General features: G+C 46.4%; 2 protein-coding genes and 5 non-coding genes across 8 annotated transcripts; 5 read left to right on the forward strand and 2 right to left on the reverse strand.

Moving 5' to 3' along the window:
* The first annotated feature begins 51,229 nt into the window (after nt 1-51,229).
* Nucleotides 51,230-51,301, forward strand: TRNAP-UGG (transfer RNA proline (anticodon UGG)). Its single transcript has one exon. It is a non-coding gene; the product is annotated as a tRNA-Pro (tRNA).
* Nucleotides 51,302-51,517: 216 nt separating this feature from the next.
* TRNAP-UGG (transfer RNA proline (anticodon UGG)) lies at nt 51,518-51,589 on the reverse strand. Its single transcript has one exon. It is a non-coding gene; the product is annotated as a tRNA-Pro (tRNA).
* Nucleotides 51,590-54,646: 3,057 nt separating this feature from the next.
* On the forward strand, nt 54,647-79,595 carry OPN1SW (opsin 1, short wave sensitive). Its single transcript, XM_075342628.1, has 5 exons — nt 54,647-54,992; nt 58,535-58,703; nt 63,126-63,291; nt 73,726-73,965; nt 78,872-79,595. The coding sequence occupies exons 1-5, from the start codon at nt 54,647-54,649 to the stop codon at nt 78,998-79,000; spliced, it is 1,050 nt and encodes a 349-aa protein (XP_075198743.1). The 3' UTR covers nt 79,001-79,595.
* Nucleotides 58,833-58,906, forward strand: TRNAT-AGU (transfer RNA threonine (anticodon AGU)). Its single transcript has one exon. It is a non-coding gene; the product is annotated as a tRNA-Thr (tRNA).
* Nucleotides 70,570-70,641, forward strand: TRNAP-AGG (transfer RNA proline (anticodon AGG)). The gene has a single exon. It is a non-coding gene; the product is annotated as a tRNA-Pro (tRNA).
* A 10,074-nt stretch (nt 79,596-89,669) lies between the features above and the next one.
* CALU (calumenin) lies at nt 89,670-111,632 on the reverse strand. 2 transcript variants are annotated; one of them, XM_075345409.1, is made up of 7 exons: nt 111,563-111,632; nt 110,015-110,251; nt 104,585-104,778; nt 98,622-98,788; nt 95,676-95,736; nt 94,929-95,128; nt 89,670-92,641 (listed from the first exon to the last, which is right to left on the reverse strand). In XM_075345409.1, the coding sequence occupies exons 2-7, from the start codon at nt 110,233-110,235 to the stop codon at nt 92,537-92,539; spliced, it is 948 nt and encodes a 315-aa protein (XP_075201524.1). In that variant the 5' UTR covers nt 110,236-110,251; nt 111,563-111,632; the 3' UTR covers nt 89,670-92,536. The 2 variants fall into 2 exon arrangements, with proteins under 2 accessions (XP_075201524.1, XP_075201522.1); XM_075345407.1 differs by lacking the exon at nt 104,585-104,778 and adding an exon at nt 104,833-105,026.
* Nucleotides 111,633-125,818: 14,186 nt separating this feature from the next.
* Nucleotides 125,819-125,890, forward strand: TRNAP-UGG (transfer RNA proline (anticodon UGG)). The gene has a single exon. It is a non-coding gene; the product is annotated as a tRNA-Pro (tRNA).
* The last annotated feature ends 17,467 nt before the right edge of the window (nt 125,891-143,357 follow it).

Raw genomic sequence — 143,357 nt, forward strand, 5'->3', positions numbered from 1 at the left:
CGACATGCTCTACCACACGGTCGACTCCCCGTTCCGTTAGGGACCAGCTGACACAGCCGGTCATTAACGGAGGTTGCCATAGCAACGCAGTTAGCGGTGACGTCACCGCTAACCGCGGCTCCGAGAGCACCGTTGCTATGGTAACGCGTCTGTCAGCGTCTGAGAGCAGGGAGCCAGCGCTAAGCGGTGTGCGCTGCTCCCTGCTCTGTGCACATGTAGCAGAGTACACATCGGGTAATTAACCCGATGTGTGCTGTAACTAGGAGAGCAAGGAGCCAGCGCTCAGTGTGTGCTGCTCCCTGCTCTCTGCACGTGTAGCTGCGTGCGCTGGTAACCAAGGTAAATATCGGGTTGGTTACCCGATATTTACCTTAGTTACCAAGCGCAGCATCTTCCACGCGGCGCTGGGGGCTGGTCACTGGTTGCTGGTGAGCTCACCAGCAACTCGTGTAGCCACGCTCCAGCGATCCCTGCCAGGTCAGGTTGCTGGTGGGATCGCTGGAGCGTCGCAGTGTGACATCTCACCAGCAACCTCCTAGCAACTTACCAGCGATACCTATCATTGCTGGGATCGCTGGTAAGTTGCTATTAGGCAAGGTTACGTGTGCAGGGAGGCCGACACTTCCCCGCTCGGCCCCGCCCCCTCCCGCACTCCGCACATGTATGTACACACACACCTGTCCCCAGCCATGCAGACAAGCACTGCCACTGACACCCTCGTCTGGCCCCGCCCCCTGCTCGGCTCCGCCCCCTCCCGCACTTTGCATGTGCACACACATACATACATACATGCACATACATACATACATGCACATACACACACTCACTCACACATACACTCACCTGTCCCCAGCCATGCAGACCGCAGCACTTCTACTGACATCCTCAGCGCCTGGCCCCGCCCCCCGCTCGGCTCCGCCCCCTCCCGCACTTTGCATGTGCACACACATACATACATACATGCACATACATACATACATGCACATACACACACTCACTCACAGATACACTCACCTGTCCCCAGCCATGCAGACCGCAGCACTTCTACTGACATCCTCAGCGCCTGGCCCCGCCCCCCGCTCGGCTCCGCCCCCTCCCGCACTTTGCATGTGCACACACATACATACATACATGCACATACATACATACATGCACATACACACACTCACTCACACATACACTCACCTGTCCCCAGCCATGCAGACCGCAGCACTTCTACTGACATCCTCAGCGTCTGGCCCCGCCCCCCGCTCGGCTCCGCCCCCTCCCGCACTTTGCATGTGCACACACATACATACATACATGCACATACATACATACATGCACATACACACACTCACTCACAGATACACTCACCTGTCCCCAGCCATGCAGACCGCAGCACTTCTACTGACATCCTCAGCGCCTGGCCCCGCCCCCCGCTCGGCTCCGCCCCCTCCCGCACTTTGCATGTGCACACACATACATACATACATGCACATACATACATACATGCACATACACACACTCACTCACAGATACACTCACCTGTCCCCAGCCATGCAGACCGCAGCACTTCTACTGACATCCTCAGCGTCTGGCCCCGCCCCCCGCTCGGCTCCGCCCCCTCCCGCACTTTGCATGTGCACACACATACATACATACATGCACATACATACATACATGCACATACACACACTCACTCACAGATACACTCACCTGTCCCCAGCCATGCAGACCGCAGCACTTCTACTGACATCCTCAGCGCCTGGCCCCGCCCCCCGCTCGGCTCCGCCCCCTCCCGCACTTTGCATGTGCACACACATACATACATACATGCACATACACACACTCACTCACTCACAGATACACTCACCTGTCCCCAGCCATGCAGACCGCAGCACTTCCACTGACATCCTCAGCGCCTGGCCCCGCCCCCCGCTCGGCTCCGCCCCCTCCCGCATTCAGCATGTGTATACACACACACACACACACACTCACCTGTCCTGCAGTCACTGCGGCACTGACGTCCTCAGTGCCACGGCCCCGCTCGGCTCCTCCCCTCCCCCCCGAACTCCGCCCCCCGCACACAACGGAATCCGACAAAGAATTCTGTTCTTTGTCATCCGTTGTACAGCGTTGAACAGCGCATCAGTCACATGCGTCAAGCGACGCATGTGACTGATACAAATCAACGGAAATGTGAACTTAGCCTTAGGGTACTTTCACACTTGCGTTATTTTCCTTCCGTTACAATCCGCCCTTTTGGGAAACAGCGGAATCCGTTAACGGATTCCGCTGTTTCCCATAGACTTGTATGGGTGACGGATTGTACCAAAAGGAGCTGCGTTGCTTCCGCTGGGCGACGCTCCGTTGCTTCCGCCCAGCGGGAGCAACGCAGCATGTAACGTTATTTTGAGCAGCGGAATCCTCTGGATTTCACTGCGCATGCTCTTTTTTTTTTTTTTTTTTTTTTTTTTTTTTAAATCAAACTTTATTTTGGCTCGCGGTGGCCGAACGTTCAGCTGAGCGCCCGGCTGCCGGCAAGCGACAGCGCTCAGCTGAATGACCGGCCACCAGCATGCCCGGCCGCCGGCAAGTCACAGCGCTCAGCTGAGCGCCCGCCCGCCGGCATGCCCGGGCGCCGGCAAGTGACAGCGATCAGCTGATCACCCGGCGGCCGGCTGCAGGGAGCGATCAGCTGATCACCCGGCGGCCGGCTGCAGGGAGCGATCAGCTGATCACCCGGCGGCCGGCTGCAGGGAGCGATCAGCTGATCACCCGGCGGCCGGCTGCAGGGAGCGATCAGCTGATCACCCGGCGGCCGGCTGCAGGGAGCGATCAGCTGATCACCCGGCGGCCGGCTGCAGGGAGCGATCAGCTGATCACCCGGCGGCCGGCTGCAGGGAGCGATCAGCTGATCACCCGGCGGCCGGCTGCAGGGAGCGATCAGCTGATCACCCGGCGGCCGGCTGCAGGGAGCGATCAGCTGATCACCCGGCGGCCGGGAGCGATCAGCTGATCACCCGGCGGCCGGCTACAGGGAGCGATCAGCTGATCACCCGGCGGCCGGCTGCAGGGAGCGATCAGCTGATCACCCGGCGGCCGGCTACTGGGAGCAATCAGCTGATCACCCAGCGGCCGGCTGCAGGGAACGATCAGCTGATCGTTCACTATAGTCTGCCGCTGGTAAAACCGGGAAAAAAAAAAAAAAAAATCAAAACGAATTGCGTTGTTTTGCAGCATCCGTTGCATCCGTTGTGTCACTATATGCAACACATCCGTTGCATCCGTTACACAACGCAATGCAACGGATACCGTTCAACGCAAGTGTGAAAGTAGCCTTAGTGTGACGGGGCCTTTACCGCTGTTACCGCTGACAGCCAGCACTGATCTGCACGCTGCACGCTGCTTCCCGTTTGTAGTGATGATTGTAGTGAGGATGAGGTTCCCCAGCCCCAAATGATGAGCTGGGTAAACTCATCCTCACTACAATCGTCACTACTACTACACTAGAAAGAAAGAAGACAGAAGAGCAGGATCGTGGAGGGCTGACAGGGGGTAATAAAGATGGAGTCTCTAATGTGTCTGTGTATTTATTTCTATTAAAGTATTTTTTCTCTGTGTGGTGTTTTTTTTTAACCCTTTATTGGAGATTCTTAATGGCCGGGTCAAACGTGCCTGACATTAAGAATCTCTGGCTTAATACTGGCTAGTAAAACAAAGCCAGTATTAACTCATGATTACCCAACAAGCCACCCGGCTCCAGGGCTGTTGGAAGAGTTGGATACAGCTCCAGATGATGGCGCTTCTATGAGAGCGCCATTTTCTGGGACAGCTGCGGACTGAAATTCGCAGCAGAGGCGCCCAGAAACCTCGGGCTAACCTGTGCTGCGGATTCCAATCCCCAGCTGCCTAGTTGTACCTGGCTGGACACAAAAATGGGGCGAAGCCCACGTCATTTGTTTTTTAATTATTTCATGAAATAAGTGAAATAATTAAAAAAAACGGGCTTCCCTATATTTTTGGTTCCCAGCCGGGTACAAATAGGCAACTGGGGGTTGGAGGCAGCCCGTGGCTGCCTGCTGTACCTGGCTAGCATACAAAAATATGGCGAAGCCCACGTCATTTTTTTGGTGGGAAAAAAAATTCTGCATACAGTCCTGGATGGAGTATGCTGAGCCTTGTAGTTCTGCAGATGCTGTCTGCTCTTCTCCATACAGACAGACAGCAGCTGCAGAACTACAAGGCTCAGCATACTCCATCCAGGACTGTATGCAGAAGTTTTTTGCCCCCTGAAAAAATTATGTGGGCTTCGCCATATTTTTGTATGCTAGCCAGGTACAGCAGGCAGGTACGGCTGCCCCCAACCCCCAGTTGCCTATTTGTACCCGGCTGGGAACCAAAAATAAAGGGAAGCCCTTTTTTTATTATTTCATGAATTTCATGAAATAATTAGAAAACAAATGATGTAGGCTTCGCCCCATTTTTGTGTCCAGCCAGGTACAACTAGGCAGCTGGGGATTGGAATCCGCAGCACAGGTTGGCCTGAGATTTCTGGGCACCACTGCTGCGAATTGCAGTCTGCAGCCGCCTCAGAAAATGGCATTTTCATAGAAGCGCCATCTTCTGGCGCTGTATCCAACTCTTCCAGCACCTGCCTGCTATACCTGGCTAGCATACAAAAATATGGCGAAGCTCACGTCCTTTTTTTTGTAGTTTTTTGGCAAAAAAAATAAAAAATGCTTCCCTGGATTTTCCATTGCCAGTGAAGGTAACATCAAGCAGTGGGGGTTAGCAGCCAGTAGCTGCTTGGATTACCCTTACCTAGCAATACAAAAAATGCAGCGGGAGCCCATATATATTTTTTTTAATTATTTATTTAAATAACTAAAAATAAAATGGGCTTCCCTGTATTTTGATTGCTGGACATCACAGTGCTGTAAAAATAAATCTTTAAAAAAAATGACGTAGCGCTCCGCGGTATTTTTGATTCTCAGCGCAGATAAAGCAGACAGCTATGGGTTGCCACCCCAGTCTGCCTGCCGATACCTTGGTTGGCAATCAAAATACAGGGAAGCCCATTAATTTTTTCTATTTAAAAAATAGTTAAAAAAAAAATGACATTGGGTCCCCCCATTTTTGATAGCCAGCTAGGGTAAAGCAGACGGCTGTAGCCTGAAAACCACAGCTGGCAGCTTTACCGTGGTTGGGGATCCAATGTGGAGGTCCCCTCAGGCTCTTTTTTATAATTATTTTATAAATATTAATAATTACACAATAAAAGTAGGGTCTCCCCCAAATTGGATCACCAGCCAAGGTAAAGCGGACAGCTGTGGTCTGGTATTCTCAGGGTGGGAAGGTCCATAGTTATTGGGCCTTCACAGCCTAAAAATAGCAGGCCGCAGGCACCCCAGACGTGGCGCATCCACTAGATGCGCCAATCCTGGCGCTTCACCCCAGCTCATCCCGTGCCCTGGTGCAGTGGCAAACGGGGTAATAAATCGGGTTGATACTAGCTGTAAAGTCACCTGAGATCAAGCCCAGCAGTTTGTGATGTCATGGCGTCTATTAGATACCCAACATCATAAACTGTCAGTACTAACAAAAAAAAAAAATCGACAAAAGAAATTTATTTGAAAAAACAGTCCCCAAAACATTTCCTCTTTCACCAATTTATTGTAAGAAAAAAAATAAAGGGGTCCCACGACGACTCTGGACCGTCTAGAATATGGGGGGGAGACACTCAGGGAACGTATCCCCCATTTTCTAGGAGTGCGGACCCTTCATGTGAGGAGTGTGGGTGCAATGAATCTGCACTCACTCTCCCCGGGTCCACAGCAGCAGAGTCCATGTCGTAATAGTTGCTACCAAAGCTGCAATGCCCTGCTCATGAGGTAAGGGCATGCCTAATCAGGAGAACTACTGTAGAGGAAGCTCTGCTCACTGGTATATAGGTGCTCAGAGGTAATAATAGATAAAATTAGTGAGTAACCTCGGCACTCTAAATCTCCCAGACTAAGTCAGTAAGTCCCAATGGATAGTAATGCAAAATCACTCTTTATTGGTCCGTATTAAGAAAAAAAAATTTTCATAAGCATATATGTTTTTGTCCAAAACAAGTTACAAATGACGTTTCGGCCTGAGCCTTCGTCAGATTGGACTTATCTGCATGTAATCATGAAAAATGACAATAATCAGTATCACATAAGAGTGAGAGAACAATAACATAAACTCGAACAATGTAGAGGTACAATTGGGATGCAGCAAAAAAATTGCAACACAGCAAGAAATGAAACACATGATACAAATGTCATAATACAGTACAAGGACAATATAGTAATGACAAATATGGGGTCAGAGTAGACTTAGACAGCTCTGGTACGAAAAAGATGTCAATCATAAAGTAACATGTGCAGTAGGTGTAGAGCTACAGTATGCATGGCAGAGCTAATGGGTAGACCGACCATAGAAAAAGAACGGAGAAAAAGTGGAGAAAAAATGGAGAAAAAGTGGAGAAAAAGTGGAGGAAAAATTGGAGAAAAAGTGGAGAAAAAGTGGAGAAAAAGTGGAGAAAAAAGTGGAGAAAAAGTGGAGAAAAAGTGGAGGAAAAAGTGGAGGAAAAAGTGGAGAATAAGTGGAGAATAAGTGGAGAATAAGTGGAGAATAAGTGGAGAATAAGTGGAGAATAAGTGGAGAATAAGTGGAGAATAAGTGGAGAATAAGTGGAGAATAAGTGGAGAAAAAAGTGGAGAAAAAAGTGGAGAAAAAGTGGAGGAAAAAGTGGAGAAAAAAGTGGAGAAAAAAGTGGAGAAAAAGTGGAGGAAAAAGTGGAGAAAAAGTGGAGAAAAAGTGGAGAAAAAGTGGAGAAAAAAGTGGAGAAAAAGTGGAGAAAAAGTGGAGAAAAAGTGGAGAAAAAGTGGAGAATAAGTGGAGAATAAGTGGAGAATAAGTGGAGAAAAAAATGGAGAAAAAGTGGAGAAAAAGTGGAGAAAAAGTGGAGAAAAAGGTGGAGAAAAAAGTGGAGAAAAAGTGGAGGAAAAAGTGGAGAAAAAGTGGAGAAAAAGTGGAGAAAAAGTGGAGAAAAAGTGGAGAAAAAGTGGAGAAAAAAGTGGAGAAAAAGTGGAGAAAAAGTGGAGAAAAAGTGGAGAATAAGTGGAGAATAAGTGGAGAATAAGTGGAGAAAAAAATGGAGAAAAAGTGGAGAAAAAGTGGAGTAAAAGTGGAGAAAAAGTGGAGAATAAGTGGAGAATAAGTGGAGAATAAGTGGAGAATAAGTGGAGAATAAGTGGAGAAAAAAATGGAGAAAAAGTGGAGAAAAAGTGGAGAAAAAGTGGAGAAAAAGTGGAGTAAAAGTGGAGAAAAAGTGGAGAATAAGTGGAGAATAAGTGGAGAATAAGTGGAGAATAAGTGGAGAAAAAATGGAGAATAAGTGGAGAAAAAATGGAGAAAAAGTGGAGAAAAAGTGGAGCACCCTTTGGTGCCTTTCATGTGGCACTAAGGGGTGCTTAGCTTTGTATTTAGCCAGAAAATGAAAAAAAAAAAAAAATGACATAGGGTTCCCCCTAGTTTTGTAGTCAGCTAGGGTAAAGCAGACGGCTGCAGCCTGCAGACCACAGCTGGCAACCTCACCTTGGCTGGTAATCCAAAACTGAGGGCACCCCACGCTGTTATTTTAAATTAAATAAATAATTAAAAAAAAAAAAACACGTAGGGGTCCCCCAAAATTGGATCACCAGCCAAGGTAAAGCAGACAGCTGGGGCCTGATATTCTCAGACTAGGGAGGTCCATGGTTATTGGACTCTCCCCAGCCTAAAAATAGCAGGCCGCAGCCGCCCCAGAAGTGGCGCATCCATTAGATGCGCCAATCCTGGTGCTTCGCCCCAGCTCATCCCGCGCCCTGGTGCGGTGGCAAACGGGGTAATATATGGGGTTAATACCAGATGTGTAATGTCACCTGGCATCAAGCCCTGGGGTTGGTGAGGTCAGGCGTCTATCAGATACCCGACATCACCAACCCAGTCAGTAATAAAAAAAAATAGACGACAAACACATTTTTATTTGAAAAAACACTCCCCAAAACATTCCCTCTTTAACCAATTTATTAGAATGAAAAACAAATCCAGGTCTGGTGTAATCCAAGGGGTTGCCATGACGATCCACACTGTCCCAGTCAATGAAGAGCAGGTTGTTCCCCATTGGCTGGGAGAGCAGTGCAGTGACCTGAGCTAACATCAATGGGTCAGCCCAGGTCACTGCAGGGGATGACAAGTGCTGCTGTCAGCGAGGTACATTACCTGTGCTGATCTCCAGCACACTGACAGCCCCTGTCACTGAGGTCAATGACCGCCGCCTTCACACCAAGTCTCGCGAGAGGCCCGTGACGTCACCGCTAGTCAGTCTCGGGTCGGAAGCGAGAGGTGATGTGACAAGCGGCGGCCATGGAGGACAGTGACAGCGCTGAGGTCGGGATGGCGGGACTTCATCACCGCAGGCAGGGCCGGCTCCAGGTTTTTGTGGGCCCCGGGCGGAAGACTCCCAGTGGGCCCCATAAACACGCAGACACACACACATACACAGATACATACACGTACATATACATATTTAAAGACAAACTCACAAAAATACATATAAACAGACAAATCTATACAGTCATATACACTGACATACATAGATACACATCATACATGCATACATACAGAGACACACACTGCTATGCTGCATACATACATACATACAGACAGACACACACATACTGCTCTGCTGCATACATACATATAGACAGACACACACACTGCTCTGCTACATACATACATACAGACAGACACACACATACTGCTCTGCTGCATACATACATACAGACACACACACACACACTGCTCTGCTGCATACATACATACAGACAGACACGCACACTGCTCTGCTGCATACATACATACAGACAGACACACACACTGCTCTGCTGCATACATACATACAGACACACACACACACACACTGCTCTGCTGCATACATACAGACAGACACACACACACACTGCTCTGCTGCATACATACATACAGACAGACACACACACTGCTCTGCTACATACATACATATAGACAGACACACACATACTGCTCTGCTGCATACATACAGACAGACACACACACACACTGCTCTGCTGCATACATACATACAGACAGACACGCATACTGCTCTGCTGCATACATACATGCATACATACATACACGCATACTGCTCTGCTGCATACATACAGACACGCATACTGCTCTGCTGCATACATACATGCATACATACATACACGCATACTGCTCTGCTGCATACAGACAGACACGCATATTGCTCTGCTGCATATATATATATACATACATACAGACACGCATACTGCTCTGCTGCATACATACATACATACATACAGACACGCATACTGCTCTGCTGCATACATACAGACAGACACGCATATTGCTCTGCTGCATATATATATATATACATACAGACACGCATACTACTCTGCTACATATATACATACATACATACAGACACGCATACTGCTCTGCTGCATACATACATGCATACATACAGACACGCATACTGCTCTGCTGCATACATACATGCATACATACAGACACGTATACTGCTCTGCTGCATACATACATGCATACATACAGACAGACACGCATATTGCTCTGCTGCATATATATATACATACATACAGACACGCATACTGCTCTGCTGCATATATACATGCATACATACAGACACGCATACTGCTCTGCTGCATATATACATACATATAAACACGCATACTGCTCTGCTGCATATATACATACATATAGACACGCATACTGCTCTGCTGCATATATACATACATATAGTCACGCATACTGCTCTGCTGCATATATACATACATATAGACACGCATACTGCTCTGCTGCATATATACATGCATACATATAGACACGCATACTGCTCTGCTGCATATATACATACATATAGACACGCATACTGCTCTGCTGCATATATACATACATATAGACACGCATACTGCTCTGCTGCATATATACATACATATAGACACGCATACTGCTCTGCTGCATATATACATACATATAGACACGCATACTGCTCTGCTGCATATATACATACATATAGACACGCATACTGCTCTGCTGCATATATACATACATATAGACACGCATACTGCTCTGCTGCATATATACATACATATAGACACGCATACTGCTCTGCTGCATATATACATACATATAGACACGCATATTGCTCTGCTGCATATATACATACATATAGACACGCATACTGCTCTGCTGCATATATACATACATATAGACACGCATACTGCTCTGCTGCATATATACATACATATAGTCACGCATACTGCTCTGCTGCATATATACATACATACAAACACACACCTTGCTCTGCTGCATATATACATACATATAGACACGCATACTGCTCTGCTGCATATATACATACATATAGACACGCATACTGCTCTGCTGCATATATACATACATATAGACACGCATACTGCTCTGCTGCATATATACATACATATAGACACGCATACTGCTCTGCTGCATATATACATACATATAGACACGCATACTGCTCTGCTGCATATATACATACATATAGTCACGCATACTGCTCTGCTGCATATATACATACATACAAACACACACCTTGCTCTGCTGCATATATACATACATATAGACACGCATACTGCTCTGCTGCATATATACATACATATAGACACGCATACTGCTCTGCTGCATATATACATACATATAGACACGCATACTGCTCTGCTGCATATATACATACATATAGACACGCATACTGCTCTGCTGCATATATACATACATATAGACACGCATATTGCTCTGCTGCATATATACATACATATAGACACGCATATTGCTCTGCTGCATATATACATACATATAGTCACGCATACTGCTCTGCTGCATATATACATACATATAGACACGCATACTGCTCTGCTGCATATATACATACATACAGACACGCATACTGCTCTGCTGCATATATACATACATACATACAGACACGCATACTGCTCTGCTGCATATATACATACATATAGACACGCATACTGCTCTGCTGCATATATACATACATATAGACACGCATACTGCTCTGCTGCATATATACATACATACAAACACACACCTTGCTCTGCAGGGCCCACACACGCGGCTCCGGGGGTCACACACACGGCTCTGCGCGTCCCACACACGCGGCTCCGGGGGCCACACACACGGCTCTGCGCGTCCCACACACGCGGCTCCGGGGGTCACACACACGGCTCTGCGGGGCCCACACACGCGGCTCCGGGGGTCACACACACGGCTCTGCGGGGCCCACACACGCGGCTCCGGGGGTCACACACACGGCTCTGCGCGTCCCACACACGCGGCTCCGGGGGCCACACACACGGCTCTGCGCGTCCCACACACGCGGCTCCGGGGGCCACACACACGGCTCTGCGCGTCCCACACACGCGGCTCCGGGGGCCACACACACGGCTCTGCGCGTCCCACACACGCGGCTCCGGGGGCCACACACACGGCTCTGCGGGGCCCACACACGCGGCTCCGGGGGTCACACACACGGCTCTGCGGGGCCCACACACGCGGCTCCGGGGGCCACACACACGGCTCTGCGTGTCCCACACACGCGGCTCCGGGGGCCACACACACGGCTCTGTGGGGCCCACACACGCGGCTCCGGGGGCCACACACACGGCTCTGCGGGGCCCACACACGCGGCTCCGGGGGTCACACACACGGCTCTGCGGGGCCCACACACGCGGCTCCGGGGGCCACACACACGGCTCTGCGGGGCCCACACACGCACGGGGGGACAGGGAGGGGCGGGGAGGGAGTGATGTCCCACATACTGATCAGGTCACGGTGCAGATGGGGCCCACACAGCGCCGGAGGGAAGCGATGTGCTGGGGGTCGCTGGCTGGCACTGTGACTCCTTCATCTGTGCGACCGAGCAGGACGCCGGGCGGTAGCTCCGCCCACAGATGATGCTCAATGAAGGAGAACACACCCTTAAAGGGCCGGCAGCCACAGTTTCCAGTGCCAAGGACTGCTGCCTCCGGACCGACCGCAGGTAAGCCGAGCGGGACCGTGTGTGTGTGTGTGTGTGTGTGTGTGTGTGTGTGTGTGTGTGTGTGTGTGTGTGTGTGTGTGTGTATGTATGTATGTGTACATGCCGCGGGCAGGAGGGGGCGGAGCGAGCTGAGCGGGGAAGTGTCGGCTTCCTGCACGTAACTAGGATAAACATCGGGTTACTAACCAAAGCGCTTTGCTTGGATACCCGATGTTTATCTTGGTTACCAGCTTGTGGCAGGCTGCCAGCGATGGCTCCTGCACACTGTAGCTGTAAAAAGCCCTGCTTTTTGCTGCTAGAACCGTTCTCGAACGTTTCTAGAACTATCGAGCTTTTGAAAAAAGCTCGAGTTCTAGTTCGATCTAGAACATGGCCCAAAATCACTCGAACCTCGAACTGGAGAACCTCGAACCACGAACCGCGCTCAACTCTAATCCTTAAGGGTGCTTTACACGCTGTGACATCGCTAACGATATATCGTCGGGGTCATGTCGTTAGTGACGCACATCCGGCGCCGGTAGCGACATCGCAGCGTGTGACACCAAGGAGCGACGATCAACGATCGCAAAAACGGTGATCGTTGACACGTCGCTCCTTTCCTTAATATCACTGCTGCCACAGGTACGATGTTGTTCGTCGTTCCTGCGGCAGCACACATCGCTATGTGTGAAACCACAGGAACGACGAACATCTCCTTACCTGCGGCCACCGGCAATGAGGAAGGAAGGAGGTGGGCGGGATGTTACGTCCCGCTCATCTCCGCCCCTCCGCTTCTATTGGCCGGCCGCTTAGCGACGCCGCAGTGATGTCGCTATGACGCCGAACGCATCTCCCCCTTGAGGGAGCGATTGTTCGGTGGTCACAGCGACGTCGCTGACAAGGTATGTGCAGGTGACGCTGCCGTAGCGATAATGTTCGCTACGGCAGCGAGCACCAAATGTCGCACAAACGACGGGGGCGGGTGCTATTGCGCTCGACATCGCTAGCTATCACTAGCGATGTCGCAGCGTGTAAAGCACTCTTTAGACTGCACCCCCTCATCCCACAAATGCACATCACCTGATCTGGTTCATCCAATCAGCATTCAAGTTTATCTCTGGCAGAAATGATACACACCTAGTGCAGCGAGCTTTCGGTGGCCAGTAGCATTAAGCTTGGCTGTGGCCCTCTAATAAGTCAGTAGATTTTTGTCAGTGTGAACTTCAAGATGCTCTCAATTAAGGTTGTCATGCAGTTTGTTCACCACAGCCCAATCCTTGACGGATGTAGTAGACCAGTCGCAAGACGCCATTATGCTGCTGGTATAAGACTGCTCCAACATTTTGAAAACAAGCATCCACCTGAAGTACATATGGTTTGTTGGGGTCCACATAGGTCAACACTAGTGCCTGTGTCAATCAGGAATTAAGTTTCTCAAATGCCTCATCACACATTTGTCTTAAATACTTTCTGAATCAATGATTTACCTTGAAGTAGGCCTTCTTTCCAGGCATCTTTCTTGGAGTAAGTTGTCCCACAGGAAGGAACATAGCCCTGGGGAGAGCATTTGAAGGTTTCATAATTTTGGAATACTGTGACACAAATCTTCTGTAATACCTGCAGAGTCTTATAAAGGATCTGAGCTCTCTCAGTTTGGTGGGTTTCGGTCATTTATCTTCAGCCTTCACTTTGGCTGTGTCAGTAGATATCCCTACAGTTGACAATGTGTCCAATATACTTCACATATCTCTGGCAAATCCAGCACTTATCAAGGGATAGTTTTAGACCAGATTCTTCTAGCCAGTCCATCACTTTGAATAACCTCTGGTTGTGCTCTTCCAAGATGTATACAAATACAATCAGGTCATCCAGTTAGACCGAGACCTTTTCATGCACCATTTTCATGCACCTCTGGAAAGTAGCTGTGGCATCAGTGGCTTCATCAATTCTAGGCTCTGTCTACTTCTAATAGTCGGGGACTGTACACTCAGAGTGTGATAATCCAAACCAATCCTGGTATTCCCATTTTTCTTCCAAGCAACCACAACAGGAGATGTGTATGGGCTGTAGGTGTGGCCCCCCTGAGGCTCTGGTTGCCACAGGTTACTGCGACTCAATTAAGGTGCAGTATCTATCTCATGTAAGGAGGGGGTTAATCACCGGTGTTCCACATTCACACATTACATACATTTTAGGAGCTTTCACATAGGGTGGGTTCGCTCAGGGTAGGCAGAGGGGTGGTCATAACGGTCATGGGACTTCCCGGTCACAGAAGCCAGCCACTTGGGGGGCGGGTTCCACCTGGGGGTTGAAATAGGTGCAACACACTCACATCAGCACAGCAGACTCTAGCGGACCCATCAGGACCATTCTTCTGTCAAGAAGGACCATTCTTCTTGGACTTTACTGGGCCCGGGGCTTGGAGAGGGAGCTCAGCCAGGGTACCTAACCGCTGAGGGGGACACCCTAGAAATAGGAAACTTGCTCCTTCCTTCTCTCAAAACACCAGTGGTGACCCCTTACCGGATCTGGGATTGACTGGAGCCCATCACGGCAGTGACCAATGTGACCGGGCTGGCAGCTGAAGTTGTGAGTAAACTACACCCTGAACCTGCAGAGACTGTGTTGGCTCGTCATTACCGGCGTCACCGCCCAGCGCTTAGGCGCCAACGGCCATTATCACCCTCATCATCCACCCAGGGCCTGCTCCGCCTGTGGGGAGTGACTCCATCCCGGCTTCCCTAACACCTGCACCGGCAAGGAACCCGGCAGTGGCGGTTACTCATGGCCGCATAACACAGGTGGCGTCACAACAAACGTTTCCCAATACCCCGCTTCCCCCACCATTTACTGTACGCCTCGGGGCAACGGAACCGGACAAGGCCACCCCGTGACAATGACTGACCCGACCCGAAACGGCTTGGCAACGAGTAGGTTAACCACCTTCCCCGTGGGGCGCTACATAGGACTTTATAATGACTCATGTGTCCAATAAACCCAGAAAGTGCCTTATGACATCTTCTATGTCTGCAACAGCAATTAGCGATGGGCGAGCGAGCTCGGCACTGGTCGGTACTCAATCAAGCATCGAGTTGCTCAAGACGCTCGGGCGCCATGCTTGAGTTCCCACCTGCACGTTTTGCGGCTTTTATTCAGCCGCTAAACATAAGGGGATTGCCTGCCAATCACAGTAAATCTATAGCCATGTTGGCTATTGGCATTACTGTGATTGGCTGGCTGCATAGCCTCATCGAGTCTATATAAGACCCAGAAATGCCATGTTTGATGCCCTCTAACCAGAAATAGTGTAGGGAGAGGTTCTGCTTGAGAAGGGACAGTTTGTTACAGCATGACAGTAACTGCTGGTGCGACAGAAAACCAGGGCTTAGTGAAAGCTATTCTATTCTCTAATACTGTTGTTAACTCCATACATAATTTAAAATGCTCAAGGCATATGGTACGGGACATGGAAGTGGACGTTCGACTGATGGGCCTGCTGCGGGAGCACAATAAATGCACTTATTATCTAGACCAGGGGTCCCAAAGTTGGCTGGGTATACGGGCCGAATATACAAAAAAAATTATTTGAGGGGCTGCATTCTTTGCAGGACAAAGTGACATTTTTAGTGATACCATATTTTTTTTCTATACACCTTTAGAGCCCATTTTTTTAACATTTTTTGCTCATTTATAATAACAACTGTGCACTTTTTATTTGTTTATACATTTGCTTCTCAATAAATTAGAATATCATCAAAAAGTTAATTTATTTCAGCAATTCAATACAAAAAGGGAAACGCATTACAAACAGAGTGATCTATTTCAAGTGTTTATTTCTGTTAATGTTGATGATTATGGCTTATAGCCAATGAAAGCCCAAAAATCATTATCTCAGAAAATTAGAATAATATATAAGACCTAGTGAAAAAAATGATTTTAAACTCAGAAATGTTGGCCTACTGAAACGTATGTACAGTAAATGCACTCAATACTTGGTCAGGGCTCCTTTTGCATGAATTACTGCATCAATGTAGTGTGGCAAGGAGGCGATCAACCTGTGGTCTGAGATGTTATAGAAGCCCAGGTTGCTTTGATAGCAGCCTTCAGCTCGTCTACATTGTTGGGTCTGATGTCTCTCATCTTCCTCTTGACATTATCTCATAGATTCTCTATGGGGTTTAGGTCAGGCGAATTTGATGGCCAATTAAGCACAGCGATTCTGTGGTTATTAAACCAGTTATTACTACCTTTGGCAGTGTGGACAGGTGCCAAGTCCTGCTGGAAAAGGAAATTTCCATCTCCAAAAAGCTTGTCGGCAGAGGGAAACATGAAGTGCTCTAAAATTTCCTGGTAGACGGGTGCGTTGACTTTGTTCTTGATAAAACACAGTGCACCTACACCAGCAGATGCCATGGCTCCCCAAACCATCACTGATTGTGGAAACTTCACACTAGACCTCAAGCAGCTTGGATTGTGGCCTCTCCACTCTTCATCCAGTCTCTGGGACCTTGATTTCCAAATGAAATGCCAAATTTACTTTCATCTGAAAACAACATCTTGGACCACTGAGCAACAGTCCAGTTCTTTTTCTCCTTGACCTAGGTAATATGCTTTTGGCATTGTCTATTGGTCATGAGTGGCTTGACACAAGGAAGAGCAGCTTGTAATTACATGACTAAGTATAAAAATTGCATATGAATGATTGGTCACATGACCATGACTACTCAGACCGCTTTGGGGGAGGAAGTGGAATGCAGAAATGGAGTTTTTCCAGAGTGGACAGTGGGACTGTGAAAGGTTTGATGTGTGGAGTCGGAGGCGGGGCTGGAGTGGAGCCTGGGCGGAATCTCAAGGGGGCCCAAAATTTTTGCCAGTATGGCGACTGAAATTGCTGGTGGCGGCCCTGCCCTCAGGTTCATACCAGGATTTATTCCTAAAGTAAATTCGGCCAACAACATCAATCACCAAGTTGTGCTACTGGTCCTATTTCCTAGTCCTGAAAGTGAAGAGCTATAGCAATTTAATTTGCTAAATGTCATAAGAATCTTTTATATCTTCAGAGATCCAAGGCTTTCAGACAGAAAGAAAATCTGTTTGTTTAGTTTAGAGATTCAAAGCAAAAAAATAAAACCAGCAAAAGCAATTTGGCAGGATGGATCAGAGATTTAATCTGTGAAACATACTGTATCAACTAAATCAGTCAGATCTAAAGCTACCAGTCAGAGCTCACTCCACCAGGGCAACGTCCCCATCTTGAGCAGAATTAGCATGTGTTTCATTAGAACATATCTGCAGAGACACCACTTGGTTGTATATGTCTACCTTTGAGAAGCTTTATAAGTTAGCCCTCTCTGTTAGGCCTCTTTCACACGTACGTGCCTTCGGTATATGTTTGGCAGTTCTCTCATGTACCGGAGACACGCACACACGTAGACCTATGAATTCCTATGGATTTAGACACACGTAAGTATTTTGGCACGGAACATGTGTCCGTTCCGTACTTACGTGTGTCCGTGCGCTCCACACGCCGACATGTCCGTTTTCTCTCCGGCATCATGGGTGTCACACGGAACGCAAACGTGTCACACGTAACACACACGGACCACACGGATGTGTTCCGTGTGACACGCACTGGAGAGAAGACATGTGTCTGTGATAAAAACAAAACATTACTCACCTTCTCCAGACCTCCTGTCTCTGCCGCTGCTGTCACTTGCTTCCGACCGCCGCTCATTATACTTATTGAATATTCACATCACTGCGGCCGGACGCAGCAGCAGCGGGGAGTCTGCAGGACCGGAGACCGAAGATCAGCACCACGGACAGCTACGCCAGGGACAGGTGAGTATAAAGTTCCCCTTCTCCATGTGTTATCACGGAGAACACACGTAGCCCATAAACACGGGTCACGGAGGGCAAAACGCACCTTTGACACGTCTGTGAAAAACATGCATGGTTTTTAACGGACGTGTGAAAGAGGCCTTACAAAAGATTCAGCAATTGACAAAAGAGTGCTAGAGCAGGCAGTCGGTTCCTGTAACCCCCTCCTAATTTTGTTTATTGCTTTTCAAATCCCATTATGTACTGCCATAGAACGTCCAGGAAAGTCTAAAATGTACTCATCTGAAATTTTAATAGTCCATAGGATGCACAGTTTGCCTCCTGTTTATTAATTAAAAGGGTTGTCTGGTCTAAACTCAAAAGTCTGCAGTCACCTCTATGTGACTGTAGGCTTATGCATCGTCATATCACATGCACCACATCACAGGCTTGTGGATTTAGACAGGACACCACCATTAAATATCTTATTGCTGCAGGACAATACATGGTGTGATTTCTTCTTACTCTCTTTATTGCAATGAAGAGGATATTAACATATCTTCTGTTCTGACCAGGGGAAAAGTATTAGCCTCTAATGCGCTGCCTACAGACTTTAGCAAATAAATATTTCAGGTGAGTAAATTTTAAACTATTATCATAAACGGAATGTAGCAAAAATATAAAAGTCAAAGCAGACTAGAAAAAAATGTTTCAATATCTCGTTTTCCTTTAAAATATAAATGATACATAATTATCGAAAAAAGATACTAAATTTTAAATAATTGCTCAGTAGTAACACCACTTGTTGGCACTTCACTTATTATCCATATATATATATTTTTTTTCTTTTGAATTATTTAAGTCTCATTTTTTAGTTTCCATGATGACAAATCAACTTTGATTCCATCGAGATCACATAGACCACAAATACAGCCCCCTCGTTTTGAATGATGTATGATTAGTGATGGGTGGACTCGAAGATACCAGGGCTCGGCGGGTCCAACCGAGTTAAAAAGAAAAACCCGGTTCGGGCCTAGAATTGATCCCAGATATCTGGCCAGATGCCAGTCCCCTTTTAAGTCTATGGGGACCCGAATCAGGAGCTTAAAGATGGTGGTAGAAAAAATAGGGGGATTAGAGCAGGCACTTTATAGTTACCAGTTGCCGTATGGCAAGTGAAAGCAAGGATTAAGAATTAAAATATAACTTTTAATATCGTTAATTTAAAATACAATATAATAAAGTGCAGTGCAGTGCATGAAAATAATAACCAGAAAGATCTCACCCAGTATTTCTCCTGATGAGATCAAATTCCACCGGATTGTCCAAGGCAGAAGCAGGTCATACCAGACCCTGGAGAGGGGGGGGGGTTGTACAGTATTCAAATTCCCTGCCCCTGTCGTGCCCCTGCAACAATTGCTTCCGCCCTTACAAGGGCAGCACCCAAGTCAGGAATGCTAGCCCACATAAAAAATACACCCACCCTCTTTTTTATGTGGGCTAGCATTCCTGACTTGGGTGCTGCCCTTGTAAGGGCAGAAGCAATTGTTGCAGGGGCATGACAGGGGCAGGGAATTTGAATACTGTACAACCCCCCCCCCTCTCCAGGGTCTGGCATGACCTGCTTCTGCCTTGGACAATCCGGTGGAATTTGATCTCATCAGGAGAAATACTGGGTGAGATCTTTCTGGTTATTATTTTCATGCACTGCACTGCACTTTATTATATTGTATTTTAAATTAACGATATTAAAAGTTATATTTTAATTCTTAATCCTTGCTTTCACTTGCACTTTAATTAAGGATTTGGGCTGTACTGCTTTGCCATTGCGGCAGGATTGCTTTCTACCAGTTGCCGTATGGCTCTAATGCTACTTCCGGGGTCTCTCATTATCCTTCATACATATGCACTGCTTCCCCTGCTCACCAGCAGTCTCCACGTCTGATTGGTTGCAGTCATTCGCGCCCCCACTCTCTATGACAGCTTGTCTGCCTGCTTTCAATCAGAGACGCTGTGTCTGTATCTCTTTTGCTGTAAAAATAAATAAATAAATTGGCTTAGGGTCCTCCCCATATTATGATACCCAGCACAGATAAAGCATACAGCTACAGGCTACAGCCTCAGCCGTGCGATTATTTTGGCTGTGTATCAAAACAAGAGGGACTGCATGCAGCTTTTATTATTATTATTATTATAAATAATAATTTTAATAAAAACGCGTGTGGTGCCCCCCAATTTTGATTCCTGGCCATGATAAAGCTGACAGTCGGGGGCTGGTATTCTCAGGCTGGAGAAACCCATTGGTATTGGGCCTCCCCAGCCTAAAAATAGCAGCCTGCAGCTGCTCAGAATTATCGCATCCGTCAGATGCGAAAATCCTGGAAATTTAATCTACTCATCTCGATTACCATAGTGCAATGGCAATCGGGGTAATAAGGAGTTAATAACAGCGAAGTAAAAAGAAATAACCACAAACACCGAAAAAATCCTTCATTTGAAATAAAATACAAAAACACTCAATCTTTCACCCCTTTATTAACTCCCAAAACACCTAGGTCTTACGTAATCCAGACAAGGCTCTACAATGATTTCGGGTCTGCTACATCTGAAGTGACAGCGTGCGAGCATAGAATATGACCGCCTGCGTTGAGCTTCATACTGAGAATGAGCCACAGTGATGAGCAGGGATATCATTCAGGTTATTTGTGGTCACAGCTGGAGGTTCCCATGGTCCTCCACCTGTGATCACAGGTAACCTGACCTCAGGTGACCTCATTGAACTGAATGACCTCCCCTATTACCCGGGTGGCCCGATCCAGATCATTATAGAGAGTTCCCTGAGAATTCCGGGCCTGGGGTCGGTGCTCGGGTTCTTTTTGAACCCACACAGATCCGAACTTCTACATCACTAAGTACTTAACCTTTGCTTAGATAATCCATCCACCTTACAGATATGGCATGATGCTGAATAGACAGCATGATTATTGCACAAATGTGTCTTTCTCTGGCCACAATAAAAGGCCACTATAAAATGTGCTGTTTTATCACACAGCACAATGCCACAGATGTCGCATATTTTGACGAAGCGTGCAACTGGCATGCTGACTGCAGGAATGTTCACTAGAGCTGTTGCCCATGAACTGAAGGTTCATTTCTCTACCATAAGCTGGCTCCAAAGGTGAGAATTTCAGGGAATTTGGCGATACATCCAACTGGCCTTACAAGCTCAGACCAGAGGTTAACCACACTAGCCCAAGACCTCCACATCCATCATCTTCACCTCCAAGATCATCTCCATGCTTGTCATCCTCATTGTGGTCTCCACTTGACTGCAGTTCATCATCATAACAGACTTGAGTGGCAAATGGTCACATTTGATGGTGTCTGGCACGTCGGAGAAGTGTTATCTTCACGGATGATTCCCAGTTTTCACTGTAAAGTAAAGATGGCAGACTGGCAAATGGTGGTCACACAAGATACTGACTATTTTTTTGACCAACCTGCCTCAATACTGTAAAATGGCACATTTTAAAGTGTACTTTTATTGTGGCCAGCCTAAGGCACACCTTTGCAATAATCATGCTGTCTATTCAGTGTTTTAATATTCCACATCTGAGAGGTGGATGGATTATCTTGGCAGAGAAGAAGTGCTATCACAGATTTAAGGCCCTGTCACACACATAGATAAATCTGCGGCAGATCTGTGGTTGCAGTGAAATTGTGGACAATCAGTGCCAGGTTTGTGGCTGTGTACAAATGGAACAATATGTCCATGATTTCACAGCAACCACAGATCTGCCAAAGATTTATCTCTGTGTGTGACGGGGCCTTTAGACAAATTTATGAATAGTATTTGAGAGAAAAAGGCCTTCTGTGTACATGTGAAAAAGAGGGTGCTTTACACGCTGCGACATCGCTCGCACATAGGTCGTCTTTATAGCGCCGGTCACATGCGCGATCTCGGCAAATCGCATCTGCGATCTAGCGTGTCACTTCACTAACGAGATCGTTAGCGATGTTGCAGCGTGTAAAGCACCCTTTAGATCTTAGGCTTCAGCTATTGAAAAATGGGAGCAAAAACAAAAGTGATACGTTTATATTGTCCTGTATATTTTCATGAATTTAGTCTCTGTCTCTGGATATTATTAGGCACATGTAGTAAATTCCAGGAAGTTGTAGTCTGAATACTCAACTTAAAGCTTGAGTTTTCCTGATAACTTAATCTCTAAGCTGCTTTTTTGTATTGTGATTGTCATGTTTACTTGCTTTAAATAGACATGCTAACCTTTAATGGCAGTTTGCCCTAGTTTGTGAATATACTAAGGGTGCATAATTTATGTTTAATCTTTCTTTATTAAAGTAAACAAGACAATTTACAGGAAAAAAAAAGTAAGATTCAAATAAGTGCTTAGTACGTGTCAACTTACAGAGAAAAATATAAGCCACGTCCTAACTAATACATCCTCTCTTACTAACTACCATAAGGCACGCATAGGACATGTAACAATATTTGATAATATGAACAGTCTCCTTCCAAAGGAGAAATACGCCTCAACCAAAATGAGGCCACTGCCAAAAAAAAATTAGAAGATTTACCTAGAACCAGAAAGAAAAGAAAGTAGTAAGAGGGAAAGATAGGGAAAAGAAAAGGAGGGGGGGGAGGGGGAGAAGAGCAGCAGTAAGAAAGGGAGGGAAGGCATGGTAGAGGTTACTTCCCCAGTACTCGGGCCGCTACATTGGACTGACGTAACACATGTTACCAATAAGGTTCTGAAATGGTAGGGAATCAAGAGCCAGGGTCCAGGGTGTCTAGATCCTAAGGAATTTATCCACTGAGTCATTGGTCTCTGCCGTGAGGGACTCCATCCTGTGAATGATGGCCATCTCCGCAAACCAGTGGCGTAGCTAGGGTTTCAGCTCAGGGGGGGCAAAACATCTGAGTGGGCCCCTTACCAGGTAATCATGATAACTACGGTGGAGGAGACTAATCGTGGGTATAGTGGACCTCGGCAGATGACACTGATGTTACCGCTATATGGTGACTATATAGTGGTAGATATCGGTGCTGCAGCACATGCAAGAGGTCACAGTGCAGTTATAGATGGTGACTTACAGCTGACGTTCTTTCGGATGGAGTTATTCACCTTTTCTGTGTTTTCCATCTGCCCAGACCAACATGACGACTTCTTCCAGCCACAAGTCATCTACAGAAATTACAACAAAGACATATTTGACTCCTCACACTTCCGGCACCGAACCCCATCTAATCCCAACCTGCACAAACTCCTCATCCTGCCGTCACCCCAATACTGAGCCACTGCTGCCGTGTGTGTCCCTATTACTGCACCTGCTGTGTGGCACAAAAACCATGCTCCTCTTACTGCCACACATAGTAATGCCACCACTGTGCCTCCACATAATAATGCCACCACTGTGCCCCCACAAAATAATGCCACCACTGTGCCTCCACATAATAATGCCACCACTGTGCCCCCACATAATAAAGCCACCACTGTGCCTCCACATAATGCCACCACTGTGCCCTCACATAATAATGCCACCACTGTGCCCCCCACATATTAATGCCACCACTGTGTCCCCCACATATTAATGCCACCACTGTGCCCCCCTCATATTAATGCCACCACTGTGCCTCCCACATATTAATGCCACAACTGTGCCCCCCACATATTAATGCCACCACTGTGCCCCCACATAATAATGCCACCACTGTGCCTCCACATAATAATGTCACCACTGTGCCCCCCACATATTAATGCCACCACTGTGCCCCCCACATATTAATGCCACCACTGTTCCCCCGACATTTTAATGCCACCACTGTGCCCCCCACATATTAATGCCACCACTGTGCCCCCCACATATTAATGCCACCACTGTGCTCTTTACATGGTAAAATGCCTCATTTGTGCCCTCTAAATGGTCACATTTCCCCCTAGAAAATATTAATGACCTGTGTAAGTGCCCTAGAAAGGTGCCCACATATTGTTCCTAGAAAGTAATAGAGCCCCCAGTGTGCCTTTCACGGTCACAATACCCTGACTGCCCCTATAACAATAAGGGTTCCTAAGTGTCCACTTAACATTTAATAATGTCCCTCCCATGTACAGTTCGTCTATACACAGTATGAAGCCCTTATACCTCCCCTATACACAGTATGATGTTCCCATGGCTCCCCTATACACAGTAAGATGCCTCTACCCCTTCCCTATACATAATATACCTCTACACCTCCCCTATACACAGTATGATGGGCCTACAGCTCCTTACAGACACCTGCGTACAGCCGTATACACATACACACACCTGCGTACAGCCGTATACACATAGACACCCCTGCGTACAGCCGTATACACATAGACACCTGCGTACAGCCGTATACACATACAGACATCTGCGTACAGCCGTATACACATACAGACACCTGCGTACAGCCGTACACACATACAGACACCTGCGTACAGCCGTACACACATACAGACACCTGCGTACAGCCGTACACACATACAGACACCTGCGTACAGCCGTACACACATACAGACACCTGCGTACAGCCGTACACACATACAGACACCTACGTACAGCCGTATACACACAGACATCTGCGTACAGCCGTATACACATACAGACACCTGCATACAGCCGTATACACATACAGACATCTGCGTACAGCCGTATACACATACAGACACCTGCGTACAACCGTATACACATACAGACACCTGCATAAAGCCATATACACACACATATATACAGACACATACACAGATATAGTCACATAGAAGTGTATACATATTTGAAAACATTCACATACAAATAATCATACACAAAAGACAGACACAATCCTATACACACAGACACATACTGGAGGTGCTTTTTACTTTTGATGATTGGGGGACACTTCTCTCTCGTGCAGCCACAGACTTGATTCATGCCATGGTAAATCCCTCTAAACTAAAGGACCTGTGGTGATGTCATGCCCATGTGATCAGAAGGGGCGGGGCCTCAGCAACGCAGGTGATGACAGAAAGAAACTCCAGGTGTCCTGGAGTTCTTTATGATAGAAGCGGGGACCGAGGTAAGATGGAGGGTGCAGGGGGGCGCAGGGGGAGAGGGGGGGGAGAAGCCTACATGATTATAGTGGACGGGAGGAAACATGGCCACGCCCACTAACAAAGCCGGTCACGCCCACTACCCAGTCAGCTTCTAATCACTGGGATGCAGCCACAACACTGGATGGAGGCAGCGCGCGCTGCATGACGTCATTATAACGCACGTGGCCGCACACTGCGCATGCCAGCGGCCGGGTCTCCTGTACTATGCGGCGGTCAGCACTGTCTGCGCCTGTCAGTGTGGCCGGCCACATCATAGTACAAGAGACACGGTCGCGCGCAATTCACTCTGCGCGGCCATGTGTGTTATAATGACATTATGCAGCAGGCGGCCCGCAGTCGGCCCTCAACAATAGCTGGGAGAGCAGGCTGGGGGGCAAATGCCTCCCCCCCGCTTGGCGCTGAGGGATGACGTCACCACGCCGGGACTTTGTGTCCTGTGTGTGCTCTGTCATCCGCAGCAGCGCAGGGAGATCATGTCTCCTCCGCACTGCCGCAGAGGTTAACTATATCGGCGCGCTGTGCACGCCGATATAGTTAATGGTATTGCAGCTCCGGGTGGGCCCCCTCTGAGCACAGGGCCCAGGGCGGCGGCACCCTCTGCCCCCCCACTAGCTACGCTACTGCCGCAAACCACTCCCTCACAGATGGCACCCCAGTCGATCTCCAGTATCTCGGGATCACCATGCGTGCCGCTGTAAGACGAATCTCAGGAGGCCCATTTTCTGTGATTTAAGTGATCCTGGGAGGATTGAAAGCAATGCCATTTGAGGGGAACCCAGCAACTGCTCTCCGCTAATTATAGAGTATGCCTTGAACACGGACTTCCAGAAAGGCTTTATCAATGGGCAGTCCCACCAGATATGCAGCATTGTCCCCTTCTCCCTTCCACACCTCCAGCAGCTATCTGAAACCCCAGGAAATATTGTGTGTAGAGTATCTGGGCACCTGTACCAACGGGTCAGAATCTTATAAAGGGTGCATAATTTAATGTCTCATAGCTGTAGAAAAAAAAGACATGGACCGCATATCCAAATATTTATTATACATTGAACTACTGCAGCTAAGCAAAAATTACAAAAATTAACTGAACACAAGGTTTTTAGTTAACAGTATGGTCACAATGAGTAAGCTCACTGCAATGTCACGGCAAACCTGAGTGTTTCTACACTCTTAGGCCAGTGTCAGATGTCTGTATTTAATCAGGTATAAGCCACACGCATTGTTATGGTCATACGTGTGTCACGCGTATGTGACATCTGTGTCTGCATACGTGTGACACGTACCGGAGAAAACACGGGTCTTTGAAATAAAATAATTTTCTATATTTACCTGTATCCAGTGCTGTTTTCTTCGGCTCCGCTGCTTCCCGCTTCTGACCGCCACTCATTATTTTCATTGTTTATTCACTGCACTGAGGAGCTGGAAGGCAAAGCATTGCGGGGACAGCGCCGAGGACAGCCTCGCGGGGACAGTATTCAGCAAGCAGTGTGTGTGCAGTGACGTCCAGGAGGTCATTGGAGTTCCCAATGAACTCTGATGATATCCTGATGACACCCCTGCAACATCCGCGCTACAGTGTCAGGTGTCAGGATGGTGACTTCACGGGATCATCAGTGTTCATTGGGAACTCTGATGACCTCCTGGACGTCACTGCATACACATTGCTTGCTGAATACTCACCTGTCTCTGCGATGCTGTCCTCGGCGGTGCAATCCCCAATGCTGTCCCCGTGATGCTCTGGCTTCCAGCTCCTCAGTGCACTGAATAATCAATGAAAATATTGAGCGGGGGTCAGAAGCAGGAGACAGCAGAGCCAAAGAAAACTGGATACAGGTGAATATAGAATATATTTTTATTACAAAGATCCGTGTTTTCTCCGGTACGTGTCACACTGATGTCACACGGATCATATCACTGTGCGATCCATGTGACACCTGTGCTGCTGGAGAAAAAACGAACATGTCTCCATGGGTGCAAGCAGGGCCACGAGGGATCACACGTACCTGAAACACTGAAGTCTGAATCCGGCCTTAGGTGTAGCACTGTGCTAGTGCTAAAGTGCCTCCCTCAGGTCTTTTATGACCTTTTGGGGGCACAATTTGTGCAACAAATGAAAAATAAGACAACATATTACCACTACATAGTGAACAAATACAACCATATACAATGGAGAAATACCACCACTCTGTGACTAAACCACATACCCTAATCCACTCCGCCTTGACTGCTGCAATTATCTATTAATTGGTCTCACTCTAAATAGACGCTCTCCTCTACAGACCATCTTTAATGCAGCAGCCAGAGTCACCTATCTGGCTAACTCTGTGCCAGTCATTGCACTGGCTGCCCATATATCATTGGATCCAATTCAAATTGCTTGTTCTCATGCACAAAGGTCTCCACAGTGCGGGACCCCCCTACATCTCCACCCTCCTCTCTGTCTATCACCCTAATCATTCTTTACGCTCTGCAAACGACCTTCAACTAACAACCACACTAAGCTGAACCTTGCACTCCCGGCTCCAAGACTTCTCCCAAGCTGCACCAATCCTTTGGAATCCTCTACCCCAAGAAATTAGGACAAACCACAACTTACTCAGCTTCAGACGTTTATTTCTGTTAATGTTGATGAATATGGATACAGCCAATGAAAACCCAAAAGTCATTATCTAAAAAAAATTAGAAAAATTACCACAAAACACATGCAAAGGCTTCCTAAGTGTTTAAAAAAAATGTTTTCTAGTCTTAAGGCTGCAATTCACATGCTTAATGTTGCATGTTTACTGAACATTGTTTCAGCTCAGGTTTTTGGTGTTTTTTGTCTGTTATCTTGCTTTGTTGAAAGTTGGGGGCGCAGCCCTCCTAATACTGAGATTGAACAACTAATTGCGTCTCACTTTGCTGTGTATTTAATCTGGGACACAGCTGACCACTTGCCACCATTCATATTGGAGTTTTGACATGACACAAGTCAGGTATTGATAATGTTTTTAACTTCAGTAGGTTAGGGACTGTCTCAGATGGGTACACCGTGACGAGGTGGGACATCTTTTTACCTTTTTGCAAAAATGTATATACTGAGTACCCTGTTATTAAGCACTTGCAATTTATTTATTTATAGTCAGGGTATTTTACATGCAATTTTTCTCTTTGTTTTTTTTTTTTTCCCTTCTATTATTGTAGAATCCTAAGGTCTATTGCCCCAAACCATGAACTGATAACATAATGCAAGATTTGTTTCTATTGATCAGTATCAGAGGGGATGGACATTTTTATAAGAATGTGTCAGATTTGCTTCACTTTATTCCAAAAGCTATCCTGATTTATATAATCTACAGCTTTCTTCTATAAACCGCGCTAACACAGTAGCTTGAAGGCTGACCTGTCAGCAAATGTAGGTATTTAAATCCTCTTAATGTGACCTTTCTCACAAAGTTCTGCCCTCATTTCCTATAACAGTTATCCGGCATTATTAGATAGCGGCAGGAAGAACACTTTAGAACTATTTGAAGACAATTTATCCAATTTATTTTCATGTGTAATTAATTTATGATAATTTAGTAAGTAATATTGGGCCATATGAATCTGTTCTAGGCTAGATACACAAAGCCTGATGTAGATAGTGCGACTAAGTTTTTTGTAGACCATTCTGATTTTTGTTCAGTAAGATACTTAGGATGTATTTGTGTTAATTAATCCTGCTCTGCAAAGCTGGATAATCCTGTAGTTTCTTGTTATCTTGTTATCTATCATTACATATGTATCCTATGTATGCCCCTATTGTAACTTGGGTTCAAACTAGGTTCATTATTTATTTATTTGTTTTATATTTATTTATTTTTGCTTAAGAAACAGTTCTAAAATATGTTCCTTGAATTGCTTCTATGGAAAAAACAGAATTATGTTTATTTATCTGCGTCCACTATTATATTACAAATATATCCGGTAATAGAGGTAGATCCTTACTTTGCTACTGTATGGCTCTATTTGTAAGGTGCAGCAAAGAGCATATACTTCCCTGGCCATTGAAATATTCTGCTTGTAAACGCTGCTTTTAGCTATATGTACATCTGCGACTAACATCCTGCAAAATTTCTGTATCTCATTTTACCAAAACATCCGTGCATAGCAATAATTTGTTTAAAATTTCATTATTTGATCATTGACAAAATTTAAAAGAAATTATGAAAAAATTGCTATGTAGAGTAACCCTATATATGCAGGTTTATGGTATTCTGAAGCCGTGCGGCTGCCGTGCTGAGAGTTCCACTGCCGAAACAAAATTAACCTTATTCTTCCCGACAGCTTTGAGCTTCCGGTCATAGGGATGTATCCAGCGCAGTTACAGTCATCGCACCGTGCACAGTGAGCGGCGGATGTAACCACGCTTCAGCACTGACTGACAACCAATAATAATGCTGAGCCGGCTGTCAGTAAGTGCCAGGGGCATGGTTACAGCTCCTGCTCAACATGTACTGAGTAGCGATTTGATCTGAACCAGCTACACCCCTATGCACGAGGTCGCATGGCATCCGAATGCTATTAGTCTGCAGATTTACCCTATATCGGCAAGTTAATAGCATTTTTTTTTACAAGAAAGGCTCTCTTTAACAGAACACTGCCACCCAAAACGCCAACTAAACCACTAATACAGTTTTGTCCGGGACTTAGTTAAGTGTAAGTTATTCTATTATTATTACTTATTCTATTATTTATTATACCATTTGTCAAAGGCATAGCTAGGGGTTCAGCACAGTGGGTGCAAAACATTTGAGTGGGCTCCTAACCAGGTAATCATGTCTATAACTACAGTGGGGCACCCTAATCGTGGGTATAGGGCAATGTTTCCAGAAGTCAAGTCTTCACACTGGTATACGGGAAGCCTCAGAAGATAATCATGCTGTTACCGAAACAAATCACAATACAAAAGTCCAATACCAATATTACCGCCATTTCGTGACCGTAGTGGTGTTTTGCGCACTGAAGTGCACACATGGTAAATAATGTAGAAATAAGGTATAACTTAAAACTACTACACCTGACCTGCCCAGTTGTTGTACAGACTAGTGGTCCCAGCGGCGTAGTCCCTAAAGACCGTGGGCAGACTCAATCAACCTCAGCTAGGTCACTCAGATGACCACTTGGACCTTTCATTACTAAGCGGCTATCAAATATTCCATGTACATCCTTAAGAATTCAGGGGAAGGTGCAGAGTAAAATAAGGTAAATGATAAGTAATAATCTGCCAGGAGAAGGACTAGGAAAAAAGGCAGTAGCTGCAAGCAGGGTTCACTTCAGAAATATCACCAACGGGAAATGGAAACCTGGGGAAGCTTTAAAGGGAACCTGTCATCAGAAATTTAGCTTTAAACCTAAAAGTTTCCCCCTCTGCAGCTCGTGGGCTGCATTCTAGCAAGGTTCCTGTACTTTTTGTGCCCCCTTTGAAACCAAATTAAATACTTTATAAAGTTGTACCTTTTTGTCTGCAATTCTTGTAAATTCTCCATGGGGGCGGGCTCTCTTGCGTCCGTTGCTGTCCCTCCTGCAGATTGACGCCATCCCCCAATGCTCCATTTCATATCTCAGGACGCTGCCCACTGCGCCCGATGTGCCGCGCACGCGAGGACCACTGGTGACGTGGTCGCAGGCACGAGATTATGGGCGGCGCTGTGATTGCATCGCAAGTGCCCGCCCATAATCTCGTGCCCACCCTTTCCCCTCTGCCTCCAGCGTTCTGCGCAAGCGCTGGCCAAATGACCCGACGTCACCTCCTTCCCATCTCACCCTGCAGCATAAAATAGATGGGAGGAGCGGAGCAGGACACCACAGGATACGAGGAGACGCGGAGAGGATCTGAGCGACGTACACAGTAAAAAGAACATGTAAAATCAAACAAAGACACACATTGTCTTCTGAAAAGTGAAAAGCACTAAACGTTTTTTTTTTTCTTTGTAACCTGTGGTGGCCTGCTCCGCTCCTCCCATCTATTTCCTGCTGCAGGGTAAGATGGGAAGGAGTTAGAAAAACCACAAAGAACTATATCAAAAAAACACCACAAAAAAAGAGCCAAGATAAATGATATGTGCACACACAGAATGTGGTGAGCCTTCCTCATAAAGATGGCTGCAGCCGAGGTGCAGTGTAGGGACTCGCAAGTGTGAGAATCCTTGACGAACGGATTGCGAGCTTACATATTTTGGGCCAAAATATAAACTAATATCTCACTATTTGAGGTATGGCACATTTTATCCATTTTTGCAGGATGTGTGTGGACCTTTTGAATTCAGGTGGTTAAATGGTGAGCCTGTCATGTGTTATGTACTCATAGTGCTAACTAACCCGCCTGGACCTGGTGTTGTGCGTCATTTATAGGCCTTAATTCAGACACTGTGCGTCTCGTGTATCCGTGCGAGATGCACCTATATAGTGCTGTTTTGCCCGCCTGACCTGGGTTTCTGGCGTCATTTATAGGTTACAGTTCAGACACTGTGCATTTCACTCATTATATGATGGGCTCCCAGTGCAAGCCTTATTAGTGTGCATGTCTTATGCTAAGCAGCCACCCCTCCCCCCTAGTGTGGAGGTTGAGTGGCTGTGACATCAGCATCTTGCACCTCGTCTGCAGCCATCTTTATGAGGAAGGCTCACCACATTCTGTGTGTGCACATATCATTTATCTTGGCTCTTTTTTTGTGGTGTTTTTAAGATGGGAAGGAGGTGACGTCGGGTCATTTGGCCAGCGCTTGCGCAGAACGCTGGAGGCAGAGGGGAAAGGGCGGGCACGAGATTATGGGTGGGCACTTGCGATGCAATCACAGCACCGTCCATAATCTCGTGCCTGCGACCACGTCACCAGTGGTCCTCGCGTGCACGGGACCTCGGGCGCAGTGGGCGGTGTACTGAGATATGAAATGGAGCATTGGGGACGGCCTCAATCTGCAGGAGGGACAGCAACGGACGCAAGAGAGCCTGCCCTCATGGAGAATTTACAAGAATTGCAGACAAAAAGGTACAACTTTATAAAGTATTTAATTTGGTTTCAAAGGGGGCACAAAAAGTACAGGAACCTTGCTAGAATGCAGCCCACGAGCTGCAGAGGGGGAAACTTTTAGGTTTAAAACTAAATTTCTGATGACAGGTTCCCTTTAAGTAGTTACACCCGCCGGGTGATAGGGAAGACTGAAATGCAGCATTGGAAACACTTTCTGGCAGAAAGGCAATGAACACACAAAGTGTTCAGGACCACAACAGTAACAGAACCTGACTGTGGCTCAGTGGCAAAGGAAACAGACCACAGAAGAGGAGGCTGCCGGATTGAAACCAAGGCATGACAGTACCCCACCTTCCATGAGGGGCTCCTGGACCCTTCTAAATAGCCATCCTCCAACATTGCTGATAAAACTCTTTTACCAGATGATCAGCATGCAGATCTTCCACATTAACCCAGGAGTTATCCTCCTGACTGTAACCCTTCCAAGATACTGCATTCAGCATCTAACATGTCTCACTTGGGAAATGTTCCCTGGTACAATACGGCACTTTCAGTTCCAGAGGTACTTGGGCTCTCTCCTTCCTGACTTCCAAACGTTAGGGCCTTGATGACTATATTCTAAACCCTGAATGTCCCTGTACTGCCTGCACATAGCACAAAATATGTATATACTGCTATCTGTATGATGTGCATGGCCAGCTTTTTGTACCACACTTTTGTTTTTCACATGGCACCGTAGATCTGGAGGACTTGATCAGTGAGATCAACTTCCCCCATATTCTTATTGTACCCCAGGACACACTCTGCTTTGTGGACCTGTATAGGAGTACCTCATGCAGTGGTGGGGGAGCTGCCATTACCATGTAATGTGGTCAAGAAAAAAAGACATTCTTCTTGTCCTTAATTTGACCACCAGCAGGTTACCGCTACACTGGACTTTGCTCTCGTCCTTTCTAAGCAGCTGTCCAATTATCAACTTAGGGTGGCCCCTTTGATTTTTACGTACAGTACCTCATGCTGCTGGACCTCTGGCAAAGAAAGATTTGAAGTGTGGGATGCTGGTGTAGAAGTTAATTACATACAGGTGATAACCCTGAGGCAGCAGTAGGTGCACCAAATCCCACACACTTTTCCCACTCACTCCCAGGACAGGGTGGGCATTCAGGGGGTTGAATCCTTGTGTCCTCAGCTACTCTCGTACAGCTTGTACATTTTAACCCCTTACCGACCTTTGACGGATATATCCGTCATGGTTCCCCTGATACTTAACACTAGAAGTCCCAGGAATTTCGAGCTCCATAGGGTTCCAATGGTAGAAATGTCAAATGACCCCTCTCTGAGACTTCTAGTGTTAAAGACCCATGATGGATATATCCGTCATGGCGAAATCGCGGCCCCTTGAGCCCCGGTGACTGCGATCGATTTTCAAAAACCATAGATTCGGGAAGAAGAGGACCTGTACCTGACCTCAGGAGGGGTGGTGTCTCCTCCCCGGAACTACGGAGGCTGTGATTGGCTGACGAACGCCGCTCAGCCAATCACAGCCAGCATAATGTTTCAGCCATTGAAAATGGATGAAATATTGATCCAGCTATAATCAGTGCAGCTATAGCACTGATCATTGGCTGGAGCTGGGTGACCTTTGCTGCACCCTCCCCTAGCTCTGATTGGAGAGATCAGCCTTGTGACCGATCTCACCAAGCACCGTGGATCTGGGACTGGTGATCTGTAGGAGATTGCTCTCCTCAGCTTCTCCATCTGTGGAAGCTGAGGAGAGCGATCCCTGCGGGTGCCCATCAGTAAGTCCCCAGATCATCCACCGCCCTCCTCCATCTGCTGTGCCCCTGCATCCGCCACTGCTTTCCTTCTTCTGCTGCCCCCTTGCATCCGCCGCTGCTCTCCCCCATCAGCTGCTGCGCCCCTGGATCTGCCACCACACTCCCCCATCAGCCGCTGCGCCCCTGCATCTGCCACCACTCTCCCCCATCAGCCGCTGCTGCGCCCTGCATCTGCCACTGCACTCCCCCATCAGCCACTGCGCCCCTGCATCTGCCACCGGACTCCCCCATCGGCCGCTGCACCCCTGCATCTGCCACCGCAATCCCCCATCAGCCGCTGCGCCCCTGCATCTGCCACAGCACTCCCCCATCAGCCGCTGCCCCCCTCCCTGATCTGCTGCCCGCTCTCTCCCATCCTCTTAATCCTCTGCCCCCTCTCCCACCTCTCCCCCTCCCGGATCTGCTGCCTCCTCCATCTGCTGTGATCCTGCTGCCTAGATCCATCCTGTAAGGTAGCTATCCCCAATCTCACCTCCCACTCCCCTTCCACCCTTCCCCCATCCTCCGCCGCTCATTCATCCGTTGCGCCCTCTCCCATCCTCCACCGCTCCTCCATCCGCCGCGCCCTCACCCATCCTCCACCGCTCCTGCATCTGTTGCGCCCTCTTCCATCCTCCGCTGCTCCTCCATCCCCGCGCCCTTACCCATCCTCCGCCGCTTCTGCATCCGTTGCACCCTCTTCCATCCTCCATTCATCTTTTTTTCCATCCCACCTAGTCCCCCCATTTTTTGCAGCACATCCGTGCGTGCGTCCTGATTTTTTTTCTGTAAACTAAGAAAGAAATACAAATAAACTTAGTTTTAGGGCCAGTAAAATTATACTGTAGTAATCATCAACTACGGTATTTTTTACTGAATATTGTAAGGGTCAGGCCAGTGCCACACGTGAGAGCGATGCACGAGTCTCACATCGCATCATCCAGCACAGGCGCCCTCTTCCAGACAGCAGTGTGCGAGTGTGTGATGCATCGCTCTCACATGTGGCACTTGCCTTAGTATCAGTTGCAGGCGCGCATATACCATATTTTTTGCTTTATAAGACGCACCTGATTATAAGACGCACCCCCAAATTTGGTGAAGGAAAAGAGAAATTTTTTTAATGTTAAATGGGGTCCATCTTATAATGCCAGTGTCCGTCTAACAAATCATATAGGGTATATGTCCCTCATAGCCCCCATCCTAAAATTAGCCCCCCTTAATCTGGATATGGCCCCCTTATATTGAATATAGCCTCCTTGTGCTGGGACACGTCCCCCAGTGATGCCACATATCCCCCATTGATGACACACATCCCTTATTGCTGGCACATGTCCCCTATTTATGGCACATGTTCCCCTGTGCTGCCCATGGCCCCCTATGGATTGCACATGTCCCCATGTGCTGCCCATGGCCCCTATAGATGGCACACCTCCCCTGTGTTTGATATGGCCACCATGTGTGCTGCCCATGGCCCCTATAGATGGCACATCTCCCGTGTTAGATATGGCCTCCATGTGTGCTGCCCATGACCCCTATAGATGGCACACCTCCCCTGTATTAGATATGGCCCCCATGTGTGCTGCCCATGGCCACTATAGATGGCACACCTCCCCTGTTAGATATGGCCCCCATGTGTGCTGCCCATGGCCCCTATAGATGGCACACCTCCCCTGTGTTAGATATGGCCCCCATGCTGCTGCCCATAGTAAAACAAAACACTCTTTCCTTACCTTCTCAGCGCTGTCCCTCCTCGTGTCTCCCTCCGTGTGGTTGAGCTCCTCCTCCACTTCCTGGTTCTTGGTGCCGGTCATGTGATCGGCACAGCAGAGTGTTATCATCTCTGCGTGCCTGATGACAGCGGCAGGAGAGACACCGGGAGATCAGCGCTGAAGGTAAGTAAAGCTTTTTTTATTTTACTATGGGCAGCAGTATGGGGGCCATATCTAACACAGGAGGAATCATGTGCAATCAAAGGAGGGCACAGGCAGATATAATATGCGCCGTCCCCTAGCCCATCGCCGCGGTGCGGTTTCAGCAGCAAGGTGATGGACAGCGGCAGTGCATATTACATGAGCAGGAGCAGGAGATCAAAGGCTCCCTCCTGCAGGTTTCACAAGCGGCCAGCACCGCTCCAGAGCTGCCCCCACCTCCCCTGGACCCTGCAGTGTATATATATACATATACACACCCCCATATATTCGGATTATAAGAGGCACACCCTACTTTCCCCCAAAATTTGGGGGGACAAAAGTGCGTCTTATAAAGCGAAAAATACGGTATATATTTTTTTTTTTTTTACTGACGTCCGTATTTTTTATTTCACCAAACTAATAGTTTTTTTGTATGGGGGGGTCTAGTTTCCAAAATGGAGTCACATGTGGGGGAGCTCCACTGTTTCGGCACATCAGGGGGATCTCCAAACGCAACATGGTGCGGCTAATGATTCCAGCTAATTTTCCATTTAAAAAGTCAAATGATGCTCCTTCCCTCTGGAGCTCTGCTGTGCACCCAAACAGTGGTTTTATGCCACATATGAGGTATCAGCGTACTCAGGACAAATTGCCCAACATATTTTGTGATCCATTTTATCCTGTTACAAATGTAAAAATTTAAAAATTGAGCCTAAAATAACATTTTTGTGGAAAAACAAAGTACTTTTTTGTTTTTATGGCTCAATGTATGAAGCTTGTGAGGGTACAAAGTGCTCATTACCCATCTAGATTTATGCCATGGGGGGAGTAGTTTACAAAATGTCACTTGTTGGAGAGCTCCATTGTTTAGGCACCTCAGGGGGTCTCCAAATGCTACATGACGTCAGCTAATAATTCCAACCAATTTTGCTGTGAAATGGCACTCCTTCTCTTCTGAGCCCTGCCGTGCGCCCAAACAATTACTTTCCACAACATATGAGGTATCTGTGTACTCAGGAGAAATTGCACAATACGTTTTATGCTGTATTTTTTCCTGATACTCTTGTGAAAAAAAAGCTACCTGGTTGAAATAACAATTTCGTGGTAAAAAAAAAATATTTTCCCGGCTGAACATTATAAACTTTTGTGAAGCCTCCAGGGGTTCAAAGTGCTCACTAAACATCTAGATAAATTTCATGAGGGGTCTAGTTTCCAAAATGAGGTCACTTGTGGGGGAGCTCCATTGTTTAGGCACCTCAGGAGGTCTCCAAACGCAACATCGCATCCGCAAATGATTCCAGACAATTTTGCTCTCAAAAATTCAAATGATGGTCATTCCCTTCCGAGCCCTGCTGTGCGCCCAAACAATTGATTTCCACCACATATAAGATATCGGTGTACTCACGAGAAATTGAACAATTAATTTTATGGTGCATTTTTTCCTGATACCCTTGTGAAAATGCTAAATTTTAATTTTTTTTTCTTTTTTTACAGGGTTAAACAAAAGGTCAGACCTGCTGCTCCTTCATTGAACAGCTTTTGCCATCTTGTTTGTTATTCATGCATAATTATTTATTGTCGTCATGTTCACCTGTTGTATCTGCTATTTAATTCATGTTCCATCTTACCTCCTGATGATCATGACTAAGGATGATCGTGTCTGAAACACGTAGATCAGAGCAGTTATGTTTTATTCCTTCTTCCCCCTTTTTTAACCATTATTGGAATAAAATGAAATTTTAACTTTATTTCAAGTTTCTATGGATGTTCTTTGTGCTGGGGATCCGAATTTTTTGTTCAAATAACTACATAGTCTTTCTTGAAAGTCACTCAGGGTATGCAACTCCCCTGAATACTGCGGTAACCACACCGCTCCCGGTATGTACGGCATAGAGAGTGGCATTACAGGCGCTGCAGCGGCAGCCTGATCCCTTTCTTGGTTGGATATCTTTCTCCCCCCTAGTGAACCTCAGCCAGGCTCCGCAGTGTCGTTATAAAAAAGGGATATTTACAAGGGATGATGATAGTTATTCGTGACACCACCTGTGGCACTCGGCAACAGATAGCCGACGCTGCGAGATGAGAACCACTGGGACAGATGGTGACGCAGCTTGGTTGGTATAGTTCTCCACACTTAGAGCTGGACCTCAGGGCTGTTGGGAGTAGTAGTCTTTGTAATTGATGGAGGGACTTAACATTGGGGTGCAGGACTGAGGACGCCGGTAATAACTGGACAACACAAGGGCCGTAGTTTCCTTTACCATTTACTTGGTAGGTGATGGTACAGGCGCGGGAGACTGGTCCAGCAGGTAATGGAGGTCCAGTCAGCCAGGAAGCATGGAGGGAATCCACCTAGCCAGGTGGGTTGTAGGTCTTCCTTTTAGCACTCTAATGTGTGGGTCCTTGCAGCTTGGAGCTACACTGCGACCCTCTTCCTCTTGGTGGTAGTCGTTCTTACCCGTATGGGAGGCAACGCGAGCCTTTCATGGGTACCACTCCTTCCATTGCGGCTCTGGGCTCTACTTTGCTGCTTTACCTTCTGGGTGTTCTGTGAGGCCAGGAGACTTGCAATCTCCTGCCCTCCGGGTTTAACTGATGGGGCTTTAGCACCCACACAGAGTAGGACCCAGTGTCATGCTTCCTGCGCTTGGTCCTGAGAGAAGTATATCACATCTCTCTTTCCAGAGACCCTCTTCACTCTTCTCCTTACTTGTTCTGATTAGTTTCATTTTCTGTCTGTGTGTGTTGCTAACTTCTCCTCCAGGCCAGAATACATAGGGAAGCTCCCCTCAAACCGGGTTCTTGAGCTCCCCCTTCTGGTCCGGAGTAGGAAGTGCTGAGTGCTGGTGTACCAAGCATGAGACACCCCCCACCTTGCTTCCAGGCATAGCATCACCCCCTGTGAGGAGGGCAATGTTAATGTGGCAACCAGACCACTGGAGTGCCACACACTTATTTAGTGCTGGGCAGACTGCCTAGTCTAATAGTATGGGTATCATCAATAGGCTGTAAGCCAGACACTGTGCACCTGTGCATATGTGAATGGCACCCTACACAAGCTATTTGTGTGCAATTTCATTACTAAGCAATCACCCCCTCCATGGAGTGGCAGTGTGTATATTTTTATTTTTTTTGTTTAATTTTCAAGTGGGTGATTTGAACTTTTAGTTTTTTTTTATTATATTTACCATTTTTTAAATGCTGTTCCCCACCGCAGCCATTTACATCGTGCTGTCACATTTTGACAGCGCAATCTATGGGGTTAACAGGCTCACATGTCTGCTGTTCAAATCAGCAGACATGTGCAGGGATCAATGCCGGCTGCTGCGGTGAGCCGACGATGATCCTTGCACATGTCTGCTGATTACCCCGACATTAATTAGGACATATTGGTACGTCCTAGGTCGTGAAGGGGGCAAGCTGGGTGCTGAGAGAAAGATGTATAGCAGAGCATGGGAACGCTGGGTGCTGATGACAAGATGGATATCAGAGCATAGGAAAGCTGGGTGCTGAGGGAAAGAGCCAAGTGTTAGCGATCCTGTACCCTGATGGGGGTGGGGGGGATCCAGGACCAAATTTTGAATCTGGGCCCTTCGAACTCTAGTTACGCCACTGGGAAGAAGTATACCTCCCTGGCTAAATATACTGTTTGGGAAGAGAGGGCATTTTATATTTTTCACAGGGGACGGTGTGTATGTGTGTGTGTCTGTAATTCTGTAGTGTTTACTCCATAAGTCTGTAGTGGTTTATAATCTTTATTGCAGTAAAAGAAACTATTGGAGAGAAGTAAAAGGAGAAAAAAAAAGATGAAGAATAAAATAAGAGTAGAAAATATCAAAGAAAAGAACAGAATGGAAAAATATAAAATAAGAAAATGAACATTTTAAAAAATAAATATAATAAGCGAATGTCCGTAAAAACAATTACTGAGCGCCCACAACTGACTTAGCAAAAAAAAAAAATTTACTGTAGTACAATTATTGGTACAGTAATATTCAATACATTTCCAAAACTATGCTAATTATAATGTACGATGAGGACGTCAGTAAACACAATTATTAAACACCCACAACTGACTTAGTAAAACATTTTTTAAACAAATTACTGTAGTATGACAATTACCATAGTAGCATTCTCTACATTTCTGAAACTATAGTAAATATAATGTACAATGCAGACATCAGTAAAATCATTTTATTTCACGAAAACAAAGAAAAAAAAAGCGACAAATATTGAATACAGAAACTGATCGTTGATCAACATTACTTATCAGCACTCAGCTCACAATACACACACCGAAGTGGTGCGAGAGTAAAAAGTAACAGAACTAAAACGGTTTCATCCAAACATTGAGCATGGGCGCCGATCAGTCATAAATGTCCCTGATCAGAGCTAAGCCCACAAGACGCATGCGCTGAAGAGGTGTGGAAAAAAACAATACTGCAACCCTGAAAGGGAGGAGGAGATGAGGTGGAATTTGGGAAATCCTTTGGTGATCACAAAAGTAAATCACATACAGCAGGAGTACAGAAGGAACACAGCAGCAGCACTACAAGTCCCAGCAGGCAAATGGCAGCACAGGGGTAACATAACCTCCCTGCACATCATTCCTCACTAATGGATATGCGCAGAGCAATAACAATATTTTACATTTTTACCATTTGGCTGCAATTGGTCGGTCTGCACAGATCAACTAATCCTAACCACATCGATCACGGCAAGTGGGACCACCGTCGTGTGTCTGGCGGTCCTCACAGTGATTGGTGCTGTCACAAACTGATTGTTCTCCCTCAGGACATACTTGTACGTCCATTTGCGGGAAGTCACTTCAAAATAGGAAGTAGCAGTACGTTCAAATATTGGGAAGGGATTAACCCAGGGGTCTCAAACTCAGCTGGGGGAATGGGCTGTACATAGAAAAAAAAATTGAGAGGGGCCGCATTCTTTGCAGAACAAAGTGACATTTTTAATCATTCCACTGTTTTTTTTCTATACCTTTGGATCACTATTTTGAACATTTTTTGCTTGGTTATACCAAACCTGCACTATTTTTGTTTAGTTAGTTTGTTTGGTTTTTTATATATATATATATATATATATATATATATATATATATATCTATATCTATATATATATATATACAGTATATATAATTTTTAATGGCAAAAAAGTCATGCTTTATTGTGAATATTTTTTTTAACATTTTACCCCCTTCTTCTAATATTGTTTTACAATTGGCAGCATCATACAGTCATATTAGCCAACATCTCAACATCTTGTGGTAATGTCCCCCATCCTGTAGTAATGTCCCCCTTGTGTCCTGTATAATATGCACATCCTTGTGTCCTGTAGTTATGTCCCCATATGCACATCCTTGTGTCCTGTTTTTATGTCTCCCATACTGTAGCAATGTCCCCGTCTTTGTCCCCTGTAGTAATGTCTCCCATCCTTGTGCCCTATAGTAATGTGCCCCTTCCTTGTACCCTGAGTAATGTGCCCATCTTTGTGCCCTGTAGTAATGTGCATATCCTTGTACCCTGTAGTAATGTCTCCCATCCTTGTGCCCTGTAGTATTGTGCCCATCCTTGTAGTATTGTCCATACTTGTGCCCTGTAGTATTGTACTAATTCTTGTGCCTTGTAGTATTCTGACCATCCTTGTAGTATTGTGCCCATCCTTGTAGTATTGTGTCTATCCTTGTGCCTTGTAGTATTGTGCCCATCCTTGTAGTATTGTGCCCATCCTTGTAGTATTGTGCCAATCCTTGTAGTATTGTGCTCCTCCTTGTAGTATTGTGCTCCTCCTTGTAGTATTGTGCTCATCCTTGTAGTATTGTGCTCACTCTTGTAGTATTGAGCTCATCCTTGTGGTATTGTGCCTATCCTTGTGCCCTGATCCTTGTCCTCTATTATGCCGCTCTTCACAAATGAAAAAAAAAAATATCTTGCTTGCCTCTACATCTCAGCAAGGGGTGTAGGGGGAGGGGCTGGAAGCTAGATTGCAGCGGCTGTCAGGAAAGTAGGAGGAGAGCCAGTCTGAGAGGGAAGTGCGGGAGTGTCGAGCGGGACGCGCGCCGACCCTGGTCAGACCCTGCACGTGAAGTAGCCGTTAGCAGGGGAGAACAGTTACCAGCAAGTCAGTCAGAAAGACGCTGAGGGAGTCAGTCGGTTGAGTACGGGGACTCCTGGTGACTAGGCACGCACGGGGAACAGGTCCCTAGAGTAGACGTCCATTTATTTGATCTGCTAAACCTGCCGGTGAGGGGAACTACAACTCCCTCACCAACCATCTAGAGTCCGAGCCTCAGCAGCAACGAGGGGACTCATAAGGAGGATCGAGCCCGGAGCCATCTTCCTTGGTCCACGCTGCCGGCAAACGGGCCAAAAAGGGGAGAAAAGGCAGTAGCGACTTCCCTGGATGAATCCCAAGGTACTTCAAGTCAGGGGTTATCCGAAACAAGAAGTGCTAGGAAGGCGAGTTAACGGTTACCCTTAGACCGTCCTAAAGGATACCTGGTTTCTCCTGGTTTAATCTCAGCATCGCCCGGGTACCTCACATAACATCAAAAAGTGAGTAAACAAGTTGAAAGACTTTCTGGACTGAGACTGAGTTATTCTGGGACCTGTTGTTCTACACACTCGAGCCCCTGGGGCCAGGCTCACTCACGGGAGGGCACACCACCAGACTGCAGACTCCATCAGCCCCAGACGCTCGTTAAACCTGCAGTCGCGGTCACCCATATCCCTGACCGCAAACAGTGAGTGGCGTCACGATACATATAAACAAAAACCAACATAGCTGTCGCTAGAAATAATCAAGTGAAGACCCTGTGGCATACCTGAGGTGGCTGCTACGGGTGGGTGACACATGTTTCAGCTGTGTCCAGAGCGCTGGGTTGTACAGTACAAGCAGAGTGGATGGAATTTCTAGAAATCCCATCCACTGTGCATGTGCAGCCAGCAGCAAACACTGAGCTGTGGTGCGGCTTTCAGAGTCGCAAGTGTCCTCCGTACTGAGAATACAGTGAGGAGACCGCAGCGGCCCGAACCCTGATCGTGGGCACGAGCAGCTGTAGTCTCCTGTATTCTCCTGCGGATGAGACACACAGCCCTGCAGTCAGGACCCATTGCGTCCAGGACACAGCGGGTCCTGATCGTGGGCACATACCTGCTTTTTGCGGCCTGCAGACCCCGTTACGATCGCAGCTCTTGCAGTGCCACGCAGAGGAGCTCTGAGCACTATACCAATGGCTGCCGCATGATAATCATATGCAAGTGTCGCGGGCGGAGGGGCTGCGCTTGCTACGCTCGGACCCGGGGCTTCTGCTGCTCGGTGGCTCGAGAGGTGGGCCGGACCCGGGGACTCGAGCAGCGCTCCTCGCCCCTCGAGCAGCGCTCCTCGCCCCCGAGTGAAAAGGGGGTGGTTTGTTTGGGGAGATAGTTCGTGACGCCACCCACGGGTCGTGGTGATGATGGGCACTACCGCTGCTGGTAACGGGGATCCCGGTAGCAATGGCAGGGAGCAGCTAGGATGTTGGTTCCCCCTCCGTGGGTAGGGGTTAGTGATCCCGGGGCCCGGTGGCGGTACGGGGAGGCAGGGTAGCTGGGGTGCAGGGTTGCAGGGGCAGCGCGGCGCGGTGCTGGATGGCACTGTTGTACTCACTCAGGCACAGATTCACAGAGTCTCTGGTAAACCAAACGGCTGGATGGACGGGTCCCGCAGCCAGCTGCAGTGTCTTTGCTCTCCCCGGACAGGTTGATGGTGGCTGTCTTTCCCTGCACCTTTGTAGAATGTATTGACCGATGGTTTCCCAACGGTGGTCCGCTCCCCGGCGTGTATGTGCCGAAGTAGCCCGTTTTGCCCGCAGGTGCTGGCCCTTGGATCTCTAGCCTATGGCGGTGGCTTTCTATCCTCACGGTGTGGACGGTTGCCTTCTGTCGGGTCTTAGGTGTTAGGGAACCCCTGGGGTTCCGGTCACTCTCGGATTTGACCGTTGTCGGCGACTCCTAGCCTAGTCGGGATCTGATGGCCCTGCCTTGGTGTGCTTGGTACAACTCTGCTCCCCGGCTCGGTTACGGCGGGCCACCACCTGTCCCCGGTCCTACGGTTCCGCTGACTTGTACCACCTCCTGCAGACGGCCACCACTGCAGCGTGGTGGACGGCAGCAGGCTAGGCCCCACAGCCGTATTGGGGGTTGGTGATCTTGGGGCCCGGTGGCGGTACGGGGAGGCAGGGTAGCTGGGGTGCAGGGTTGCAGGGGCAGCGCGGCGCGGTGCCGGATGGCACTGTTGTACTCACTCAGGCACAGATTCACAGAGTCTCTGGTAAACCAAACAGCTGGATGGACGGGTCCCGCAGCCGGCTGCAGCTGTTGCTCTCCCTGGACAGGTTGATGGTGGCTGTCTTTCTCTTTACCTTTGTAGAATGTATTGACTCCGATGGTTTCCCAACGGTGGTTCGCTCCCTGGCGTGTATGTACCGAAGGAGCCCGTTTTGCCTGCAGGCGCTGGCCCTTGGATCTCTAGACTATGGCGGTGGCTTTCTATCCTCACGGTGTGGACGGTTGCCTTCTGTCGGGTCTTGGGTGTTAGGGAACCCCTGGGGTTCCGGTCACTCTCGGATTTGACCGTTGTCGTCGACACCTAGCCTAGTCGGGATCTGATGGCCCTGCCTTGGTGTGCTTGGTACAACTCTGCTCCCCGGCTCGGTACCGGCGGGCCACCACCTGTCCCCGGTCCTACGGTTCCGCTGACTTGTACCACCTCCTGCAGACGGCCACCACTGTCTGCCGACCTTGCTGACAGTGCCTGGTCTTCTACCCAGACACTAACAGTTTCTGTCCTCTCACTTTCAACTCCAAACACAAACAAACTGCTTTTTCCCGCCTCCAGGCCTGTGAACTCCTCGGTGGGTGGGGCCAACTGCCTGGCTCCGCCCCACCTGGTGTGGACATCAGACCCTGGAGGAGGCAACAAGGATTTTGTTTGACTGATGTAGACTATCCAGGGGAAGGGTGTGTGTGTGATGTTATGCTTGTGACTACCTGGCTAGTCCAGGGCGTCACATTCCCCCTTGGTGAAATGCAGACCGTCTGCGGGCTGCCCGTCCATCACCGGTTTTATTTCTGAAAAATAGAAATTTACCATGGGAACATATAACATAAGCATATTTTTCATTCTTCCCTTACGGGAGGCTTTTTTCTTAAACATTACAAAAGGTAAAACATTTTTATTAATAACGGACGGGTCCATGTTCTTCCGCTCCCCCACCCAAACAACCTACACCTTGATGCTGCCCCTAAGAAATGGGCAGCACCCCTTTACCCCAGTCCTGGTCCAGGTCACCCGAGCGGGAACAGGCACGGTGTCTCGCACCCGGCTGTCATTTCAGGGGACCCCACGTCCAGGGGAACCCCTGACCCCCGGAGGATGGTCACCGGTCCTGGTGGTGACCGGACCCCAGCCTGCTCTGCTACGGGTCCTCCCTCCAATCTGCCTCTCCGGAGGCGGCAACGGAATACAGCCCACAAATTATTTACAAGACCACAAGTTCGTGGTTGGCCTGCAAGTTCTCGGCCTTGTTCATGAGTAGTTTCTCATGGGAGCTTTCACGGAAAAAACATGGGGCTTAAGGTCCCAATGGGGGCCAAACTCTTCATAGCCAACGGGCTACCACAAACAAAACTGTAGGGTCCCAACGGAGACTTGCTGTAGGGACCCAATGGGGACTGTCAGTTGAATCCCAGGGGCTATCCACAACACTTGACTCCAGTACAGCTTCCTCCTGCAGCTTTCCCACAGTCCACCACCGGACAACACGAGCTCCCAATGCCACCCTCACTCAGGGGTGACACTGTCCCACAGGACTCCATTTTCAGCTGCCGGCGGTGCGGGTACGACTGCTCCTCAACCGGACTCTTTAATCTTGAGGGCCAACTGGAACATCAACAGGGTCCCCACGGGGACTGACAGCAAGGTAGCCGGGAACCGCTACCCTTTTAACTTTTCTTTCCTAAGCAGCAATCTCGTCGCGCAGCTTCCGTGGCTGCCGCTCCCAGCATGGAGCACCTTCAACCTGCTCCGGGTTAGCCTGTGTAGGGGACGGGCCCAGCTGGAATCCCTCCGTGCCGGCTACGACAGGCACCTTCAGCAATGAGGGACCCCGCTGTGACGTGGCCTGCTCTGCCGCTGGGCAGCTGCATCCCCGTCAAGCCTCAGCCGAGGCCGGGTGTCTGGGAGCTGTGGACGTGACTTGTGGTGCTGGCCTCCGGTTGAGGGTCGCCTCCGCTGCAGCCGGGCAGACTGCCGGGGCCGTCGTCATCTCCGGTGCGGCTGGGATGGAAGCTGAGACGGGTGCCAGGATGGTGACAAAGATAAGGCTCAGGCCTTTTTCCACAAACCCTGCGGGCTTCGCTACCGGTGGCAGGGGTAACGGGTCGGTTGGGACGTTGGCCGCGGGCAGGGGCAGTGAGGGAGGCAGTGTGGTGGACGGCAGCAGGCTGGGCCCCACAGCCGTATTGGGGGTTGGTGATCCTGGGGCCCGGTGGCGGTACGGGGAGGCAGGGTAGCTGGGGTGCAGGGTTGCAGGGGCAGCGCGGCGCGGTGCCGGATGGCACTGTTGTACTCACTCAGGCACAGATTCACAGAGTCTCTGGTAAACCAAACAGCTGGATGGACGGGTCCCGCAGCCGGCTGCAGCTGTTGCTCTCCCTGGACAGGTTGATGGTGGCTGTCTTTCTCTTTACCTTTGTAGAATGTATTGACTCCGATGGTTTCCCAACGGTGGTTCGCTCCCCGGCGTGTATGTACCGAAGGAGCCCGTTTTGCCTGCAGGCGCTGGCCCTTGGATCTCTAGACTATGGCGGTGGCTTTCTATCCTCACGGTGTGGACGGTTGCCTTCTGTCGGGTCTTGGGTGTTAGGGAACCCCTGGGGTTCCGGTCACTCTCGGATTTGACCGTTGTCGGCGACTCCTAGCCTAGTCGGGATCCGATGGCCCTGCCTTGGTGTGCTTGGTACAACTCTGCTCCCCGGCTCGGTACCGGCGGGCCACCGCCCGTCTCCGGTCCTACGGTTCCGCTGACTTGTACCACCTCCTGCAGACGGCCACCACCATCTGCCGACCTTGCTGACAGTGCCTGGGCTTCTACCCAGACACTAACAGTTTCTGTCCTCTCACTTTCAACTCCAAACACAAACTAACCGCTTTTTCCTTCCTCCAGGCCTGTGAACTCCTCGGTGGGTGGGGCCAACTGCCTGGCTCCGCCCCACCTGGTGTGGACATCAGGAGGAGGCAACAAGGATTTTGTTCAACTGATGTAGACTATCCAGGGGAAGGGGGTGTGTGTGATGTTGTGCTTGTGACTACCTGGCTAATCCAGGGCATCACACAAGGAGGTGGCGTCATACAGTGACATCACCTCCTTGCATCTGATTGGCCGCGTCATCCATTGGTATAGTGCTCAGAGCTCCTCTGTGCGGCACCGCAAATGATTCAACTGTACTATAAAACCCTGCCTGTCGGCGTCAGCTCCTGCTGCGATCGTCACGGGGTCTGCAGGCCACAAAAATCAGCCTCAGGTGCCGCATGTGGCCCGCGTGTTTGAGACCTCTGGATTAACCTTTTCACAATCTATGATCTATTGGTACGTCATAGATTGTCCCCCTGGCCCTTGCATTTGATGCGGGCTCGCACGCTGAGCTTGCAGCTTTCCCTACACCGACAGCTTTCCCTGCAGATGTTGGCTGTTAACTAGTTAATTCATGCTGTCACTCTCTGACAGTGGGATTTGACACATGTCGCCAAGGGGGTACTGTACATCATTCCCTCTTCCCATTGGCACGCCCGTGATGTGATCGCCGATGGGTCGTTATGACAGCCAGAGGTCAGCTGATTACCCCTGTGTCTGTCATGATGCTCTTCCTGTGAACATTGGCTGCGAGACAGCGTTCATAGGCAGTCATGACTTCTATTGAACAGAGCAGTGCTAATGCACCGCTTTGTACAGCACAAACGATCGGATGATCGCAGCTTCAAGTCCTGTAAAGGGACTAGTTTATGCAATAAAAGGTAAAAAAATATATATTTTTTTGTAAAAGTATGAAAAATAATCCTCTCAAGTTCAAATTCACCTCTTTTGCCCAATATAAAATAAAATAATTACAAAAAAATATACATATTTGAGTTCAGAAGTGTGTGATCTATCCATCTATCCATCTAGCTATTAAATAAATCAGTCATGGCTCAGGGCACAAAAAATAAGTAGTGATGGCCAAACCCAGCCTGTAAAAATCCAGATCCACGCGGTTTCAAACTTACCCAAGTGCTGGACCCAGCAACTTGGGAAATAAATAAAATAAGATGGATAAATAAAGAAAATGTGAATGAAGCAAGCGCTTTATACTTACCGAGGCTCCGGAGCTGTGCATTGCAGCCGCGCATTCACATCCAGGGCCACACATTAGGCTCATGCATATCTGTGATTGGTTGCAGTCAGATATGCCCCCAGCCTATGTGACAGCGCACACTCCCACACTCCCACACCCCCCTACTCCCGGCTGCCATTGTCACTGTTACAGTGTGGGGCCGAGTTATGCACCCCGCCAGCCCTTTAACAGTGACAGTGCCGGTCAGGGGGAGGGGAATGTGGGGCAGTCCCACACTTCCCTACTCCCGGTTGGTACTGTCAGTGTTAAAGGGCTGGTGGGGTGTGGGACACGGCCCCACACTTTAAGCCAAAGTGCAGTACTCAGGTCAACGGAGGTCATACTGTGGTAACTTGAGTATGACGTTCGGTGAACTGAGTGACGTCATTTTTGCCAGCCGGGGCCCCCTTGTCAGTGTTTCCTAGGGCTTGGAGAGATCGGACATGTTTTCGGTCTCTCCAGGCTCGGATGTAGCAGCAGAGCCAGGACCGACGTGGGACGTCGTGTGGATTACAGCGGAACCTAAAGGATCTTTTAGGGGTTAATAAAGAATGTTAAAAGGGTGCTGCATTTTATTTCAAATAAAGGATTTTTCTCTGTGTTTGTGTTTATTTCTTTTTACTGATAGTATTAGTAATGGGGGTTCTCATAGACCTTCCCCGTTACTAATTTAGGTCTTAGTAGCAGCTGTGGGCTGCTATTAACCCTTTATATTACCCCAATTGCCACTCCACCAGGGCAATCTGAAAGAGCGACAATTTTGGGGCTGCTGCAGGCTGCTATTCTTAGGCTGGGGGCGGCCCAATAAGCATGAGTCTCCCAAGCCTGAGAATACCAGCTGTCGGGCTTTATCATGGCTGAGTATCAAAATTGGGGGGACTGCATAACGGTTTTTCAAATTATATATTTAAATAATTAAAAAGAAAAAAAAAAAGCCGCATGCGGTTCCTCTTATTTTGATACACAGTTAAGATAAGCACACAGCTGGGGCTGCAACTTGTAGCCATAGGCTTTATCTGTGCTGGGTATCATAATATGGGGGGACCATACGGCAATTTTTTTATTTATTTATTTATTTTTATACCACTATAGACACAGGCAGCGCGTGTGATTACAATCAGTCAGCTGACATTCAGTATGGGGGCACGTCTGACTGCAACTAATCACAAACACCGGTGGGTAAGGAAAGCAGTGCATATGCAATGAACATAATGCGTGGCACCAGAAGTGAATGGGCGGCCCAGGAGCAGTGTACAGCCGTGCCGGAGGCTCGGTAAGTACAGAGTGCTTATTCCTATCCCCCTATCCCTTGTGCAGTATTTTTAATGGCCGGATTCTAGTCCCAATAGACTTACCGTATTTTTCGGCTTATAAGACGCACTTTTCCTCAAAACATTTTGGAGGAAAATGAGGGGTGTGTCTTAAAATCTCAATAAACCTTACCAGGAGGTGGGGAATTGGTGCGGGTGGCTGTCTGTGCGCGCAGCTGTCTCTCTGTGTGGCGGCCGGCTGTCTCTCTGTATGGGCAGCCGGCTGGCTGCCTCTCTGTATGGGCGGCCGGCTGGCTGTGCTGGCAGCAGAAGCTGAGGTGGCTGGGCGGAGGTTGTCCCAGATGCTCTGGCTTCAAATGATGGCACCTGGAGTCAATGCATGCGCAGATGGAGCTCTTGGCTCTGGGTGCCATTTCTTTGAAGCCCGGACCGCCAACAGAGCATCTGGGACACCCGCTGCACCAGCCTGCTCCACACAGCCAGCACAGCTTCCACTGCCAGAACAGCTTCCACTGCCAGGCACAGACCCATCGCTGCCAGGCACAGACACCACCTGTGACTCCACTCCACCACTGCTGCTGCCCCCTCTCCGGTAAGACAACACCGGAGTATAAGATGGACCCCATTTTTTTCTCTAAATTTGGGGTCTTATAATCCGATGTGTCTTAAAAAAGGAAAAATACGGAAAATGGGGACCAGAAGCAGATTTTAAAAACTGGATCACTGAGACCCGCCAATCCTGGTTATCTTCGAGTCCGCTCATCACTAAAGGTAAGCCAACACTTAGCCCCAGATCCTGAAAAATAAAAATGTTACTTTTCTCAGAAACAGACAAGAAACTGAGTTTCTTTTTTTTTTTCCAAACTTCAGAATTTTTATTCTCCACTTAAATAAAAAAGAATATACGTTTGGTATCTGTGTACTCGTACCTGGAGAATCATAATGGCTGGTCAGTGTTAACATATAGTGAACATGGTAAATAAAAAATTGTGGAATTGCACTTTTTTGCAATCTTACTGCACTTGGATTTTTCCCATTTTCCAGTATAATATATGCTAAAATGAATGGTGTCATTCACAAGTACAACTCGCCCCGCAAAAAACAAACCCTTATGGCTATGGGGACAGAAAAATAAAAAAGTTATGGCTGTTAGAAGAAGGGGAGGATAAAACAAATGTGCTAAAAAGGAAAATTGCAAGGCTGTGAAGGGGTTAATAAGGGGTTGTCTTTGTAGAATGTATTTGTACTGAAAGTTTTCTAAATAAAGAAGCCTTTGGGAAGAAAAAAAAGAGCTTTGGTATTGGTGTTTACTGCCGAAGTACAAATATACTGTATATTCTACATTGCAGAACATGAATCCCACTTGTGTGCAGTCTGTGATCATGAACAGCAGTGAGATGACGTGTGCTGGACGGCTGCAGAGTAATGGGAGGTGTCAGCTCTCTGCACTGGGTGGTGTTTATATAATATAATAAGACCCCTAAATGGACTGTCAGAGCCCAAATTGTGCCTCCCAACTCCCCATAACCCTGATCCCCTCCCACCTTACTTACTGTATTACTCTTGCTTTGGCAACACTAACTGCATTTTGGTCCTGCCAATAAAGCATATTTGAATTTGAATTTGAATTTAATAGAAAGAGCAAACAATCACTGGGCATGAATCACTGTCAGCCACTGCAGGCTCCGGGTACTATTGTCTTACACTTCCAGGCAGCTATTTCCCATCTGGCTCGTTGGTCTAGGGGTATGATTCTCGCTTTGGGTGCGAGAGGTCCCGGGTTCAAATCCCGGACGAGCCCTATTTTTTTTTTTTTCTCCGACTGTACATTTTTTTTTTCTTTTTCTTTTTATGACTAAAGATTTTACAATAAATTATCAACAATAAGGGAATATTCCTAAACTGTGGATTAATATGTATTTTCAATCAAGAAAAATAATAGACATATAAACATATAGACATATAAAGGATTATTCCTAAACTACATATACATTTATTTACAATCAAGAACAAAATAGGGCTCGTCCGGGATTTGAACCCGGGACCTCTCGCACCCAAAGCGAGAATCATACCCCTAGACCAACGAGCCTCACATGGAGAGGAAGCTCCTTTAGAGCTTCTGTACTGTTCCCTTCTGCTGGTTTTTCATCAGTAATAAGCTCAGTAGCTGTCGGTTCTCACAGATATTGCTGCAAAGTGCAATATAAAATGATCCACATAGCAGCACAATTCCATGAGAACCATAACTTAGTTTAAGGAAATAAATTGTACACCTGATACCAATACAATCAGGGAATCTAATATGTATGGGTGATGGTGGTAGCATCCATTATACATATGAGGCTGTATATATTTAAAATGCCATTGAAATCAGGCAATGGCACATTCATGTCCCCCATTTTTGTTGGTAGGGAGTAAAAATGAGCTTTCAGCTGACCTTGACCATTATGCTTTGTGTGTTAGGCTACTTTCACACTTGTGTTGGACGGCTTCCGTAGCATTGCATTGTGTGACGGATGCAACGGATGCTATGGATCGCACAAAACAACGGAAAACTTTTTTTTTTTTCTTCTTTACAGTTTTACCGTCAGCAGACTATTGTGAACAATCAGCTGAGCGCTCTCACATGCCGGCGGCCGGGCGCTCAACTGAGCGTTCTCACATGCCGGCGGCCGGGCATGCCGGCGGCCGGTCGCTCAGCTGAGCGCTTTCACATGCCAGCAGCCGGGCATGCCGGTGGCCGGGCGCTCAACTGAGCGTTCTCACATGCCGGCGGGCGGGCGCTCAGCTGAACGTTCGGCCACCGAGAGACAAAATAAAGTTTGTGATTTAAAAAAAAAAAAAGAGCATGTGCAGTGAAACCCTACGGATTGCACTGCTCAAAAAAACGTTACGTGCTGTGTTTCTTCCGCCCGACGCAGCGTCAAAATAACGACGCTGCGTTGTCCAGCGGATGCAACGCTGAGACTTGCGTTACAGTGCGTTGTCCATACAAGTCTATGGAGAATAGCGCAGTACGTTAACGGACTGCGCTATTCTCCATAGTCACGGACTCTGCTGAACGCAAGTACCCTTAGCGGTAATTCATCTCTCATAATTTTCTATACTATGTTAAAATATGGAAAAGTGCACACATGACAGTGTACTAAAAGGACCCTCTTACAAAAATCAGAAGCTTACAAAAAACTAATTATTGATTTGGCCAAGGAGGGGTTAAAATATTGATGAAACAAGCATACAGTGCCTACAAGTAGTATTCAACCCCCTGCAGATTTAGCAGGTTTACACATTCGGAATTAACTTGGCATTGTGACATTTGGACTGTAGATCAGCCTGGAAGTGTGAAATGTACTGCAGCAAAAATGAATGTTATTTCTTTTTTTATTTATTTTTTTTTAAATTGTGAAAAGTTTATTCAGAGGGTCATTTATTATTCAACCCCTCAAACCACAAGAATTCTGTTTGGTTCCCCTAAAGTATTAAGAAGTATTTCAGGCACAAAGAACAATGAGCTTCACATGTTTGGATTAATTATCTCTTTTTCCAGCCTTTTCTGACTAATTAAGACCCTCCCCAAACTTGTGAACAGCACTCATACTTGGTCAATATGGGAAAGACAAAGGAGCATTCCAAGGCCATCAGAGACAAGATCGCGGAGGGTCACAAGGCTGGCAAGGGGTACAAAACCCTTTCCAAGGAGTTGGGCCTACCTGTCTCCACTGTTGGGAGCATCATCCGGAAGTGGAAGGCTTATGGAACTACTGTTAGCCTTCCACGTCCTGGACAGCCTTTGAAAGTTTCCATCCGTGCCGAGGCCAGGCTTGTCCGAAGAGTCAAGGCTAACCCAAAGACAACAAGAAAGGAGCTCCGGGAAGATCTCATGGCAGTCGGGACATTGTTTTCAGTCAATACCATAAGTAATGTACTCCACCGCAATGGTCTCCGTTCCAGACGAGCCCGTAAGGTACCTTTACTTTCAAAGCGTCATGTCAAGGCTCGTCTACAGTTTGCTCATGATCACTTGGAGGACTCTGAGACAGACTGGTTCAAGGTTCTCTGGTCTGATGAGACCAAGATCGAGATCTTTGGTGCCAACCACACACGTGACGTTTGGAGACTGGATGGCATTGCATACGACCCCAAGAATACCATCCCTACAGTCAAGCATGGTGGTGGCAGCATCATGCTGTGGGGCTGTTTATCAGCCAAGGGGCCTGGCCATCTGGTCCGCATCCATAGGAAGATGGATAGCACGGCCTACCTGGAGATTTTGGCCAAGAACCTCCGCTCCTCCATCACGGATCTTAAGATGGGTCGTCATTTCATCTTCCAACAAGACAACGACCCAAAGCACACAGCCAAGAAAACCAAGGCCTGGTTCCAGAGGGAAAAAATCAAGGTGTTACAGTGGCCTAGTCAGTCTCCTGACCTTAACCCAATTGAAAACTTGTGGAAGGAGCTCAAGATTAAAGTCCACATGAGACACCCAAAGAACCTAGATAACTTGGAGAAGATCTGCATGGAGGAGTGGGCCAAGATAACTCCAGAGACCTGTGCCGGCCTGATCAGGTCTTATAAAAGACGATTATTAGCTGTAATTGCAAACAAGGGTTATTCCACAAAATATTAAACCTAGGGGTTGAATAATAATTGACCCACACTTTTATGTTGAAAATTTATTAAAATGTAACTGAGCAACATAACTTGTTGGTTTGTAAGATTTATGCATCTGTTAATAAATCCTGCTCTTGTTTGAAGTTTGCAGGCTCTAACTTATTTGCATCTTATCAAACCTGCTAAATCTGCAGGGGGTTGAATACTACTTGTAGGCACTGTAAATATGGATGATTGACTATAAAAATGGTTCCTATAGAAGTGTGATTTCTAATCTGTATTCCACAGATTGGAGTAGACACAACCATTACTCCCATTATTGGCTCCCAATCCTAATCTGTTCCCCCGACAGGCATTACTTGTACTTGTATATCTCGCTAAGAACACAACATCCATAAATCCTTTAGGGTGAGCAGGATTATTGGCTCATCCCGATGAGTACTTAAAAGGATTGGACGGAGAATATTACCTATAAAACAGTGCAAAAGGACAACTTCAGGAGAACCGTGAGTGACAACACAGGAAGGGTGGGATGTTGGGGGACGACGAATTCTACCTCTTTAAGAATATAACTGATATTAGTCCCTGGGATGGCCCTCAATATCATATTGCACCAAAATGGGCATTTACCCTACAGGCCATTTTTATGGGTGTGGTGTTCATCATTGGCACTCCTTTAAACTCTGTTGTATTGGTGGTAACCGTAAAATACAAGAAACTGCGGCAGCCACTCAACTACATCTTAGTGAACATCTCGGTGGCCGGACTCATCATCTGTATCTTCTCTATTTTTACCGTGTTTGTTTCCAGCTGCCAAGGGTATTTTGTCTTCGGCAAGACTGTCTGTTATATTGAGGGCTTCGTTGGCACTCTCTCAGGTAAGGCCGCCATGTATAAGGCTTCAGTAGACCTTGACACAGTTTTACGTTTGTTTCACTTTCTTTCACCTGATTACCAATATTATTATTTTTTGCACAATCTAGATGTAGAATTTCCCCAAAAGTTGCAGAGAGCAGAGGTTGGTCATGGGAGATGGGATTATTGGTACCACACAAGGCCAGCGCAGGTAGTCATCTAGAAGAGATTTGTGCCCCGGGTTTGGATAGGACTACCAACAGTCAAAAAATCAAAAGCCTTGATATAGCAGAATTGTACACAACCTCCTAGCTAGAGCAGCAGACCCAACCAGCACTTTAGGAGCCACGTGGCCAGCTCTGTGGCCAGTAACGTTATAGACATATGCACTGGTTACAGTACAACGTCCACATTGAAATACTGCAGACAAAGCTTTATCTAGGAACCAATGTAGAAAAAAAATATATAATTTACACTAAAATGTCTGCGATGTCATTAATTAGTTTATTTCTCCATATTGATTAGAGTCTTGTCTCTATTTTTTTAATTAAACATGCCTCACTGGGTACAACCCCAATAATATACAGGAATCTGATTAATACAGAAATTTCACAAACAAATCTGCAGTGGGTAAATATTTTCTTCTGAGAGAAAAAAATAGCAGGACTCCTAGAATTTATTTGGGGGGCTTTGTCATGACGCCATACACCTTAATGTTGATGTGTCTGGTGAAACATCTTAAAGGGAACCTGTCACAAGATTTGGGCCCTATAAGCTGCGGCCACCACCACTGGGCTCTTATATACAGTATTCTAACATGCTGTATACAAGAGCCCAGGCCTGTGTAGAACATAAAAAACACTTTATAATACTCACCTATGGGGAGGTGCTGTGCAGACTGGTCGTATGGGTGTCTCTGTTCTCCGGGTGCAGTGCCATCTCTGTCCTCCTTCTTCTGAAGCCTGGGTGCCTGACGCGTCCTACATCATCCACACTAGCTAGCATTGAGGTTCTACGCAGGCGCACTTTCATCTGCCAGCTAGTGTGGATAACGTAGGACGTGTCATGCACCAGTCTGCACCGCATCGCCCGTTAGTTGAGTATTATAAAGTGATTTCTACGTTCTAACCAGCGGCCTGGGCTCTCATATACAGCATGGTAGAATGCTGTTTATCAAAGCCTACTGGTGGTGGCCGCAGCTTACAGTCACCAAATCTGGTGATGGGTTCCCTTTAAGATGGAAGGTTTGGCATGAGAGTCCATAAAGTAGCATAAACTAGGAAGACAGAAGAATGTGGTTGAGGTCTACACAGCCTCTTCAGGAGGCACTAACACCAGCTCCTCCTAGACCTGGATCAGTATAGAGCCGGTTGTCAGTCAGTGCCGTGGCGTGGTTAGAGCCACTGCTATGTTCTGAACGCTGCTCCAATCACACCTCTACAACTGAAAGTGGGCTCTGCATTGCATCAGTACAGAGCTTGCTGTCAGTCAGTGCCTGGGTGTGGTTAGAGCCACTGCTCACTATGTACTGAGCGCTAATCTGGCCACACCTCTACAACTGAAAGCGGGCTCTGCATTGCATCAGTACAGAGCTTGCTGTCAGTCAGTGCTTGGGTGTGGTTAGAGCCGCTGACCACTATGTACTGAGCGCTGATCTGGCCACACCTCTACAACTGAAAGCGGACTCTGCATTGCATCAGTACAGAGCTTGCTGTCAGTCAGTGCTTGGGTGTGGTTAGAGCCACTGCTCACTATGTACTGAGCGCTAATCCGGCCACACCTCTACAACTGAAAGCAGGCTCTGCATTGCATTAGTATAGAGATTGCTGTCAGTCAGTGCTGTGGCGTGGTTAGAGCCGCTGCTCACTATGTTCTGAACGCTGCTCCAGTCACACCTCTACCACTAAAAGCGGGCTCTGTATTGCATTAGTATAGAGATTGCTGTCAGTCAGTGCTGTGGCGTGGTTAGAGCCGCTGCTCACTATGTTCTGAACGCTGCTCCAGTCACACCTCTACCACTGAAAGCGGGCTCTGTATTGCATCAGTACAGAGCTTGCTGTCAGTCAGTGCCTGGGTGTGGTTAGAGCCGCTGCTCACTATGTACTGAGCGCTGATCCGGCCGCACCTCTACAACTGAAAGTGGGCTCTGCATTGCATCAGTACAGAGCTTGCTGTCAGTCAGTGCCTGGGTGTGGTTAGAGCCACCGCTCACTATGTACTGAGCGCTGATCTGGCCGCACCTCTACGACTGAAAGCCGAGACTGCTGGAGGAATAAAGTTAATTTCTTCCTGATTTCGGAGCCCTTAGTGTGGTGGCCGAATTGCTTCAGAACGCTATTAATCTGCAGATTAACCTCATATCTGCAGGCTGAGGGTGCGCTCACATGAACATATAACTCGCACGATTATCAGATCGCATCACCCGGCAGGGCCGCACACTCTCTGACAGGAGCAGGTTGGCTGCATGTATCTCTATGCAGCTGACACGCTCCTGTCTGAGGAGTGTGCGGCCATGCCGGGTGATACGATCCTATAATCATGAGCGCACCCTCGTAGTGGGGTCTTTTTTATACAGAAGTTTCCCTTTAAAGCATTCTTTTTCCTGAAATAAACTTTTTATATCCTTTTTGTGCTAATTTTGAAGCAGATTCAAGGAGGAATCCCTCTTAATTGTCAGGAGCTTCTTTTCCTTCCACCAGGCCCTTTTTTAAAGCCTGAAGAGGAAAAAAATACACAAAAAAAAAAACCCTGAACACACAGCAAAGTGGATTTACATGGAAATAAGGAAGAAAAGTCCCTCAGGTGTTTTTGTAGGGATATTTGTGGTGCTTTCTGGAGCAGATGCACCCCCGCCCCCAAGAAAAACAAAAAATACCCTATATAGACAGTCCAAACGTATCTGTACAGACTGCTATTACTGGCCCCAGAAATCTGTAGTATGGGCCCTTATACACAGGTGACCACAGTGATTTGTAGCCTGATTTAAAAAAAAAAAAAAGATTTCCTTCTATTAAAATAGATTTTTAAGCTGCTTTAAGGGTAGTTTACACACTGCGACACCGATAGCAATCCATTTCACTCCATACATTTATTTCGCACTTGCGATCTAGAATTTCACATCGCTAGCGATGTGGCAGCGAGTAAAGTACCCTTTACACGCAGCGACATCGCTAACGATCTCGTTACCGATGGTAACGATCTCGTTAGCAATGTGACACGCCAGATTGCAGATGCGATCAGCCGAGATCGCACATAAGTAGTTTTATCGCGCCGGTCACATCTGCGATCTCGGCAGATTGCATCTACGATCTGGTGTCACATTGCTAATGAGATCGCTAGCGATGTCACAGCATGTAAAGTACTTTTAAGTGATGTCATGGAGTCTGACACAATAGTGATTGTATTTGGGGTCTGATACTTCATGTTGTTTCTATAAACGGAAATATTAATAGTCACACAGCAGAGGAAACGTTCCCTCATGTTTCCCGCCCCGGGATATCACGCAGGGCCGGTGCTGTGGGCAGGTGAAGCGCTTATATGCTGACTCCATTGCTCGTCTCCTCAGGTCTGGTCACCGGCTGGTCCCTGGCATTTCTGGCCTTTGAAAGATACTTTGTTATCTGCAAACCCATGGGAAACTTCTGCTTCAGCTCCAAACACGCGCTGGCTGTTGTGCTGGTCACCTGGCTCATTGGTTTCGGGGTGTCTATACCGCCATTCTTTGGCTGGAGCAGGTAAGCGGCCATAGCAGTGCTCACTTATGACAGCGAGGTGAATAGTGAGGAGCCGGAGTCACGTAGCATGCAGAGGGTTAATATCTGTGTGTGTGACTACTACAGAGGAGGAGAGGGCAGTGAACGTGCGGCGCTGTGGCTTAGTTGGTTAAAGCGCCTGTCTAGTAAACAGGAGATCCTGAGTTCGAATCTCAGCAGTGCCTATGTTTTACTTTTTATATTGATAACCCATAAAAATTATTTTAGTGGCTAACCGTTTAACAAAATTATCAGATTAACCAAACAGAATGTTTTCTGAGCTGTATTCTTTATTTTTTACATTTTTTTTGCATGTTTTACAGCTGAAATTTCCTAATGTCTCAGTTTCTACCTTCTGGCAATTTACCCTGATTACCCCCATTCATGATTCATGGTCTTTTTTGTCATTTTTTTTTTTAAATCCATTTTGACAGTTTTTGTCAACAAATCCTTTAAAAAGGGAAAATTGCACACACAAAAAAACGCTCTTTGTGCTCAATTCCTTATTGCATTGGCTGCTGTTTTTTTCCTTATTTTTTGATGTTTTTCGTGTTTTTCATTTGTATGTAATTCTTTTCATTTGTGCTTTTGTTACAGTTTATTTTTTATGCCTGTTTTTTTAATGCACCATTGTTTACAGGGTTTGGGATTTCCAGATGTTGTCACCTGATTATCAATTTGTAACTTTTTTAAAAATTACAAAAATTTGTCACAAATGTACTAAAGTCCCTAAGGCTGCTTTCACACATCAGGTTTTTGCTGTGCGGCACAATCCGGCGCTTTGCAGAAAAAACGCATCCGTTTTTTTTTGCCTCCGGATGCGTTTTTTACTCATAGACTTGCATGAGCGCCGGATTGTGCCGCATGGCCTTGCGTTGCGTCCGGATGCGGCATATTTAGCCGATGCAGCAGCCGCATGGAACGTTGCTTGCATCGTTTTTTGTCTGCGGCGAAAAACCGCATTGCGACGGATTCGGCGCAATGCGGCACGATTTACAATGCAAGCCTATGGACGCTGTATGCGGCATCCTGCGGCAAAAAACGCAGCCGGATGCGGTTTTTTGAACTGCGCATGCTCAGTATCATACCCGATCCATCAAAAAACAGACGGGCCGCATGGAAAAACTTACATGGAAAAACTTACATGGAAAAACTTACGCAACGGATCCGTTTTTTTCGCCGCATCCGTTGCATAGATTTTTGAGCCTGATACAAAAAAACTGATGTGTGAAAGCAGCCTAATGGAGTGACGTTATGTACAACAGTTATTTTTGGCATAAATTTTTGTGCCATTTGCAAAACATACGTTTTGGCTTTTGTTTTAAACACAAAAATAAAGTCCATTTTTAATTTTATGGAAAATTCCTGAAGGTTGTCACAACATTTTAAAAATAAATACAACTAATATTACAAGCCTAAAAAAGAAAAGTGACATAAAATGAAATGCAAATAATGAGTTTGGGCTAAAATGTCGCAAAATTAGTAGTAAAAAAACCAGACGCACATAAAATAACTCCAGGGGGAACCTGTAGTACATTGATGCAAAAATGTAGCAACTTTTTAAGAAGTTGTTGAAAACATCTGGAGGCCCCATCCCCACTCACATTGGCGAATATAAAAAAAAAAATTAAAACGGCACAAAAGAAAAGAAGAATTAAGCACAAATGAGAAACAGGCAAAAATACCCCAAAAATAAACCAAAAAAGGCACACATGCAATAATAAATCAGTCCCAATATACAGTCCATTAAGAAACGTCATGTAAGTAATGAAATAGTTTTATAAAGCGAAGCTGAGGGCAGGATTCATTATTGTACTTGCCCTTGTTTTTTATGTTTATTTAATTTTTAGTGTTTTGCCCTTCTTTTTTATTTGCACAATATTCATATTTGAATTTGCATCATTTTTAAGTTATTTTATTTGTATTTATCTGTTTCTTTTTTTTAAGTTCACCATTGTTTATGGTTTGTAGTTGTTTTTTGCCTAAAGGGGGCTTTTTACGCTACGATATCGGTAATGTTTTATCGTCGGGGTCATGTTGTTAGTGACGCACAGCCGGCGCCATTAACGATATCACAGCTTGTGACACCAGCGACCTTAAGCGACCTCAAAAATGGTGAAAATCGTTCACCATGGAGAGGTCGTTCCAAAACCAAAAATCGGTAATGGTTGATTATCGATGTTGTTCGTCACTCCTGCGACAGCACACATCACTATGTGTGACAATGCAGGAGCGAGGAACGTCTCCTTACCTGCCGCCGACCACAATGCGGAAGGAAGGAGGTGGGCGGGATGTTAACGTCCTGCTCATCTCCACACCTCCGCTTTGATTGACCGGCCGCTTAGTGACGTCGCGATAACGTCGCTGTGATGCCGAACGTCCCTCCCCCTTGAGGGAGGGATTGTTCGGCAGTCACAGCGACGCTGCCGTAGCGATAATGTTCGCTACAGCAGCGAACACACGATATCGCACACACGACGGGGGCGGGTGCTTACATGCTCGATATCGCTAGCGATGTCGTAGCGTGTAAAGCCCGCTTTATTCCTCACTTGGGACTATTTGAAACGTCACAAAATTTGCCTCAATCTACCTCAGGTACTCCTGGAGTGATTTTATGATTTTACAGATATCCCATATTTTTTTTACGCTGAAATGGTAAAAGACAAAAATGAAGACCATTTCTTACTTTGAACAAAATCTATGTACTACTTGCACCATTTTGAAAAAATAGAGAAAAACTTGTGTCCAGCGCAATGAAACAGGTCCAGCTCATAACATTTCCAGGTTTATTTAGACACAAAGCAGTCTCATTAAAATTGGACAATTACATACATGTAAAAGTCAGGCAATATCTCCGATGGAGGATTTTAATTAGAATTTTGAAGAAATTGCCCAACAAAAAGTTAGCGAATACCACAAAATAAAACAAAAAGTGACTTAAACCCCCACAAACGATGAATTGGGGCCGAGGTTTGCGCACTCAGGTTAGTTAGTTGCCCTATCCAACTGATGATGATGAATGCAGTCTGAGTTGGACATTTATACACAGAAATTTTAGGTTATACAGTTCCTCATTTGTTTTGATCACTCCAAAATAAAATCTTTCTGTTCCTAATGGTCCATTTACACTGGTGCACGATTATTGGGAATTAGTATGCCTAGGAAGCCTGATCCACCATAACCCCTAAGCCTTTATAGTCTATCAATCACCCGGTGAATGAGCAGAGCACTAGTGATGAGTGATCACTACTATTCTTGGTACTCATAATAAGAAGTTGAATGCTCGGATGGGTGCGACTCGTATACAGAGTATAATGGAAGACAATTTGGAACTCGAGCATTTTTCCTGGAAATCTTGCGGAAAAATGCTTGAGTCCCCCATTGACTTCCATTATACGTGGGTATTCGACCTGCGCCTATCTGAGCATCCAACTGCGCGTTATGAGTACCGAGCATGGTAGAACAATAACAGCCTATGCGCACTGAGCCATCTATTACAGGTCATTCAGTTCACATCTTGAAAGGGTTATTCCCAGGTTTGGAAGTCCATTCCCTATCCATGGGATACGGGATAACTTCCAGATTACTGCAAGCCTGACTGCTAGGACTCTCACTAATCTCGAGCTCAGCATTTGGCCATATCCAACAGTTCCATTAAAATTAATAGAGCGGCAGTGCGCATGATCAACCACTTTTCCATTCACATGTGGCTCTGATCACGGAAGTTATTTCCTTTCCAATGTACTTGTAGTTGCAGGAAAGACCGGGTATCATGCCGCGCTTGTTACCAATTCTAGAAGGCAGGATTAATCCATGTCTTTTATTTAAACAACAAAACAAGTCAACGCGTTTCAAGGGACTCAGCCCTCTTCCTCAGGACATGTATTAATGACAGGTTCCTGTCAACACACGGTCCAACACACGGCACCCCTGCTGAATAGCTGTTCTCGGTGCCAGCAGAAAGAGCAGGCAGTCAGAAATGCTGTGTTTTGGGGCTGCCCTATCTTCTGATCATGGCTGCAGACAGGTACTGCACATCTGCCTCCCATTGATTTGAATGGGAGGCGGATGTGCAGTACCCGGCCAAAGCCACTATCAGAAAACGGGGCAGCTCCGAAACTGAGCATTTCCAGTCTTTTGCTTCTGACGCCGGCGGCACTGATAATAGCTGATCGGCAAGGATGCCGGGTGTCAGATCCCAGCTGATTGGACATTGATGACCGATCCTAACGATAGACTATCAATGTAAAAGTAGTGGACAACCGTTTTAAGCTTGATGTTAGTCTGATAGGAGAGAAATTGGTTAGATAGTGGCTATTTTAGCTATTCTTGTTTTCTCATTTTTCTCTATTCTTCATTTAAATCATGTCATTTATGTTTATTTTCCTTCTCTTCCCCACACAGGTATATGCCTGAGGGTTTACAGTGCTCATGTGGTCCAGACTGGTACACAGTCGGCACTAAGTATCGCAGTGAATATTACACATGGTTTATATTCATCTTCTGTTTTGTTATTCCCTTGACCATTATCTGCCTCTCATATGCACGGCTACTGGGAGCACTGCGGGCGGTAAGTTTATTATTCATAGAACTAGAGGGCAGATGTAGTAATACCGCCCAAAAGTAACACAATTTTATTGCTCAGATTACATTGCCTCGTGTCTGGTTATACAACACCCCCCACTCCTGTGATTAGCAGCTCATTATCTATAAACATTTCACATAGAGAGCCCAGTATGGACAGGTCTAGTTTTCTCAGCTCTGCTGCATGTTAAATCTAAAAACTCTTATTGTGTCAGAACAGCAGCATCCAGTAAACTAAGTGATACATCATTGGATGCAGGATCTCTTTGTCTACATCATACTGCTCTCAGATGATGTAGTAAAAACCTACTGACAGATTCCTCTAAAGGGAATCTGTCAGTAGGATCCACCCTCCTAAGCAATATGGGCATTTAGATAATAGAAAGTTGAATAAAATGATACCTTGGTATCTGTGATCAGATGTCTTATTCCAAAGAAATCCACTTAATATGTGTATAAGTTTTCAAAGGGGTACTCCAGAAATAAAAAAATTCTTCTAATGCCCCTTCCTTCATAAACAATATAGATGAGCTGCACAATGTAGTTCTGTATCCTCACAATACCTGCAATTCAGCGTGAGGTTGTAGCTGGTCTCCTTCCCTCTGGGACGTTATATCACACATCAGGTACTGTGCTCCCTGCTGTTAGTAACAACCATCCCCCTGATGATATCTGCTTCTATCCAAGAACAGAGGGCTGCTTGTTACTAACAGCAGGGAGAACACTCCCTGCTGTGTGATGTGACATCCCAGAGGGGAGGGGAAGCAGTGAGGGAAGCAGCTTCACCCTGAATTATAGGTATTATGAGGATACAGAACTGCACTGTGCAGCTTTGTAGTTTGAGGGCAAGTACATTAGAAGAATTTTTTTGTCTCCCTGGAGTACCCCTTTAGCCTCTTCCTCACCTTAGACGTACCGGTACGTCCTATTTTGTGGACTTCCTGACCTTAGTCGTGCCTGCTTGATTTCCGCCTTGATCTAGGCTTACATGACAGCCGAGCCCTGGTTCTCACAGACAGGAACAGTCCCTGCACCAACCCTGGCTGTTTAAGCCCCTAAATGCTGTGATCAATAACTATTGCAGTATTTTCAAGGCTGGGAGAGGATGTGCACTTTTCTCCCATGCAATCAGGACCCCAGTGACATGATCACGAAGGCCTATTCATTGCGATTGCAATCTTGGGTCGTCATGATGATATTATGATGACCACCTGGTCAGCCAGCTATGGGAATCCTCCTACAACATGCTTGTAGAACTGACCTAAGAAATAAAGCCGCCTTATGATTAATACTGCAGTGTGAACAGCATAAAAAATAGTTATAAAACCAATTCTCGAACTGCTGTTGATTTGTTTATTCTGCCACCCAAATATTGCAGTAAGGCTCAGCTCACATTTACCCTGTGCTCAACCCAGGGCACTTACACAGGGGATTAAGTGTAAATCTCTGAAAAACGTGATTTAGACAAAGTTTACAGTGGAAAATTCACTGTAATGAGGCAGATGGAGTCAGTTTGAACTCCTGTCTGCTGGCCTGTGGTCTGGCAATATGTCATGTTTTCACGCATATTTTTACGCGTGCACAAAAGTGCGATTAACAACAATTTTGTGCATCTTTAAAAAGGACATCTCTGAACATAGGCCAAACAGAGCCCAGAGTAACACTGCTGCTTCATTATAGTTAATGGATCAGTTAGAAATTTCAAGTGAATCACATATTTCAGAGATGTAGATGGAAACCCTAATGTAAGTGCTCAGTATAGAACACAGGATAAATGTGAATTGATCCTAAATGTTCTGGACCCCAAATTGCCACAAATAGCATTCAACTCAACCCACAAAAAACAAGTCTCCACAAAGCTCTAGAAAAGGGCTGTGGCTCTTCCCCTCAAAAGTAAACAAGCAAAATCTGCACTTCAAAATCCAAGTTCCCCCCTCCCTTCTGTTTGGTATTGTTGTAGTGAGGAGAGCCACTTAATATTCGGGGTGTGTCTCCAAAAGCAGGAGCTGGGCACAATGTACAGACACTACAATCGTCTGGGCTCAAAAAGAGCTTATTTACAAGTTTTATTTCTGTAACATTCACTGCATTTGATACCATGGGTGTTTTCCAGAGACAAAATCACCACTACACCCATAGATGACTTCCCAGAGGGGTGTAATTTCCAAAATGTGGTCACTTGAGGGTTTGGGTTTTTTTTTTGCTATCATGGCACTTAGGGTCTCTGCAAATGGAGTCCACAAACTATTCTAATAAAATCTGTGCTGCAAAAATCAAATGGCTCTTCTTCCCTCCTAAGCCCCGCAGTGTGGACAAACAGTACTGTACAGTCACATGTGGGGTGTTGCCACGTTCAGGAGAAATTTTGTAACACATTATGGGGAATTTTTTTACCTATTCCCCTTGTGAAAATTGGAAATCTGGGTTAAGGCAACATTTTAGTGATACAAATTTAATTAGTTTTAATTAGAATTTTTTTTTGTGGCACAGCTGTGGTGTCAATGTGACGCCCTGGACCCCAGGGGTCACAGGTAAATACATCAACCACATACACACACACCCCCGCCCCCTGTGGGGTCACACACATGTCACCCGAAAGGGAGACCTGATGCCTCCCCCAGGGCAAGTAGACCACACCAAGTGGGCGGAGTCAGGCAGAAAGACACGCCCACCGAGGAGACTACTGTCCTGGGGCAGGAAGTTCAAACAGACAAAGATCAGATGAGTTTGGAGAGTGACAGTGACAGGAGGTGAAAAAGGAGAGAAACTGTCAGGGACCCGGGTAGGAGCCTGGGCCCCTTAGAGAACGTCAGGCAGGCAGGTGGTGGTGCCCGTCTGCAGGAGTACCGGTTCAGCAACCGGCGGAACCGTACGGACCGGGCCTGGGTTGTGGCCCTCCGGTCCCGAACCGGGGAGTCAAACGTGTACCGGAGCACCAGAAAGAAGGGTACTCAGACCCCGTCCTAGCTTAGAAGCCACTGAGTATAGGCGAATTGACTGATTGCTGGCCGGACCTCACGGGTTCATCCACAACCAAAGTCCCGAAAGAAGGCAAAAACCCACCGAGACCGGGTGAGCGCCACCGCCAAGGGCCAAACACCCGACGGGCCAGCGCCTGCGGGCAACCGAGGGCTCCTCCGGCAGCTCAACGCCAGGGAGCGGGCTACCATTGCTTAGGCAGGGGGGGCCGAAACACAAACATCCAGAGGTGCACGGGAAAAGGGGCCACCATCAACCCCACAGAGGACATCAGCAGCCGGCCGCGGGGACTGACCACTACCGAACTTTGGTTTACCAGTGACTCAGTGTGAATTAATCGTGAGTACACCAGTGCCATCCGGGCACGACACCCTACACCGCGGCACGGCACCCTGCACCCCGACAACAACAACCACCAACCCTTCCAGTCGCCCCAGTCCCCCACCGGGCCCCGGAACACACCGCCCCTACCCACGGAGGGGCTAACATCTCTGCTGCGACCACAACATCGATCCCGGACGAGCCCGCCATTACTTCAGCCGCAGCGGTGGTGCTTCTCCCGTCACCACGACCCGTGGGTGGCGTCACGACCCGTTACACGACCACCATCCTCCCACCGCCTACTCCCATTAACAAGAGCGACGTGGCCCCCGGTCCGGAGGCGCTCGTGCCACCGACAACCCGAGCACGGACCTCGAGCGGCTCGGCCCGAGCAAGCGGAGGAAGCGGCCGGGCCCCTCTCAGGTCGGTACATCAATATATGTATTGCACCCCTAGATGAATTCAACGAGGGATGTAGTTTGTAAAATAAGGTCACTTTTGGGGGGATTCTGCTGTTCTGGCTACACAGGGTCTCTGCCAATGTGACATGGCACCCCATAAACCATTCCAACTAAATCTGAACTCCAATATGGTGCTCCTTCCCTTCTCAGCTTTACAGTGTGTCTCAAAAGTAGTTTTCAACCACATATGAGGTATTGATGAACTCAGGAGAAATTGTATAACAAATTATTTGGTCCATTTGCTCTGATTACCCTTTTTGAAAATTAAAACTTTGGGGCCGAATGAACATTTTAGTGGAAAAAATGGTAATAATTTGTTTTAACAGCCCTATGTTGTACAATTTAATGAACCACCTAAGGGTTAAAATTGCCCACTATACCCCAAGATGAATTCCTTGAGAAGTGTAGTTTCCACAATGTCTTCATTTATGGGGGGGTTTGGCGGGTTTCTGTTCTGGTATGTCAGGCGATCTTCAAATGTAACATCGCGTCTGCAATGTATTCCAGCCAAAATGAAGCTAGAAAATTCTAATAGCGCTCCTTCCCTTCTGAGCCTTGCCCTGTGCCCAAACAGTAGTTATACAACACATATGGGGTATCTGTGTACTCAGAAGAAATTTAAAAAAAAAATTGTATGGTTAATTTTCTCCTAGTACCTTTGTAAAAATTCAAAATTTGTGGCTAAAGTAAAAAAAAATCCTTCCACACTGCTTTATTTCCTGTTAAGTAACTAAAGGTTTAATAAACTTCTTGGATGTGATTTGGAGTACTTTGAGAGGTGCAGTTTTTAGAATGGTGTCACTTTTGGGTATTTCCTATCACCTAGGCCTCTCACAGTCACTTCAAATGTGATGTGGTCCCTAAAAAAATGCTTTTTGTAATTTTTGTTGGAAAAATTTTAGCCTGTGTGTCAGCACACATGAGCGATTATTTTCTCAGCCCTAATCGGACCGAGAAAACAATCGCAGCATGCTGCGACTGTAATGCGAGTCTCTTTCTCTCGCACCCATTCAAGTCTATGGGGCGAGAGAAAAATCGTACTGCACTCACGGTACACCGGTGTACCGCGAGTACAGGGCGAGAATCGCAATAGCCGGCAACGGAGGAGAGAGGGAGATAAATCCCTCCCTCCCCTCCGCAGCGCCGGCCTGCCCCTCCGCAGCACTGGCCTGTCCCCCGCAGCTGAGGTCCGTTTGCACGGTCGGACCTCAGTCGCAGGGACACTCGCATGACACTCGGCTCTGCTGTACTGCCAGCATGAGCCAAGTGTCATGCGAGGAGATTGCAGTAATACCCGTGTGGTCCCGGCATAACAAAAAAAAATGGTACTGGTGTAAAGTAGACGTGGTAAATCTGTCTCCAGAGATTATTTTAAATTAAAGGAGGCATTTAACAATATGAAACATGTAATGACTGACAGTGTGCTCTCCAGATCTACATAGAAAGAGAATTAGACACAAAGCGCAATAGGGTCTTATCAGACAGGGGAATTGGTCTAGGTGAGGGGTAAAGGAATTGTTCACTTTTTGGGGTTGTTTTTTTTTATCTCTAAATTTCGTGTGCGTCTTATAATCTGATGACTCAAGGTATGACAGCTGCAGTACCCTCAGGTCACTTCATCCCGCCATATAGAACAAGTAGTAGGAGGATAGGAGTAGTAGTTAAAGTAGAATTTGTTTTGAAGCGTAAACAACTTCTTCATAAGGGAAAGTTAGTAAAAACAATTCAAAGTTATTTTATTTTTAATTAATTAATACATTACTATAATGCCTATGTTAGGGCTTTTAGTGACATTTTGCACTGTTGTGTTTAATGGTGTACAGTCATGGCCAAAAGTTTTGAGAATGCTACAAATATTAATTTTTACAAAGTCTACTGCTTCAGTTTTTCTAATGGCAATTTGCACATACTCCAGAATGTCATAAAGAGTGATCAGCTTAACAGCAATTACTTGCAAAGTCAATATTGGCTAAGAAAATGAACTTTAACCCCCAAAACACATTTCAACAGCATTGCATTCCTGCCTTAAAAGGAGCAACTAACATTGTTTTAGTGATTGTTCCATTAACACAGGTATGGGTGTTGATGAGGACAGGGCTGGCGATCAATCAGTCATGATTAAGTAAGAATGACACCACTGGACACTTTAAAAGGAGGCTGGTGCTTGGTATCATTGTTTCTCTCCAGTTAACCATGGTTATCTCTAAAGAAACACGTGCAGCCATCATTGCTCTGCACAAAAATGGCCTAACAGGGAAGAGTATCGCAGCTACAAAGATTGCACCTCAGTCAACAATCTATCGAATCATCAAGAACTTCAAGGAGAGAGCTTCCATTGTTGCCAAAAAGGCTCCAGGGCGCCCAAGAAGGACCAGCAAACGCCAGGACAGTATCTTAAAACTGTTTCAGCTGCGGGATCGGACTACCAGCAGTGCCGAGCTAGCTCAGCAATGGCAGCAGGCTGGTGTGAGTGCTTCTGCACGCACTGTGAGGCGGAGACTCTTTGAGCAAGGCCTGGTTTCAAGGAGGGCAGCAAAGAAGCCACTTCTCTCCAGAAAAAACATCAGGGACCGACTGATATTCTGCAAAAGGTACAGGGAGTGGACTGCTGAGGACTGGGGTAAAGTCATTTTCTCAGATGTATCCCCTTTTCGATTGTTTGGGACATCTGGAAAACCGCTTATTAGGAGAAGAAGAGGTGAGCGCTACAATCAGTCTTGTCTCATGCCAACTGTTAAGCATCCTGAAACGATTCATGTGTGGGGTTGTTTCTCAGCCAAGGGAATCAGCTCACTCACAGTCTTGCCTAAAAACACAGCCATGAATAAAGAATGGTACCAGAATGTCCTCCAAGAGCAACTTCTCCCAACTGTCCAAGAGCAGTTTGGCGCCCAACAATGCCTTTTCCAGCATGATGGAGCACCTTGCCATAAAGCAAAGGTAATCACTAAATGGCTCATGGAACAAAACATAGAGATTTTGGGTCCATGGTCTGGAAACTTCCCAGATCTTAATCCCATTGAGAACTTGTGGGCAATCATCAAGAGACGGGTGGACAAACAAAAACCAACAAATTCTGGCAAAATGCAAGCATTGCTTATGCAAGAATGGACAGCTATCAGTCAGGATTTGGTCCAGAAGTTGATTGAGAGCATGCCAGGGAGAATTGCAGAGGTCCTGAAGAAGAAGGGTCAACACTGCAAATATTGACTTGCTGCATTAACTCATTCTGTCAATATAACCCTTTGATACTCATAATATGATTGCAATTATATTTCTCTATGTGATGTAAACATCAGACAAACACAATTAAAAACCAGAGGGCAACAGATCATGTGAAAATATAATTTTGGTGTCATTCTCAAAACTTTTGGCCATGACTGTACAAAGTATCTGCTTCTGTCTTAGAGGAAAAAAAACAAAAAAAACTTGGTATGTGAAGTGTTGATGTGGCGACCAGATGATTTAACTTTAGGAATATCCAGGATTAAGGCACAACATACGGCTCGTTGGTCTAGGGGTATGATTCTCGCTTAGGGTGCGAGAGGTCCCGGGTTCAAATCCCGGACGAGCCCTGTTTTTTTTTTTTTGTTTTTTTTTATTTATTTTGTTTTGTTGTTTTCATTGTATTTTTTTTTTCATCAAGAAATATTGTGTTGGTTCCTTAAGTATTATCACATTATAGTAGACAAGTTTTTCAAAGGCTGTCATCTACTTAAAGGGGTATTCCCATCTCCAAGATCCTATCCCAATATGTAGTAAGTATAATAATAATAATAATAATAATAATAATAATAATATTAGCAAATATCTCCTATTAGAAATGTAGTATAGTTCTTCTGATTAGCTACGTCTCTTACCTCATGCGGGGCATTGTAGCTTTAGTATCCATGGTTACAACAAGCAACTAACTGTCAGTATATGGATGGTGATGATAACCATGGTTACCTAAGCTGAAATGTCCTGCACATGAGGTAAGAGACTTGACTATATCTATACTATATTTCTAATTGGAGGTATATGCTAATATCCTTATTTTTTTGATCTTTACCATGGGGCGTGGCTCACAGGATGCTCTGGGGACGTGTCTTTGGCTGCTGTGCCTCATTACCCTCTGAGCCACCCCCCTTGGTAAAGAAAAAAAAAAGTATTAAATAGAAAGGTCTATATCTCTGGAACAGTACAGCAGACTAAAAAAATATTTTGTGGGGTAGTGGAAATACTGGCTCCTCTTGACCTGGTGATAGATCGTCTATAAGTATCAAGTGGTCTTCTCTAAATAACGTCTATTCCTCAATTTGTAATCCAGGCTTCTTACTGTGTTCCTCTCAGATCATCAGATTGGTTTCATTACTCTTTATAAGCCTGGGAGTCCTCATCCTGGTGAATGGACATCCCTCTTAGGCCGGAGTCACACTTGTGAGTGACTCGTGCGTAATCACCCGGTACACACACACTCTCTCCTGACAGGAGCAGGTCGGCTGCATATATTTCTATGTAGCTGAGCCACTCGTGTACGGAGAGTATGTGGCTGTGCCGGGTGATGCAATGCGAGACTCGCACGAGTCACTCGCAAGTGTGACTCCGGCATTACCTGTACCCCCCTCCCAATCAGGGTTGTCTCCATTCCGCCCTCCATGAAAGCAATAGCTATAGAGTTTCTCGACAGCATGTTACAAACTCATTTGGGGGCCTCCAGACAGGCTGATTGGTTGGTTGAACAGACAGTGTGTATGCTAATGATATTCCATTCAATGAGGCCTAAACATTTTGCACAAATGCTACACCCTTCTTTTTACTATGGATCCCAAAAGGAGCTAGCATGCTCAAACGCTTACCATGGCCAGTGATTTACTGTGCAAGCATTCCTTGTCTTGGAGGTGACCTGCAGAGGGTTGGGAGGGAATTATTTCTTTGCATTATTCTTGTTGGTCAGACCACTGGGACCCCCACTGATTCCAAGAACAGGTGCTTTATTTCCCCCATATGAATACAGCAGTAGTCCACGTGAGCACCAATCCATACTTCACTTCCACATGTCTATGGAAGCAGTATTGTGCATAACTAATCACTGCTCCCTTCTATGGTGGTGTAATGTATAATTATTACCACTCCATCCACTCGGGGAAACAAAACTGTTCTCGGGATCGGCGAGGGGCCCAATTTTCTGACTGCCATGCGATCATACATTCATCACCTCTTCTTTATGTCGCGGGCGGGGAGGGGGCCGTCGCTGCTGCGCTCTCGCTGGCGCTCGGGTCCGGCGCTGCTGCAGCCTGCTGCTCGCTGCTCGGTGGCTCGAGCGGCGCTCCTCGCCCGTGAGTGAAAAGGGGGTAGTTCTTTGGGATTGGGGGAGTCGGTTCGTGATGCCACCCACGGTTTGTGGTGAGGTTGGGACACCACCGCTGCTCTGGAGAAGGATCCCGGGAGCGATGACAGGGATCTCCCCTCTCCCCTCCGTGGGTAGGGGGGTGTTTTGGGTGGTCCCGGGGCCCGGTGAGGGTAACTGGATAGAGGATGGCCGGGTTTGGTGAGGTGCAGGGTCGTGGGGGCAGACGGCACTGTGGTACTCACTCAGCCAGTAACGTACACAGAGTCTCTGGTAAAACAAACGGCTGGATGGACGGGTTCCGCAGACGGCTGCGGTGATCACTCCCGGAAGGTTGGTGGTGACTGCCTTTCCCTGCACCTGTAGGGTGTTTTCGGCCCCGATGGCTTCCCACCGGTAACCCGCTCCCCAGAGTGGATAGATGCCGAGGGAGCCCCTTTTGCCCGCAGGCTCTCGCCCTGGGAACTGTAGCCTTGGCGGTGACTGTGTTTCCCTTCACGGTTGAGCGGTTGCCTTCAATTGGGTCTTTGCTGCTGGGAAACCCCGGAGGTTCCCGTCGCTAACGGATTTGACCGGTTTTACGGCGACTCCAAGCCTGGTCGGGGTCCGTAAGCCCTGCCAAATGGTGCTGGCTTCTCTTCGCTCCCCGGTTCAGTACCGGCGGGCCACCGCCTGTCCCCGGTCCTACAGTTCCGCGTCGATCGGCCCCTCCTGCAGACGGTCACCACCGTCTGCCAACCTTGCTGTATGTGCCCGAGCCACGTACCCGGACACGGTCAGACTGCTCCTCCACTACTACTTTCTTACTCCTTAACTGCACTCAACTCAACTACTCTCCTGTCCTTTCCCACCTCCAGGACTGTGTACTCCTCGGTGGGTGGGGCCAACCGCCTGGCTCCACCCCACCTGGTGTGGACATCAGCCCCTGGAGGGACGCAACAAGGATTTGAGTGTGACTGATGTGCCTAACCGGGGTGTGGGGTGTGTCGTTGCAGTACCTGTGACGTCCTGGCTTGTCCAGGGTGCCACATTTACGTAGGTGATAAATATTGTTAGTGTGAAAACCCCTTAAACTTGTTCTGCTTCCTGAGGAACACAAATGGAATGGAATGCTGAGCGACAAGCACGTGGTGTGAACACTGCCGTAGCAGGCTCACAGCAACACGTTTTCTTTTTTTCAAACTACCTGCAATATTTCTGAAAGGCCACTCATGTATGTTTGTTACTTAGGAAACATTAATAAATATGCCCTTCTGTGTAGTTCTATCTTCATTCTTTAGGGTCTTATTTGCTTTGATAACATTTTTTATGGGTTTTTTTCCCCCTCTAGGTTGCGGCACAACAGCAGGAATCTGCAACCACCCAGAAGGCTGAAAGAGAGGTGTCTCGTATGGTGATAGTTATGATTGGATCCTTCTGTCTGTGTTATGTTCCTTACGCAGCTATGGCCATGTACATGGTCACTAACCGAAACCATGGGCTAGACCTGCGTTTTGTAACCATCCCAGCTTTTTTCTCCAAGAGTGCTTGTGTCTACAACCCTGTCATATATTCCTTCATGAATAAACAGGTAATGGTTCACATAGCATACCAGCCAATAGCTTGGGAAGTATGGTTTTGGAAAGGAAGACGGATACATTATATCTGGCACAGCAGCTACAACAATAGTCTCAGCATGATTAATAGAAAGCTACAGCAGATGAATATGTATAGTCATTAGAAGTGCATGAATGGGATTGACAGCACTGCTTTATGATTAGATTATAGCCCTCATGTTAGTGCATCATATGATGGGATTAAGTACAGGGCTCAGGGCAGTGCATTGTATCAGATGGAATTAGATACACTGTGTATCACATTGGATGGGATAACATCAGGGCCGGATTATAGGCAGGGCAGACGGGGCTCCAGCCCAGGGGCCCCCACCAAAAGAGCTTTTAAGGGGGCCCCCACCATACTTGGCACCTGTCAGCATTTTTTTTTCTTCACACCCTCTCCCCCTCCGTAAAGACAGTCTAATAAATCAGCTGTGTTTTCGGGGGGGGGAGGCGCGGGGTGTTGAAGCACCGCTATTTATTTGTATCTGCGTCTTGAAGACGCAAAAACAAACTGCGGGCACAGGACGCTGATTGACACCGGAAGTACCAGCGGCCGCTTGTACTTCCGGGGTCAGGTGTGCTAATGCTCCCTGCTATGTGCTGCGGCCGTACCCAGCGAGGGGCGGGCAGCTGCCCCCCCTCCCCTCTCTCCCCCTCCCTAGAAGCAGGGGCACGGTGTAGTGCGCTGCTGTATCTGCTGTCCCCGCTGCGCTCCTCTACACTGTGTGCATGCCATGCACACTAGCAGGAGGCAGCGCGCTGTGCTCTGTCGGCTCTGCTGTGTGCTGTGCTCGGCATGCACCCAGTGTAGAGGAGCGCAGCAGAGCCGATGACCGCAGCTTCCTCTTTCAGTTCCTATTCAAATGTATTTGCATCTTTCAGACGTAAATACATTTGAACAGCGTGCCGGGACCCGGCCCCGCCCCCGACGTGCAGCAACGTGATGAGATCAGCACCTTGCTGACGTCATCACAGTGCTGCAGGCGCCACACAGGGGACAAGAGGAAGCGAGCGCTCCATGAAGGAGCTGAAGAGACAGGTGTAATTAATGGGGATGAGTGAGGAGGGGCTGAGGACACAACGGGGAACATTTGTGAAGGAACACAGCTCTGTGACAGGCAGAGGAGGAGTACTGTATTCCGAGGAAGGGGGGAGGAGTGTGTAGTGATGGGGCAGTGTAATTTGTGTGTGTAGGGGGTGATGAGGGTTGTATTGTGTGTGGGGGGAGGGGTAATGGAGGGTGCATTGTATCGTGTGTGTGGGGAAGGGTAATGGAGGGTGCATTGTATTCTGTGTGGGGAAGGGTAATGAGGGGTGCATTGTATTGTGTGTGGGGGAGGGTTAATGGGGGGGTGCATTGTATTGTGTGTGGGGGAGGGTTAATGGGGGGGTGCATTGTATTTTATGTGGGAGGAGGTGTAATGGGGGGTGCATTGTATTCTCTGTGTGTGTGTGAGGTGATGTGGGGTGCATTGTGTGTGTTTGTGAGGTGATGTGGGGTGCATTGTGTGTGTGTGTGAGGTGATGTGGGGTGCATTGTGTGTGTGTGTGAGATGATGTGGGGTGCATTGTGTGTGTATGTGTATGTGTGTGGTGATGTGGGGTGCATTGTGTGTGTGTGTGTGTGTGTGTGTGTGTGTGAGATGATGTGGGGTGCATTGTGTGTGTGTGTGGTGATGTGGGGTGCATTGTGTGTGTGTGTGTGTGTGTGTGTGTGTGCGAGGTGATGTGGGGTGCATTGTGTGTGTGTGTGTGTGTAGGAGGTGATGTGGGGTGCAGTGTGTGTGTGTGGGGGGCTGCATTGTAGTGTGTGGTGATGTGGGGTGCATTGTGTGTGTGTAGGAGGTGATGTGGGGTGCATTGTGTGTGTGTGTAGAGGGTGCATTGTAGTGTGTGTGTGTCAGAGCTGTGTGTGTAAGAAGCAGTACTGTGTGTGTGTATATATGAATTAGAGCAGTCTGTGCGGCCCCCCCCAGAACTATATGGGTCCCCCAGAGCGCTATGTCACCCATCGCAGTAATGAGTACACCACCAGAGCTGTTTGCCACTCCAGTAACGTCTATGCCCCCTGCCCCTCCTGTGATGTATATACAGCAGTGCTGTCAGTGTGCAGTCATGTCTGTTAGTGACAGCCATCGTGAAACACAGCCACATGTCCTGAAGTAGCTGGACGGAAACAAGCGGGAGAGGTGAGTGAGGCTGCTGGCGACTTCCCCATATTAATACCTGTAAAGGCTCATGCACACGTAACTGCTGAATATTCTGCAGCGATTTGACAGCACATGTGCGCGTCAAATCGCTGCAGAAACACTGCATAATGGATTCAGTTTTTCTGTACAGAAAATCCGATTTCATGCGCTATGGCTGCTGCCCCCACCATAGACAGAGCGGGAGCTGCATCCATAGCGCACGGAATAATTGACATGCTCATTTTATGAACGCACAGATTTGGGTCAACATTTTAGCACCCAAATCACTGCGTTCATAAAAGCTACGTGCGCGCGTATCATGCACAATCTACATAGCTTGTATAGGGGACGCAGAACGCATGCATTTACACTGCAGTGCTATACGCAGTGTAAATGCATGGAATTACACAACGTGCGCATGACCCCTAATGCGTCTGTGTCTGCATATATGTCAGTGTATTTGACTGTGCATATATTTGTCTGTTTATATGTATTTTTCTGAATTTGTCTTCAAATATGTATATGTATGCCTGTATGTGTGTGTGCGTGTCTGTGTGTGGATGGGATCCACTGAGACTCTTTCACCCGGAGGCCACAAAAACCTGGAGCCGGCCCTGGCTGCCTTAACATTGGGATCAGTAAAAAATGTGAGTAAAGCTTTACACTCTACAATATATCTAACAATGTGTCACGTCGTAAGTGACGCACATCCGGCATCGTTAGTGATATTGTAGTGTGTGACAGCTACGTGCGACCCTGATTGTGCGTTAAAACGTTGATCGCTGACACGTCGTTCATTTTCTAAAAATTGAACGTCTGGTTGTTCATCGTTCTTGAGGCAGCACACATCGCTCCGTGTGATACCCCGGGAACAATGAACTGCAGCTTACCTGCGTACTGCCGGCAATGCGGAAGGAAGGAGGTGGGTGGGATGTTTACGCCCCGCTCATCTCCGCCCCTCCGCTTCTATTGGCCGGCCGCTGTGTGACGTTGCTGTGACGCCGAATGTCCCTCCCACTCCAGGAAGTGGATGTTCGCTGCCCACAGCGAGGTCGTTTGGAAGGTACGTGTGATGGGGGTAATCGTTTGTGCGACACGGGCAACAAATTGCCTGTTCCGCACATATGGTGTGATCGCATACGAGATCGAAATGTGTAAAGCAGCCTTAACTCTACTTTCCGTGTATAAGTGACGGCTGTGAGTGATCCTGGACTGTGTCTGTATTGTAGTACTGTAAATCTGAATGTGGCAGAACAGGATAAATGTTCATTGGATTTCTATCTAAATGCTACAGTTCGCGCTCTACTGTTATGGCTAAAAATGTTAACGTTATGGGGCCCCCACCAGATTTTCTGCCCAGGGGCCCCCACCAACCTTAATCCGGCCCTGGATAACATACAGGCTATATCCCAAGAGTGTACCACACAGGATGGGACTGGTTAGATAGCTCTACCTATTCAGTGTAATGCCTCATTCAGATGTCTGTAATGCACGGACGTCTTAATGAAGCTTTACTGCTGACTTGTGATGTGCGGACGTCTGAATGAAGCTTTACTGCTGACTTGTGATGTGCGGACGTCTGAATGAAGTTTTACTGCTGACTTGTGATGTGCGGACGTCTGAATGAAGCTTTACTGCTGACTTGTGATGTGCGGACGTCTGAATGAAGCTTTACTGCTGACTTGTGATGTGCGGACGTCTGAATGAAGCTTTACTGCTGACTTGTGATGTGCGGACGTCTGAATGAAGCTTTACTGCTGACTTGTGATGTGCTTTGCAGACACAGTGAAGCCTTATTCAGACTTCACTGTTCAAGCAGACATCTGAATAAGGTGCTACACTGAATTAGCAGAGCAGAACAGAGTCAGTGTTCAGAGCACAGCAGCACGATTACACCGCTCTGCTCTTATCACTGCAATGACAGAGGCGGTGAACATAGCTTAAAAGCTTGATCTTGCACTACTAATCCCAAGCTACCGAGCTGTTCTCACTGTTGGGATATGATTCCACTTGCGTATGACTCGTGCGAGTCTCGCAGCAATATCACCCAGCACGGCTGCACACTCTCCTGACAGGAGCGCCTCAACTGCATGGAAATACATGCAGCCGACCCGCTCCTGTCAGGAGAGTGTGCAGCCGTGCTGGGTGATATTGCTGCGAGACTCGCACGAGTCATACGCAAGTGGAATCATACCCTTGGAAGAAGTTACTGCTGTGGCTGTACTCTCATCATTCAGAGTAGCCGGCTGTCGGTAACTTCTTCCAGTTGGGAGCACAGCTTTGTAGCCTGGAATTAATAGTTCAATACCAGGCCATCTAACCTGCATTCAATGTTGCGTAGAGCTCCTGCCAGTGCTGCAGCCCATCCTGTACACACTGGCTCTACTCCATTACCGCATCCCCACACCTGGGGTTACCGCTCACACTTAAAGGGGAAAACTTAATTTAGAACACCGCACTACAGTAGCGCAAAATGGCGCCTGGCTTCCCCCCAGTATTCCCAGTTCACAGCTGGAAGCAGTCACAGGGTAGGAGATGCGCTTAGACACCAACAACAGTCTCCTATGCCTAGGGGATGCTGTATTTGTGGGGTATCATGCTCAGACATTTACACACCGACAAATAAAAATGCTTTATGGTTGCAGATTAATTACATATATCTAAATTAAAAAAAATGTCTTTCTTTCAGTTTCGGGGATGCATCATGGAGACAGTATGTGGGAGACCTATAACTGATGATTCTTCAGTTTCCAGTACCAGTCAAAAAACAGAGATGTCTACAGTGTCTCAGAGCCAAGTCAGTCCATCGGGATCGTAAATTCTCGAGTATGCTATAAATGCACAAGACTTATTGATGTGTCTACACCCATCACAAACTGATGACGCTTCAAGTGGAGCTGCAGTTGAAATTCTTCTGCTTTTTCCAAGCATTTTTTTCTTCCATTATGCCCAATGTTGTACCTCACAGGGTATTATTCATGCACCAGTATTCATATTCTGGGACTGCACTTTAATATATATTAATCTCTATCATATAATATATATGGTCTAAAATACAGTTAAAATTGTTCTGCTGTAATGTTAGATTACACTGATTATACAAGACAGAAGTGATGGGAATAACTTTTTCACCTATCTTGTAAAAGCACATTGCTGTGATATGACACCAATTTGATTGTTGGAAGTTCAACTCCTAGGATACATTAATCTTTAAAATAGAAAGGGACGCAGCCCCTTCCTTTTTCCTGTTCCCAGAAGCACTCCATAACCCAGACTGGTGACCTGCGGAATGGACCCCATTCCAGTGATAATCGTGGTTTGCCCCCCATGTTTGGCAGCAGATATCACGGTTCCCTGCTGTATTTTTGGTCCAAGGTATTTATATATTTATAATCTGTTTTAGCCAAATATATGAACACATCCTAAAACTTCTCTGTTTGGTAAATTATTACGGTAACTTTGCACCCGTCTAACATGTATCATTCATGGATCCAATCAGCAATAATATACCATGAGAACTGGTGAAGAGTGCGGAGACCAGATAATCAAGGTTTGAGCCTACATTCTATTACATACTATAAAGAGCATAATTTCATATATGAGGATCTGAAGCATCTTCTGGGTTTTGAACAGTCGGGCAACTTTATACAAGGCCTAATTGCAAGTCCATAGTAATAGACTTCCTTTTGTTTCTTATATGTGATAAAAATACATTTTCGTCTGTGTGCCTGTTTTTACCATCAGAATTTCATCAGTTTTTCAAATACACAAAAGAAAGTGGTGGAGATACACTGTGCAGAATTATTAAGCAAGTTGTATTTTAGAGGATTTTTTTTTTATTATTTATCAACAACTATGTTCTCAATCAACCCAAAAGACTCATAAATATCAAAGCGTAATATTTTTGGAAGTTGGAGTGGTTTTTTTTAGATTTGGCTATCTTAGGAGGATATCTGTTTGTGCAGGTAATTATTACTGTGCAGAATTATTAGGCAACTTAATAAAAACCAAATACATACTGTATATCTCACTTGTTTATTTTCACCAGGTATACCAATATACCTGCACAAAATTTAGAAATAAACATTTCTGACATGCAAAAACAAAACCCCAAAAAATTGGTGACCAATATAGCCACCTTTCTTTATGATGACACTCAACAGCCTACCATCCATAGATTCTGTCAGTTGCTTGATCTGTTTACGATCAACATTGCGTGCAGCAGCCACCACAGCCTCCCAGACACTGTTCCAAGAGGTGTACTGTTTTCCCTCCCTGTAGATCTCACATTTTATGAGGGACCACAGGTTCTCTATGGGGTTCAGATCAGGTGAACAAGGGGGTCATGTAATTATTTTTTCATCTTTTAGACCTTTACTGGCCAGCCACGCTGTGTAGTAGTTCAATGCATGTGATGGAGCATTGGCCTGCATGAAAATCATGTTTTTCTTGAACGATACCGACTTCTTCCTGTACCACTGCTTGAAGAAGTTGTCTTCCAGAAACTGGCAGTAGGTCTGGGAGTTGAGCTTCACTCCATCCTCAACCCGAAAAGGTCCCACAAGTTCATCTTTGATGATACCAGTCCATACCACCATCTTGCTGGCATCTCATCGGAGTGGAGCTCTCTGCCCTTTACTGATCCAGCCTCTGGCCCATCAAGAGTCACTCTCATTTCATCAGTCCATAAAACCTTTGAAAAATCAGTCTTAAGATATTTCTTGGCCCAGTCTTGACATTTTATCTTATGTTTCTTGTTCAAAGATGGTTGTTTTTTAGCCTTCCTTACCTTGGCCATGTCCCTGAGTATGGCACACCTTGTGCTTTTTGATACTCCAGTAACATTGCAGGGCTGATATATGACCAAACTGGTGGAAAATGGCATCTTGGCACCTTCACGCTTGATTTTCCTCAATTCATATGCAGGTATTTTGCACCTTTTTTGCCCAACACGCTTCTTGTGACTCTGTTGGCTATTTGCCATGAAACGCTTGATTGTTTGGTGATCACGCTTCAAAAGTTTGGCAATTCCAAGACAGCTGCATCTCTCTGCAAGACATCTCACAATTTTGGACTTTCCAGAGCCCATCAAATATCTCTTCTGACCCATTTTGCCAAAGGAGAGGAAGTTGCCTAATAATTAAGCACTCCTTAGATAGGGTGTTGTCATTATACCACACCCCTTCTCATTACAGAGATGCACATAACCTGATTGACTTAATTGGTACTTGGCTCTCAAGCCTATACAGCTTGGAGTAGGACAACATGTATAAAAATTATGTGATCAAAATACTCATTTGCCTAATAATTCTGCACACAGTATATTATTATTATTATTTATTATTATAGCGCCATTTATTCCATGGCGCTTTACAAGTGAAAGAGGGTATACGTACAACAATCATTAACAGTACAAGACAGACTGGTATAGGAGGAGAGAGGACCCTGCCCGCGAGGGCTCACAGTCTACAGGGAATGGGTGATGGTACAATAGGTGAGGACAGAGCTGGTTGCGCAGTGGTCTACTGGGCTGAGGGCTATTGTAGGTTGTAGGCTTGTTGGAAGAGGTGGGTCTTGAGGTTCCTCTTGAAGCTTTCCACGGTAGTGGAGAGTCTGATGTGCTGAGGTAGAGCGTTCCAGAGTATGGGGGATGCACGGGAGAAATCTTGTACACGATTGTGGGAAGAGGAAATAAGAGAGGAGCAGAGAAGGAGATCTTGTGAGGATCTAAGGTTGCGTGCAGGTAGGTACTGGGAGACTAGGTCACAGATGTAGGGAGGAGACAGGTTGTGCATGGCTTTGTATGTCATGGTTAATGTTTTGAACTGGAGTCGTTGGGCGATGGGAAGCCAGTGAAGGGATTGGCAGAGTGGCGAGGCTGGGGAGTAGCGAGGGGAGAGGTGGATTAAGCGGGCTGCAGAGTTTAGGATAGATTGGAGGGGTGCAAGAGTGTTGGAAGGGAGGCCAGAGAGCAGGAGGTTGCAGTAGTCGAGGCGGGAGATGATGAGGGCATGCACTAATGTTTTTGAAGATTCTTGGTTAAGGAAAGCACGGATCCGGGAGATATTTTTGAGTTGTAATCGGCATGAGTTGAAGAGGGCTTGGATGTGTGGCTTGAAGGATAGAGCAGAGTCGAGGGTTACTCCAAGGCAACGAGCTTGTGAGACTGGGGTGAGTGAGCAACCATCAAGTTTGATGGAAAGGCTTGTTGGAGGAGGTGAGTGAGGAGGAGGAAAGACAATAAACTCTGTTTTGTCCATGTTAAGTTTTAGGAATCGTGCAGAGAAGAAGGATGAAATAGCAGACAGACATTGTGGTATTTTGGTTAGTAGAGAGGTAATGTCAGGTCCAGAGAGGTAGATCTGTGTGTCATCGGCATAGAGATGATACTGGAAGCCGTGGGACTCTATGAGCTGTCCCAAGCCGAAGGTATAGATGGAGAACAGCAGGGGTCCAAGAACTGAGCCTTGAGGGACACCGACAGATAGGGGGCGAGCTGAGGAAGTGGTGTGAGAATGGGAGACGCTGAAAGTTCGGTCGGTTAGGTATGAGGAGATCCAAGATAGGGCCAAGTCTGTGATGCCCAGAGATGAGAGAATCTGTAGTAGGAGGGAATGGTCTACTGTGTCGAAGGCAGAGGACAGGTCCAGGAGGAGGAGGATAGAGTAGTGTCGCTTGGCTTTGGCGGTTAGTAGATCATTGGTGACTTTGGTTAGGGCAGTTTCGGTAGAATGATGTGGTCGGAAGCCAGATTGAAGCCGGTATATCTCAAGCTTCTCCTAGCAATCAGTGAAAGACCATACCAGGACACAACTAACATACTATCAAGCCCTATAAACTTTCATTCAGGCGTTTGATCTGTGATTTGGATAAAAACGTTTTATTGATTTTGTAGGTACTCAGATTTCAAAAAGATGCAGACAAGTGAACAACCTCAAAGTATAATGAGTAATGAAAATCTGAGAACATTCACAAAACACACATCTGAGTGAGGCCTTCACTTTAAAGGGAATGTGCCATCAAAAACTTTTTTTTTTTTTTTTATAAGTGAAAAAAATGTACAGTACTAAGCCTTAGGTAAAAAAAAAAATTACCCTTTCTTTAATTGTATAAAACATGAAAATGATTTTAAAGAGCTTAACATTTTCCACTTTTAAACACTTGGGGGGGCTACTGAAATTTGCCATGAAAATGTAGTTCAGTGCTAGCGGACATTATGACTGCAGTAAACGTGAGGCAGGGTCAGCTTGTGTTTGAGGTCACTCCTCTTCTGGATATTTGCAAAGGGATAAGGGAAGATGAAGTTTTGGATCACAGTGCAAAGCCATTTTATTGGTGACTGCCAAGTGATACTGACATGTGGACAGTGTAACCGAGGATGGCTGACAGCGCCGATACAGTTATTGGTGCTGTTCCTGTATCCCAATGCTTGGATTAGATATGTGGACTGGGATGAGATATGCAGCCTACCACACAGGATGGTAACAGGTTATAAAAAAAAAAAATAGGCCTCATCTTAAGGTACAGTTTCACTAAACAACGTACCAGCGATTCCGACCACGATATGACCTGGACAGGATCGTTGGTGCGTCGCTACATGGTCGCTGGTGAGCTATCAATCAGGCAGATCTCACCAGCGACTCGTGGAAGCGATGCTGCGCTTGGTAATTAAGGTAAATATCTGGTAACTAAGCAAATTGCTTTGCTTGGTTACCCGATATTTACCCTGGTTACCAGCGCACACCGCTTAGCGCTGGCTCCCTGCACTTGTAGCCAGGGTACACATCGGGTTAATAAGCAAAGCGCTTTGCTTATTTACTCGATGTGTACTCTGGCTACGTGTGCAGGGAACCAGCACTGGCAGCCTGAGAGCAGTGGACGCTAGTAACAAAGGTAAATATCGGGTAACCAAGGTAAGCGCTTCTCTTAGTTACCCGATATGTACCTTGGTTACCAGCGTCCGCAGCTTCCAGACGCCGGTCCCCTGCACATTCAGATCATTGCTCTCTCGCTGTCAAACACAGCGATGTGTGCTTCACAACGGGAGAGCAACTACCAAAAAATGAACCAGCACTGTGTGTCACGAGTAGCGATTTCACAGCAGGGGCCAAATCGCTGCTCAGTGTCACACACAGCGAGATCGCTATGTGAGAAGTACCCCTTAGTATACCATTTGATGGGATTAGGTAGAGGGGCTCAGGGAAGTGTTTGCACAGGATGGGATTAGATACACAGTGTATTAGACCAGATGGGATTAGATACACAGAATTTATCACATATGAAGGGATTTGATACACACAAGCTGCGATTAGATAGTGTACCACACAGGATGGGACTGGATAGATAGCTCTACTCATTCAGTGTAAGGCCCTGTGCGCACTGGAAAACGGAATTTTTTTTTAAGAAAATTCCGCAGGGTCTGAAAGATTACCGCACCCGCGGTAAAAAACCACGGCAAACCGCACCCAAAAACCGCATGCGGTTTGCCACGTGCGGGTTGGTACGTGTGCTTTAATGCATTCAATGCAATAAAGCACATTGAAGAAAAGAAAAAAAAAAAAAAAGGTAATTTCCTTCTGCGATAGATAAATCGACAGAGGGATAGATAGAGTCCCTGTGAGCACACGCCGCATTTCTCCTGAGCGGTACTGTGAGTTCACCTTACCGGCCGTGGGAAATGCCCTGTGGTTACCTCTGCAGGCTCGCTGCGAGGCTGCATTCAGCCTGTGTCTGTGTCACTCGCTTCTGGATGCAAGCAGCGCAAGACGTGGATTACGCTGGACCTGTGTGTTGGGAGGGGTTAAAGAGGAGCCTTTTTTGTGTTTTATTTAAAATAAAGGATTTTTCGGTGTGTGTTTATTCACTTTACTTACGGGTTGATCATGTCAGCTGTCTCATAGACACTGCCATAATCAAGCCTGGAGTTAATGGCGGCAATGCGCTGCCATTAACTCGTTATTACCTGGATAGCCACCGCATCACGGCATCTGGAAGAGCTGGGGACACTCCGGGACTGCCGCATAATGCATGCGACAGTCCCGGGGCAGCTGCGGCTGATATTCTCGGCTGCGGATGGTGTGTGTGTGTGTGTGTGTGTGTGTGTGTGTGTGTGTGTGTGTGTGTGTGTGTGTGTGTGTGTGTGTGTGTGTGTGTGTGTACTCTCTGCTCCGCTTCCTCTTCCTGTAATGACATCACTTCCCTGCGGGATTTCACGATTACATTGCAGTCAATGGAGTGAAATCCCGCAGGAAAAGTGACATGCAATTGTTTTTGCTGTGGGAATCCCGCAGCAAAACATGCAGCTGTCAAATTCCACATAGTGCGCACAGCATTTTTTTTTTCCCATAGGTTTTGCTAGTGAATCACTGCAGAGATGTTCTGAACATTTTCTGCAGCGAAACATGCAGCAAAACCGCAGGAAATCAGCGGGAAAAACCGGTAAGTGCGCACAGGGCCTAATGCCTTATTCAGATGCCTGTAACGCAGGAACATCTGAATGAAGCATTACTGCTGACTTGTGATGTGCTTTGCAGACACAGTAAAGCCTTATTCAGTCTTCACTGAACATGCAGACGTTTGAATAAAGCGTTACACTGAATGAGCAGAGTCAGTGTTCAGTGCACAGCAGCACAATTACATTGTTCGGCTCTTAACATTGGGATGACCAAGCTGGTGAGTACAGGTCAACAACCTGACATTGCACTATTAATCCCAAACTACTGAGCTGTTCTCATTGCAGCAAGAGGTTACTGATGTAGCTGTACAGTCATGGCCAAAAGTTTTGAGAATGCTACAAAATATTAATTTTTACAAAGTCTACTGCTTAAGTTTTTCTAATGGCAATTTGCATATACTCCAGAATGTCATAAAGAGTGATCAGCTTAACAGCAATTACTTGCAAAGTCAATATTGGCTAAGAAAATGAACTTTAACCCCCAAAACACATTTCAACATCATTGCATTCCTGCCTTAAAAGGAGCAGCTAACATTGTTTTAGTGATTGTTCCATTAACACAGGTGTGGGTGTTGATGAGGACAGGGCTGGCGATCAGTCATGATTAAGTAAGAATGACACCACTGGACACTTTAAAAGGAGGATGGTGCTTGGTATCATTGTTTCTCTTCAGTTAACCATGGTTATCTCTAAAGAAACACGTGCAGCCATCATTGCTCTGCACAAAAATGGCCTAACAGGGAAGAGTATCGCAGCTACAAAGATTGCACCTCAGTCAACAATCTATCGCATCATCAAGAACTTCAAGGAGAGAGCTTCCATTGTTGCCAAAAAGGTTCCTGGGCGCCCAAGAAGGACCAGCAAACGCCAGGACCGTATCTTAAAACTGTTTCAGCTGCGGGATCGGACTACCAGCAGTGCCGAGCTAGCTCAGCAATGGCAGCAGGCTGGTGTGAGTGCTTCTGCACGCACTGTGAGGCGGAGACTCTTTGAGCAAGGCCTGGATTTAAGGAGGGCAGCAAAGAAGCCACTTCTCTCCAGAAAAAACATCAGGGACCGACTGATATTCTGCAAAAGGTACAGGGAGTCTACTGCTGAGGACTGGGGTAAAGTCATTTTCTAAGATGTATCCCCTTTTCGATTGTTTGGGACATCTGGAAAACCGCTTATTAGGAGAAGAAGAGGTGAGCGCTACCATCAGTCTTGTCTCATGCCAACTGTTAAGCATCCTGAAACGATTCGTGTGTGGGGTTGCTTCTCAGCCAAGGGAATCGGCTCACTCACAGTCTTGCCTAAAAACACAGCCATGAATAAAGAATGGTACCAGAATGTCCTCCAAGAGCAACTTCTCCCAACTGTCCAAGATCAGTTTGGCGCCCAACAATGCCTTTTCCAGCATGATGGAGCACTTTGCCATAAAGCAAAGGTGATCACTAAATGGCTCATGGAACAAAACATAGAGATTTTGGGTCCATGGCCTGGAAACTCCCCAGATCTTAATCCCATTGAGAACTTGTGGGCAATCATCAAGAGACGGGTGGACAAACAAAAAACAAATTCTGGCAAAATGCAAGCATTGCTTATGCAAGAATGGACAGCTATCAGTCAGGATTTCGTCCACAAGTTGATTGAGAACATGCCAGGGAGAATTGCAGAGGTCCTGAAGAAGAAGGGTCAGCACTGCAAATATTGACTTGCTGCATTAACTCATTCTGTCAATATAACCTTTTGGTACTCATAATATGATTGCAATTATATTTTTGTATGTGATGTAAATATCAGACAAACAATTAAAAACCAGAGGGCAACAGATCATGTGAAAATATAATTCTGGTGTCATTCTCAAAACTTTTGTCCATGACTACTCTCATCGTTCAGAGAAACTCTGTGGCGGTAACTTGTAGCAGTGTTGAACATAGCTCTGTAGTTTGGAATTAATAATACAATACACCAGGCTATGCAACCTGCACTCACCGCCTCATCTTCATAACTCCTGCCACTGCCCGTCCTATACCGCATCCCCACACCTCCCGTCACCACTCGCACAGAGCAGTGTGAGCGATGACCGGGGAAATTTTTATTTCAAAGTATTATGCTGGACCACGCCAAAATGGCACCTGGTTTCTCCCCACAGCTGTGAACTGTTAATGTGGTGACACACATAGCGACGCAGCAGCGATCACGACCAGCGATCTTACCTTATCAGGATCGCTGCTGCGTCGTTACATGGTCGCTGGTGAGCTGTCAAACAGGCAGATCTCACCAGTGACCAGCCCCCAGCAACGCGTGGAAGCATAAATAAGGTAAATATTGGGTAACCAAGGAAAGCAGTTCTCTTGGTTACCCAATATTTACCTTAGTTACTAGCGTCCGCCGCTCTCACGCTGCCAGTGCCGGCTCCCTGTTCCCTGCACTCCTAGCTAGAGTACACATCTGGTTAACTACCCGATGTGTACTCCAGCTACAAGTGCAGGGAGCTGGCACTGGCAGCGCTAGTAACTAATGTAAATATCGGGTAACCAAGGAAAGGGCTTCTTGGTTACCCGATGTTTACCGTGGTTACAGCTCACTGCAGGCTGCCAGGCGCTGGCTCCCTGCTCGCTTCAGTTCGTCGCTCTCTCAATGTCACACACAGCGATGTGTGCTTCACAGCGGAAGAGCAACGTCCAAAAAATGAAGCAGGACATTCAGCAGCGACCGGCGACCTCACAGCAGGGGCTAGGTCATTGCTGGATGTCACACACAGCGACAGCGACGGGACGTCGCTACTACGTCACAGAAAATGGTGACTTAGCAGCGACGTCGTTGTCGTCGCTAGGTGTGACACCACCCTTATGCCCAGTTCACAAGGCATGCTGGAGGCAGTCACACTGTAGGAGATGCAATCAGACACCGACTGCAGTCTCCTTTACTCAAGAGATGCCATATTTGTGATGTCATGTCATGCTCAGACACTTACACATAGGCAAATAAAAACAGGCCTGAGCAGCTGCAAAAAAAAATTAATGAAACATAAAAAAAAATAACAGTTTTAAGTGTCATGTTTCAATAATTAATACAATAATAAAAATTGTGGCACATTACCTTTAAAACTAGACCAGACCCATTCAGCTCTGTAAATATAGGGGACTAATTTCCAGTGTTCATGAAAAAAAAATGAATGCTTCTGTGTGTTTCCATCTGTGACTTGCCCAAGACACCCATAGGGTTTTTTTTGTGTGTGCACCATATTCTGGTATAATTAAAAGGGACTGTCATTCTCTGCTGACTGTTCAAACAAAGTACAGACGTTCAGTGCACCATGGCGGGCCAAAACATTTAAGTGCACCTTCTCATCTACTTGTAAACCCTTTAGCTCCTTTTCCTTTGATTTCTATCTACAAAGCTGGAGATGTCAAAAAAGGAGGTGGGAGGGTGCACGTAAATGATTGGCCCGCCCTGATGCACTGAGCGCGCCTGTGCTTCATTTATGCAGCCATTCTGTAACAGCAGACTCTTCCAAAGGGGTTCTTCAGGAAAAGAAAAAAAAAAGTAAAATAAGTAGGAATACTAGTATAAATAAATTCGTAAATACTTTTAAATTTGTAAATTACACAAATTGTTTAAGAAAGTAGTCGCCATAAAATTAAAATGGTTGCTGCCTTGTATTAGTATCTCCAGGTCACAGAAGAGGAGCTTCCACTGCACATACTCATGTCCAACCGTACTAGGACAAGTTTCTGTAAGTGAAACAAGGTGACGGCCATCTTAATTCTATGGGGATTACATCTTTAGACAAAATGATTTGGATTTAGTAATGAAATTTAGGAAGTAATGAAATTTCCTTCAGTTATTTGTTTTCCTATTCTCAGAGAACACCTTTACCCTTCCAGAGCTAATAAACATTACTAAGCCAAGTAGTCCCGCAACAGATGCAAACTGTTTACATTAGGTATCATCATCACAGCACTGTATTATAAGGAAAATGCCCCCAAAGTGTGTCAAAGGATGGCACATGAACAGCTATATTGTAAAAGAATAACAAACATCTACAGTATTTCAAATTTCTTTTAATTGCAAGTCCTGTATAGAGCTCAATGTGTTCTTGTAGCACCCATGAAAACACTGCAGCTTGACAAATATGGGTGTAAGGATGCTAAGCAGTGACAATAAACAAAGTATAGCTGACCATACACAAAAATAATCCAGACCAAATCCATCAAACTTGGCAGGGGTGGGCAACCATCTAATATGTATGAAGGCCTCCGACTCTCCCGACACATGATGGGGTAAAAAAGAAACCGGCATGTTGAGCTTGAATGCCTGATCCTCTTGTTCTCTGGGGATTTAATCCCCACTAGAGGTGCTTGTCAGCAGCATACTCCACATTTAATACCAATGTAAATGGAGGGGTGGAATAGGAAAGTGTTCAGGCATATGGCCATGTGTAGCGATTGTTGGAAATTGTTGAGTAAACATCCTCGTTCAATGTGGGCAAAACATGTGCTAGGCTCTAGAAACTTCAAGAATTTCATGAGTTCAACCCAAAGTCAGGATTGGTTACCCATCTGTTAAATCCAATTCTTGCTAAAGAAAAAAAAAACCAAAAACAAAAACTGTGTGTAAGTCTAGCCTTAACAGCATTCCTGCATCCACATCACAAAAAGGAGTCTTAAATATAATGTTCATTCAGTTAAAGAAACAATACCAACAATTTTCTTTTTCCCAGAATCCTGTGTATGCATTGGAGTGTACATGCATTATTATACTTACTGCTAATGGTCTTCCCTGGTGTCGAGCATTGATCTGGTCCTCTTCTACGTCACGTAACTTAAAATTCCGACTTACTGGACAATACAAGGGGTTTCATGTGTAGATCAGAAGTCGTTTTCACAACTTAAATTTATGAAATCTGTTCTCAAGTTCCATAGATTTACAATGAGAAAGTAGCATCGTCCTGCACAACAGGCCCTGTGTGATCCAGCAAAGAGGAGCGCACATGTAAGCTAGAAGAGGACCAGAGCGGCACTGGATACTGGTAGTACGGTGATCGGTTAGTATACTAATGCATTTTCACTACATTACATAGATCAGATTACGGGAGGGGGGGGAATTGTTGGCAGTGTTTCTTTAAAAAGTAGATTGTAAAAGGACATATGCATTAAGGTTATAAAAAAAAACACACGCATACAAACGGATTAAAAACAGGGATTGTGACCGTGTTTTCCCCAAACAAAAAAAGCCCTAGCATGATTTTACAGGATTTTTGGAGTATGCTTGAAATATAAGCCCTACACCAACAATAAGCCCTGGCTAGTCATTGCTGGTGTTAGGGTAGGGGAGAGTCAAACTTCACAATCTATCAGGGCCCCACTCTTGTAGGGGCCCCAACAGTTGTATTCCGAGGTTCAGACTGTTTAAGGACCTTTGATGATTTCACAGTCATGTAAGGAGAGGTCTCTTAATTGCAGGAGTCTAAAAGAACTGAACAGGATGCAGGCCGGTTTGCAGGACTGGCAATTAGGGGGATGGGAGAGCAAACCAAGAAATTTCACAGGTCCCTTATTCTCCTAGGGGACCCAGGATTTATATCCTGATAACACTGCAAGAGGACCTGTGTGACAAAGGTCATTGCAGGATTCTAAAGCTGAAGAGGAGACAGAGGTGTAGGTGTGTATACAAGAGACATAATACATGGATATCAGATAATACTACATAGAGAGATACACGTGTTACACACAGGGTTTTGAGAATTATGTTAATCTTGCAGATTGCAATATGACCGTATTTGAATAAATGTTGATTATTTTTTTTTAATCAAGAATAAATGGTGATTGGTGACCATGGGGAAAAAAATAAGACCTCCCCTGAAAATGCAGATTTTTTGGAGCAAAAACTAATATAAGACCCCGTTTTATTTTCGGGGAAACAGTACTAAATGAAAAGCACAAATTTACATGTGGATGACTGAGTTTGTGAAAACATTTCATTAGTAATTTGTTGCCCTGCTTCTTTCCATTATATCTAGTTTAAGAAATCCATACAAAATAACAAAAATAGCTTGACAATAGGATGTATGTACATTTATAGCCCTACAAAAGAACACTGGAATCACTGGGGTTAACTAAATGTATCTTGTATGTGATGACTTATAAAAAAAATATGCATAAAAAGGTATGGAAAAAATAAATCTTGTGTGTATTATTGGACGTAAAAGTGCACAGTTGTAAAAGGAAAAAAACAGTATAAATGAAATGAATGAGGCATCAATACTGGATTTGTGCTGGGGTTGTAAACCTGTAGGCCATTCAGTAACAAATTTTGTAAAAAAAATAAAATGAAATATAATAGGCAGCAATGTGACCTCTGTGAAAAGGATAAAAACACACATAATACTTTGAGCACGCATACAATACTAAATCACATAAGGCGTTAGGTTTTGTTTGGACTGATCTCCAGATACTACTGGTCCCTGACAACTAGGACAATCCAGCATCAATCTGTTCTTTAGCAAGTTTTTTTTTGCAAAAGATGTACAAAACATAAAAGTGCCATATCAATACGGACATGGGCAAATTATAACAAATCGATTTTCAGAAATCTTGATGAAAAAATGTAAAGTGGCATCAAGAGCCAACGATATTGAAAATCTATGCGCCTTAAACAATGCATATTAATCCCTAAAGTTAAAAAAAAAAAAAAAAAGTGTTAATATGAGGCAGAGTTTAGGACGTAATTTCTATGTGGCCTCAGAAATATAGTCAGAGTTTTGTTTGCACGTGTCCTTTTCCCTTTCGGGGTTCAGAAAGTCAGCAGTTCACAATAAATTACTTTTGTTCCGAGCTACGTTCTCCACCTGCTGAAGCCCTACATAAGGGCGAGGTTCCCCTGATTGCTGGAGAGATGGATGAGTCTCCATCTTTAGAATTCATCATGTCTGACCAGTGCCTCTCCAAAATCTGTAGCCTGGCTACCCACGAATAAGTCATATTTATCCACAATCTCTTCTCTTGTCAGTTTTCCATCCTGTAAGGTAAATAAATGATGGTTTAAGTGAAAAAGCATTAATCTCCAAGGTGAAGTATTTTCATGAAAAAAAAATACATATGTATGGAATCTGTATGACAATTATAAGGCCCTGTGCGCACTGGAAAATTTTCTCAAGAAAATTCCGCAGGTATTCAAAGATTACCGCACCCGCGGTAAAAAAAACGCAGCAAACCGCACCCGAAAACCGCACGCGGTTTGCCGCGGTTTTACCGTGGCATTGTTCGCGGTATTGCCGCGGTTTTGCCGCGTGCGGGTTGGTATGTGCTTTATTGCATTCAATGAAATAAAGCACATTGAAAAAAAAAAAAGTCATTTCATTCTGAGATAGAGAAATAGACAGAAGAATAGATAGACAGACAGAGGGATAGATAGATAGACAGACAGACAGACAGAGGGATAGATAGATAGACAGACAGACAGACAGACAGACAGAGGGATAGACAGACAGACAGACAGACAGACAGACAGACAGACAGACAGACAGACAGACAGACAGACAGACAGACAGACAGACAGACAGACAGACAGACAGACAGACAGACAGACAGACAGACAGATAGACAGATAGATAGACAGATAGATAGACAGATAGATAGCTAGACAGATAGATAGACAGACAGATAGATAGATAGACAGATAGAGGACAGATCGCTGCATTTCCCACAGTCTGTAGTGAGTTCACATTACCGGCCGTGGGAAATGACCGTTAATTACCTCTGCTGTCTCGCAGAGTGTTTTTTCACTTTACTTACGGGTTGATCATGTCAACTGTCTCATAGACGCTGCCATGATCAAGCCTGGAGTTAATGGCGGTGATCCGCCACCATTAACCCCTTGTATTACCTTGACTGCCACTGCTACACGGCAGCAAGAAGAGCCGGGGACACTCCGGTACTGCCGCATAATGCATGCGACAGTCCCGGGGCAGCTGCGGCTGATATTCTCGGCTGCGGGACAGGGAGTGAGGCGGGGGACATTAACCCTGCCCATCTCCCTCCCCAGCCTGAGAATACCGGGCCGCCGCTGTGTGCTTACCTCGGCTGGACGGTAAATATACAGCGGAGCCCACGTGTTTTGTTTTCTATATTTCCGTTTGCTTTCTATGTGTGTTCTATGTGTCTGTGTTCTATGTCTGTGATGTCTCTGTGTGTCTGTGATGTGTGTGTGTTTACTCTCTCCTCCGCTTCCTCTTCCTGTAATGACATCACTTCCCTGCAAAACCGCAGGCAAGCGATGTACATTACCGGAGGTAAACCGCGAAATACCGCAGGGAATAACGCAGGAAAACGCAGTGAACCGCACAGAATTTGCTGCCTGCATTATTCCCTGCGGGATTTCACAATTACATTGGAGTCAATGGAGTGAAATCCTGCAGCAACGTGTGGAAAAGAAGTGACATGCAATTGTTTTTGCTGCGGGAATCCCGCAGCAAAACATGCATCTGTCAAAATCCGCCTAGTGCGCACAGGATTTTTTTTTTCCCATAGGTTTTGCTAGTGATTCACTGCAGAGATGTTATGAACATTTTCTGCAGCGAAACATGCAGCAAAACCGCAGAAAATCCGCGGCAAAATCCGGTAAGTGCGCACAGGGCCTAAGGCTATGTGCGCACATTGCGTACAGTTCACTGCAGAAATTTCTGCAGCGATCTGAAGAGCACATGTGCGCTTTAAATCGCTGCAGAAATGTCCGTTGTGAAGCCGATTCCATGCGCTCTGCCTGCAGCTCCTGCCATAGACAGAGCAGGAGCTGCCGGCAAAGCGCACGGAAGAAGTGACATGTCACTTCTTTTTACGCAGCGCTTCGGCAGTAGCCGAAGCGCTGCGCTCTAAAACGCCACGTGCGCACGGCCCCTGCACAATCTCCATAGACTGTGCAGGGGACGCAGGACGCATGCAGTTACGCTGCGCTACAAAGCGCAGCGTAACTGCATGTATTTACGCAACGTGCACACATAGCCTAAGAGTGGATATTATGTGATGAGGCAGAAGACAAAAAATGGTGAAGAAAGTTTCGTTTTTTTTCTTCTAACCTTGTATATGATCATGCTCAGGCGTCGATAGTCTATTTCTGCCCTACCTGCACTTTCCGACACCTTAGCTGCACTAAGGTAAAGAAATATGCTGGCATACCCCGAAATCTCTATATATTTTGAAAGTATCAGTCAGTGCTTGGAAATGTTGTATATCTATAGACGTTCTATACTAGGCTATGTGGTCCAAAATCCCATTTCTTCTCTTTAGTTCCCTCCCACAATTGTTACCTTGTTTTGATCAGATTCATAAACAAGGTGGCGAGCTTCAGCTTCAGCATGGTCGTAGTCAGACGGAAGAATCCAATCTTTAGTTTCTTCTTTGTCCATTTTACCATCACGGTTTTTATCTCTGAACTCAACAAACTGTTCCCTCTCGGTTTTCACCCACTCTGGCTCATCAGCATCGCCATCATGACTGTACATATCGCCTGCAATTTATAGTGAGCGAAAAACTATTAGACAAATGTGATTTTATAGAATATTTACAAACAGAATAAGTGATGACGCCAAACAATTAAGCGTGAAAAGGGGAAAAAAAAGTGTATGAGCCTAAGGCTATGTGCGCACGTTGCGTATTTGCATGCAGTTACGCTGCGATCTGCACCGCAGCGTAACTGCATGTGTCCTGCGTCCCCAGCACAATCTATGAAGATTATGCAGGAGATGTGCGCACGTGGTGTATTAGAGCGCAGCGCTTCGGCTGCTGCCCGAAGCGCACGTTCTAAGAAGTGACATGTCACTTCTTTCCTGCACTCTGCATGCAGCGCCCGCCCTGTCTATGGGAGGGGCTGCACTCAGAGCGCATGTAATCGGCTTTTTTTTTTCCCATTACGGACTTTCTGCAGCGATTTGAAGCGCACGTGTGCTGTTCAAATCGCTGCAGAAATTTCTGCAGGGCAGAACGCTACGTGCGCACATAGCCTGATAGACCGTTTTTTCCAGCTCACATTATGCATTTATATGTAGACAGCTCACCTATGTATTCGTTCAAGTCAATCACACCATCTCCATTTTTGTCAATATCTTCCATTGTTTCCTGTAAGGTATTAAAATGAACAATATCCATGGTAAGGAGATATATAGCATGAGACAATCAGAAATGAGAGCCATCAATGTAACAATTGAGAGGGTATTTTCAAACAGCTGTGTGGGACAGAGGGGGAAAGAAAGAGGAGTGGTGGTGGGGGGGGGGATTAGCGTTTTTCTTTTAATACAGAAATTATTTTTTTCTGTTAACTCTCACCGTCATGCGCATGTCAGTTTTTGTCATCAGCTTTTGATTCTAAATCATTAATTCAAATGGGATATCCGATGCTTTGCTTATTTTTCCCCTATGGGGCCAAGAAAATGCAGGCAGCTAGTACTACTTACCTAGTGCAGATCTCTGCGACTTCCGGTGACAAGTTGTCAGAGACGCTTTTTCTCTTCCATAGCTGCAGAAGGTGAGCTGTCATTCAGCATGATGTCAGCAGAACAGAATGGAAGAGCAGCTCTGCTGAGGTCAGGTCAAATGAAGCAGCAAAAGAGCTGGCAGAAGCTGACTGTGATGGCTCTAAGCTGGCAGAGATTGGCACCAGAAAGGACATACAAGTAGCTAGGTACTACCTGCCTGTAAGTTCTTAGCCCCATAAGGACGAATAAGTAAAGTCCCAGATAACCCCGTTAAAAATTATACAAGGCCAAATACAGTTTCCTACTCAATAACTGTACTGAGTCAGTAAAAAAATATAGATGCCAAACAGACTGAAGCAAGCTGTAATAATATGTTGATCTTGTACAGGTCTGAGAGCGGTCTGTTTAGTGCACGAGCAATGTGTGAACCTAAAATAGGCTTTCCTGTGTAACCGATACTTAAAGGGAATCTGTCAGGTCGGTCCAATATGCACCCAGAACCATGAGCAGTTCTGGGTGGATATTTCTAATACCTGCATCTAATAGCATACATAAAGAGATCTGTAGAAAAAGTATTTCTAAAGATCCTTTATTATATGCAAATGAGCACATGGACTAGTCGCAAGGGTGTTATATCCCTATGACTAATCAGCCCTCTTAGCATGTTAGCACAGGAGCGTGCTAACATGCTATTATTCAATGCAAGTTGGCCCGCGTCCTTAGCAGTGAAGCGTGTACCTGTGTCTGTTGTCACCGCATCAGACACTGGATAGTGCGCATGATCAGAAGCCACCGCACTTCCGGTCACGCACACTATGAAGCTGGGTGTACGTGTCCCGGCTTCAGAGAGGTTTAGTGTGCATGCTCGGAAGTGCTCAGACTTCTGATCATGTGCACTGCTCGGCATCTGAAATGGGGACAACGGACACAGGTACAAGTCACTGCTGATGACGCTAGACAATGGGCATTGAATAGCATGTTAGTACAACCCTGTAGGCATGCTAAAATGCTAAGAGGGTGGACTAGTCGGGGGATAGAACGCCCTTGAGACTAGTACAGGAACAGGAAATGGACTAAACAATAAACCTAACCCCTGCAACATATATACAAAATAGGAAATCTAAAGGGTGCTTTACACGCTGCGACATCGCTAGCAATCTCATTAGCGATGTGACGCGCCAGATCGCATATACGATTTTCCGAGATCGCAGATGTGACCGGAACTACAAAAATGACCTATGTGCGATTTTGGCAAATCTTAACTGCGATCTGGCGTGCCACATCGCTAAAGAGATTGCTAGCGATGTTGCAGCATGTAAAGTACCCTTAAATCTTTCCCTTCCAGGAGAATGCCCACGTATCTCTGGTCCCAGTGAGAGGGGATCTTCCCTTGGGCCCACAATGCAGCTCCCTCCCCTAAATGTGACCGGACACTTACTAAAAAAAAAGGTTTGTTTAAAAGAACTGAAGTCCTCAGTGGTTGATACCTTTTAATGGCCAACTGAAAAGATGGTAATATTAGCAAGCTTTCCTGACTACTCAGGTCTCTTCATCAGGCATGGTATAACACAAAATCTGAAGAGTCACATATTTATACACAACAGGACATAGAATAGTGCAGTAAAAAAACAAACAAAAAAAACCCAACAAGTTATCTGAGGCAGAACTATCCTATGGCAAGGGGGGCAAACGGTTACTAAAAACTAAACACTTACTAAATTCAGACCAATAGCCAGTGTTACTGACACCTAGTGGCCAGATGTTATCATTACATGTGTGATAAACTGACAACCTGAAATGTTTAGCTCTCTTCCCCTTATTACAGCAGAACCAGAAGCAATGATGTCCCGTTCTTCAGTCATCTAACCGCTGAAGCTTGTGATTGCCTGCAGCATTCAGGTGACTGGAAAGGAGCGTGTTCAGAGATGCATCTGATGATGTAGCCTATGATGAAATCAGGGCGTTTGAAGATTGAGATGTCCAAGCTCCCGGTCACAACAGATCCCCGAAGAAGAATTAATGGTGGTTAGAGTAGGCAAGTATACCCCAGTTTATGGTGTTAAAAACATCAATGTAATTTCAAGTTTTCTCCAAATGCAGAAGTCACAAAAGGGCTTAGATCTGCCAGAAAAAGTAAAAAACCTGCCATGATCATCTCATCGGCCAACTTCAGTTTGAGATATGAAGTTCAGAACCCCATTAAAGGAGTTTTCCACTAATTTTATATTTAGGTTATCCATTGGATAGGTCAGAAATATCAGACGGGTAGAGGAGGTGCCAGGTGTCTGATTCCAACCGATCTGCTCTAGCAGTATGTAACCAGTGTGCACCCAGAAGCAGCCGCTAAACACAGCGCCGTACAAGATTTACATCAGCCCCAGCCAACCGCTTATTGGTAGTGCGTCGAGTATCGGACCTCACCAATCTTACTATTTATGGGTAGGTCATTGGTAAGAAAGGAAAAAAAAAAAAGTTGAAAAGCCTTTAAAAGTTTACCAAACACTCATTAAAAGGCAAGCTAGTACTGACCAGCACAACAATGTCTTTCATGTAGTCGTACTCTTCAGGGTGCAGGAAAGCTGTGAACTCCTCTTTGGTAGCAATCAGATCACCATCCTTATCAGCCATTTTAAAGCGTCGCTCATCTCGAACCATCATCTGCTGATAGTTAAAACTGTTGTCAGGATCTGGATCATCTGAGAAAGAGGGGAAAAAAGAAAAAAGCTAAAATTATAAACTAAGTAAACTAAGCTTAAAAAGAAACAGCAACCCCAAAATAAAATCAGAAGATAAAAAAAAATGGAAAAAAAAGGCAGATCAATCTACACGATTTTCTGCATATTCCTGAAACAATCAGTCTTGAAGACATTCTGCACAAATGGCTAATCGTTTGCGAAAATATTCCATTGGAGGGTGACCATTGGGGTGGGGGTTGAGAAATTATTTTTCTCATTGCATAGAGGGCACATGGAGAGGCTTCAGCAAAACACAGGGCAGTGAGTAGGGCTATGCCCGATTTTTAGGAGGCTTTCAGTGAATATTACTTTCAATATTTTTCAGTTTTAATTATTTATTTTTGCAGTTTCTATTTCATTAGTTTAGATTTCCTGTAATGTAGTTTACCAAATGCGAATGGTTAACATTTTACAATTAGTAACATGAAGTGTAAAGGTGAGATTTACTACCCAAATACATCTCTCACGCTGCATTCCAGTTAAAGAGGTATACTCCAGCAGGAAAAAAGGATGCTGGAAAGAGATTATTAAAAAAAAAAACCATCTGCAGCAGTTTAATATAATATACAGGGGGTGCAGAAGTAGGTATACAGATTAAATAACAGCTAAATTAGGATGTTAGCAACTATGCATTTTTTTTTTTATTATTTAAGATACCCAATCTTTGATAGCTCTCTAAAAAAAGAAAGTCTGTTGGTAAGGTCTGGTGACTGTTGTGGCCATGCACCTAGGTATAGTCTAACAATCAACTCATAATCATAAAAAAAGATAAGACACTGTATATGGATTTTCCCTGTAATATTGAGATTTGGAGGGGCAATGATTCATCCATTTTTTTTGATCAACCACATTTTAATGATTTAAAATTAAATAAATAAAACAGTTATTCCCATTTCAAACTTTCATGTACAGTACAGACCAAATGTTTGGACACACCTTCTCCTTCAAAGAGTTTTCTTTATTTTCATGACTCTGAAATTTTAGATTCACACTGAAGGCATCAAAACTATGAATTAACACATGTGGAATGAAATACTTAACAAAAAAGTGTGAAACAACTTAAAATATGTCATATTCTAGGTTCTTCAAAGTAGCCTCCTTTTGCTTTGATTACTGCTTTGCACACTCTTGGCATTCTCTTGATGAGCTTCAAGAGGTAGTCACCGGAAATGGTTTTCACTTCACAGGTGTGCCCTGTCAGGTTTAATAAGTGGGATTTCTTGCCTTATAAATGGGGTTGGGACCATCAGTTGTGTTGTGCAGAAGTCTGGTAGATACAGCTGATAGTCCTACTGAATAGACTTGGCTTTTTTTTTCTTGCCATAAGGCCCGTTTCACACGTCAGTGAAAAACACTGACGTTTTTCACTGGCGTGTAAAACACGCACATGTCCCTGCGTGTGCCGTGAATCACGGCACACGTGGGTTGTCTAAGTGCAATCCGGGCTCCGTTCTCCGTGGCCCGTGAATGCACTTAGAAAACAACTCACCTGTGCGCGCTCCCGCTCTCCATGGTGCTGATCGCTCCCGCGGTGCAGCATCCGGCCGGCGGTGACCCCCGCAGCAGCTGCTTCCGGGTCGGCTGTGTCACGCATAATGAATATGCGCGACAATAATGAGCCGGCTCAGAAGCAGCAGGGAGAACGGGCTGCAGAGGACATCGCTGGACGCCGGGTGAGTAAAAATGATTTTTATTTTAAAAGCACGTTTTTTTCTGGCACGTGTTTCACGGACCACACCACTGCGTGGTCCGTGGAACATCAGTGATGCCAGAAAAAAATGGACATGTCTCCGTGCGGCAATCACGCACACGCGGGTACGCCGCACGGAGACACGTGCAGTGAAAAATCACTGACGTGTGAGCAGACCCATTCATTATAATGGGTCTGCGTATGTCAGTGATTCTGGTACGTTTTAAAAAAAGCACAAACGTCCCAGAATCACTGACGTGTGAAAGGGGCCTAATACAAATTCTAAGTAAAGAAAAAAGAGTGGCCATCATTACTTTAAGAAACGAAGGTCAGTCAGTCCGAAAAATTGGGAACACTTTGAAAGTGTTGAAAATAAAGAAAACTCTTTGAATGAGAAGGTGTGTCCAAATGTTTGGTCTGTACTGTATACTGCCCTTTAAACCAGTCCAAGTGTAAGGCCCTGTGCGCACTAGAAAATGGAATTTTCTTAAGAAAATTCTGCAGGCTCTTAAAGATTTCCGCACCTGCAGAAAAAAAAACGCAAAAAATCCGCATGCGGTATGTTGCGTATTGGTGCGGAATTGCTGCAGGTTGTTCCCTGCGGGATTTCACAGTTCTCCCTGCTCCTGCTGTCCGTGGTGCTGAAGTCTCCCGTGCGGCTGCCTCCGGCGCTCTGCTGTTTGCAGGTCAGCTGTGCACTGCATAACTGCATATGCATGAGCCAGCCTGGAAGCAGGAGAGCAGTGTCCGGAGGCAGCCTAGCAGGAGAAGGGGCGTATAAGATCAGCGGTGACTTCAGTCAGCTGATGTGCAGTGACCGCTGGATTCCTCCACCTGTCACTGCAAAGCACATCAGTGAAGTCACCGCTGATCCCGGCGGCTCACTTCACTTGCGTCCTGACCCTCACAGTGAGCAGACATGGTCTATGGCACTCACTGTGAGTGCCAGGTGTAGCAGAGCTGGAAGCGTCGAGGGACATCTTGTGGATTACGTTGGACCTGGACGGCTGTTATTAGGGGTTAATAAAAGTGGTGAAAGAGGGGGCTTTTTTGTCTTTTATTTCAAATAAAGGATTTTTGGGGTGTTTGTGCTTATTTACTTTCACTTACAGTTTAGTGATGAGGGGGTGTCATATAGACACCTGCCATCACTAAACTAGGACTTAGTGGCAGCTATGGGCTGCTGCCATTAACTCCTTCATTACCCCCGATTGCCACCGCATCATGGCAACAGGAAGAGCCGGGAAAAGTCCGGGACTGACGCATCTAATGGATGCGGCAATTCCGGGAGGCTGCTGGCTGAAATATTTAGGCTGGGGGGCTCCGCATAACGTGGAGCTCCCCAGCCTGAGAATACCAGCCCCCAGCTGTGAGGCTTTATCCTGGCTGGTTATCAAAATTGGGGGGGATCGCACGCTGTTTTTTTTTTTTAAATTATTTATTTTACTGTACGCTATAGACCCGCCCACCGGCGGCTTTGATTGGTTGCACTGAGACAGCTGTCACTCAGCATGGGGGTGTGTCTGCCTGCAACCAATCACAGCCACCGGTGAGCAGGGAAGGAGTGAAGATGGAATAATGAGCCGGCTCTGGAAGATGAAAGACGCCGCGGGAGCACTGTGACAGCCGCCCGGTCATCGGTGAGTATGAAGCGCTTGCTCCTACCCCTTTGGGCCAGATTCTGTTCCCCATAAACTTTATATGGGTAGCAGCATCTGGCCAGATACCGGGGATCAATCCTCCGCCGACCCAGAGTCAGCGGGTGATTGATCTGAAAGCCTTCGAAACCGCAGGTACCTGCGGAAAAGAAGTGACATGCAATCATTTTTGCTGCGGGAATCCCGCAGCAAAACATGCAGCTGTCAAAATCCGCCTAGTGCGCACAGCATTTTTTTTTCCCATAGGTTTTGCTGGTGAATCACTGCAGAGATGTTATGAATATTTTCTGCAGCGAAACATGCAGCAAATCCACAGGAAATCCGCGGCAAAAAACGGCAAGTGCGCACAGGGCCTAAGCCCCAGGTATTTACAAACTGATATTTTCTTTAAGACAAATTAAATTCTAGCTTTCTGGTCTCCAGTGTAATCCTTGTCAGGTGGATGGGCACATGTTTGTCAAATAACAGTATGGAAATGATCTCCGGTACTCTAATGAATTTTTGAAGCAGTGCATCTAAAATGCAGCGTTTTACAGATCCTGCAAAGTGAATGTGATCTATAGAAATCTCCGGCCCTCTGTGACTTTTTACGCTTCATAAACTGACCTGCAGAGAGCATTTCAAATCCACATGCCAATTTTGGAGTTTTATGTGCAGAATTTCTCTGTAAAATTGCATTACATGCAAAGAAAATGCACATGCAGAAAAGCACTATAGTGCGCACAAAAAAAAAGCGTCAAAACAGGGTTTAAACCCCCCTCCAAAAAAAACAAAAAAAAAACAAAAAAACCACACAAGTTTAGTCAATCTTTGTGATTGCAGATCTGTGAATACTCACATGACTCACTGTGCGGTGTGGGGAATCTCCGATGTCAGAGCCGAGAACTGTAGTCACGTAGACAAGAGTGTGCGATATGTATCCTCCCGGCCAGAATCCGACTAGCTGGGCGTTGCCTCACTCAATACACTTGCAGTGAGCAAAGCCACTGCCCTATAGACGGACTCTAGCTGGGAGTATACATATCGCACTCGGATGGCTACGTAACCACAAGTGTTGGCTCTGACACCAAAGAATCCTCACACCGGACAGTGCGTAATGTGAGCATTCACAAATCTGGAAATCACAAAGTTACTGCAGACTTGTATGGATTAAAACCGGACATCTCCTTTAATAGGTGTAGAAATTACGCAACATCAAAAACCCACCAAAAGCTAATCATTGGCACACAGCTAAGGTGTAATAATAACCTGAGAAAATTGTGTTAGGGCTTACCGCTGTATCAGGCCTGCAGGCCAGTCTATGGACAGTGGAAATAGGTTTCATTCATCTGCATGTTCGTCCAAGAGAGCAAGATCATTCTAAGGCTACATGCGCACGCTGCTTTTTTTTCCTGCTTTTTTGGCTGCAGTTTTGTTGTCAGAACTTTCTGACATTTGACTTCCCAGCAAAGTCTATGAGAAGTCAGATTTGTCATGCGCACGTTGCAGTTTATTTGTCAGCGTTTTATTTGTCAAAGGTTTGTGACAAATAAAATGCAGCATGTTCATTCTTCCTGCGTTTTTGTCAACATTTGTCACAAAAACGCAGCAAAAACGCAGGGTGTGAAAAACGCACCTAAAATTACATGCGTTTTTTGTGACATTTCCAGGCTCTCTCTGACAAGGTGCAGTTTTGGCTGCATTTTGCCTGCAGTTTTAGCTGCAGTTTTGGCTGCAGTTTGTGAACACAAAAAGATGCAGCGTGCGCATGTAGCCTAAGTCTAGTTAATTGCGATCAGTGAGGACATGGTTTCTAGTTTTCTTGAACCAACCACAGAATATTGAAAGGAACTGTCAGTACAGTGACTATTCAAACCAAGCACAGGCGTTCTGTTCATCATGGTGGCGCCAAATATGAAGTGCAGCTTCCCACCTGCTTGTTTTCCATCTATCTTCACCCTTTCCTTTAGCTATGAAGCTAGTGCTGTCAATCAAGAAGAGGGGCGGGTGCAGCTGTAGAGAAAAACAAGCAGGAGGGAAGCTGCACTGTTATATTTGGCCCCGCCATGATGCCCCGAGCGCCTGTACTTGGTCTGAACAGCTATTCTGTGCTGGCAGTCCCTTTAAGACAGGAGACTCTGTGCATAGTTAGATGGAGTACTACAGAGCTAATGTTAATCAGTGGACCGACAGCTTAAACACAGACAGGGTCCACCTCCTTTTTCATTGTTAGCAGATAAATTACACAACCAACAATTATTTTAATTTTATGAGTCTCCCAACCCTAAAGAGCTGAATTTTAACTAGTATTAAAAATATAGTATTTTTTTTTTGATTAAGCACAAAAAAAACCCAAAACACTTTCACAGTCAAACAATTTTTTTTTGTCAGCCCAGGCACTATACCTATCCAATACGACTTCTCCCTTACCCAGGTAAGTGCCATAGGTGACATTCCTGTACTCTTCCCATGATATGAGTCCATCCTGGTTCATGTCAAACTCCTGCCATTGCCGCTCCACGTTGTCGTACACATATCTCCTTTGCGCTTTCTTGATCCATGCTGTCAGCTCCCCCTCCGTCACATACCCATCATTATCCAAGTCTATTTTACTTACAATCATTCTACAAAGACAAAATGGCACGAATAAAAGGGATGCACTGACGACAAGCACCTACCGAGTATGTAACCATAGGTGGCATTTTTATATTCTTCCCACGACACCAGGTTGTCACCATTGAGATCATGACCTTTCCATTGTCGTTCTACATCCTCATAAATCCACCTCTTCTGTGCAAATTTTATCCAATCCCTTAGTTCCTCGACTGTTACAAGACCATCCTTGTCTGCATCTATCTTAACCACAATATTTCTGTGGGGCCATGGAAGCACCCAGCAACAAAAGAAAGAAAATGTTAGCAGGTAATGAGCGTAGTGTAGATAGAATAGCAGTTAAAGGGGTGGTTCACTATCTAAAATGTATTTTCTAAATATCTACCCTTACACCCTAACCACTGCTGCAATTTGCTTTATTATACTATGCCCTACACGTCTCCCCATTTAGCTAATCCACAAATGTTTTGGGGTTTTTTACTTCACTCCCTGTGATGTTTCACTTAAGAGGAGTCTGATGAGGTCCTGTTCCAGGAGGGACAATAGATACTGTGGGGAGAAAGTGCAGCTCCAGCCTCCTGTGACGTCATGACTCCTCTCAATCAAAATATCACAAGAAATAAAAATACACATTTAGGGATTAGTTAGATGGGCGGAGAAGTGTAGGGAATTGTAAATTAAAGCTCATTAAAGAGTGGTTAAATTGTAAAGAGATATTTAGAAAGTACAATTTAGGTACCGAACCAATCCTTTAAAGCAAAGATGTCCCCTGTTTTCAACATATAAAGAAAGGGAAGCATCTTTAAAAGGGAATCTGTCAGCAGGTTTTTGCCATGTAATTTGAAGGCCGCATACTGTAGGGGTTAAGACAGATGTTAGGGATGCTCTCATCACAGTGTGCAGTTCACCTGCAATATTGATTGCTCCTCAGAAGATTATCATTGGCCTAGGTCAGCTAACCCGGCACACCCCTGCTTATGGCCTATAGAAATGTACATAGATAGCCTAGTTGGGGGGGGGGGGGGGGTGTCAGCTTCCTGAGCCCTTCAACATGCGAAATCTAAACACTTAAATTACTGGGTGCAGTGGTTCAGACACAAACAAAGTTGATACATTGTTGGATTCAGGATTTGTTTGCATACATTATGCTGCTCTCAGATGAGGTAGCAAAAACCTGCTGACAGATTCCCTTTAAGCCCTCTGTTACAGCATATTAGAATGCTGCATATATGTCCCAAAGCTGCTCTGCATAACGCAAAAAACAGCTTTTACTATACTCGCCTAGGGGACGGTCTGATGAGCGACACTTGTCTTGATTCCATGCCCCTCGTGATTCCTCTCCTTGCAATCGCCATCCTCCTTCCCTGCTTTGTGTGGATAACATGTGCTACGTCATCCACAGTGTCTTCCACCATGCCCGTTAAGAGGCGCACTTCTTTGTCCTGCTAAGGGCAGAGCAAAGTACTGTATTGTGCCTAAGTGGGAAAAGGCCACCACAATACTATGATTTGCCATTGGCAAGGCAGAAAGAAGTGCATGCGCACAGAAGGGAGATGGAGGATGGCGATCGCAAGAAGAAAGGAGGCGCAAGATCAAGACAAGTGATGTCCATTGGACCGCACCACCCCATAGGGGAGTATAATGAAAGGTCTTTTTTGCGTTCTGCAGAGCAGCTTGGGGACTTATATACAGCATTCTAGTATGCTGTAACAGAGGGTTGAAAGATGCTGGCCCTACTGTATATGGGGGAAAACATGGCGACAGGTCCCTTTAAGAGGACGATATGAAGCATAGGAGAACAGCTCATCCATATGTATTCATATCATTATGTAAAACCACAAAGTGTTTATTGCCTAAATATTAATACATGTATATAAAAAAGGTAGTCTAAGTTTAGTACAAAAAAGGTTTTAAACTTGAATATGCCATAAAACAAAGTTAACGAAGCAATAAAATTAGATTAGTTAGAAATATATAACATAGCATTTGGACAGATGAATACGCATTTCCTTTATATCAGCCAAAAAACACCATTTAAAAGGAACTTGTCATCTTGCCCTAGTATCTCTAACCACGTCTCTGCTCCATGCCATGTCTGCATTACTGCAAGCCTCAGTCTGCGTTTGCAAATATCTCAGGACTAGCCGGCCAAGATGCTCATTTTCATGGATTACTCTTGCCCCCCAATCTTGTAAGGCTGGTTTCATACATCCGGCTTTTCGACGAATTCTGCGCACGCCAGTACAGTGTATACAGTACAATGGCAGTGCAGCAAGTTCCGGGTCGCATGCTCCGGTCACATGACAGCATGTGACCAGCGCTTGTCATGCTGCCATTGTACTGTATACACTGTACTGGCGTGCGCCGAATCTGGCGAAAAGCCGGATGTATGAAACGGGCCTAAGCAAGCCTCTGTGTGCAATTTACATTAATGTGCAAGAGCGACGTCACCATTGTCTCCCTGCAAACTGAGTGCGGGGTTCTGCTTTCTTCATAATGCACAAAGAAGCCAGGTGTATGCCCCTGAGTGTCACCGGTGCACTGCGGATGACAAGGGGGGCTGGTTAATGTCACATCCATTTGCAAGGAGCCAATGGTCTTGTTCAAAATGTAAATCACGCAAAGAGAAACAGACGTACAAAAATACAAGGCAAGAGTTTTCCCCGGGAAATCAACACCGGACTAGTCCCTAGAAACCTGCATAGTGCGAAGGCAGAATAAGGCTATCTTCACATATCCGGCTTTTCACCGGTTTGATAGAAGCGGCGCATGCCAGTACGGTGTATACAGTACAGTGGCAGCGCCGCAACTTCCAGGTCACATGCTCCGGTCACATGACAGCAGTGACCGGCGCTTGTGGCACTGCCAGTGTACTGTATACACTGTACTGGCGTGCGCCGCATCCGCCAAACCGGCGAAAAGCCGGATGTGTCAAACCGGCCTAAGGCTCGATTTTGAAAGTATATCTTGCACGGCCACAAGAAGGTTACTAGAAGGAAGAAAAAGCGTGGAGCAGAGACATGGAGACTGCCTAGGGCAACAAACTGGTTCCTTTTAGACCCTTCTTATAAGCTGTATTAGGCTATGTGCGCACAAGAAAATAGACTTTTCTTAAGAAAAATCTGCACCCTCTGGCAGAATACCGCACCCGCGGCAAAAACCGGGGTGAAGCCGCACCCGTGTTTTTGCCGCAGGTTGGTCCCTGAGGTTTTTTTTTTACCATTATCTACGGCAAAAAACGCAGGTACCTGGTAGAAAAGAAGTGACACGCTCATTCTTTTTGCTGCAAAAATTCTGCAACAAAACCTGTAGGTTGAGAAAACCGCAGTGTGCGCACGCCATTTTTTTTTTTTTTACCATAGGTTTTGCTGGGGGAAGGACTGCAGCAAGCTTATGAACATTTTCTGCAGCAATTCATGCAGCAAACCTGCAGCAAAAAACGCAGCGTGCGCACAGGGCCTAAGAAGTTTTTTTGTTTTGGGTTTTTTAATGCAGCTCAAATCTCAAATAACCAAACTGCATAAGAAAGAGCATACGGCTTTATGCGCACTGGAAAATGGAATTTTCTCAAGAAAATTCCGCAGGCATTGAAAGATTACCGCACCCGCGGTAAAAAACAGTGGCAAACCGCACCCGAAAACCGCATGCGGTTTGCCGCGGTATTGTTTTTGGTACTGCCGCGGTTTTACCGCGGCATTGTTTGTGGTATTGCCGCGTGCGGGTTGGTACATGTGCTTTATTGCAGTCAATGCAATAAAGCACATTGAAGAAAAAATAAAGTCATTTCATTCTGAGATAGAGAAAGACAGATAGCTAGACAGAGGGATAGATAGAGTCCCTGTGAGCACACGCTGCATTTCTCACGGTCAGCAGTGAGTTCACATTACCGGCCGTGGGAAATGCCCTGTGGGTACCTCTGCTGTCTCGTTGCGAGGCTGCATTCAGCAGTGTCAGTCGCGGCTGGATGCAAGCATCGCAGGACGTGGATTACGCCGGAGCTGTGTGTTTCGAGGGGGTTAATAAAATGGTGAACCAGGAGCTTTTTTGTGTTTTATTTAAAATAAAGGATTTTTCGGTGTGTGTGTTTTTTCACTTTACTTACGGGTTGATCTTGTCAGCTGTCACAGACGATGCCATGATCGAGCCTGGACTTAGTGGCGGCGATCCGCCGCCATTAACTCTTTACATTACCTTGATTGCCACCGCATCACGGCAACAAGAAGAGTCGCGGACACTCCGGGACTGTCGCATAATGCATTCGACAGTCCCGGGGCAGCTGCGGCTGATATTCTCGGCTGCGGGAGGGGGGAGGGAGGCGGGGGACATTAACCCTGCCCCTCGCCCTCCCCAGCCTGAGAATACCGGGCCGCCGCTGTGTACTTACCTCGGCTGGAAGGTAAAAATACGGCGGAGCCCACATGTTTTGTTTTCTATATTTCCATTTGCTTTCTATGTGTATTCTATATGTCTGTGTTCTATGTCTGTGATGTCTGTCTGTGTCTGTAATGTGTGTGTTTACTCTCTGCTCCACTTCCTCTTCCTGCCATAATGACATCACTTCCATGCAAACCGCAGTCAGCGATATACATTACCGCAGGTAAACTGCAAAATACCGCAGGGAATAACGCAGGAAAATGCAATGAACCGCACAGAATTTGCTGCCTGCGTTATTCCCTGCGGGATTTCACGATTACATGGCAGTCAATGGAGTGAAATCCCGCAGCGACGTGCGGAAAAGAAGTGACATGCAATTGTTTTTGCTGCGGGAATCCCACAGCAAAACATGCAGCTGTCAAATTCCGCCTAGTGCGCACAGGATTTTTTTTTTCCATAGGTTTTGCTGGTGATTCACTGCAGAGATGTTATGAACATTTTCTGCAGCGAAACATGCAGGAAAACCGCGGCAAAAAACGGTAAGTGCGCAAGGGACTAAAATGGTAAAAATCACTAGTAGAATTTGTAATAAAGCACAAACCACTATAAAGATTGCAAGCAGTATTAAAAACCAGATAAGATACACCTCAAAGAGGTCTTAAATTTTGTGGTGTTGTTGGCACTTTTATGTGGATATAATACAACTTGAGGGCATAAAAATTTGCTTTAGAACAACAATGGGAAACCTGTTTAACTGGTTATAATATATGCTAAACTATATAATACACACATCCAGTATGTACCTGCATATACATACATACAAATATATTTAAAAAACACAAAATGCCTAGCCAGGACAGTCAGCGATCATACCCCAGCCTCTCTTTGCTCTCCTCTGGTGTTAACTGATCAAACGATTTGGCTTCTTCAGCTCCAAGAAAAGCGTCATGATCATAGTCAAAGTTCTCTCCGTCATCATGTGACTTATCACTAAGTTGAGGGTCATGATGCACACGATCTTTCTTTTCTGTAGGTTTGGAAAGTGCACAGAGGGCCGAAAGGCCAAGGCACAAGAGGAGGCACGTTTTCGCCATTGCTTGTTGAAGTAACCTAGGAAACAAAACAAGTCAACTTAAAGTAACATTAGCATCGTTGGAAACGGGACCCCCTAAGAAGCGGCAAACATTGACAGGATCTGACAGTCACAACATTGTAGAGTTCCCATAGTAAACGTGTTCATATGATGAAAGCACACGGGAATCTGTACTTTGTACAGGACGTGTGATCATTTCACACTCTACTGACCCAAACATGAGCCCTCGCTAAGTGACATGCTCGAAAATGCCCTCAAGGCACAAAACTAGACAATGATGTTCAGGATGCTGAGAATAGTCGCATTGTTTGAGATTCCTGGAAGTAGAGGTTTAACTACTCTCTTTCAAAGACGACGACACCTGAGGCACAGAAGACCGCACACACTGCACCCTTACGTGTAAGAATTAGTATATAAAATACGTGTGATAGTCCAAAACCGGTCCATAGTGCAGAAGCTAATGGGACATCACACGTTCCCCTGCATTACATCATGACTGCTTACAGCTCTGTCAGATTCTTCCCGTTTGCCATCTTATCTCAATGCTCGGGGCTCATAACCAGCAGTTGGTGCTTGGATGGGCGCGACTCAAGTACCCGAGTATAATGGGAGTCAATGGGGAACTTGAGCATATTTCCAGAAAAATGACGGCGTCCCCCATTGACTCCCATTATACTCGGGTACTTGAGTCACACCCATCAGAGCGCCAACAGCTCATTACGAGTCCCGAGCATGGTAGTGCCCGCTCATCACTATACATATACACCGTACCGCTGACACGCAGTCCTTATGCCCATTAGATTGCCCACGCCTGACTGCCACTACTGTCATTCTCTACGGGGCTGCCGGTAGCAACGCTCAGCGGCCACATAGGGAAGGAATGGCACAGCCGCTCAGATCTACTGCGGATGAAACATCCCCCCTCTCCTGATCGGGGCAGGTTCCAGCAGTTGGACCCCACTGACGTGAATCGTCACCTTTCCTAGGGACAGGCGATAATGCCAGAGAAGCCCTTGAAGGGTCCAAGCAGTTTATAGGCACATCTGAGGGAACAGACCCCCAAACATCACCCCCTACAACATTCTTCCTCCCCCTGACATGCCCCCCTATAACATGCACAAGTTTCCCTTTTCATACGCTTTGTAGAGAATATATTGTTATTATAAGCTGATTTCCTCCATTACATCCATGGACAGAAAGCTGCACAGATATGGAGGAAGCGGATGAGAGCAGGAGACGTTATTCCTCCAGCTCAGAAGGCCGTTCTCATGCACGGTCACTTCATGGCTGCCTGATACCCACACACCGAGCATCTCCGGTCCCGTTACCTGCACTGTCCTCACAGCTCCGCCCGTCCTCACACGCCGACACCGGAAGCAGCTGCTTTCTACTCTGGGCGTGGCTTCCTGCGCCAACTTGCCGCGATTGTACTCGCTGATTGGTGAACTGCTAGAGAGGGGCGGGTCACATTTACCGGTTGGTTGCAGAGCGCCACGTCCACACGGGAGCGCGCAATGACGAGAGGGGCGCGGGTTGGAATGAAGCGCGTTCTGGCGTGGCGGGAGATTCGTGGAGCAATCTATGGAGGTGGGAGGAGCCATTTCAGCCCCGCCCTCCGCGCTGGGACGTTCCTATTGGACGCTTCTGAGCCGCTCTTTCATTATAGCAACGCTGATAGGTGACAGGGCCGGGATCTCCGGGCGCTCCCGCCCCCCGCTGCACGGGCTTGTCTTAGTAGCGGGGCTCAGCCGTGTATATAGTGTGGAGAAAATAAATCTGGTAGAAAGAAGATCACCCGTCCTATTAGAGCGGATCCAGCAGCAATCCGTTCAGTTCTGCAGACACTACTTTTTTGTCTGTTTTTAAATGACTGATTTTATGGGGATCCATTTTTTTTTACATTGCAGTCTATGGAGAACGGATCAGTTAATGGATTCCTACTCTTTATCCTGCTTTTGAAACTGATCTAGTAAGAAAAAAACGGATCCTTTACCAAGGAAAGAAATACGGATGGATATATACAGTTAGGCTCAGTTTTTTGCCATCAGGCACTATCCGATGAAAAAAGTAATGCAACGGATCTGTCGAAAAAACAGATCCGTTGCATCAGTTTTTTCCATTTGTTTCTTCCGTTCTTTGACGGATCCGTTTTAATACTGAGCATACTCAGTTTAAAAACGGACTCCGGCATATGACGGATGACGCCGGATCCGGTGTCCATAGGCTTCCATTATAAAACACACCGTACGGCGCCGGATCAGTTTTTTTTGCCGGACACAAAAACGTTCACCTCAACGTTCTATCCGGCTGCTGGAAAAGCAAATTTTGCTGGATCCGGCAAAAGCCGGATGGAACGCAAGGCCATCCGGCACAAACTGGCGCTATTAGAAGTCTATGGGGGGAAAAACGTATCCGGCGTCAACAGACACTGGATGCGTTTTTATATGTTTCTGCCGGATTGCGCCTGATGGCCAAAAACTGATGTGTGTACGCACCCTTAAAGGGAACCTCTGAGTGCAATATTCACCCAGTACCATGAGCAGTTCTAGTACATATTGCTTATCCCTGCCTAACTGTCCCTGTATACACTAGCATAGATAAAGGGATCTTTAGAAAAAGTATTTGTATGCTAATGAGCGTGGGGACTAGTCCCTTATATCCCCTGACTAGTGTCCCCTCTTAGCATGTTAGTACGCCCACAGGTGCGTACAAACAGGCTATTCAATGCAGTGTCACCAGCAGTGCAGCGCGTACCTGTGTTCGTGCTTCTGAATTAGTGATGTGTCCGTCATGAACGATCCGACACAAACATTTGGCTCCCTGCTGTGACTGACAGGAGCCGGATCACCAGTGAGAGCCACTAAAATCTCTAAACGGCTCTTTACGCCGCTGAAACCCTTCCCACCCACGGCTAAACTGCGCCTACTCAACAAAGTAATTGGTCATTTGTGAGTGGGCGATGTTTATCCACAGGTGGGCGGGGTTTTGGCAGCGTTACTATAATCTTAAATATCTGTTCACCTGGGGTGAACACATATTTAATAAGGAACCGAGAACGTTTTCGGTGAGCGGAGCCATGAGAACCGGATCACCAAAAAGAGCCGGACTGCCCATCACTATTCTGAATGTCCTGCACTTCCGGTCATGCGCAGTATGAAGCCGGGTGTACGCCTCCCAGCTTCAGAGAGGTCTACTGTGCATGACTGGAAGTGCCGGCATTCAGAAGAGCGGTCACAGCGAACACAGATACACGCGTCACCGCTGATGATGCTGAATTGAATAGTATGTTAGTACACCCCTGTGGGCGTGCTAACATGCTAAGAGGGCGGCTAGTTGGGGGACATAATGCCCTTGGGACTAGTCCCCACGCTCATTAGCATAAGATAAAAGATCTTTAGAAATACGGTTTCTAAAGATCCCTTTATCTATCTATATTAGTATATACAGTACAGGGACGGTTAGGCAGGGATTAGCAATATGTACCCAGAACTGCCTGTGGTCCTGGGTGAATATTGCACCTGACAGGTTCTTTTTAACGGATCCGTTCTCCATAGACTCAAAGCTTAATGGAAAAAGGATCCAGCTGAAATCAGTTATTTAACCTCTTCACAAGCTTAGGCTGCTTTCACACTACGTTTTTTTAACATCCGTCATGAACGTTTTATTAACGCAAAAACGGATCCAGTGCAAATGCGTTTTCATTTCAATGCATTTGCAATGGACTCGCGTCAACATGCGTTCACCTGCCTTTGCGTGCGTTATAGTAAGGATCCAGCGACTTGCAGTTTTTTAACTTTTTTCAAAAACGCTACTTGTAGTGTCGCGGGCGGCGGGGCGCTGCGCTCGCTAACGCTCGGGTCCGGCGCTGCTGCTGCTCGGTGGCTCGAGCGGTGGGCCGGATCCGGGGACTCGAGCGGCGCTCCTCGCCCGTTAGTGAAAAGGGGGTGGTTTGTTTGGGGATTTAGTCCGTGACGCCACCCACGGGTTGTGGTGAAGATGGGCACCACCGCTGCTGGTGACGGGGATCCCGGGAGCGATGGTAGGGAGCAGCTGGGATGTTGTTTCCCTCCTCCGTGGGTAGGGGTTGGTGGTCCCGGTGGTGTGACGGGGAGGCAGGGTCGGTGAGGTGCAGGGTTGCAGGGACAGCGCGGCGCGGTGCCGGATGGCACTGGTGTACTCACTCAGCAAGAGATGCACAAAGTCTCCGGTAAACCAAACGGCTGGATGGACGGGTCCCGCAGCCGGCTGCAGTGTCTCTCCCTGGACAGGTGATGGTGGCTGTCTCTCCCTGCACCTTTTTGTGTCCTGTGTTGACTCCAATGGCTTCCCAACGGTAGTCCGCTCCCCGGTGTATAGAAACCGGGGGAGCCCGTTTTGCCCGCAGGCGCTGGCCCTTGGATTTCTAGCCGGTGGCGGTGTATCCTCACGGTGTGAGCGGTTGCCTTCAGTCGGGACTTGGTTGTTAGGGAACCCCGGGGGTTCCTGTCACATTCGGATTTGACTACTGACGGCGGCTCCAAGCCTGGTCGGGGTCCGATGGCCCTGCCTGTGTGCTTAGCTTCACTCCGTTCCCCAGTCCGATACCGGTGGGCCACCGCCCAGCCCCGGTCCTTACGGCTCTGCGGAGTTCCACCAACTCCTGCAGACGGCCACCACCGTCTGCCAACCTTGCTGACAGTGCCTGGGCTCCGACCCAGACACTCGCAGTTCGTGACCTCACTTTCACCTCCTGAACAAATCTGCTCCTTTTCCCACCTCCAGACCTGTGAACTCCTCGGTGGGTGGGGCCAACCGCCTGGCTCCGCCCCACCTGGTGTGGACATCAGACCCTGGAGGGAGGCAACAAGGGTTTTTGTCTGACTAATGTAACTGTCTGGGGGGTGGGGGTGTGTGTGTGTTTTGTCTGTGGCTACCTGGCTAGTCCAGGGCGCCACATTCCCCCTTGGTAAAATGCAGACCGTCCGCGGGCTGTCCGTCCATCACCGGTTTTATTTTACAAACTGAAAAAGATAAAAAATATTGGAAAAATGGTAACACATGAAACATAAGCATACTTTAGGTCCTCTTAAACGTTACAACTCACATAAACATTTTTAATAACGGACGGACGGATGTCTTCCGCTCTCCCACCCAAGCAACCTAGCCCTGATGCTGCCCCTAAGAAGCGGGCAGCACCCCTTTGCCCCAGTCCAGGTTCAGGCTGCCCGAGCGGGAACGGGTATGGTAACTCGCACCCGACTGTCACTTCAGAAGACCCCACGTCCAGGGGGACCCCTGACCCCAAGAGGATCGCCACCGGTAACGGTAGTGGCGGGCCTGGGCCATCACTTTCCTCCAGGCCCATCCTCCAAATCAGCCTCTCTGGAGGCGGCAACGGTATCCATCCCACAACATTATTTACAAGCCCACAAGTTCGTGGGTGGCCTGCAAGTTCTCGGCCGTGTCCATGAGCAGTTTCTCATGTGGGCGGTAAACACATAGAGTCCCTCCGGGGACAACTTGCCGGCAACGGCCGGGATAATCACGGTAGATAATTGGATGAAAACTCGGTTGATTTGTATTCATTCATTCAAAGTGCTGAGGGTCCCAACGGGGACAACAACTTCTCTTTTCCTCATCTTTAAACAGCAATCCCGCGGCACAGGTGCCGTTGCTGCAGCTCCCGGTGTGGAGCACCTTCTGCTTGCTCCGGTTCAGGTGGTGTGGTGGATGGGCCCAGACAGAGTCCCTCCGTGGCGGCTACGACCGGTACCTTCGGTAATGAGGGACCCCGCTGTGACGTGGCCTGCTCTGCCTCCTGGCAGCTGCAACCCCGCCGTGCCTCAGCCGAGGCCCGGGGTCTGGGAGCGGTCGATGGGTCTTGCGGTGCTGGCCTCTGGTCGAGGATCGCCTCCGCTGCGGCCGGGCGGACTGCCGGGGCCGTCATCATCTCCGTCGCAGTCGGGATGGAAGCCGGGACGGGTGCCAGGGCGGGGACAAAGGTAAGGCCCAGGGGTCGCAGGTCTGGGCCCTCTCCCTAAGACGCTGCGGGCTCCGCTACCGGTGACAGGGGTAACTGGTCGGTCGGGGCGTTGGCCGCGGGCATGGGCAGTGAGGGAGGTAGCGCGGTGGACGGCAGCAGGCCGGGCCCCTCAGCCGTATCGACCGATCCCTCAGGGACATAGGGGCGTGGGTCGCTTACCCGCTCCTCTGAAACCACCTCCACTTCGGATGCCCAAACGGTTGCGGCCAGGCCCTTCATCTCCGACGTCCACTTCGCCAGCATGAAGTGGACTTGGGCCTGGAGCTCCTGGCACATCTTGCGGCTGGATCCAGGAACATGTTTCAGCAGAGTCCTGGCGTCCCACGAGCTGTGGTGAAGATGGGCACCACCGCTGCTGGTGATGGGGATCCCGGGAGCGATGGTAGGGAGCAGCAGGGATGATGTTTCCACCCCTTCGTGGGTATGGGTTGGTGGTCCCGGGGCCCGGTGGTGTGACGGGGAGGCAGGGTCGGTGAGGTGCAGGGTTGCAGGGACAGCGCGGCGCGGCTCCGGATGGCACTGGTGTACTCACTCAGCAAGAGATGCACAAAGTCTCTGGTAAACCAAACGGCTGGATGGACGGGTCCCGCAGCCGGCTGCAGTGTCTCTCCCCGGACAGGTGATGGTGGCTGTCTCTCCCTGCACCTTTTTGTGTCCTGTGTTGACTCCAATGGCTTCCCAATGGTTGTCCGCTCCCCGGTGTATAGATACCGGGGAAGCCCGTTTTGCCCGCAGGCGCTGGCCCTTGGATTTCTAGCCGGTAGCGGTGGCTGTGTATCCTCACGGTGTGAGCGGTTGCCTTCAATCGGGACTTGGTTGTTAGGGAACCCCGGGGATTCCTGTCACATTCGGATTTGACTATTGACGGCGGCTCCAAGCCTGGTCGGGGTCCGATGGCCCTGCCTGTGTGCTTAGCTTCACTCCGTTCCCCGGTCCGGTACCGGTGGGCCACCGCCCAGCCCCGGTCCTTACGGCTCTGCGGAGTTCCACCAACTCCTGCAGACGGCCACCACCGTCTGCCAACCTTGCTGTCAGTGCCTGGGCTCCGACCCAGACACTTGCAGTTCGTGACCTCTCACTTTCACCTCCTGAACAAATCTGCTCCTCTTCCCGCCTCCAGGCCTGTGAACTCCTCGGTAGGTGGGGCCAACCGCCTGGCTCCGCCCCACCTGGTGTGGACATCAGACCCTGGAGGGAGGCAACAAGGGTTTTTGTTCGACTAATGTAACTGTCGGGGGGGGGGGGGGGGTTGTCTGTGGCTACCTGGCTAGTCCAGGGCGCCACAGTAGCGTTTTTGAGTTGCGTCCAAATACTGCAAATTGCTGGATCCTGACTAAACAGCATGCAAACATGCACATGCGCATGCGTTTGCATGTGAACGCTGGCATGCTGATAGACAGGATCCTGCTTGCTCTACTGAGCATTCCCAGAAACCAGCCTCGCGTGATCAGTCTCTCTCTCTCTCCACCTCCCTCTCTCTCCACTCTCCCCCGCCTGAGAGCGGAGGACGCTCGTAACCAAGGTAAACATCGGGTAACCGCGGGCTTAGTTACCCGATGTTTATCTTGGTTACGTGTGCAGGGAACCCCCTCCTAGCAGTTGCAGACCCTCGTAACCAATGTAAATATCGGGTATCCAAGCAAGTTATCCGATGTTTACCTTGGTTACGAGCCTCCACAGCTGTCAGAAGCCGGCTCCCAGTCTTTCACGTTCAGTTCCCCTCACTCCCGATCACATGACTCCAATGCCCGCCCATAAACTTAAAGTGACAGGATCCTGCAAAATAACACATGCGTTTGCATGCTTTTTTTGCTGTAAAAACAGGATCCGCTTTTGCAGCAAAAAAACGTTCATGACGCATGTTAAAAAAAACGTAGTGTGAAAGCAGCCTTAGATGTAGCAGTACATCCAAAATTGTGTCCCTTCCTTTGATGCAGACTCACACACCGAGCCCACGTTTTCCTATACATGTCGGTTGACCTGATGAGCTGACGTGCAGCTAACAGGTGTCAATGGATCAGATATCCACCCTCACCTGTTAACTAGTTTATTCCTGCTGTCAATCACTGAGAGCAGCATTTAACACACGCCAGTGGGAGGCACGTCCTTCGCCGCTCCCATTGGCAGCCCATTTACACAATCGCAGGGCGCGGATAGGTGGTCATGACAGTCAGGGATCAGCTGATGACACCTGTCACTGTCATGTCGAAATTCCTGTGAACGCTAATGATCACAGGAATACAGCATTTGTGCTGATGCACTGCTCTGTACAGCATAAGGCCCGTTTCACACGTCAGTGAAAAACACTGACGTTTTTCACTGGAGTGTAAAACACGCACATGTCCCTCCGTGTGCCGTGAATCACAGCACACGTGGGTTGTCTAAGTGCAATGCGGGCTCCGTTCTCTGTGGCCCGTGATTGCACTTAGAGATTAACTCACCTGTGCGCGCTCCCGCTCTCCAAGGTGCTGATCGCTCGCGCGGTGCAGCATCCGACCGGCGCTGACCCTCGCAGCAGCTGTTTCCGGGTCGGCTGTGTCGTGCATCAAGAATATGCGCAACAGTAATGAGGAGGACATCGCTGGAGCCGGGTGAGTAAAAATGATTTTTATTTTAAAAGCACGTTTTTTTCTGGCACGTGTCTCACGGATCACACCACTGCGTGGTCCGTGGGACATCAGTGATGCCAGAAAAAAATGGACATGTCTCCGTGCGGCAATCACGGACACGCGGGTACGCCGCACGGAGACACGTGCAGTGAAAAATCACTGATGTGTGAGCAGACCCATTCATTATAATGGGTCTGCGTATGTCAGTGATTCTGGTATGTTTAAAAAAAGCACAAACGTACCAGAATCACTGACGTATGAAAGGGGTCTAAGTGATCAGATGATTGCAGCTTCAAGTTCCCCTAAAAATTGTAAAAAAATGTTTTTAAAAAATAAAAAAAACTAGTTCAAAGCACTCCCCTTTAGTCCCACTGAAAAACAATGAAAGAATAAATACTCTAATTTGGTATTGCCGATTTCAGAAATGCCTGATCTATCAAAGTATAAATTCAATTAATCTGATCTGTAAAAAGCGTAATAAAAAAAAAATAAAATCACCAGAATTACATTTTTTTGGTCGCTGCATTATTGCAATAAAAGGCGATCACAACATCGCACCTACCTAAATATGGTATAACTAAAAACATCACCTTAAGACACAAAAATAAGCTGTCACGGAGCCACAGATACCGAAAAATGAGAACGCTACGAGTCTTGGAAAATGGCGGCAAAGTACAATTCTTTTTTTGACAAATTTCACCACTTAAATGAAAAACAAACAAACTGTACATGTTTGGTACCTATAAACTCGTACTGCCCTGGGGAGTCATATTGCCAGGACAGTTTTACCATTCAGTGAACACGGTAGATTTTAAAAAAAAACAACAAAAAAACCAAACAATTGTGGAATTGCACTTTTTTTTGCAGTTTCACTACACTTGGAATTTTTTTCCATTATGGCTCCTCGAAGAAACAAAAAAATGATAAAATCAGCGGATGGTGAAGAGGTTAAAAAAGGATGAAAAAGTTGTGTCTGCACAACTGAATAGATTGGTGCTGGTTCCGTTCTCATGGATGATTACTGGACATCTATAAATAATAATAATAAAAAATAATGTGACCTTGGCCGGACTGGATTTATATGTGTATTCCATAGTTTTCTTATAGGGCTTTTTTTTTTAGATTGCAATTTTTCACATGCATTTTTATTGCATTTTTTACACTTTTTTTTTGTTTCTTTTGGTATGTTTTTCATACTTTCTGGTATTTGGCTGCTACAAAGCTTTATTGACAGAGTTTTGAGCAGATTACATGCGTTTTTAGTGTGTTTCTACAGCGGAAATGAAATGAAATACATTCATTTTCTTACCTGCAGATTTTCTGCATCGTATGGAATTCTATGAGGAAAATCCATACATAAAACTCAGCATACCGCTTAGACAAATAGACATATAGCTGATTTCAAACATGCACCGCAGGTCATTCCACAATGTAAAAAAAAACCAAAAGCACATTGTACATGAGATTTCTATGAACACTTTCCACTTTACTGGAGCTGTACAATGCATTTTTTTGCACATTTGAAAATACACAGCGTCAAAAAACTCATCGTCCGAGCTTAAAAGGATTCTGTCTGCACAGAATGAATGTTCAAACCAAGATCAGGAGCTTGCTGCAACATAGGGTGACCAAACATTTAAAGCAGCACTCCAGAATTTTTTATTTTTTTTTTAAATCTACATCCGCTACTCCCTGTCTTAGGCTGGAAACACATCTATGAGAGTAAAATCGGTCTGAGTTGGCTGAAAAAAACTCGGCTGATTTTAGTTCACGTTAGGTCCGAGTGCAACGCAAGTGCGATGCTTTTTCTGAATAAATTAATGATTTTACTAGTGTGTGTAATGCGTGTGTAATGCGTATTTTTTACAATGTCATCTGCCATTCAGCTCTGCTACATGGCCGCTGACAGCAGACACAGACAGCCATGTAGCAGAGTTGAATGGCAGATGACAGCAGACACAGAAAGAGCCGCACGATCAGAATGAACTCGGGTTAACTTTACCCGACTTCATTGTCATGCTGCGGCTCTGTCTGTGCCGCGTCCTGATTAGCGGTCACCAGTGAAGGACTCACCGGTGACCGCTAAACTCCTGAGTGACTGAAGTTAGCAGCCCTCTCTCATACTCACTGATCCCCGATCACCGGCGCGGCGCTGCACGGCATTCACACTGCTGCGGCGGCTTTTACTATTTTGAAAAAGCCGGCCGCTCATTAAACAATCTCATATTCCCTGCTTTACCCGCCCACAGGCGCCTATGATTGGTTGCAGTGAGACACGCCCCCACGGTGAGTGACAGGTGTCTCACTGCACCCAATCACAGCAGCCGGTGGGCGTGTCTATACTGTGCAGTGAAATAAATAATTAAATAATTTAAAAAAATGGCGTGCGGTCCCCCCCAATTTCAATACCAGCCAGATAAAGCCATACGGCTGAAGGCTGGTATTGTCAGGATGGGGAGCTCCACGTTATGGGAAACCCGCCAGCCTAACAATATCAGCCAGCAGCCGCCCAGAATTGCTGCATAAATTAGATGCGACAGTTCTGGGACTCTACCCGGCTCTTCCCGATTTGCCCTGGTGCGTTGGCAAATCAGGGTAATAAGGAGTTAATGGCAGCCCATAGCTGCCATTAAATCCTAGATTAATCATGTCAGGCGTCTATGAGATACCTTCCATGTAATCTTTAAGTTACAGTAAATAAACACACACACCAGAAAAAATCCTTTATTAGAAATAAAAAACACTAACAAATTCCCTGGTTCAACAAAAGCCCCAAAAAGCCCTCCATGTCCGGCGTAATCCAGGATTTACCAATGGATTTTCCTCTGTGGAATTAATGAGCATGTCACTTCTTTTCCGCAGGCACCTGCAGTTTTTGCCATAGGTTATGGTAAAAACTGCGGGGACCAACGTGCGGTAAATCCGCGCCAAAAACGTGGGTGCGGTTTTACCGTGGTTTTTACCACGGGTGTGGGATTTTTTCAGAGGGTCTGTTTTTTTCTTAAGAAAAAGGCACTTTCTAGAGCACACATAGCCTTAATCGTCACTACACCAGCCAATGAATTCTGAGAGGGGTGTAATTTCCAAAATGTGATCTCTTGAGGGGGTTTTGGCGGTTCTGGTACTTAGGGGCTCTGCAAATGAAGTCCACAAACTATTCTAGGAAAACCTGTGCTCCAAAAGTTTCATATTTGTTAGTTCCTATTTAACACCTGAAGGGTTAATAAACTTCTTGGGTGTGGTTTTGAGCAAGTTTAAGGGGTGCAGTTTTTAGAATGGTGTAACTATTGGGTATTTTCTGTCATTTCGAATGTGATATGGTCCCTAAAAAATGGTTGTGTAATTTTCTGTTGGAAAAATGGTAATTTGCTAGTAGACCTTCAACCCTTCCAACTTCGTAACAAAAAAATAATAATGTTTAAAAAATGGTGCTGATATAATGTAGACATGTGGTAAACAATATTTATTAGATATTTTGTGTACATAACTCCGGTTTAAGGGCATAACAATGAATAGTTTGAAAATAGTTTCTACATTTTGTCAAATTTCCTATATTTTCACAAATAAACCCCAAAAATATCGTCCTAAATTTACCATTTGCATGAAGTACAATTTGCCAAAAAAAAAAAAAAAATAGTTGAAGCGTTGCAGAGTTATAACCTGATAAAGAGTCACTGGTCAGAGTTGCAAAAATTGGCCTGGTCGGGAAGGTGAAAACAGTGTCAAGGGGCGTGATTAAAGGGACCTATCCGGTTGCCTCTATATCGCCACCCGAACTCTTCTTTGATCCGTTTTGACCAAACATGAAGGATCCAAGAAAAAAGGTGATGACTGGTTCCAGCCTCTTTAAAAGCAATTATTGAAATATTAAAAAAAAGATTCCATATTGCATACAACAGCAGTTTTGCAAGGTTGCTTTTTATGCAATATGGAATTCTTTTTGAAAATTATCTAACTAAAGAATCACTTTAAAGAGACTGGAACCACTCTTCACCTTTTAATGTTAGGAGTGCTATGACTTTCATGTCTTCTGGTCCTGCCTGATGATAGAAGGGTTCTGGAGAGAAGTGGAGTCTTTAATTCAGAAGGGTATTTCTTGACCTATCTCCTTAGAGCCGACCACATACCTTCTGAATGTATTCCCCCTTGGGTTGACCAATCATAAAATAAAGTGTCTATTGCATATGCTTACAGTGGCAGCGCGACAAGCTCCGGTTACATGCTGTCATGTGACCGGAGCATGTGACCCGGAAGTTACAGCGCTGCTACTGTACTGTATACACTGTACTGGCGTGTGCCAGAACCGGCAAAATGGCGAAAAGCCGGATGTGTGAAACGAGCCTTAGTGTCTTATCTCTCTGTCATGGAAAAAGGTGGCACCTCCTTCTAGGGAGGATCTCTATGCGTGCATTAAAGACATTCGTTCAATGGAACAAATGATGGCTACTCTTCAAAATACTATGGATGCTTTACTGCAGGTATGGAATGATTAGGACATTTTGTTATCATTTTTCAACTCTAAGGCTTTGTGCGCACAGTGCGTTTTTCGCAGCGTTTTTGCGCGTCTTTCGGGTGTGTTTTTGGGCTCAAAACTCCATGACTTTGCTTCCCCAGCAAAGCCTATGAGTTTTCATTTTTGCTTTCTGCACAAAACTTTTTTTTTGCTGTGTTTTTGAGCTGAAAAAAAAAATGGTCATGTCAATTCTTTCCTGCGTTTTACTGCGTTTTCCATCCAGGCAATGAATTGGAAAAACGCAACAAAACGCAGAGATCAAAAATGCAGCAAAACGCAAACAAAACCGCACTGAAAGACGGCAAAAACGCATGCGTTTTTGTCGATGCGTTTTTGCCGCGGGTGCGTTTTGTGCGTTTTTTTGTGGCAAAAAACGCACAAAAACGCAGCATAAAAAACGCAGTGTGTGCACATACCCTAAGACTCATCTGGACTAATGCAGCATTATATTTCCATGAGATCATATAGCCTTGCACTCTACGTGTTGTATGATCTATAACTCCCGTCCTTAGGCCCGTTGTGTGTTCTGGACTGCCCCCCCTCCCTCCCAGATGTGTTTCCCCACCTCCCCCTTTTTTTCTTTTGTTGTCTCTATGTTCAAGAAACCTTTGGAATCATTTGATCTGTAGTGATTAATACAATCTTGTGCGGTATATTTCTGTATAAGCTACTTTGTTTACAGTGTATAAAAATGTAATTTAATACGTATATAAAGCTGAGTATGTACTGTATGTGTGTATGTATGTCCGCTAAAGGAATCCGCACCGTCGCATTTACAATCACGAAATTTTGCACAGATACCCCATGTGACTCAGGGAACGTCATAGACTATGTTTTGACGGGAAAATTGAACCCCGCGCTTTACAGTTACTCTCCAAAAAACCTCCATTAAAGTCAATGGAGCTGTGAGTAAACAGTCATTAATAGGAGCTGTGAGTAGTTGCTATAGGAACAAAATAAACTGTTACTATAAGAAGCTTATGTGTGAGGTAATAAGATGTCGGTGGGGAGACGGATAGAGAGAGACAGAGAGATAGACAGACATAGGCACAGACAGAGTAAGAGGCAGGGAAATAGACAGAGACAGACAGACAGAGGCAGACAGGGAAAGAGACGGGGAAAGAGACAGACGGGGAAAGAGACAGACGGGGAAAGAGACAGACGGGGAAAGAGACAGACGGGGAAAGAGACAGACGGGGAAAGAGACAGGCAGGGAAAGAGACAGGCAGGGAAAGAGAGACAGACACAGAGCTAGAGAGAGACAGGCACAGAGATAGAGAGACTGATAAAGAGACAGACAGAGAGATAGAGACAGACAGAGAGCTAGACAGACAGAGATAGACACAGACAGACATGGATAGAGATAGAGACAGACACACAGACAGACACGGAAAGAGACAGACACACAGAGACATACACACAGAGACAGACAGGGACCGGCAGACAGAGACAGATGGGGAGACAGACAGAGACTGGGAGGGAGACAGAGAGACAGTTACTATCCCAGGCAACGCCCGGGTATTACAGCTAGTAAAATATACAGTTGGGAAAAAAAAACAACTTACTGTTCCTGTGAGAAACCAGCAGTAACGTCCATGTGATTGCCTGCAGGGGTGATTTATATGATGGAAACTGGCACACAGCAGTAACACTCGGGATAGAAGAAAACTACGATCCAAGGCTTTTACCAGTATCATGCTGTGATCTATAAGGATCTTCGAGGGAACCCTTTGCCTGGCAATATGAATTTCAGTAAAACAGAATTGAAGACTATAAATAATGGTTCTTTTAAAAAAAAAATATGCACATGAAAAATAAACAATAAAGTCTGATTTTATAAAAAACTAATCTAAATCATAAAAAATCAGTTTTCTCTCTTTCTCTCTCTGTATATAAAATAAATGTTAAGGTTCTGTGCCATAGAACCCAAAAAATTAATGTAAAAGAAAAATGAAAGGTGTATGCATGATGCCCGTCACCCAAATTAAGAGAGAATATGAGACAGTTGACATGATTTTAAAGGGGTTGTGCAGTCAAAAGGTCATCAGATCAGTAGGCTTTACATCCAACGACTGATCAATGTATTTACATCCTACTATCGTTAGAATTTGTAATAGCTGATCGGTGGGGGTTCTGGGTGTTGGATCCCCACTAAATTGATTTTATTGACGTATCCTAAAGTTATGTTTGTGACAGGGCAACCTGTTACCCCTTTACTTTCTGCAGCAAATCTGCAGTGTATGAATTTTCTATAAAGAGGTATTGTGATAATGTCATAAAGGCATGTCATTGCTAGGATCTGGCATCACATTTTGAACAGCAGGGTCCAAAATCTGCAACTCCCATTGATCCAGATTTTCCTTGCACGTTGACACACTTGGTTGTGCATAGAGATATCGTATACTGTTTACTTTTATGTCCAGGCTGTCACTCTGTAACTGGCTTGTTGGTCTAGGGGTATGATTCTCGCTTTGGGTGCGAGAGGTCCCGGGTTCAAATCCCGGACGAGCCCTGTTTTTGTTTTCCCATAAATTTTAGAAGGCTTTTGTGGTGCAATTGTTAAAATAGGGTCTATATTTCCTGCAAAATCTGTAGAGTGTAAGCTGCAGTATCAGACTCACACAGAGAGGAATGAAGCTGAAAAAAGAAAAACAGTGCAGGGCAATTCTTAAATGTACATAACGATTTTTTTTCTTTTCTGATATGTGAGAGGACCTGAAATGTCCAGCAAATTGGCAGCGATCCAAGTCCCCCACAAATCACTCCAATTCTCATGTGTGCTGTTCATGAAGCAGGAGAGCGCTGTTCTTGTAGTGTGTGCATACAGCAGAGTATAGGTTGTAAACGTCTACTGAGCCCATACGCCTGTGTGTGCATTCATGCAGAGCACTTCTAATTCCTGAACACTTATTTGACAAGTGTTTTGAGCAAGTTGTGAGGGTGTCAGGAGACAGACCTCCCCAGGTCTGCAGGGCATTTCAGGTACTATCACCTGTTAGAAAATAAAGTGTACTTTAATCCATTAAAGCAAAGTAGAAAATGTATGCTCTGATGGGATGTAACATTTGCAACAGGATCCACATGCACGATCAGACGTTATGCCTGTGCTTCTGCTGCATTTGCTGGGTTCAAGGTTCTAGCTCTGATCCCAGGACATTAGCCCCTCAGATGCAGCAGCTAATAGTGGTAGCAGCATCTGAGGGGTTTTTAACAAAAGACAGAAAACAACTCTACCTGTCAGCCTGAGTCCCACTTGACGGCACCCTTACGCGAAACGCGGCGTTGGGGTCGGTGAGTCACGGTACAGCTGCAGGGTGACTATGGGTAAGCTGGAGAACTTATTTGTTATATAATCCATGTCCTTTTACTTACAACTGAGTGGCCCCTTTGAGCTCTGTGCCTTATAGGGATCCCCTTATTTCCCACCAGCACGTGGGTCTGACACTATCATTGGTCTCCTGCGTCTCCCTACCTTGTAATTAGCAGTTGTTTCTGTGACTCTCCTAGTGTCCACACTTATACCGCCAAAACCTTTTGAATATCATTGCTATTTAATTGTATGTGTATTTTTGTAATATTATTTGGAGTAAATTATTGAATAAAATGTATTATATTTTTATCACGGGTTTGAACTCTGTTTCTCTATTGGATTTATATCTATTTGAGTTCCCATTTGGCTTTTAAGGCCCCGTCACACTAAAGGTACCGTCACACTAAGCAACTTACAAGCGATCCCAACAACGATAGGGATCGCTGGTAAGTTGCTAGGAGGTTGCTGGTGAGATGTCACACTGCGACGCTCCAGCGATCCCACCAGCAACCTGACCTGGCAGGGATCGCTGGAGCGTGGCTACCTAGTTGCTGGTGAGCTCACCAGCAACCAGTGACCAGCCCCCAGCGCCGTGTGGAAGATGCTGCGCTTGGTAACTAAGGTAAATATCGGGAAACCAACCCGATATTTACCTTGGTTACCAGCGCACGCAGCTACACGTGCAGAGAGCAGGGAGCAGCACACACTGAGCGCTGGCTCCTTGCTCTCCTAGTTACAGCACACATCGGGTTAATTACCCGATGTATGCTGCAGCTAAATGTGCACAGAGCAGGGAGCAGCGCACACTGAGCGCTGGCTCCCTGCTCTCCTACTTACAGCACACATCAGGTTAATTAACCCGATGTGTCCTGCAGCTAGCTACATGTGCACAGAGCAGGAGCCGGCAGCGCAGGCAGTGAGAGCGGGGGAGGCTGGTATCAAAGGTAAATATCGGGTATCCAAGGACAGGGCTTCTTGGTTACCCGATGTTTACCGTGGTTACCAGCCTCCGCAGAAGCCGGCTCCTGCTGCCTGCACATTTAGTTGTTGCTGTCTCGCTGTCACACACAGCGATCTGTGCTTCACAGCAGGACAGCAACAACTAAAAAATGGCCCAGGACATTCAGCAACAACCAACGACCTCACAGCAGGGGCCAGGTTGTTGCTGGATGTCACACACAGCAACATCACTAGCAACGTCACAAAAGTTGTTCGTTAGCAGCGATGTTGCTAGCGATGTTGCTTAGTGTGACGGGGCCTTTAGCAACATCGCTAGCAACATCGCTGCTAACGAACAACTTTTGTGACGTTGCTAGCGATGTTGCTGTGTGTGACATCCAGCAACAACCTGGCCCCTGCTGTGAGGTCGTTGGTTGTTGCTGAATGTCCTGGGCCATTTTTTAGTTGTTGCTGTCCTGCTGTGAAGCACAGATCGCTGTGTGTGACAGCGAGACAGCAACAACTAAATGTGCAGGCAGCAGGAGCCGGCTTCTGCGGAGGCTGGTAACCACAGTAAACATCGGGTAACCAAGAAGCCCTGTCCTTGGTTACCCGATATTTAATATAACAGCTGGGTAAATCCACCAATAGATAAATACGCCTAAAATATACCTTTTATTAAATATTTTTAAAAAATAGAGGAGACCAAACAAACATATATAGCGCAAATGCGCCTAAAAGTTGTCACCAGCTGTGATATCCTATATCATTAACATTAGGAATATACTGTCACAGACAACAATAAATAGTCGGCAATAAATAACCCTCATCAAATATTGTGTGATAGGGAATAAAAGGCAACAATCTCACCCGTCTTCAGTTCATTAGGGGTGAATGTTCCTCAGCCGCAATCAGTGTAGGCAAACGGAGTTGCCACATTATATTAAGATCCTATGGCTTCAACGTGTATTCCACGGATCCCCTCATAGACAACTCCGATGTCATATCAAAGAAACTTTTTTCCGCTTTCTCAACGCGTTTCAATTGATCATCAGGAGAATTAGAGAAGGATTATGGTGTCTTTCAATGAAACCGGCATATCCGCCGCAAGGTTCAGACACACATCCAATGCCACATTAATATGTCCCTCATAGGACCGGCACATCAGCCACTATATGGGTCCAAAAGAATAGAATAAGTCTCCAAAACGGAACAGCCGGCCTCATATAAATCAAACAGCCTCATTTCGGAGGACCAGATATAAGTTGTGTACTCACCAAGGTCCCGACACGTGGCAATTACTGGTACTACGCCACCATGCCGAGCGCCGGCATTAAGTTTAAATAACAGAGCATTGCCGCTCTGAAGACAGGCGTGTGACGTCACATCCGCCCCACGGGTGCCCGCCCACTTCCTGCGGGTCACTCCGTGTTGAGACGCATGCGACCCAGGATAGAGTCCTGGAACGCAGGACACTCCGCGCATGCGCAGATGAACGGCCGCTGCATCTTACAGTGCAGCAGGCGCACCAGCCTGCGGTCATCATGTACGAGAATATTGACATAGCAAACATTCCAAGGAGTCCTGCCCTGGGACATAACTGTCCCAGAAGCAGTCGATCCAGGTTAGATATGGCTGTGCCATTATGGTGAAACGGACATTTTCAAACACAATTCATATGTTATGGTACAGAAGAACTTGGGGGGGGGGAGGGGGGGCATGGTGGGGGAATGGGGCGGGGAGAGGGAACCTGAAGAATTATTTTAAACAACTAGAAGGGAGATCTGGTCAGGGACAATTAAGGAAATACCTGGACCCAAACGGATGGGAAACAAAAAAGACCCATCACCATATAAACTGGCCCTAATTTCTGGTCTTACAACTGCCTATCATGTGGGGGTCAGAGGGAACCTTTACACAGAAGAAATATACGCCATCCTTAAACGGTGCCTTCAGGGAGCTGACTAAAGTATATAAAAATAGAATTACCTCATGGTGGGAGATTCAATCTCTTGAAAGTTACTTAAAGGATAGAATTGTACCTCGCAACCTCAGAATATCTTTAACCCCTAACTTCCGCTATAAAAATTCAGAACTGACTACCAAGTGGCAAAAGGAAGTAACTGAATGTTCTCTAAAATTGATGTTATTATTATTGGATGAAGAAAAAAAGAACTTAGCGATTCTAGATACCCAACTAAAAGAGCAAACGGAAGTTACCAGAAAATTTGTAAATGAGAGTGAATTTGTGGCCAAAGAAACGGCTTTACAAAACACTATTGAGAAACACCAATACCATTTAAAACAAAAAAAGCATAAATTTTATGTTAGAGATAAACAAGACTTCCGTGATAATAAAGCATATTTTTTCCCAATAAATAGGTTTAACAAACCGAGTGATACAGAAGGGACCTCTACAGATACTGAAACCTCAGATACAGAGGGTGATAGCCGTAACCGTAAAAACAAAAATAGAGGCAGAGGGAGATACCAGAACAGAGGTGGCCACAACCCAGGTCATTTTTTAGATCAGGGCCACTACCTGCGGAGCAAAAAGACCCCCCCGAACCTGTTCCCACAAACAGATCAAATCAGATAATCAACTTGTCTAGTAAAATTTTATCCGCCCCAGCTATGACGGTCCTCAGCAAAGGACTTTCGTTCGTTCCTACCACGGACTTTAATTTGTTTGAGGCGGTCAAAGACCTGAACCTATTTATTAGAAAGCTAAAATGGAAAAAACATTTTTCACTTGAAAATAAAAAAATCTCTAGAGAAATGGGGATACCTGAGGATATGCTTGAGGATGTGAGATTCTTATTTAATTTGGCCGATCTGGACCCGAACTCGGTAGGAAAAGGTCCGTTTACTGACCTTAAATTAAAAAGCAAAAAGATGCCACCTATCACCAGTGATGTCAATTCTATTGACATTTTTTGCAACCTAGTAACTAGGGATCTTGAATCCCTCGTGAGCAAGCATAGAAAAAAGTTTAATCTGACTAAACCTGAAATGGACTCCCTGATGGAATTGGAAGGGGATGACGATATAGTCATTAAGGAATCTGACAAAGGGGGAAACGTCGTACTAATGGATACGTGTAAGTACAAGACCTTATGCTTAGACATCCTTAAGGATACAGATAACTATGAAAAACTAAATGGCAACCCCACCATTAGTTACACACAGCAACTACGAGCGATTCTTGATAGGGCACTGGAAAGTAATCTCATAGTCAAGTCTGAGTTTGAGTTTTTGTTACCAACCTCTCCAATCATTCCAACTTTCTATTGTCTCCCAAAAGTTCATAAGGGGCTTGATCCCCTACGTGGGAGACCTATCGTCTCTGGAATTGGCAGTATTACCCAGAATGTGGGGATTTATGTGGATAAGGTATTGAGACCTTTTGTGCTGGCCCTTGGGTCATACTTGCGTGACACCACGGATCTCTTAAAAAAACTGGAGGGTGTGGTGTTGGATGATGAGACTCTACTTGTGAGTATTGATGTTGAAGCACTCTATTCATCTATAAAACATCAAGATGGTTTGAGGGCAGTTGAATACTTTCTCAGAAGTAGAGGTAGACAGTATGATGGTCATAATGGCTTTATTTTGGAATTACTGGACTTTGGCCTTAAGTGTAACACCTTCACCTTTGGGGGCTCCTTCTTCCACCAGCTCAGGGGTACAGCGATGGGGAGCCCCAGTGCCCCGTCGTATGCTAACCTTACCCTGGGCTGGTGGGAGGAGACTATTATTTTTGGAGAGGACTCACCCATCCCAACAGATAAGATACTTCTTTGGTGTCGTTTTATAGACGATGTGTTCCTACTGTGGAGGGGTAATGAGTCTGAACTCATGGATATGGTTGAAATACTTAACATCAATGCACTTGGCCTAAAGTTCACATTCGAATGGAAAAAAAGACAGACTCCCGTTCCTTGACGTGCTGATTGAAAGAGGTGTAGATGGTCAGATTAGGACTAGTACATACCGAAAACCTACAGCAACAAACTCTCTCTTGAGGTGGGAGAGTGGCCATCCTAAGAGCCAAAAGAAGGGGATTCCTAAGGGTCAATTTTTGAGACTCAGAAGGAACTGCTCGGAGACCCCCTTTTTTTGGAACAGGCGGCAGACCTGAACACGAGACTAAAACAGAGAGGGTACCCAGAGGGGGTCATTGACCAAGCTTTCTGTGAGGCGAATGAAAGAAACAGGACGTCCCTGTTAAATCCGGCCCCACGAAATAGCCCAAAGGAAGAGGTGGTACGTTTTATAACTACCTATAATAATGGGGCTGAGGACTTCCGTAAAATCCTTAACAAACATTGGTCAATCCTTGGGATGGATAATGACATTGCACCCGTTCTAACACCGCTTCCCACCATTACCTTTAAAAAGGCGCGCTCATTGGGTGACAGGTTGGTGCACAGCCATTTTACCCCCAAAAATTCCTCCTGGATCCGAAGTGACATAAAAGGCTGCTACAAATGCAGTGGCTGCGTGGCATGTGGTTCCATAAAAGTAGGGAAAAAATTCCATTCTGCTGTGACCGGCAGGGACTACACCATCAAACATTTTATCAACTGTAGATCAAAAGGTGTTATTTATAAAGCCACTTGCACATGCCCAAAAGAATATGTGGGAAAAACCAAAAGAGAATTTAGACGTAGAGTGGGTGAACACCTAAGAGATATCCGTAACAAAATTGACACTCCATTGGCAAGGCATATCTCTGAAAAACACAATGGTGACCCCCAACTCCGTCTACTTTCAGGGAATTGATCTGGTACCACAACCTATAAGAGGGGGGGATTGGGACAATCTGATCCTAAAACAGGAGACGAGATGGATTTTCTGGCTCAGGACAGTGAGACCCCTGGGCCTAAATGAGATGCTATCCTTTGCACCCTTTGTGTAACCTAGCAACAGGGTGAGTTGTCTGGTAGGGCTATACGACGGCCGAGTGGGGGCACCATCCACCGTGTCTTTAGGGTGCCGACCCCCACATGATAGGCAGTTGTAAGACCAGAAATTAGGGCCAGTTTATATGGTGATGGGTCTTTTTTGTTTCCCATCCGTTTGGGTCCAGGTATTTCCTTAATTGTCCCTGACCAGATCTCCCTTCTAGTTGTTTAAAATAATTCTTCAGGTTCCCTCTCCCCGCCCCATTCCCCCACCATGCCCCCCCCCCCTCCCAAGTTCTTCTGTACCATAACATATGAATTGTGTTTGAAATTGTCCGTTTCACCATAATGGCACAGCCATATCTAACCTGGATCGACTGCTTCTGGGACAGTTATGTCCCAGGGCAGGACTCCTTGGAATGTTTGCTATGTCAATATTCTCGTACATGATGACCGCAGGCTGGTGCGCCTGCTGCACTGTAAGATGCAGCGGCCGTTCATCTGCGCATGCGCGGAGTGTCCTGCGTTCCAGGACTCTATCCTGGGTCGCATGCGTCTCAACACGGAGTGACCCGCAGGAAGTGGGCGGGCACCCGTGGGGCGGATGTGACGTCACACGCCTGTCTTCAGAGCGGCAATGCTCTGTTATTTAAACTTAATGCCGGCGCTCGGCATGGTGGCGTAGTACCAGTAATTGCCACGTGTCGGGACCTTGGTGAGTACACAACTTATATCTGGTCCTCCGAAATGAGGCTGTTTGATTTATATGAGGCCGGCTGTTCCGTTTTGGAGACTTATTCTATTCTTTTGGACCCATATAGTGGCTGATGTGCCGGTCCTATGAGGGACATATTAATGTGGCATTGGATGTGTGTCTGAACCTTGCGGCGGATATGCCGGTTTCATTGAAAGACACCATAATCCTTCTCTAATTCTCCTGATGATCAATTGAAACGCGTTGAGAAAGAGGAAAAAAGTTTCTTTGATATGACATCGGAGTTGTCTATGAGGGGATCCGTGGAATACACGTTGAAGCCATAGGATCTTAATATAATGTGGCAACTCCGTTTGCCTACACTGATTGCGGCTGAGGAACATTCACCCCTAATGAACTGAAGACGGGTGAGATTGTTGCCTTTTATTCCCTATCACACAATATTTGATGAGGGTTATTTATTGCCGACTATTTATTGTTGTCTGTGACAGTATATTCCTAATGTTAATGATATAGGATATCACAGCTGGTGACAACTTTTAGGCGCATTTGCGCTATATATGTTTGTTTGGTCTCCTCTATTTTTTAAAAATATTTAATAAAAGGTATATTTTAGGCGTATTTATCTATTGGTGGATTACCCAGCTGTTATATCAATTGTCCACACGGTATATCCATATCCAGTTGCTTTATTTTACCCGATATTTACCTTCGATACCAGCCTCCGCCGCTCTCACTGCCTGTGCTGCCGGCTCCTGCTCTGTGCACATGTAGCTGCAGGACACATCGGGTTAATTAACCTGATGTGTGCTGTAAGTAGGAGAGCAGGGAGCCAGCACTAAGCGGTGTGCGCTGCTCCCTTCTCTGTGCACATTTAGCTGCAGTACACATCGGGTAATTAACCCGATGTGTGCTGTAACTAGGAGAGCAAGGAGCCAGCGCTAAGCATTGTGCGCTGCTCCCTGCTCTGTGCACATGTAGCTGCAGCACACATCAGGTAATTAACCTGATGTGTGCTGTAAGTAGGAGAGCAGGGAGCCAGCGCTAAGCATTGTGCGCTGCTCCCTGCTCTGTGCACATTTAGCTGCAGCATACATCGGGTAATTAACCCGATGTGTGCTGTAACTAGGAGACCAGGGAGCCAGCGCTCAGTGTGCGCTGCTCCCTGCTCTCTGCACGTGTAGCTCCGTGCGGTGGTAACCAAGGTAAATATCGGGTTGGTTACCCGATATTTACCTTAGTTACCAAGCGCAGCATCTTCCACGCGGCGCTGGGGGCTGGTCACTGGTTGCTGATGAGCTCACCAGCAACTCGTGTAGCCACGCTCCAGCGATCCCTGCCAGGTCAGGTTGCTGGTGGGATCGCTGGAGCGTCGCAGTGTGACAGCTCACCAGCAACCTCCTAGCAACTTACCAGCGATCCCTATCGTTGTTGGGATCGCTGGTAAGTTGCTTAGTGTGACGGTACCTTTAGCCTGTATGAGCTTTACTTATGGCGCAGTTTATCAGATTTTTTCAGTCGATACTGACTCTAATGAGTCCCACTTGCAGCCAGATTGCAGGGCGCTGATGAATTGTTATGTCAACTGGAGGCCTAAAGATGGGTTCCCAGTCTGCATTGGACCTAAAGGCCCTGATAGTCATTAATGTTGGTTGAACCCATCGATACCAGCAGGTTCAGCTAACAGTTTGAGGCATATGGGGACCTACAAACTCTCCCGATAGGTAATTTATGATGTCAGAACAGCAGGTTTTAGCCTGGGTAATCTTGGTTGACAATCCTTTCGTTCACTAACAGATAAGCCACCATAATTAGACAAATCTGGCAGTATCTCTCTCTGAGAACACAGAAGAGCTCAGCCACCTCTGCTCACAGCTCCTGTGTATAGGAGACATAGATGCAGGCTGAACGACTGTTCATCCAACAGCTATCTAAAACGTATGGCAGTATTCCTCAATTTCAGGCCTCAAGGCTCACCAACAGATCAGGATTCTTCTTCCGGAGCCGCTCATTAGGCGTATTCACATATACGCATATTCAATATACACATATTCACTGCTTCTCCCGGCCACCAGCGTCTATGATTGGTTGCAGTCAGATCCACCCCCACGCTGATTGACAGCTGTCTGACTGCAACCAATCACAGATTACGGTGGACGGGTCTATATCGTACAGTAAAATAAATAAATTTAAAAAAACGGTGTGCGGTTTCCTCAATTTTGATACTTAGCCAAGATAAAGCCCCACAGCTGGGGACTGGTATTCTCAGACTGTGGAGGCCTATGGTTATTGGGCTCTCCCCAGCCTACAAATATCAGCCAGCAGATGTCCGGAATTGCCGCATCCATTAGATGTGACAGTCCCAGCACTTTACCCAACTCTTCCTGATTGTCCTGGTGCGGTGGCAATCGGGGTAATAAGGAGTTAATAAGAGCCCATAGCTGCCACTAAATCCTAGATTAGTGATAGCAGGCGTCTATGAGACACCCCCCATCATTAATTTGTAAGTGAAAGTAAATAAACACAAACACCCCAAAAATCCTTTATTTGAAATAAAAGACAAAAAAATCACCCTCTTTCACCACTTTATTAACCCCAATAACACCCTTGCAGGTCCGACGTAATCCACACAAGGTCCCATGATGCTTCCAGCACTGCTACATCTGACGCTCACAGTGAACACCATAGAACAGGACTGCCCGCCGTGAGCTCCACGCAGCAACTGAAGTGAGCAGCGCAGTCAGCGTTGACGTCCGTCAGGTTAGCCGCGCCCACATCTGGAGTCCTCCACCCTTGACGTCACTTGGGTCATTTGTGGTCAGAGCTGGAGTCCTCCACCTGCGACCCAAATCCACGACTGAAGTGAGCTGCAAGTGGCAGATATCCCATATCCGGAAGTGACTGTGGTGGAATTGAATATGCGCATATTGCGCTCCACCAACGTCACTTCCGGTCATGGGACATCTGCCACATCCGCTGGATAAACTAAATGGGAGAGAAAAGGCGCAATAGGGTCTTACCCGATATATTGGGCAAAAATCATATAGAAGTGGTGCACTCACCTGATCGGGTTGTGCCAGTCACAACTCCTTCAACAGCAAAGAGTGAGCGCCTAAGCGGTCCAGCAGCAGCCCTGTTGCACAGGTAGAACATCAAAGGGAACTGGAGGAAAAAACAGGTTTTTCGCCGCGCTTGAAGACCACAGACATTGGTGTCAAACAGATGATTCTTTTTATTTCATTCCTACGCGTTTCGGAGACCCCAAACTGTCTCCTTCTTCAGGGAAAAGAACTTTCCGCTGGATGTTACATCATATAGTGGCAGGGATTTAAACCACACATTCCTATTGCAAGTGTCAGCTCGCCCACTACTGGGAATTACCTGCTATCAAGCCTTAGGCTGCTTTCGCACATCCGGTTTCAGCAGTGCGGCTCAATTCGGCTGTGAAACCTATGCAACGGATGCGGCAAAAACACCGCATCCTTTGCATAAGCTTTTTACATGCGGCCCGTCCGTTTTTTGCCGCTTGCGGCACGCTACTGAGCATGCGCAGTGGCAAAATCCGCATGCGGCGCGGTTTTTTTTTGCCGCACAAAAAAACGTGCCAGGCAACGTTCCATCCGGCTGCCGCATCGGCTAAATCTGCCACATGCGGCAAAAAACGGACGGAACGCAAGCCCATGCGGCACAATGCGGCACTAACGTTAGTCTATGCAAAAAACCGCAAGCGGCAGCAAAAAAAAAAACGGTTGCGTTTTTTCTGCAAAGTGACGGATTGTGCCGCACAGGAAAAACCGGAGGTGTGAAAGCAGCCTTACGGAGAATCTCTCCTCAGGCATTTTGGATTATCCTTGTGGACCAATTAGGTGAGATATTATATAAGCATGTAACATTAACTATATATTTCATCTGAGTATATTATATTCATAAGGTATAGGTATGTAAGTTGTGGACTGTATATCTTCTTTTTCTAGGTGGCATACACAATTTTAAGGACATATTTGTGGTCCCAAAAAGCCACCAATAATTCCCCTGATGAACCCCATATACTAATTGGGGGGAAACATGTTGGGATTTATGGTAATCAGATTTCGGGCGTTGATGGTGCACGTAACCTGCCTGTAACCTAGGAGGGTTAGCATCCAAACGCTAAGTACCCCACAATCCTCACAATTAAACTAGATTACTGGCTGTTCTCCATCATAAGCCAAAATACAATGTGTACTTTACAAACATAACTAGATTTGAGTTGGCTCTGTGAAGATATACTGGGTCGGTGGGGTGGTATATAGTTACCTACTATTTGAATACCCTAGTTTTGGTATGAATGTACCCAGTATGTATCATTTTTTGCACTAAGCACTTTGGTAGGAGGTCTGGTAATAGGTATTTATCTATGTTAGGCAGGGACGAGTAAGGGACAGCCACTGTGGAATGGGGGCAACCCACACTAAGGCTATGTGCGCACTAGAGCTTTTTACCTGCGGATTTACCCGCGGATTTGCCCCGGAAATTTCTTGAGAAATGTCTGCAATCTTTGTGCAGACATTTCCCATGAAATTCAATGAGAAAAAAAAATAGTTGTGCGCACTGTGCGGATTTTTCTCAAGAAAATTTCTTGAGAAAATTTTCTCGAGAAACTTTCTTGAGAAAATGTGCATGTCCATTAATTTCCGCAGGTACCTGCGGTATTCCGGGGGTATTCCGCAGGTAGCAATGATGTGCGGTATACCACCGGAATAGCCGCGAATTACCTGCGGGAATGCTCATCGCTGCCTGCGGTTTTGCAGGAAGCGATGTCATTATGCCAGGAAGAGGAGGCGGAGCAGAGTAAACACAGACGTCGCACTCCCTGGACGCCGCACAGAAGCACTTCCGTGCGACCTCCAGGTGCCCGTGCAGTCTGTGTCCTGCTCCGGCCTCGCGGCTGCCTGCACTGCAGGGTGTCAGTGTCTGCCCGCAGTGTCAGCAGCCTGTCACGCGGCAGCGCAGGCAGACACTGACATCCTGCAGTGCTGGGAGCCGCGGGGATGACGATCGCTGCTGTCAGGAGGTGAGATCATTACCTGCTGTGACGATCTCCTGCCTCCTGACGTCAGCGCTGTCACTGCTGTCTATGCCCGTCTCGCGAGCGGCCCGAGACTGTCACTAGCGGTGACGTCACGGGCTCTCGCGATACTTCTGACAACGCGGCGGGCATAGAAGTCAGTGACAGCGCTGACGTCAGCAGTACAGGAGATGATCACAGAAGGTAATGATCTCATCTATGCTCCTGATGGCAGCGCTCGTCATCCCCTGCAGTGACCTGAGCTGACCTATTGATGTTAGCTCAGGTCACTGCATTGCTCTCCCAGCCAATGGGGAACATTCTGTTCTTCATTGACTGGGACAGCGACTATGGTATGGATCGCCGTGCCCCCCCCCCCCCCCCACCCCTTATTGGATTACGCCGGACGTGGAATTGATTGTGCTCTTTTCAATAAATTGGTTAAAGAGGGAATGTTTTGGGGAGTGTTTTTTCAAATAAAACTTTTTTTGTTGTCTATTTTTTAATTATTACTGACTGGGTTGGTGATGTTGGGTATCTGATAGACGCCTGACCTCACCAACCCCAGGGCTTGATGCCAGGTGACATTACACATCTGGCATCAACCCCATATATTACCCCGTTTGCCAACGCACCAGGGTGCGGGATGAGCTGGGGCAAAGCGCCAGGATTGGCACGTCTAATGGATGCGCCACTTCTGGGGCGGCTGCGGCCTGCTATTTTTAGGCTGGGGAGTGTCCAATAACAGTGGACCTCCCTAGTCTGAGAATATCAGACCCCAGCTGTCCGCTTTACCTTGGCTGGTGATCCAATATGGGGGGGGACCGCACGTTTTTTGTTTTAAATTATTTATATAATTTAAAATAACAGCGTGGGGTGCCCACTGTTTTGGATTATCAGCCAAGGTGAAGCTGCCAGCGGTGGTCTGCAGGCTGCAGCCGTCTGCTTTACCCTAGCTGGCTACAAAAAATGGGGGGACCTCACGTCATTTTTTTTTAATTATTTATTTATTTTATGGCTAAATACAAGGCTAAGCACCCTTTAGTGCCACATGAAAGTCACTAAAGGGTGCCAGCTTAGAAAATGCAGGGAGGTGGAACATTATATAGGTTTTTCTCATCTATCTATCCCTCTATCTATCTATCCATCTATCCCTCTATCTATCTATCTATTCATCTATCTATCTATCCCTCTATCTATCTATTCATCTATCCATCTTTCCCTCTATCCATTATCTGTCTATCGATTATCTTTATTATTTATTGCAGGGACAAACCTGCGGTAAATCCGCGGCAAATCCGCGGCAAAACCGCATGCGGATTTGGTGCGGATTTTTTCCGCAGGTCCGGAAATCTTTCACTGGCAGAAGTTTCTCAAGAAATTTTCTTCAGAAACTTCACATTTCTAGTGCGCACATAGCCTTAGGGTGCTTAAAGCCCTATTGTTAGGTAGTGCTCAGTGGAGGGGCAGTATTATCCTCATCCCCAATTACTAGTGGATAATTATATCTAGCTACTAGTGTATCACTGCACCAGTCAGTCCCGTTAATCCCTAGACACGTGTGTGCACTATTCACACAAACATCGTTTATGTGTTATTTGCTTGTTATTGATTTTAGTGTAATGAAATTAATAAAATATTGTTTTTAGAGGAAGATTAAATTTCAGTATGGGAATAAGGGAAAGTTTTGGGGAGTCTTTATTTTAATGAAGGATTTTGTGTGTCCTTTTTTTTAATCACTGGGCTACTAATGGGGGTGTCATATAGACACCTCGACATTGCTAACACTAGGTCTTGATGGCAGGCTGGTATTTTTAGTCTGGGAATGGCCCAATAACCATGGACCTTCTCAGCCTGATTAGATCAGCCCACAGCTGCCTACAATACCTTTGCTGGTTATCAAAACTGGGGGGACCCCATGTTTTTCAATTTAATTTATTTATTTGGTTATTATCTGTAAAAATCTCTCTAGTGAGCTATCATTTATCTCTCTATTGATCTCTCTATCATTTATCTATTATCTCTCTATCCATAGTTCTCTACATATCTATCTTTGCACATCTTTAACTCATATAAACTATTAATTTCAGTTTAATGCGTTTTTTTTCCGGTATGCGGCACACATGTACACTCGGGTGATACAAATGGACACAATGGAATGTGCCACATGTGCATTTTTTGTGCACATAAGGGGGCCTTAGAGGGATTCATGGTTGAAATTGTATGCGACTCAGTTGCAAGTGTGGTGGGGTGGGCATTGCACTTTCAGCTCTCCTGTCTCCTTCTGTATCCCTATTTCTAAGGCCATGTGCCCACGGGAGCTTTTTGCTGCGGAGTTTGCCGCGGAAAACCTGCGTTTTTTTCTGGATTTTCCAGATAAATTCGCAGGTTCTAGCATGTACAGGCACTCCACATGTTACCCTATGGGACATGGGGAGTGTCTGTGTCCACGCTACAGAAAGTGCGGCTGCGGAATCTCCTGCGGAGATCCCTCAGCCGCACCTAACTGCATGTCAATTATTCATGAGGATTTACTTGCGGAGATCCCGGCCCTCCGCTATGGAGATAGAGGCCGGGACGTCCGCAGGTAAATCACGTGAAACTCCGCATGTTTCCCGAAACATGCGGCCGTACCTGCGAATATATCCGCAGGTACGAGCGTCCCGTGGGCACATGGCCTTAGGCTGCTTTCACACATCCGTTTTTTGCAGTGCGGCTCAATCCAGCTCAAAAACCTATGCAACGGATGCGGCGAAAAAAACTGATCCGTTGCATAAGTTTTTCCATGCGGCCCGTCCGGTTTTTGACGGATGCGGCTTGATACTGAGCATGCGCAGTACAAAAAAAACGCATCCGGCGTCCATAGGCTTGAATTGTGAATCGCACCGCACAGAAAAACGTTCCAGGCAACGTTCCATCCGGCCGCCGCATGGGCTAAATATGCCGCATCCGGCAAAAACCGGACGCAATGCAAGGCCATGCGGCACAATACGGCGCTAATGCAAGTCTATGCGGGAAAAAACGCAACTGGCGGCAAAAAAAAAAACGGTTGCGCTTTTTCTGCAGAGCGCCGTATTGTGTCGCACGGCAAAAAACGGATGTGTGAAAGCAGCCTTATTCCCTCCTGCTGCCTGCCTCTGAAACGGGAGTGACCTGTCAGAGACAGAAGGCAGGTGAAGGGCGGGTAAGGCTGCTTTCACACTACGTTTTTTTAACATCCGTCATGAACGTTTTTTTAACGCAAAAACGGATCCAGTGAAAATGCGTTTTCATTTCAATGCATTTGCAATGGACTCACGTCAACATGCGTTCACCTGCGTTTGCGTGCGTTATAGTAAGGATCCAGCGAGTTGCAGTTTTTTAACTTTTTTCAAAAACGCTACTTGTAGCGTTTTTGAGCTGTGTCCAAATACTGCAAATTGCTGGATCCTCACTAAACAGCATGCAAACGTATGTGAACGCTGGCATGCTGATAGACAGGATCCTCCCTCTCCCTCTCCCCCTCCACAGAGGAGGACGCTCGTAACCAAGGTAAACATCGGGTAACCGCGGTCTTAGTTACCCGATGTTTATCTTGGTTACGTGTGCAGGGAGCAGCAACCCTGCACCTAGCAGCTGCAGACGCTCGTAACCAAGGTAAACATCGGGTAACCGCGGTATTAGTTACCCGATGTTTATCTTGGTTACGTGTGCAGGCAGCCGGCTCCTAGCAGCTGCAGATGCTCGTAACCAATGTAAATATCGCGTATCCAAGCAAGTTACCCGATGTTTACCTTGGTTACGAGCCTCCACAGATGTCAGATATCGGCTCCCAGTCTTTCACGTTCAGTTCCCTCACTCCCGATCACATGACTCCAATGCCCGCCCATAAACTTAAAGTGACAGGATCCTGCAAAATAACATACGTTTCCATGTGTTTTTCTTTGCACAAACAGGATCCGCTTTTGCAGCAAAAAAACGTTCATGACGCATGCTAAAAAACGTAGTGTGAAAGCAGCCTGATAGGGAGTGAGGGCGTGAGAGGTATAATTGTAATGTCAAATTTCTCCCTACATCTAGCAATCATATGATCAGCAGGTCTGGATTAACATCAACAATTCCTGTACAGTATACACAGCGCATGATGAGATCAGCAGACGTGTGCGGGGATGAATGTGGGCTTGCAAAAAGAGATTGCGGTAACAGGAGGGAGGCGACCTAGGTCGTGAAGGGGCTAAAACAGGACTGAGGCTTTTTTATTGCAGTGCTGCCAGCGCCACTAACATAAGGTCCCATGTAGTATGCTTGAAGTGCACCATCTTCAGTTCTTACTGGCACCATTAATTTTCTGTCCTGTGCTGCCATCTTCTGACCACAACTTCTGACTGACTGAAAGTCAGAGGTAACTGTCACCAGCTCTGAATGTATATCTATGAGAACTTTGTTCTGGCTTTCATAGACTTACATTGAGTTGTGACCTCCGGATAGCCCAGCAAACACTGAAGCAGCTGGCGGGTCACAAACTGCTGGAGATAAAAAATATAAAAGATAACGACAGAGGCTGGTAAGTATGAGACTATGTGCAAGGGCGTTACATTAGCAGCACCACGCCAACCCTGCAAAAAAAGAAAGAAAGAAACACTTGAATGGTGCTTTAAAGGGGTTGTCCATGCAGCGCTCACTTCATGTTATTTATTTAACCATCCAAAGGTGGAGAGAGAGAGAAGCCAACCGTGATTGGACGCAGGGCTCGTGTGTCATAATGTCACGTAGGCCCAGGGAAGGCACATCCTGACAATGCTGGAACCGTGCCGACAACGGAGTATAGGCTTTTTTATTTTTATGGGGGCTTGTATGGGGAATGAGAAGGGGTTGTCCAAGTAGTGGACAACCCCTTTAATTTTAAACCTCCAATGTGACTATGTTTTCAGGTGGATTCCAGCCTGAAGAAGTGCTCAATACATTTTAAATAAAGAAAAGATGCCTCAAAATGACAAAAAGGGATGAAAGATGTTTCAGGAATAACAGCGCTGGCCTTTTTCTGAGGAGTCTTCTGCTTTATTATTAAGACGCGGCGTGCAC

Source organism: Anomaloglossus baeobatrachus, chromosome 4 (assembly GCF_048569485.1).
Source record: "Anomaloglossus baeobatrachus isolate aAnoBae1 chromosome 4, aAnoBae1.hap1, whole genome shotgun sequence".
Lineage (NCBI taxonomy): Eukaryota > Metazoa > Chordata > Amphibia > Anura > Aromobatidae > Anomaloglossus > Anomaloglossus baeobatrachus.

What these genes read in the sequence shown, in the direction of transcription:
- OPN1SW (XM_075342628.1), top strand. Translation starts at nt 54,647, where the DNA reads ATGTTGGGGGACGACGAATTCTACCTCTTTAAGAATATAACTGATATT. An exon ending in CTTCGTTGGCACTCTCTCAG is followed by an intron (nt 54,993 to 58,534) that starts GTAAGGCCGCCA and finishes TCGTCTCCTCAG; the next exon opens with GTCTGGTCACCGGCTGGTCC. An exon ending in CCATTCTTTGGCTGGAGCAG is followed by an intron (nt 58,704 to 63,125) that starts GTAAGCGGCCAT and finishes TTCCCCACACAG; the next exon opens with GTATATGCCTGAGGGTTTAC.
- CALU (XM_075345409.1), bottom strand. Translation starts at nt 110,235, where the DNA reads ATGGCGAAAACGTGCCTCCTCTTGTGCCTTGGCCTTTCGGCCCTCTGT. An exon ending in GAGAGCAAAGAGAGGCTGGG is followed by an intron (nt 104,779 to 110,014) that starts GTATGATCGCTG and finishes TTGTCTTTGTAG; the next exon opens with AATGATTGTAAGTAAAATAG. An exon ending in TGAAAGACATTGTTGTGCTG is followed by an intron (nt 95,737 to 98,621) that starts GTCAGTACTAGC and finishes AATACCTTACAG; the next exon opens with GAAACAATGGAAGATATTGA.